The sequence below is a fragment of the Ascaphus truei genome, chromosome 3, assembly GCF_040206685.1.
Source record: "Ascaphus truei isolate aAscTru1 chromosome 3, aAscTru1.hap1, whole genome shotgun sequence".
Classification (NCBI taxonomy): Eukaryota; Metazoa; Chordata; class Amphibia; order Anura; family Ascaphidae; genus Ascaphus; species Ascaphus truei.
The window spans coordinates 122,292,501-122,414,396 of record NC_134485.1 but is presented as its reverse complement, the minus strand read 5'-3'; the positions used below and the strand labels follow the sequence as shown (position 1 = coordinate 122,414,396).

The window sequence follows — 121,896 nt, the reverse complement described above, 5'->3', positions numbered from 1 at the left end:
AAGTTTCACGTCTCTGGGACAAGGGGAACTGGTATAGCCCCATAACAGGTCAGGTATTTAACATACATTACATTGTACTTCCATGACCCACCCCGTCTTCATCTACAGATGGGTACCCGCAAATCCTACACTATTTGCAGGTAACATAACAGTACTACCCCATCTCTGGTCAGCAATATTTTATACAGTTTTTAACCCTACTTCCAAAGTCCCTGTTCTGCAGCTATTTCCTAACAGGGATCCTACCTACACCTGGCATCCCTAGCTTATATTCCTGCAGGGGACAGTAAAATGGGAACAGAAATACAGGGAAACACATCAGGGCGCATAACTAGTCCCAAGAGCTGACACTTCAGCCCTTGACATATGGTTTTAGGGGCAGCCAGCCAGGCTTCACCTTTATTAATGAAGGCCGGCTACCCCCTACCGTCACACTCAGGGTACATATACAGTCTCACAGTAGAGTGAATAGGGGCCAACAAATGTAAAATTATTTTTCCAATAATAGATAAAGAAAACCTATTAAGACTACCTGGCTGATCATGATATACATAGTATGTTGTGCACTACTGTACATTATCAAAAGTATTATCATTCTGAACAAATGCTTTTTTTAAGGCACTCTAGTTTTTTTTTACAATAGTACTGTAGAATGTTACTGAACTGGAAAAACCAGATCACATGCTACATGAATCATCATTTCACCCTTTTTGTTCAGGCTTGTTATTGTTTAACTTCTGATAATTCAGCTGAAATGCAGGCCACTCCTTAAAGAACCTTTGGTTTCAACTGCACTGAAAACATTGAAGGTATACCAAACAGTAACCTGGCGTTATTAATCGTAGGAAAATTTTCCTTTTTAACCTTGATTTATAATTAACCAAAGTAATTTAACATTAATGTTATATTGAAACTTTAACTATGTTTGTTTGTTTTTTAAACTACTGTTAACATTATATATATATATATATATATATATATATATATATATATATATATATATATATATATATATATATATATATATATATATATATATATATATATAATGTTAACAGTAGTTTAAAAAACAAACAAACATAGTTAAAGTTTCAATATAACATTAATGTTAAATTACTTTGGTTAATTATAAATATATATATATTTTTATTTTTATTTTTATTTTTTTTAATAGGCAAAAAAACTGTGGTGCAATTTATTTATTGCTCTTCTATGTTTGAAGGGTTCAATACACACCAGTACTCCTGAACTCACAAGCATGGAAATGTTTCAGAAGACTGAAGAAGAAGTCTGCAATACTTTACTTAAAACAAATAAGGTAAGATTTTAATAATCACCTATAGTGTCATTTTTACTGCAGAGGAATATTTAGAAATGGTAAGGAAGAATATATAGTGAAACGGCTATTTGTAGCTGCATCATCCTGACATTTGGGCAGCCTCACACATGGGGATTTTTATTGTTTATATTTACACTGTATATATAGATTCAAAAAAGAAATATCCGCAGCACTCACCAGAATTAGTTAATAATATATCAGGTTTAATTCAGCTGCAAGCATCAGGGGGTAAACACAAGAAAAAAGGAGCAACTTTTCGTACCTCCCTGTCCTTTCTCAAGCCCCTATGGAGGTACAAAACGTTGCTCCATTTTTCTTGTATTTACCCCCTGATGCTTGCAGATGAATTAAACCTGATATATTATTGATTCATTCTGGTGAGTGCTGCGGATTTTTCTTTTTTGAATCTATCTATTTTGTTGCTGGATGGTGATCCTGGCTGCACTGCAAACACCCTGATCTACAAAGATAAGTTATTTGTCCTACCTTGCCCACATAGATAGCCCTGAACATTTTTTGTTATGTATGTACTGTATGTGTATATATATATATAAAAGTAGCGCCTTATATAACCCACATAAATTATAATGTGAGATATTAACGTCTAGAAATTAACTGGTTACGTAAATACCCAACAGGTGTAACAAAAGCAATCCTAGGATAAATATGTGTGATATATCTAATCTAATCGCTAGTCATTAAAACATAAATTGCATGTGCACAATATTAAAACAATGCATATAAAAAATATATAAAATATGTAAAAAATGAAAAATAATATGACCAATCGATGAGTGTCCAATTTAGTCCCAAAGCATAATTCACCAATGTGTCTGCAGCCCAATAATGGGATCACCAGTCCCTGTAGATATCTAGAAAGAGAAAAAAACACAGGCGCACACCTAGTGTATTATCGTTAAAAACAATGTTTATGGGACATAAAATTCAGACAAATGCCCACTCACAAAAATAGCAAGAAATCAAGCGTGTATGAGAATAATCTCAATCACCAACTGCGCGGTCCTTTCACTGCACCTCAGGAACCCAGCGTTCTCCAACGTCGCCTCTCCACACTCTGCGGAAGCGGAACCCGGTACCTCTGCACCCGGAAGTAATACCCTCCGGATACCAGCAGTTCAAATGTTCGTGCTCGCAATGGTATAACTGGATCGATGGGAATCTCGGACGCTCATACTGTACACAGCTACCAAGTCCTTAGCTCTGTGAATGTAACCACACAATTTGGCCATGCCCTACGTGTTTCGTCACAGAGCTAAGTACTTGGTAGCTGTGTATGAGCGTCCGAGGTTCCCAGCCAGGCCAGGCTCCTCAGAGTCTGGGGCTGGGCAAATGGTCGCCGTCACCGTCATTCCAGGACGTGTGTACTCGAGTGTAACTCCGGTAGTCCGCCCGCCCTAACACCTGCTCTGCTGTCAGAGCATGCGCGCACGTGCAGCTGGATAACTCGTGTCTCTGAGCTTGGCTCCGCACCTCCGAACGCGTCGCGCGGTCACGTGACTACGTGCGCTGCTCCCCAGCTGCGCGGCAACTTACTCCCTTCGTATCCCCTGCGGCCTCCCCACCTCGCTAACGGGTCCTCCCCTTCTCCCTGCGCTTGTGAGGAGAGCACAAGCGTGACAGTATGACAAGATGTTTATTATTGATGAAATCCCTGTTGAAATGAGCATGTTATCATCTGTTGATGAGGTTGGCGTGATCTGCGTCCTCCTCCTGTTCCTCTGGACCCGCTTCCCTGCCCTTCGCGTACCTCCTTTTCTCCTCCTTGAGACGGATCCTTCTCTAAAAAAGAGGCATCACTGGATAGTTCCGATTCTGACGAGTATGTCTGTTCCTGTCTCCCTTGGACTGTTTTACGAGAGAAACGTTTTCCCCGTTGGTTAGAAGATCGTTGGTAAACCCAACGATAGACTTGATTGGTCTCAAAGTCATGGGCGTCACATTGGAACTTTCTACTCTTTCGTAGTTCAACCACTTTCCTATACTCCGCCATTGATTTGTCCAGAGTTTCCTTCAGATCTTTGACCTCATCAGGGATAAGTTTGGACTGGGCCTTTTTCAAGAATTTTCTCCTTCACCACAGCGATCTCCTTTTGGACTTGCTCGATGGTAAGTATGATTAAGTCAAATGAACACTTGTTCAGGATTTTTTCAAAGGTATCACAATATTCTTTGTTTTCACTAAATATTGTGGGTCAAAGATTGACCCGTAAACCCCTTGGTATCCTTTTCATTCTGTGATACTCTGCCAGAGTAATCCCATGTAAATCAAGGTTAATATTCTGCCATTGATCTTGTTCTAGATTACCAGCAAATAATTCTTCCTCTTGAACCCCCAAAAAATCCCTTTGTCTCCTCACAAGCGTCGAGATACGTGATGCCTCTATGTCACTATAAGAGAACGTGTGACTGCCCTCTGATGATGGTACATTTACTGGTGTAGACATTGTTACCGAAAAATGGATATAGTATATAAATTCAATAGAAATATAGGGCCTCATGCAGTAAGCACCGAAAAAGCACTCTCGGCAGGGGTTGAATATTGGCATGATTTTAGCGATTTGCCCTCGCAGTATTCAGGAAGGGCCGAACCCCTGGTGAATCACTGCGAAAGCAACATGCCGAGTAGCCAGTGGCGAGATGAAGTAGTGTCATACTATGAAACGCGTAGGATTAACTATTTACTTATGCCTAGTAGGGTGTTGTATATTCTCTGCTTACACTGGCTCTATTAGAACTATTTGCATTCCTGTGTATCGGGCCGTGCAGACCGCCCCTGTGACGTCATAGCGCGACACACTGCGAAGGAGCGACAACATCACAAACTGAGGACACTGCTGTAAGAGTGACCGCTCCCGGCGGTTGCTGTGCTGGTTTTAGAGCACACTCAGAGTGTTGGGGTGTCTCCTTCACTGTCTATTTATAGGACTGCTGCCGTGCTCATCTCTGATAATGAACTTTGGATGCCCCTGAGACCACCCGATCGAGGGAGGGTTTCTACTGAGACGGGTCTACTACGACTGGTTACTCATGTAGAGGAGGAATCACACAGACACCATCTGAGACGTCTACCAGAGGGACCTATTCCTGGATCCTGAACTCCAATTGCCGATTGGTAACTTGTATGCTTTGCACACTCAATGCTCATGTTTTAATTTTTTGATGTACGCAGAATATTTATCCCTACATTTTATGTAATAACATCTTGATTTACGTCACTATTTTGCGTTTTGCGCTGTTTCTTTTGTTTCCATTTCTCCAGTCTTTAGGGGGTGCTGAGCCACCCCCACATTTATGGCTGCAGACGCTATTACTAGCCACTTGTCACGGTTTTGTATGACTTTAAATATTTATCACACTGTGGTATTATGTTGTTTTAACTATTTACAGTACCGACACACTTTATTCGAGTGTGGTCGGTACCGCAAGCCGGGAAATCTCCCGGCTTGCTAGTGGCCGCCCCTCGGCGTGCCGCGCGTCATAGACGAGCGGTCACGCGTCTTCGGGAGCGTGCGCCCCCTGCACGCGCGTCCAGGGGCTCCCCGAGGGAGCCCTGGTGTCCCGCGATCGCGGGACAGCGGCAGGGGGTTCCGGGGGACCCGGCGGACCCGGCAGCGGTAGGGAGAGCGCCCCGATCGGAGGGCGCTCTTCCGCTGCTTCGGCGCGCGCCTGTCACTCTCGGGCGCGCGCCAGGCTACTGCTGCGGCAGAGAACGGGCAAATGCTCGAATAAACTCTGCCGCAGCAGTAGTTTAATTTTAGGGTTTGTGCAATATTAATTTGCATCTTATCACTTGATACTATCCCTTGTGGTTATTTAGTTGCGCACTTTAATTCTTTTTTACCATGAACGTGTGCATGCCTGTGTGTGTACAGTTTGAATGTGTGCATGCCTGTGTATGTACAGTTTGAATGTGTGCATGCCTGTGTGTGTACAGTTTGAATGTCTATATGCCTGTGTGTGTATGGTCAGGTCAGCAGCGGGATCACACTTCCCTTCCCTGGGATCGCTACTCACAGCAGGGTGGTCTGGTCCAGACCCGACGGTAGCAGAGGTGGGATTGGATCCTGTAGTGTCTGGGGGGAAAGGGGATCCAGTGCAGTGGTATCACAAACAGGGGAAGCGGCAGATGGAGGCGTTGCTGTGGCAGTTGGGTATGTGAGATCATAGAACCACGCAGGCCAATGAGAGACATGCGGGGGCGGGGCCGGGCCACGGACCAATCTGATTGGCCAGAGGGTGAGTGACTGACCAACGGACCAATCAGATTGCCCATAAGCACAGCAAACATACAACGTTTTCAGCAAACAAACAACGTTTTAATTTTTATAGATATAGATATCTATAGTTGGTTATGTTAGGGCCAGGATATTTTTGATGGATTGCTTTGGTCCACACAATCAGCCATTGAACTAGCTATATGTTCAGCACTTGCTTTCACGTATATGTTGCTATTGCCATGCCATTTTGTCATTTGTGTGTACATATTTTATTTATTTTTCACTGTTTTGTACAATCACAATTGGTGACATTTCAGTGTGCCATATCTTGTCTCCACTAATATGCTCTAGTGTGCCTCCCATTAGCCTTCATCAACCTTTGCGCATTGTTACTTAGAGGGGAATACTTCTCACTGGGAGGAGAAAAGGGACAGCGGGCACTGCTCGGCTGATAGTAAAGGCTTGACTGCGCTGGGTTAAAAAGTTATTTATTTAGCCATTTGCAAACATGAATAAAAAGGGAAGGTCCCCCGTAGTACCTCTAACGCGTTTCGCCCCTATGGGGCTTTGTCAAAGAGTAGTGACTCTCGGTATGCAGCACATTTAAATAGCGAGCCTAACCGGAAGTGAAGTTGGAATACCTAAACTCTGCAGCACACGTCATTGTGGTGATTGTTCACCTCATTTCTCCCCGCATTGTTACTTATACATGCCCTTGATTTGTGTAATCTAGGTGCGTTTGATGACAGGCATATGTGCATTTAGGCTCCGTTTATCCTGTCATTAGTTTTATCCTGGCGCAGACTGGCTCTCTATCAGCCCCACAATTTATTTATTTAATACAAGTAGTGCATAGTGCGTAAGGCGTATTAAACTATTTTTAGCTTCTAATATGTTCCACTTCGCTTCATCTAGTGACACGCGCCATTGGGTCCTGCTTTGTACTATTATTCTGCGCATGCTCATTAGCTGCGTTCCATCGCACGGGCGGCTCCCTGCCTTTCAGGCAACGCCGGGTTCAACACAGGTTATGAGAGGGGTCAGTATTGTGTATGCTTTGTATCATAGAATTACTGTGATGTTTAGCACCTGTATGTGAAGGGTTTTTAGGGTATTTATATGTGTTCTCTTCCATTCGGTAGTCACATCACATTGAGAAAGGTCCCGCTTGCGGACCAAAACGTCGGTATGGTGTCTTGTTAACTACAATATATTATTTTTGACAGCCCATTGGAGTGCTGCCTGTGATTTCATCTCACCACGGTATCGTATTGCCTATCATACTATATAGGATTTGCACCCACTTTATTGACTATCCTGACGGGGTGCCTGCTGTTCCTTGCTTTATGTTATATATATATATATAAATCATGGATATCTGGCACTCCTGTAATGATACAATGACCTGGTGCTTGTGTCATAAAAAATAATTAAGCATACATTACCAGCAAAGGCAAGGAGACAACAGCACTCAGGAAGTAGAATCAGCAAAAAACTGTATTAGAAAAACTGGCACTTATCCAACGTTTCGGTCCGCTGAACGGGACCTTCATCAGGGGTGTGCAACAGGTAAGAAACATCTAGTGACTTATATACCCACCACTCAAGTGCTAAAAACCACACCCACTAATTAAAGCAGCCCAACCGCGTGAAAATGCATTTAATTAGTAGATGCAGCACAGATAAAACACACACAGTAATGCATTGCCATTGGAGGATTCATGAACATGTCATCAAGCCCAGGAGCAGCATCCATGGTTAACTTGACTGTATTTTCACGCGGTTGAGCTGCTTTAATTAGGTATTAACTACTGAGGGTGCCAAATTGGTATTTGTGCTTATCTCACCATAGAGGCTTCTCTGATAATTCTCTATCAATTTCCCCTGTGGATTTATTATTGCGCTCACCCTTCTTTTTCTGTATTCTTTCTGATCTGGGGATCCTGGAAAGACCCCCCTGGGGTTAGAGCAGCAGACTTCAGACATCGCAGTAGTGCACCGGTATTTGGGTGCACATAGAAGTCCGTGGTGTTATGGTAGTATTCTTACCGTTTTTATATGTGATTTTTACCTTCGGATAGAGAGAGCGCCTTAGTGTTTTTGTTAACATCACCTGTTTCAGCACCCATCCACGACGCTGCTCTCCTGGGAACCCCCAGGTCACCTGCTCCTGCACCCATCCACGACGCTGCTGTTAGGGGGGTATAGGGGTTGTTCGGGGCACAGGGGGTGGGTAGTGTATTATATATAGTAATGTTTATTGAGGGCCTAGGAGGTGGGTAGTGGGGCTGTAGTGTGTATTGTTTTTATTGTGGGTAGCGGGGTGGGTGAAGGGGGTATTAGCCCCAAGGATGGGTATTTAGGCCTTGCGGATGGGTAGCGGGAGGGGTTAACCCCTTCATTACCGTAGAGATATTAACCGCTAAGGTAATGAAGGGGTTAAGTCCACCCGCAGTCCTCTCACAAGGCCAAAACACCCACCAAGGGCCAAATACCCCGTTCACCCACCCCCGCTAGCCACAATAAGCCTGGCACGGGTGGTTAACCCCTTCAATGCCTTAGCGGTTAGGCGCTAAGGTAATGAAGTGGGCTGTAAATGCATTTTTCATGCATCTGATGCATGCCGGGGGGTCTCCGGTGCTGATATTAATGGATATCAGCTCCGGGACCCCCGGCATCAATCCCATGCAGGAAAAAGGCCTGATTTTTCTAAGTACCGTCCCACCGCCCTTCCCGATACTTCTCCCCACCAGCTTGCCAACTTTTTGTGGTGGGACGGATTTGCGGGAAAATCTCAATTCTAGAGGGTCGAGTAGCGGCACGGGGCTACTAGAATTGAGCGTGTTTGAAAACCTGGCGATTAGCGGCAAAAAGTGGCTTTTCGCCGCGCTTCTGCCAAAAAAAATTTTCGCAACAAAAAAGGAGCTTTTTTTGCTTTTCGACAGCTCTCAGGTTCGCAGCTTCTTGTAGTAGGCATTTTTTGCGAGAAATGGGCGAAAAGTTACCTTTCGCCGCTTAGTGCACGAACCCCTAAGTTTTTTGGTTATGAGGAGTAGAATGGGACTCTTTACTTTTATTCCCACTAGCCATATCCGTCACCCACTGCAAACCGGACGTAGGGGCCTATGCACTAAAGGTTCATAAAAAAAATCACCGGGCCATTTAAATCACCTTTTTTATGAGCGTTGCTATCACGGTATTCAGAAAGCCTTCATTACCTGTCATAGCAAAATTCACAAAACGGGCGATTAGCCGGTGATCTGATGAACGACCCTCTGAAAAGGCCTAACCCGGCGAGTTGTATCTGCTGCAGAGAAAGCTGCTCTGAGAGAGCAGTCTTTCCCTGTGCAAATATCGTCGAAATGTACACTGGCGACACAGTTTATTACACTGCGGCCAGATCCGCAAGCCGGGAGATTTCCCGGCTTGCTAGTGGCCGCCCCTCGGCGTGCCGCGCGTCATAGACGCGCGGTCACGCGTCTTCGGGAGCGTGCGCCCCCTGCACGCGCGTCCAGGGGCTCCCCGAGGGAGCCCTGGTGTCCCGCGATCGCGGGACAGCGGCAGGGGGTTCCGGGGGACCCGGCGGACCCGGCAGCGGTAGGGAGAGCGCCCCGATCGGAGGGCGCTCTTCCGCTGCTTCGGCGCGCGCCCGTCACTCTCGGGCGCGCGCCAGGCTACTGCTGCGGCACAGAACGGGCAAATGCTCGAATAAACTGTGCCGCAGCAGTATGTGTATAAATTTTAATCTTGTTTATAGTTTAGATGAGCAGGGGTTCTCCTGAGCTGAACCGCATTCATTTCAGCCTCAGGGACTCTCCTACTTCCAGAGATACAGGCCCCGTTATGGGGTGCCGGTATCTCCTATGCATTTTATTCCCATGGTCACGTGACGCAGACATTTAAATGTATAGGAGATACCGGCACCCCATAACAGGGCCTGTATCTTGGGAAGTAGAGGGTTCCTGACGCTATGGTAATGAAGTTTACTGTAACTGCATTTTTATTGCATAGGATTCATGCTAGGGGTCTCTGGTGCTAATATTAATGGATATCAGCTCCAGAGATTCCCGGTATCACTCCTATGCAGGAAAAAAATTTTTTTTTTAAAAGTCACATCTCGCCGCTTCTCTGCTTGTTTCCAACACCTTTACACCAACTTTTTCTGGCGTGAGGATTTTGTGATAAAATCACCATTCTAGAGCGGTGATAGGCGTTCATACCCTAATCCCTGCTACTAGAATTGCGCGAGTTTATGAACATGCCGAAAAGCTGTGATAAGTGGCTTATCACCGCTGCCTCTGTGATTTTTTTTTATGAGCAATTTTTTTTTGAGCGATTCAGTCTTTTATCACCCATTTATCACCACTTACTGAATAGCAGTAGGCATTTTGGGTGATAAGTGCTTGATAAGTGGCTTATGAACGCTTACTGCATAGGCCCCTTAGACTTTAAAACCCTCATAGCCCTATGGGCTATTAAACATATATAAAACAAAATATGTTTCCCATATTTCTTCTAAGTCCCAAAGTAGAATGAAAGATGCTTAGGTTCATTCCCAGGGCTGTAGCTCATTCCCTTAGGAAAAACCAAACTTATTTAGAACTAAAAAAAGCTTAGGTTCATTCTCAGAACTGTATCTCATTCCTTTACTGAAAATGGACTTAGGTTTCATAAAAACCCTCGCAACCTCATACAGTATATGTCTGGAGTATCCCCCAGGACCTCTATACTGGTTCTGGGGATCTGGGCATATACTGGGGGACCCTCACTAGCTTAGGGACCCTTGACTGTTCCCGGGATACACATATCCCTATGCCCATTTAACTTTCTGTTTGTGCTGAAGCAGGGAAACCTGGCGGTGAGTCGCGTAACTGTTTTCAAGGGAGGATTTTGACCGGGGTGATGTGTCTATATGTCCCCAGGAATCTGACCTGATTCCCGGATACATTTTTGGGGTGGCCAGCAACTCTGGACCCCAGCTAACTAGACACAATCTGACAACACTTTTACCCCTTGAAACCTCAAACTCTGAATCTCCACTGGTTAGCACTCCTGGAAAGCTAAAACACACATACATTCTTTATTGTCATACAATCATATGCATTTCATGTACAACAACCAGGTTCAAGAGCTGACACTCTAAAACCCCAAATATGGCTCAGCAGTAACTTGTCGGGCATAATACAGTGACTGTTAATTCCTGTCGTTTATTTTCTATTTATATTTAAAAATGATTTTTTATTCGATATTTATTTAAAAAAAAATTCTGTTAAAATAAGTGATGATGAAATTCAAAAAAGTAGATTTGGTAATTGTTTTCTTCTTTTTTTTAAATGTTTGTTGCAATATTCTTTTATTTATTTGTTTATAATGTACTAGTGGAAATTGATGGGTTATAAATATTTGGTCAATAAAAAAACTTGAACATATTCAACCACTTTATAACCAACCTTCTTAATTTATAAATACTAATCTGTACGAATGTTATTTAGCATATTAGAAATATGAAAACAAAGCAGCTGAGACCAATGGCCACATCAGGGCCAAAAGTGGGGCAGTGAATGAGCCCTGACATACTGTATATAACATTATTTTTTACATAAGGAAGTCCAGAAATGCAATTCTAATTGAATGATAGTATAACATAAAATTAGGACCTTCAAAATAAGCATTCATATATTGTTAAAATTGAAAGTTGTAATGTCCCTGCTCTGCTCTAACTGCAGTTCATCAATTAAACACATCAACTTAATGAACGGACAATAAGGTTTGTTATTAGTGAAGATGATTTTATCTTCAAAATATCCTAGTTACAGTATATAAGTGTAACGGGTATTCCACCCCACCCAATCTCATATATAGTGTGGGTGAGTAGAACATGCAGTGTTACCGGTGTGGTGCATTACCTGTTGGCTCGCAGGAGGGCTGAGCTTCCGCCACGGGGAACCTGGGGCAATTATACTAGGGGTAACCACTTACTCAATAGGTGCAGCGCCTCCACCTGCGATGGCTCCCACCAGAGAGGGAGTGGATCCTCGCAGGACAAACTCAATGATCACATACACAATGGGGTATAATAACTAAGGACTTTACTAACATGTAATACGACACATCACATTCATAACATAACCTGTGTCCCTCTCAGGAGGAGACACTAACCGTGACGTCTCGCAGGACGATTCCCCAACACTAGGTGATCCCACCCAGTGTCCAAAGAACCCCACCCAATGTCCCGCACTCTTGCAGAGAATCAATGGGTGACTGCGCAGTCACTATTAAGCTAAGGGCCCGGTGGTGCACTTAGAACTGTAGATACCTGCCGAGCACTCCAGTGCTCGGATCAGCAACGCTTCACAAAGGGTCAGACGCGTGATGAATCCGTCTGATCCTATCCTGGCGATATTCTCTGTGGACCCCCAACGTGGGTCCGAACTCCGTCACTGGAACCGCAGCATCCGCTGAGTCCCTCTCTAACGCAATAGCAACGTGACACACCCTGCACTACAGGCCGTCCCTATAGCACAGCATCCTTAAGTGGCTTAAGGGTCAATCTCCTAGGGCATTCGGGGTTGCCTATCCTATATAGGTAGGTCTTGTACCCACCCTACTCATAATACGGGCCCTGGGCCATGGATCCCCGGACTGGTTACCGCTATGAACCCCCCCCAGTTGCCTCGTACTACGCGCAACGCCGGCCTGGGCAATGGCTCCCCGGATTGGTTACCGCTATGAAACCCCCCCTCGCCTCGCCACTCGCAACACGGACCCTGGGTTATGGCTCCCCGGACTGGTTACCGCTATGAACCCCCCAGCTGTCTCGTGCCACTAATTCACAACAGGACCCTGGGCTATGGCTCCCCGGATTGGTTACCGCTATGAAACCCCCCAGCTGTCCCTATCTTCCCTTCTGTTCCCCAGTTGCTAACTAAAGTAAGTGACAGGTTCCCTATCCTGAGGGCTATCCCTGGCAACACTCACACTACTGGGGGACTCAGGGCCATCTTGGGCCAAGGGGGTGCTGGCCTAGTACAGGGAGTCCCTCGCTCCTGTACCCTACCTCCTTCCCTTGACTGCTCCTTCCTCTGACTGACAACGTAGCTGCAAGCCCGCCAAATGTATCCACTTGCTCTCCTGGCAGTCCTGCAGCCCTATTGGCTCCTATGAGGCACCTGGTGCCTCCCTCGCTAAGCACTATGGGAATTGTAGTCCCTGGGCGCCTGTAATAACATTGGGGCCGCGTGCGTGCCTTTCCTATGCCTGCACTAGCTCCTAATGGCCGCCGCAACCTCTCCCTGTCTATCCCTACTCTCGCGCGACCCTCCTGGCTGGCTCCTACACTCGCGCTATCACTGCGCATGCGCGAGTGGTGGAGTAATGGCGGCGCTCTCTTCGCCAGCTGCCGGGACCTTAGAGACGCGACCGTGGCCTTAGCAACGGCCTGATCGCGTCCCCGGCAACCGGCCCGCTCGCGGAGACAGCGCACCGCTCCCTGCAACGGCCCCCACCCTTGGGATGGCCGTCGGGTCTGCCGCTGGCCTCTGGCAGCACCCGGCATCTCTCCTGGCCACGGAGGCTCCCTAGGAGGACGAAGGGGAAAACAGGTGACCTGGCTACACTCTCCCCCTGGTGAAATACCCAACGCCCTCGCTTGGGGAACGACATCACATGGCACAATTTTACACAGTGAAAAATGGCATGGCATAACCCGTACACTTAACAAATCGGCTGCAACATCCATGAAACCTGGCACATTTTCACACAATGAAAAATTACATGGCATATCACACCCACTATTACCCGAGGCCAGCTGAGTATCAGCTGCTTGCTGAGACCATTTGTGGGGTGCCCCTAACTGATCAGATGGGGGTACCTCACTTTTGCATCCGTGAGCCTCCCCGGGGTGAATCTCGCGGAAAGCACACCCTGGAGTAACAGTCACTGGTTCAGTGCTACTTCCTCCCCCTGGTGGAAGGAATAGCACATTGTCCTTCACACCGGCCTTTACCTGATCATCCATTGCCTGGAAGCAGCAGGCCAGGCGGCCAGGACCTTTCCCTCGGTCCACTACGTGACGAATGGGCCGCTTCTTCTTGGGCGCAAAGGAGGCAACTTCTACCAGCTCCTTTGCCACATAGTCCTTGTCCCTACATACGTGCTCAGCTTCCACTGAGAAGCGAGAATTGGACACTGTCTCTTTACTCAAAGTCTCTACTTCACCTGGCAGGGGGTAAAGGGTAGATACCTTACCACTGCGGTGATTCATGGTGGCCAACAGGTCCTCGGGGACGCTGTCAGTTCCCACCTCGGCTGTCGCGGAACCTGCCCCCTATACTTCTGGGGCAGTCCACTTACTGTCTTGAAACTCGGGAGCGTTGGATCCCAGTCCTGGGACCATTTGAGTTGGAGCGCACAGGCTCTCACTCAGATCAGGAACCGTAACTCTGGCCTGTTGCACGGCCATCTCCATCGGAGCCTGTGGGGAGCAAGGGGGTTCCTTACCACTCTGCTGGCTTGCGATGGGTTTCTCTTCTTCTGGAACGATAGGCAGTGGGTACTGGTCCACTCGCACTGCAGGACAGCTATCTTCTAGGGGGGACACCTCCGCCAGGACGCGATGTCGAGTGGAGCCATTCGCCCAGGTGTCCAGACTTAAGAAGCTATCGTGCTCCGCGGCCACCTGGAGGCTCACACCCAACACCCCTGGGGCAGTCAACTCACCCTTGTCGTCGTCAACAGGTACTGATCCCAAGCCTGGGACCGATGGTACCTCTGTAGGCCGGACTGGCCGTGGTAGGGCACACGGGCCCACAGCAGGCTCTGTATGCTGTGATTCCTCTGTCTCCTCTGCTGGTTCGGCATGCTGGGGAACAATAGACTTCAATAACCCCACCCCGCAACACTCACAGTAGGACCACCATGTCAATGTCTCTCTAGAACAGTCACAAGTGGGGCTAAAACACTGTATGCCCATTTCTCCTTCCACCTCGATGGTCCTGTAGTCGAGGGATAACCGAGACACTTTGGCTCCCTGAGCGTGGGCTTCTTGCAGGCAGGAGCATATGAAGAGAAGAGAATCTACTCCGGGCGCACGCCAGGCCACATACATACTAGGGTGTATCCCTTGACAGTCTATCTCGTCCTCATGCATCATCTCATCCTCAGAGATCAGAGTGTCAATCACAGCGTCCACGTATGGTTGAAGATAACCGTGCTTGCTCCCCCTGGTGGAATCTAAAGGAAGGGCACGTTTTACAAGGGAGTGGTTTTCGCTCTGCACTGAGTCACTCACATTACGGGGGCGGGGCTCTGGTTTTCCCGCCAGTCCCGGATGGTTTTCTGTAACCTTTTTCTGAGCAGCCTGGCAGTCAGAAGCACGTGTGTCATCTTGAGTTGGCGGGAGCCGCCATTTTAGGTGGGACTCACTGTTAGCCTTCCCTGCTGCAGGAGCCTCCATTTTAACTACAGTCCTGTCAACTACACTGCAGCTTTTTGCATAGATCATGAGACAGTCCCCTGCGGAAGACTCGGGGAGTGTTAATACATGGGGAACAGTCTCTAGGCATATGTCATGCGTGGTGAACAGGAGATAGGTAATCCCCCGGCCGTCAGTATCCAGCCTTAAGTCTGTCACCCGGGCAGTGGCCAATTCCGGGCAAGTTCTTACTTGGGCGCGCATAGTGGACAATTCCGTATCATGGGATACTCCGGCCACTACAAACACGCGCCTTGGGGATAATTGCCGCGCTAAGGCCCAGTCATCGACGTCTTGCGGTGACGGCACCGCCATGATGAAAAATATGAATGGGACAATTTGAAAAATTGCAAACAGGGCACCCCAGGTCTATCTCAGCAGCGCCTCCAAATGTAACGGGTATTCCACCCCACCCAATCTCATATATAGTGTGGGTGAGTAGAACATGCAGTGTTACCGGTGTGGTGCATTACCTGTTGGCTCGCAGGAGGGCTGAGCTTCCGCCACGGGGAACCTGGGGCAATTATACTAGGGGTAACCACTTACTCAATAGGTGCAGCGCCTCCACCTGCGATGGCTCCCACCAGAGAGGGAGTGGATCCTCGCAGGACAAACTCAATGATCACATACACAATGGGGTATAATAACTAAGGACTTTACTAACATGTAATACGACACATCACATTCATAACATAACCTGTGTCCCTCTCAGGAGGAGACACTAACCGTGACGTCTCGCAGGACGATTCCCCAACACTAGGTGATCCCACCCAGTGTCCAAAGAACCCCACCCAATGTCCCGCACTCTTGCAGAGAATCAATGGGTGACTGCGCAGTCACTATTAAGCTAAGGGCCCGGTGGTGCACTTAGAACTGTAGATACCTGCCGAGCACTCCAGTGCTCGGATCAGCAACGCTTCACAAAGGGTCAGACGCGTGATGAATCCGTCTGATCCTATCCTGGCGATATTCTCTGTGGACCCCCAACGTGGGTCCGAACTCCGTCACTGGAACCGCAGCATCCGCTGAGTCCCTCTCTAACGCAATAGCAACGTGACACACCCTGCACTACAGGCCGTCCCTATAGCACAGCATCCTTAAGTGGCTTAAGGGTCAATCTCCTAGGGCATTCGGGGTTGCCTATCCTATATAGGTAGGTCTTGTACCCACCCTACTCATAATACGGTCCCTGGGCCATGGATCCCCGGACTGGTTACCGCTATGAACCCCCCCCAGTTGCCTCGTACTACACGCAACGCCGGCCTGGGCAATGACTCCCCGGATTGGTTACCGCTATGAAACCCCCCCCTCGCCTCGCCACTCGCAACACGGACCCTGGGTTATGGCTCCCCGGACTGGTTACCGCTATGAACCCCCCAGCTGTCTCGTGCCACTAATTCACAACAGGACCCTGGGCTATGGCTCCCCGGATTGGTTACCGCTATGAAACCCCCCAGCTGTCCCTATCTTCCCTTCTGTTCCCCAGTTGCTAACTAAAGTAAGTGACAGGTTCCCTATCCTGAGGGCTATCCCTGGCAACACTCACACTACTGGGGGACTCAGGGCCATCTTGGGCCAAGGGGGTGCTGGCCTAGTACAGGGAGTCCCTCGCTCCTGTACCCTACCTCCTTCCCTTGACTGCTCCTTCCTCTGACTGACAACGTAGCTGCAAGCCCGCCAAATGTATCCACTTGCTCTCCTGGCAGTCCTGCAGCCCTATTGGCTCCTATGAGGCACCTGGTGCCTCCCTCGCTAAGCACTATGGGAATTGTAGTCCCTGGGCGCCTGTAATAACATTGGGGCCGCGTGCGTGCCTTTCCTATGCCTGCACTAGCTCCTAATGGCCGCCGCAACCTCTCCCTGTCTATCCCTACTCTCGCGCGACCCTCCTGGCTGGCTCCTACACTCGCGCTATCACTGCGCATGCGCGAGTGGTGGAGTAATGGCGGCGCTCTCTTCGCCAGCTGCCGGGACCTTAGAGACGCGACCGTGGCCTTAGCAACGGCCTGATCGCGTCCCCGGCAACCGGCCCGCTCGCGGAGACAGCGCACCGCTCCCTGCAACGGCCCCCACCCTTGGGATGGCCGTCGGGTCTGCCGCTGGCCTCTGGCAGCACCCGGCATCTCTCCTGGCCACGGAGGCTCCCTAGGAGGACGAAGGGGAAAACAGGTGACCTGGCTACATAAGTTTTCCACAGATAAGGACATCAAAGGTCCTAATACTGTATATTTCTTTTGTTTGAATAAAAAAATATCCATCAATGGAGAAAAAGGTATTACTGTATACAGTACAATTTAAGCCTTACTTGTGTATGGAGTACCCATCAATTTACAGTTTAATGTAAGACCTCTAAAGCTGTTTCATGAAAATTATTTCTGTACAATCTTTCAATGTCCACTGCACATTGTCAAATATGTTGTTTTTACCCTTCTTTTTTAGAACTGGAAGCAAGATAAATGCAATGACAACGTTTGGGGGAAATGTAAACTGTGGATGACCATAACTTTTGTTTTTATCATGGTCGCTGTAATAACAACCTTGAGCCTTATTCTCTATTCGCGTAAGTAAAATGTTAACCCTTTACTTCCTATAACGAATCTCATTGCGTGCTGATGTAAGCATGTCAAGAGAGAATATGTTCTTCCAGTATGTTGTGAAGTATCAACAAATACATTTTTGACATAGCATGTATATTTCATTATATACTTAAATTAAAATACTGTTAGTGTGCCTATCAGTAAAAATATTTGTGTCTAGTATGTTTAATATTACTGGTCACACAATTTTAAAATACATATAATTATGTTTACATTTTAATTTCTGTTTTAAATAATAATTATTTTCTTATGTAAGTTTCATTCTAAGCAAAATTAACAAAATATTTAGAAAAACGTCCATAACAAGCAAAATGGAACAACATATGGAATATAATAAAACTTATTGCAGTCAAAACATTGTGTCCCCTGTTAGACAGAGGACTACAAATTATAAAAACATACAGTATCTATGTTAATCTTTTTATACATTCTCTTTTAACGAACGAATTGCATAAGTGGTCAATTTTAAATCTGCCTATCCATGAAGCAGATGTGAAACAGGATGCAAATTACAGTTAAGATACAGTTGTAATTAAGAATTCATAGATGGCTACTGTATGTGAGATGGGGAAAGAGCAGGCGTAAGGGATAGCTCAGCAATGGGAGACAAACATTGTACTGTAAATATGACTGCCTATTCAAACAATTCTGTCAAGTATGTGAAAAAAACAAGAGCTGTAAATGTAAGGGATACTGTGACAGGGTGAAGTTAGGTACTGATAATTATGCCTGGGAAACATACATCTGAGTCCTGCATCCAGCATCCGAGAAAATCAGGGGAGTGGGGGTAGTATCACCAAAGGAGATAAGAGAAAATGGACATACAGTAGAACAGAACTGTATCACAGTTTAGGGCTCAGTTGTACAAAGAACCTCCAATGATTATAATCAAAACCATATGAGATGTATGGGCATTTCCAAAACTGTGGCACAAAGTGTAGTAGAACGTGGATGGATACACACTCAGTTCAGCAGGACCCAGGAGAAAGAAGAGAGACCAATATAGTGCAGATGGTACTTTTAAAACAGTAAATTTATCACAAAAAGAACCCCCTGTAATAAAGGCTTAAAACTGGTGATCCATTTAGAACATTTGCAAATACAAATAAATCGCTGTGACTCCCAGGAGCCTGTTGAGTCACGCTCTCACCCACTCCGAGTCTCCACTCCTGCCGATATCATCACTTCCGGGTTTCCAAAAGTGAGGTGACCGGGTGACGCGGTTGACGTGGCTGGCGTTCCTATCAACACTTCTCCTCTGATCAGGATCAGTCAGTCATAACTCCGGGTTGGGGGCGGGGGTCGAAATTCCACCGATGTTCTACTACATTTTGTAAAAATGAGCCCTAAACTGTCATATAGTTCTGTTCTATGTCCATTTTCTCTTCTCTCCTTCTCCTCGCTCCCTTGATTTTCTTAGATGTGGTTTATGGAGGATATTGGAAACATATCATGTTACAGGGTTTTGAGTGGAGTATATAACCTTTTATTTATTTTAATTCACTGATACCACGTATTTTGATTTATTTAATTGATATGCCTCTTGTTCACCAAGTGTATTATCACTATCACTATTTCTCTTTTCACTGATAGTTTGTTTTTTCACTCATCAGTTTATCTGATCATTTAAAGTAACTTTAATCAGTTACATATTATTCACAAGTGTTGAGCGCCACTCTCTGCTCTTTCCTGGATCCATCAGTCAGAAGGTTAACCCTGTCAGAATTACCTGGGCAATCAGGAGGTAAGCTGATACAGCTGACAGGCAGCTTGATAAGGAGGTTACTTCTTGTAGTAGGTGGCTGACTCAGACTACAGAGCTTTCCTATGAGAGCCCCTATCCAGAAGGATTTCCTGACCTCTCTCTAGGGACGGAGCTTCCCAAAACAAAGATACAGTATCACGGGAGACCAGGGTTATTAACACCTTTTATACCGGGATCATTTGATTGAGCATGACAAGTTGGTAAAATAAACTGTAATTTATTCCACGAAAAGACATGCACACAATTTGTACTGAAAACACACTTACTGGGGGGGCTAATGAAATAAACTTTCTTGGAACTAAATGTTAACAACTGAAGTCTGTACAAGCCCTTTCCAATGACCGGGAGGTACTCACAAAAGTCCTGGAGCGCTATTCGGCATGTAATACCAGCCACAACCGCTACGTCCCTTTTTCAGAACTTGGCCCCTGAAAAGCGGGACTTATTGGCTGCAAGGTTTCTTATAGGTTTTGGAGTCCCATTCAGAAACCACTACAGCCAATCAATGTGTGGGAGTTTTCCTGCTGGCCTATCACCATGTTGCCGGTATACTGAAGCCAGGTGGGCACCGATTTTGACTCTGCTTAGGGGCATGCACCAACCTGGCACCTCTGCCTCTTAGCAGATCGAGCCCTCCCACTGTCCCGGCTCTGCAGAGTCTGGGGCTGGCAAAGGGTCACTGGATAGCCCTTTGTTTGACCAGGACGGGGGTACTCAAAGATAACTACAGTACTCCTCCTGTACTAACACCGTGGCATCCTTGAGGCCCCGAGCAGGCTCAGTGGCGCCAAGCATGGTAGTCATCTGGTCTCTCGGAACCACGGACATGGAAATTCCACCGTCACATATACATAGGTTACAAGCATATATACTTAGCAAATATAAACCTTTAATAAAATATACTTTTACTCTATACTTTGTGTTAAAAATGTCTGTCTCCTGGTCTGGTGTCAGGGATAGAATAAGAATATATGTTCCCTTCTCTTACTAGCCTTATCTCTGGCACACTGCAAAAACCTTGCTTTATCTTTATACACAAATAAGATCCTCGCAGCTTTAGCACATAGCTGGAGCACCCCCTGAACCCCTATACCATGAACTGGGCATCCCACCTTATGCTAGGGACCCCGGAACCATTCTGAGGATACCTTGATCCCTGATGTCCTTTTTACCTTTCCTGTTTGTGCTGAAGCAGAGAAACCTGGCGGTGAGTCGCAAGAACGTTTCCAGGGTAAGATTTTGCCGGAGCACTGTGCTTCATTGTGCCCGAGAATCTTACCTGATTCTCAGGTACATCTTTGGGGTATCCCATAACTTGGGAACCCCGCTACATCTGAAAGAAGTTTCTCAGCAAAACCCACCCTAAAACTCATAGCCTAGCACTCCTGGAAAGGTAAAAACACAAAAATACTGTATTGTCGCATAACTTGCACACAGACACAGTGATGCACATATGACAAGAGCAAACAAAGCTGTATGGTGCTCTAACACAGACCTGACCAGTTGCTGGGTTTTTTATGCATGATAAACATAATTCCATATCCTTGAAGTATCCCACACTATAATGGACCATCTATACAGTAGATTGTGACACCACATCCATAACATCAATAAACCGGAAGAGTAACACCTCTTGATTGATGAATACTCACACTTGCTTGTGTCCAGTCTTTAACATTGAATAGGATTCCTGTGGTGTATAAAGGAGCAAATCATTCACTGTTTGTAGATGGGTCTTCAGTGGGTCTTTTTCTTCATAGGTGTGTGCTGCCGGTTCTCCAGAGATTTCCACAGGTTCGACAGGGAGAGATGGAGCACTACAGGAAAAAAATTCTAGAGAGTGTGTTCCCAATAAAAAGGTTTAATGGGTCAGAGCATGGTAAACAAAAACGAGCCCTAGGGCCCCCACCAACGCGTTTCGAGCTTCCGCTCTTTCTCAAGGTGCATATCCTCTGAGTAATCCCCTTACCTGATATAGGTTCATTTTCCCGCCTTTCCTCACCACTAACCCGTCGCTTAGTTGCGTCACGAGCGCCGCGCCATGTTACCAGGACGCACCACGAGTGGCGCCCATCGCGTAGGGTAGAGCGGTGACGTCAGCGCGTCAACGAACCACAACAACAGCTTTATTAGTATCGTGTAACGAACAACAATAAATAAAACTTAAAATAACTTTATTTAGTGCTAAGACTGTGACAAGTATACATGATCTTCGTTATAAACGAAGTGTATACACACAAAAACATATTAAAATCAACAATTGTAAATGTTTAAAAGAAATGATCCTAATTAGTTAACTACCAATTGTGGGTTTTAATATGTTTTTGTGTGTATACACTTCGTTGGCATCACCAAAAATTCATAGAGGCCACTTGGAGTAATGAATGCTGACTTCTTTCTAGCCTCCTGGGTTAGAGGGATCTGCCAGTACCCTTTGCACCATGGTGGTCAGACACTTTGCCCCACGAGCTCATCTAACAGCTCATCCATGCGGGGCATGGGATAAGCATCTGGCACCGTTCCCGCATTGAGCTGCCGGTAGTCCACACAGAACCAAGTGGTCCCATCCTTCTTAGGCACTAGGACTACCGGACAAGCCCAAGGGCTCTGGGATGGTACAATTAACCCTCGGACCAGCATCTCTTCTACTTCCCAATCTATGCTACCTTTACCTCTGCTGATACCCTGTACGCATGCTTATGCAGAGGTCCCAGATCACCGGTAAGCACTGGGTCATCTGTGATATGTTTTCTTCCCATCTTGTCTGATAACAGAACCGTATGCTGCCCTAACATAGCCTTTGCCTGTACTTTCTGCTGTACGCTGAGCTTGTGCCCTATCTCAACCTGTTTTACTGTGCCCCAGGAGGTCAGGCAGAACATTGCTCACCGGGTCCCCCATCAGTGGGCTACAAATTTCCAGCATTAATGCAACGCTCGGTGAAAAATTATTTTTAAGAGTATTTATTTGATAGGTCCTATTTCTACCTTTCTTATCATCTACCTGTACAACAAACAGTAGTTGCATTCATTCATCTTTCTGAGAACCTTGTACGGTCCAGACCAGGCAGCCAGTCATTTGTTCTGCCGAGTGGGTTTTAGAACAAGCACTTGCTATCCTGGGATGAATGATCTGCTACAGGCATTCTGGTCATACCAAGCTTTCTGCTTGGTCTGAGCCTCCCTGAGGTTAGCCTGTGCCAACCCCATGAGCATTTCCAGCTGGTCTCTGAGATCTACTACATACTGAAGCACAGATGCATCAGTATTAGTAGTCTCCCCTTCCCATCCCTGACGGAATAGGTCAAGAGGTCCCAGTACCCTGCGGTCATATAGCAACTCAAGGGAGAGAACCCAGTAGATTCTTGCGGTACCTCTCGATATGCAAACAGCAAATCCTGTAGGTGAATCTCCCAGTCCTTCCCTTCAGCCGCTATAAAAGCTTGCAGCATCTGCTTCAGGGTACCATGAAACCTCTCACATAGACCGTTGGTCTGGGGATGGTAAGGGGTCGTATGCTGGTGCTTCACCCCGCACGCTTCCCAGAGACACAGTAGCAATTCACTCATGAATTGCGACCCTTGGTCAGTTAGAATCTCACGAGGGAAACCTACTCTAGTGAATATAACTTGCAATGCATTCGCGACTGCCCTAGCATCGATGGCGGCAAGTGCTACAGCCTTAGGGTACCGGGTGGCAAAATTCACCACTGTGAAAATGTAATGGTTAACAGACCAACTGGGGATCATTAGAGGTCCCACTATGTCCATAGCTACCCTTGGGAAAGGTTCCCCAATTACTGGTAACGGGTTCAGGGGCGACCTCACCCGATCACCCGCCTTACCTACTTGCTGGCAGGCATCACAGCAGTGGCAGAAATCTGCCAGAGCCCCTGATGACCCCGGCCAGTAGTAACGCTGCAACAGCCGGGCCTCGTCCGAGTGACCCCCTGATGCCCCGGTAGTGGAATCGAGTGGGCTACCTGTAACAACTGGTGCCTATACTCCCTCGGTACCACAAACTGTCGCCTACCGGTCCAGATCCTATTTAGATAGCTGTTTGCTCTCTATATAAGAGCCCACGGTGTCATGAGAACCGTTCTGACCCACTGTCCGAGTTAGGCTCGGACACCCGGAGCCTCATGCGCTCCAAGCTGGGGTCAGACCTCACCGCATCCCTTAGGCTGTGCTTATAGTGATGGCGATGGCGACAGCGTCGCGACGTCGCTTTAAAACAAATGCATTGAATCTGTAGCATGCGCTTATAGTAGGCGCGACGGAGCAACGTGAATCTCTGAAGTCAGTAGAATTTGATTTTTACAGAGACGGTCTCATCATGTGACAGGCTGTAACCAATCAGATAGCTTCTGATGCAGGGAGAGGGGGAATGTGTCTGTGCGTGAGTGCAGGGAGAGGGGTGTGTGTGATTGTGTGTGTGTGTGTGTGTGTGTGTGTGTGTCTGTGTGTGGGAGGGGGGATTGTGTGTGTGTGGGGGATTGTGTGAGGGGGATTGTGTGTGTGTGGGATTGTGTGTGTGATTGCGTGTGTGTGATTGTGTGTTTGAGGGGAATTGTGTGATTGTGTGTGGGATTGTGTGAGAGTGGGTGGGTGTGTTATTGTGTGAGTGATTGTGTGAGTTATTGTGTGAGTTATTATGTGTGTGTGTGTGTGTGAGAGAGAGAGTTATTATGTGTGTGTGTGGGGGGATTGTGTGCGTGTGTGTGATTATGTGTGTGTGATTGTGTGTGTGTGATTGTGTGTGTGTGATTGTGATTGATTGTGTGTGTGTGTGATTGTGTGAGTGATTGTGTGAGTTATTGTGTGAGTTATTATGTGTGTGTGGGATTTTGTGTGTGTGAGTGGGTGTGTGTGTGTGGGAGTGTGTGTGTGGGAGTGTGTGTGTGTGTGGGATTGTGTGTGTGAGATTGTGTGTGTGGGATTGTGTGTGGGATTGTGTGTGTGTTAGGGGAGGGGGGATTGTGTGTGTGTGATTGTGTGTGTGTGTGTGTGTGTGATTGTGTGTGTGATTATGTGTGTGTGTGGGGGGGATTGTGTGAGTGATTGTGTGAGTAATTGTGTGTGATTGTGTGTGGGGGGGATTGTGTGATTGTGTATGTGTGTGTGAGTGATTGTGTGAGTGATTGTGTGTGATTGAGTGTGATTGTGAGAGTGTGTGTGTGAGTGTGATTGTGTGATTGTGAGAGTGTGATTGTGTGTGTGTGTGAGAGATCAGGGCCGCCAACAGAAATAAATCATGGGGCCCAGGACAAATGAAATGAGCAGCCCCCCCCCCCAACCCATAGCGCACCTACCACGTAAATATTTTTTAGTACGTAACTTTTACTGAACCCCCCAATACATATAAAAACACCCCCCCCCCCAATACATCTAAAAATATATCCCACTTCCCCCCAATACATCTACAAATATACCCCACTCCCCCCCAATACATCTACAAATATACCCCACTCCCCCCAAATACATATATAAAATACACCCCCAATACATATAAAAATCAGGCTTACCTTGGGGATTATCTCAGGCCGGGCCGGTGGCTGCAGGGGGGGGAGGGCGGTGTGGTGGTGCTGGTGGGGGGGGGGCGGTGTCTAGTGGTGGTGGTGGAGGAGCGGTGGGTGGCGGGGGCCCGGCGGCTGGCGGGACTGCATGGTGGCGGTGGAGGGGGCCCGCAGCTGGCGGGACTGTGGGGGGCTGGCGGTGGCAGGGGCCCAGCGGCTGGCGGGACTGTGGAGGGGGCTGGCGGCTGGTGGCTGTCGGATCTGCAGGGGGCCAGTGGGTGGCGGAACTGCAGGGGGCTGGTGGGTGGCGGTGGCGGGGGCTCGGCGGCTGGTGGGACTGCGGGGGGCCGGGGGATGGCGGGACTGTGGGGGCTGGCGGTTGCAGGGGCCCGGCTGGGGGGACTGTGGGGGGCTGGTTGGTGGCGGCGGCTGGGGGCGGCAGCTGGCGGGACTGCGAGGGGGCTGGCGGTGGCAGGGGCCCGGCGGCTGGCAGGACTGCGGGGGGGGAGGTGGAGGGGGCTGGTGGCTGGCGGATCTGCAGGGGGCCGGTGGGTGGCGGGACTGCATTGGGCCGGGGGCCCGGCGGCTGGCGGCACTGCGGGGGGTGGCGGTGGCGGGGGTCCGGTGGCTGGTGGGACTGCGGAGGGCGTGGAGGGGGCCCGGCAGCTGGCGGGACTGTGGGGGGCCGGCGGCTGGTGGAACTACGGGGGGCCGGTGGGTGGCGGGACTGCGGGGGACTGGCGGTGGCAGGGGCCCGGCTGCAGGTCACAGCAGTTGCTGCCAGCCCTGCCCCGCTGCAGGCACCTCTCAGTCCCACAATTGCTGCTCGTGCACGCGCCTGGCCTCCCTCTCACGCCGGCATGCCGGAAGCTTAGCCCAGCTGACTTCCGGCGCTGCTGAGAGACCCGGCCCGGGTGCAGCGTTTTATTATTTGGGGTGTATTTTTATATGTATTGGGAGGGTGTATTTTTATATGTATTGGGGGGGTGTATTTTATATGTACTGGGGGGTTAAGTAAAAGTTACGCGCTAAAATTAGTTTTCCCGTGGTAGGTGCGCTATGGGTTTGGGGGGTGGGGCCTGCTCCTTTCATTTGTCCTTGGTACCATGACTTCTGTTGGTGGCCCTGATTGTGTATGTGTGTGTGTGTGTCTGTCTAGTGAAACACACTATATGAACAACTTTAAAATAGTAAATTCTCCTGTAATTTAAAATAAAAGTAAAGTAAATTCAGCATACAAACAGAAATTACAACTACTCTCCAGTTCAGCTTTCCTCCTGGCTTTGTCCCCGCCCCAATGCCTTCCGTCACTCCCTTTGTAGCAAGAGACGTTTCCCAAACTCAAATTACATCTTTCGCTTGGGCTACGGAGACGGGAGACGTCATCCGTAGCTGTAGCTGTAGCCATAGCCGGCACTATAAGCGCAGCCTAAACTGTGTCTCTAATTCTGGCCACCCCACCTTAGTCTCTAAGTCAGGGGAACAGGTAAAGGGGAAGGTAAGTCAGTACACTATCGTGACCCAGTCTGGCTTACCTGCCTGGTCTCCTCGGAGACCCCTGAAACTGTTGGTCCCAATTGCAGGGGAACGGCGGATCCTTCAGTTGCAACTCCTGATGACTGACTCCTGGTAATCGCTGCAACAGGAGCCAGCTCTGCCGTGAAACTGCATGTTACATGCCCCAAGTCATTGCCAAGGAGGACCTCAGCATCTAACCCGGGCAATACCCCCACCTCCCTCATGCCACATCCAGCACCCCAATCAAGAAAGACCCGGGCAACCTGGTGGGACTTCGGTCCTCCGTCTGGCATGATCACCTGCATCCCCGTGCCCGGGAGCAAACCCTCTGGCCGTACCATATCAGTTCGGACCAGGGTAACAGCGGCACCAGAGTCGAGCAAGCCGGCTGCTTGGCGAGCTCCGATGGTCACTGGTCGCAGATGCCTCTGCCGGGCATCGTTGGACTGCATCCCGACTAGTGCAATCTGATGTCCCTCTGTCTCCGCTGCTGGTTCCTTGGTGACAAGTGCAGATCTCTCCGTGGAGGTTCCCCGCGAGGCGGGTCCGACGGCTGTACTTGACTCCTCTGTGTGAGCCTGTTGCACACGGGTGACCGGCTTTGCAGCTGGAGAGCGTTGCCCCTGATGGGGTCCACCGGACCTCGGACAGTCAGGACAGTCTGGCTTGATGTGCCCAGTCTTGTTGCAATGGTAGCACCTCCTTTCATGTCGGAACTCTTAAGTCTTGGGTGCGCTGCCCGCTGCTGCAGATTTACTCTTCCACTGAGTAGGGCCTTTGGCCCCCTTGGCCGAAGTGGCTGTGTCCTGAGTAGCACCTTTGTTTCGCAACACCACCGACTGGCGACTGGTGACAAACTCATCAGCCAGATTTTCAGCATCTGTATAAGTCTTTGGCTTGCGGTCAAAGATTCACTCTCGCACGTCTGCAGGACACTGCTGCATAATCTGTTCTTTATAGATTAAGTCCAGAAGCAAGTGGTACTTAGTAGCCCCATACCCAGCCACCCTCTGTCCCCCATGCAAAGCAATGCGGGAGGCAAACAGCGTGTAGAACTCTTCGGGCCGTTTCTCTTTGGACCGAAACATGCCACGGTATGTTTATGGGGTGAGGGCATATTGGATGAGCAGTAGGGCTTTCACATGTCTGTAGTCATTGACATCCTCATGTGCGGTTGCCTGGAGAGTCTCTTTGGCCGCACCGGACAATAACGGGTGAAGCAGCAAAACCCAGTCCCGCTCTAGTACCTTGTATCTGTGACACTGGGCTTCAAAGTTCCTGAGAAAACCATCAATTTTGTCTGTGCCATCCACGAACTTCCTGAAGCTGTGATGGTCCACTTGGGGTTTCGCTTGCTCCCCTTTAACAAGGTGTGAGTGCGGGTCTGATGTTCCTTGTGGGGCTGCAAGCAGCCAGACCCTGTCATCCAGGGTTACCCACTCTAATTTATTTCAGGAAAAGACATACACACAATGTAATCAATTTACAAGGTTAACACACTTACTGGGAATGCAGCTAACGAATAAATCTATCCTTAAAACGAAATTCACAAAAATGACCTCTGTAGGAGCCCTTTTTCTTAATCCGTAGGTACTCACGAAAGTCCTGGAACTGATATCGACATGCAATGCTAACCGCGACCGCTACGTGTCTATTCAGTACAGAGCATCTTTGAATTTGCCGCTGTTGGTTTGGAGCTTGGAATCTCCGCTCCTGATTGGCTGCAAGCCCTCCTAAAGGTTTCAGGCTCTCATTCACCAACCTCTACAGCCTATCAGAGCGTGGGAATTTCCCTACCAGCCAATCACCGATTTGCCGGTATTGTTAAACCGAGCAGGCACCTTTTCTCAATCTGTAAAGGGGCATGCGCCAACCTGGCACCTCTGACTCTTTGCATACTGAGCCCACCCACTGTCCAGGCTCCCCAGTCTGGGGTTGGGCAAATGGTGGCCGGATAGCCCTGTGTTAGCCCAGGATGTGGGTACTCAATCAGAACTGCAGTACCCCTCCTGTTCTAACACCTTGGCATCCCTGAGGTTTTCAAGTCAGGATTCTGCACAGACCCATAGGCACCCAGCTTGGTAGCCATCTGGTCCCTCAGAATCCATGACTTGGAAATCCCACAGTTCATTCACAGGTTATCAGTACATATACCTATTAAATATAACTCTTTAATAAAATATACTGTGTCCTGTATTTGGTGTGATAAAAATGTATACTGTAAGCCCCTATTCTGGTGTCAGGGATGGAGTGAGGGTATATATTCCCTACATTCACTAGCCTCATACTTGGCACACTTTAGAAAAATAACTTTTAAAACTTTTACACACACAAACCAATCTCAGCTTTATCACTTAGCTGGAGTGCCCCCCTGAACCCCTATCCTAGGTGCAGGGTATCTGGGCATGTATCTGGGTACCACTCTTTATACTAGGGACTCCTCTGTCTACTAGGGACCCCGTGGGTGATAGCAGGTATACATTAACCCATTCATACCCATTTACCTTGTCTGGAAGATGCTGCAGCAGGAATCCTGGCGGTGAGTCGTAATAGCGTTTTCAGAGTCAGAGTTTGCCCGGAGCAATGTGCTTGGCTGGGTCCTAGAATCTCACTCGATTCCCGGATCCAATTCCTGGGGTATCCCATAACTCTGGAACCCCGATAGATAGCCACATTCTGTAAAGACTTTCTCTGAAAAACCCACTCTGAAACCTACAGCCTAGAAATCTTCAAGTCCCAGTATCCCAGGAAAGGCAAAACACACAAAACTCTTTAATGTCACATATTTTGCACACAGTCACAATAATGCAGTTAGGACATCTATGTCCAAGAGCTGAAACTCTAGGACCCCAACACACGGATCAGGGGTAACCAAGTTGGCTTAACCTTAATTAGTGAGCCTGGTTAACCCCTTCACCTTACTGGCAGGGGGTTCAATATGCTACTGTAAATGCAGAGGTGCCAGGTTGGCGCATGCCCCATTGCAAAATTGAAAAACGTGCCCGCCTAGCTTCAGGGTACCGGCAAAACGCTGATAGGCTGGTGGCAAAATTCTCATGCTCTGATTGGTTGAGGTATTCTGTGAATGGGACTGAAATCCTATAAGAAACCTAGCAGCCAATCAGCTCCGGAGATTCTAAGCGCCAAGACAGCAGCGGAAGATTTGAACTGACCAAAAGATGCTCTGGGAGAAATAGACGCGAGCTGGCTTCACTTTTCGGGGCCAAGTTCTGAAAAGAGAACGTAGCGGTCGTGGCTGGAAGAACAAGCCGAAAAGAGTACCAGGGAAGATTGTTGCCTTATGTGAGAGCTATTGGTTACCTACGGTCGGTCAAAGACTTTGCTTGACGAGGACTTAGAAGCTCACGAAGCACGCATTGCTTCACCCGAGGGGGACATACCCTCAACTGCTGTGGTCACGAGCCAACCTGGGGTGCAGGAGGTTATTCCCGCCCTGGTTGTAGAGGAAGGACATGGGGAGGGAACGGGCATCCACATGGATATTGTGGGGGGACCAGTTCGAGGGAGTGCAGCAGTGTAGCCCCAGTGGCTACCGGACTCTCCACCCCTGGAATCGCTGCACTCCTTCCCTCATGGGAAGAGGGGGCTACCCTGGACAAAAGGGTCCATCTGCTTGCAGCCACACAAGGGTCATCAGACCCGCACTCCCACCTTGTTAATGGGGAGCAAGCCGCAACGAGTGGACCACCACAGCTTTGGCAAATTTGTGGCTGGCACGGATAAAATAGACGGGTTTTAAAAGCACTTTGAAACCCAATAACACAGATACAAGGTGCCAGAATGAGACTGGGTTTTGCGTCTAAACCCTTGTTCAGTGCTGCCAAGGAGACTCTCCAGGCAATTCCCACCGAGGTTGACTATGGACACGTGAAAGCCCTGTTACTCACCCAGTATGCCTTCAACCTATATGCGCACAGAGGCATGTTCCGCTCAGAGGAAAAGCACCACCGGGACTCTTACATGTGGTTTGTGTCCCGCCTGCCCTTGCATGGGACCCAGTGGGTGGAGGGGTATGGTACTACTAAGTACCACTTGCTGCTGGGCTTGATATTTCAGGAACAATTTTTGCAGCAGTGTCCCTCGGAGGTGAGGGTATGGGTCTTTGACCGCAAACAAAAGACCTATGTGGATGCTGCTAAAATGGCAGAGGAATTTTTCACCAGCTGGGCATTGATGCGGAAAAAAGGCTGCCCAGGACTTCGGCCAAGGGAACCAAAAGCACGCCTCAGTGGAAGAGCAAGGCTGCAGCCAAGGAGAGGGCAGCTAAAGCTGCAGTGTTCAAGCATGAGAGGCAGTGCTATCAATGCAACAAAACCGGGCACCTCAAGCCAGACTGTCCGGACCGTCCGAGGTCCAGTGTACCCCATCAGGGGCAACGGTCTCCAGCTGCAAAACCGGTTGCCCGTGTGCAACTGGCAGCCACAGAGAAACCAAGTGCAGCCATCCAACCAGCCCAGTGAAGGACTTCGATGGAGGAAACTACACTTGCCACCGGTGGACCAGCAGCGGAGCCAGTGGGACATCAGATTGGTCCAGTCGGGCTGCAATCCAACGATGTCCGGCAAAAGCATTTGCGCACAGCGACCATCAGAGATCGCCAAGCAGCCACATTGCTCGACTCCGGTGCCACTGTTACCCTGGTCCGACCTGATATGGTGCGACCAGAGGATTTGCTCCCAGGTACAGGGATGCAAGTAACCATGCCGGATGGTGGACCACGGTCTATTCAAGTTGCCCGGCTATTCCTTGATTGGGGTGCCAGACGAGGCATGAGGGAGGTGGTGGTATTGCCTGGGTAAGATGCTGAGGTCCTCCTTGGCAATGAAATGGGGAATGTTCTGTGTGTTTTTATGACAGAGCTGGCTCCCGCTGCAGCGATTATCAGGAGCCAGCAATCAGGAGTTGCACATGAGGATTCCGCCGTCCCCCTGCATTTGGGACCAACTGTTCCAGGGATCTCTAAGGAGACCAGGCAGGTAAGCCAGACTGAGTTGCGACAGTGTGCTGACTTACCTTCCCCTTTACCTTTTCCCCTTTTCCTCCTGATTTAGAGATTAAGGGCGGATGGCCAGAATTAGGGACATAGTTTAGGGAAGTGGTGAGGTCTGATCCCAGCTCAGAGGGCATGAGACTCGGACATCTGAGTCTGCCTCGGACAGTGGGTCAGATAAATATTCATGGCACTGTGAGCTCTTTTAAAGAGAGGTTTTTACAGCTACAGATAGGGTTTGGACAGATAGAAGACAGTTAGTTAGTGGATACAGGCCTCATACTAGGTGTAACATTATACATAGAGCAATTCAGTCTTTCCCAGAATAACACAGAATACTATTTCAGGTTATTCTATGCACTCATACAGCGAATCAAAACTAGATAATTTGAGGAATGCTTATATCTATTACTTACCTGGCTCTTTCCATTGATACTCATCTGTGTTAACCTCAGCACTAAGTGAAACCTTGTTGACAGCATCCTAGGAATATCCTAAAATTGTCCACAAGAGGGTGCTCTGTGGATACAAGCTGGTATACAGAGTATACTATTTGTTACCAACAATTGTAGTTGTGTCCAAATATAACCACTATAAGATCTGTGGTTATATATTATCAATTTAGTCAAGACCACTGTCGTGTATAAGGACATGTAATATAGCTTATCATAAACTAACATCTCAACAGGATACCACACCATAGTTTACTATGAGAACTATTACTAGACAGTAGGAGGTTACCATATCTTCACTCTGATCCCACAAAAAGGAATATAGCGGACATAGTCTACTCATATCGTGTGCTCACACATTATAATATACCTCCAGTACATCTACATATTATTATACCATTGTTGAGACTGTAGCTTATCTTAAAGAGGGTATTTTAGAGACTAAAATCTTTCTTGGGTGCTTTATATAATTATACCCATGTTTGTGCTTATATGTGTTTAGGAGTTTGTTATACCTCACTTTATTTTAATATTAAGCTTATTAAAGATAATAATAACTTTTAACATAGTCCAATAATCAATCCACACAAGGTTTTATTTGTGTATTAGTTTAATATTACGCTCTATCGTTGTCATTATTTTCCACCCTGACCAGCCCTGTCGCAGTACACATCTATAATATTATGTAGGAGAGTGCACTTCAAAAGGGTTTTCTTTGTGTGTTGAATGTCCAAAGTAATCACGGACTATTCTTCACAGTTATTTGTCGTTATCGATGTCTGAGCAGACTCACTGGCACCAAGTTGGTAGCCTAGTGGCTCGCTCAGAACATCGGTTCTGAAAGTCCCAGCTCATAATACCGTGTGCAACAGTACATCTAATACCAAACACATTGTTAATAAAAATATACTTTTATATGTCCTAAGTCTTTGGTTATGGGGAATAGAATATAAAGCTGCACATTACCAACACACTATACAATAGACTTGGACAGGACTTTAAAATCCTCTCACAACCTTATATATGATTGGAGCACACCAGAACCTACATACTGGTTCTGAGTTAACTGGGCATTAACTGGGTATCCCCCTTAAACTAGGTACCCCTCATAGTTACCGGGACACTTTCCATCCCTATGCCCCATTAACCTTTCTGGGCAATGCTGAAGCAGGGAACCCTAGCGGTGAGTTGCCCAAACGTTTTCAAGGGAAGATATTGCCGGGACAATGTGCCTAGATTTATCTGGGAATCAAGCATGATTCCCGTGTACATTTTTGGGGTATCCAGCAACTCTGGACCCCAACCTACTAGGCACATTCTGACAAAACTTTCTCCGCAAACCCCTCCTTCAAACTCATACCCTAGCAATCCCTTCTTGCTGGCATCCCTGGAAAGGCAAAACACAAAAAAAATCTTTATTGTCGCACAATTACAGGTTATGCATATACAACGGTTAGGCTCAAGAGCTTACACTCTAGAACCCCAATACATGGATCAGAGGTAACCAAATGGCTAAACCTTTATTAGAGACCCTTGTTACCCCCTCTACATAGCACCCACCTCCACCCAAGTTTTCCCTCCCTGGGTTTGGGGACACTGACCACTGGGGTCACAAAAGACTGCAGGGGCTTGGGGCTGCTGACTGCAGCAACGCAGGGCTGCATTTCTTGAATTGCCAGTCCATCCTCTGAGGACCAGGCTGCCAGCACCAATGCCCTCTGGTCAGTCATCTTAGTCAGGGGGTCTGTCAGGACACTGTCGCAAGTCACTAAATCCCTATAGTACTGCTGTGGTTCTCTGATCCCCCTGTCTAACATTTCCCTCCCCATCACGACACTGTACTCAGTTGGGTGGAGGAGCTGCTCCATAACAGGGACTTTCTGTCTCCCGGACATCTCTCGCTTCCAGTCCTGGTGGTGATCTGCGAGCTGGGGATCTATCGCCCCTTGCTCCACAGAGCCTTCCCTATACCTGCAAGGTACCACCACTACCTGGTCCCTTGCTACCTCCTCACTAGCCAGAGCTCCTGGGGCTGAGACCCAGACTAAACCCATTCCAGATCCGCATCTGACCGCACCACCTCCTGGTATACCTCACTGCACTTTGATAGTTCCCTATGGGTCACAGCATCCGAGCATAAGTCACCATTGGGAAAATTACATATATGGTAACACTGGTCGGGCATTGTCTGACTTACCTGCCTGATCCCTCCAAGGTCCTCTTTGTGTGGGGGCTCCAAATGTAGAGGAGTAATAATCTGTGGTGGGCTCCAAAAGCTGGGGAACATAAACAACCTTGGTGGGCATCGGTGCCGACTGCACTTATGCCAGGGCAACTGCCCAACTGTGGTTCTCTGTGACTGGAGTCACAAGAGCATCCTCTCCATGTACTTTAAACGGCACCCCCGTTCTTAGGGTCTGGCCCAGGCACCGGTACCCATCAGGTTGCCCAGGAGTACCTTGTTGCACGGTACCCCCAGGCTGACTGCCTTGAACCCCTGGGGGCAAAATAAAATCTTTTGAGACTGCTGGCTGTATATGGGTCTGAAGCTGCTGCACTGCTGCCGTCTGCTTCACTTGGGGATACAGCCTCTTGCAGGATGTCCATTCTGTAGCTGGGGAGCATTGCCCCAGCATTGCCTCCTGGACCTCAGGTACCGCAGGATCTGTTGGTCCAAATGCAGGGGGGTGGTTACATCCTCAATAGGCAGGGGTCCCAAAGGCTCCCCTACCTGGACAAGTGCCTTGCTTGCACTTGTGGTGATGACTGCTTTTTGAGCAGCATCCTCCACAAACAAGCAGATGAGGTGCCCCAGGTCTTTACAGAGTATCACATCAGTACCCAACCCAGGCAAAACACCCTCATCTCTCATACCTCAACCGGCACCCCAGTCAAGGAACACCCAGCGACCTGGATTGACCTAGGTCTCCCGTCTGGCATGGTTATCTGCATCCCTATTCCCAGGAGCATATCCTCTGGTTTGGCCATAGCAGGTCTCACCAGAGTGACAGTGGCACCGGAGTCGATCAGGCTGGCTGCCTGGCAATCTCCAATGGTCACTGGCCTCAAATGCTTTCTCCTCACATCATTAGAGTGCAACCCGACAGTTGCAATCGGATGCCCTCCTGCCGCTTCTGCTGTGCCACTTGCTGAAGAAGTGAAAATGCCCACCTGGGTCCACTGTTGGACTTACTGGATGGATGCACATTGCTCCGCTGTGAGTACTAGTGCCACGAAGGTGACCGTGTTGGCAGCCTGAGTGCATGGCCCCTGAAGGGAACTGTGTGAGCTGGACCGCTCAGAACAGTCAGGTCTAAAGTGCCCATTCCGATTGCACTGGTAGCACCTTTTCTCTTGTTTGAAGTAAGCAGATCTGGATGCCAGCTCCTTTGTAGATTCCTTTGGCTTCCCCTGGGGGACACTTGAATTTAACTCAGTTCCCTTGGGTGCCCAAGCCGGAGTGGATCCCTTCTGGGCAGGCACTTTCTGGTGGGACAGGGCACAACTGGTGATGTACTCATCATCCAGGTTGGCTGCATCCAGACAAGTGGCTGGCTTTCGGTCACAGACCCAATCCTTTAAATCTGGTGGGCACTGCTGCAAAAACTGTTCTTTGAATATCAAGTCCAATAAACTGTGGTACTTACATTAGTAGCTGCAAAGCCCTCCACCCACTGAGTGCCATGCAAGATCAGTCTGGATGCAAACCGCATTTAAGTTTCCTGGCTGGTCTTGTCCCCAGATCTGAACATGCCACGGTATGCCTCTGGAGTGAGGGCATACTGAGTCTCTAATAAAACCTTTATATGCCAGTAGTCTTTGCTGTCTGTTGACGGGATTGCCTGGAAGGTCTCCAGGGCTATCTCAGTCAAAAGAGGCGACAACCACAAAACCCAGTCCTGTTCTGGCACACGAAACCGGAGACATTGATCTTCAAACACTTTAAGGAATCCAGCGATCTTGTGTGTGCCATCTACAAACTTGCTTAAGCTGTAGTGTGACACCGTTGGCAGGGGAAGTTGGTCAGGGTTCCGCCGGGGTCTTGGGGGCTGCACACCTTGAGAAGCTGCAATCAACTGCAACCTCTGCTCGAAGGTGACCCCCTCTCCCCAGGTGTTGAGGAGAGAGGCAAGCCCTTTAGCAGGGAGACCGTTAGCCACCGGAACTACCACGGCTGCACTCCTTGGATCATGCTCACCATCTCTGTCCTCTTCATCCCAGCTCTCCTCATTCTCCTCTGTCTCCACTTCCACCAGGGCTGGAACATACTCCGGTACCCTGGCTGGAATGGTTGCCCCTGTATCCACAGGCGGCTATGCACACCTGAGGTGAAGCTATACACGCTTCATGCCTGTGACGGTGAAGGGGTTAACCAGGCTCATCAATAAAGGTTAAGCCCACTTGGTTAACCCTGACCCGTGTGTTGGGTCTTAGAGTGTCAGCTTTGGGACCCAGATGTCGAGAATGTATTACTGGGACTGTATACTAATTTTGCTACATTAAAGATGTATCTGTCTTTTGCCTTTACTGGGGTGCTGGGATCAGGAGATTTGTAGGCTGTAAGTTTCAGGGTGGGTTTGTTAGAGAAAGTCTTTACAGAATGTGTCTATGTATCGTGGGTCCAAAGTTATGGAACACCCCAAAAGTTGTTCCAGGAATTGAGTGAGATTCTCAGATACAGCCAAGCACATTACTCTGCCAAACACTGACTCTGAAAGCATTATTGTGGCTCACCGCCAGGATCCCTGCTGCAGCATCATCCAGACAAGGTAAATGGGTATGAAGGGGGTTAAACTATATCTGCCGCTATACACGGAGTCCCTAGTGTAACAGGGGTTCCCCGATATAGCAGAGATATCCAGATACATACCCAGGTACACTGAATCAAGTGTAGGGGTCCAGGGGGATACTCCAGCTAAGTTATAAAGCTGAGCATGATTACGGTCTCTAAAAGTTTTAAAAGTTATTTTTCTAATGTGTGCCAAGAATGAGGCTAGTGACTGTAGGTAAATTATACACTCACTCCATCCCTGACACCAGAATAGGAACTCATACCTTTTAGCACACAGAAAACAGGACACAATATATTTTATTAAATGGTTATAGTTTAATATATCAGGTAAACCCCGTTATAACGCGGTCCTCGGGGTCCACTCCGAGACCACCGCGTTAGTAACGGGGTCGCGGAAAAAAAATGGTCGCAGCATCAGCGCATATTCACCCCGCGGGACAGGAGATGGGAGCGGGGATGTCCCTCCGGTCCCCGCTTCCCCCTGTCACCGCGTGACAGGCCGCGGGACAGGAGATGGGAGGGGGGATGCCCCTCCGGTCCCGGCTTCCCCCTGTCACCGCGTGACAGGAGATGGGAGGGGGGATGCCACTGCGTGACAGGAGATGGGAGGGGGGATGCCACCGCGTGACAGGAGATGGGAGGGGGGATGCCCCTCCGGTCCCGGCTTCCCCCTGTCACCGCGTGACAGGAGATGGGAGGGGGGATGCCCCTCCGGTCCCGGCTTCCCCCTGTCACCGCGTGACAGGACATGGGAGGGGGGATGCCCCTCCGGTCCCGGCTTCCCCCTGTCACCGCGTGACAGGAGATGGGAGGGGGGATGCCCCTCCGGTCCCCGCTTCACCTTCTCCCCATCGTTGTCCCCGCCGCAGCGCAGCGCAGGGCCCCGCCACTCCCCAACAGCACAATGACGTCCCATGCCCCACCCTGGGCTGTACCGCCAACCTACCCCCACCTACCTGCCCCCCCCGCACTGCACCGGGCCATCCCACCAGCCCCCGCAGCATCGGGGGCCCCCGCAGCCATCACCCCCCTCCACCGCAGCACCACCCCCACCAGCACGCAGCGCCCCCCCCCCTGCAGCCACATGCCTCACCAATCATCCCCAAGGTAAGGCTGATTTATGTATATGTGTATTGGGAGGGTGTGTGTGTGTGTGTGTGTGCAGTGTCAGTGTGTGTCAGTGTGAGCAGAGTGTGTGCAGTGTGAGCAATGAGCAGTGTGTCAGTGTGTGCAGTGTGAGCAATGAGCAGTATGTGTGCAGTGTGTGTCAGTGTGAGCAGTGTGTGCAGTGTGAGCAATGAGCAGTGTGAGCAATGAGCAGTGTGTGTGCAGTGTGCAGTGGGTGCAGTGTGTCAGTGTGTGCAGTGTGAGCAATGAGCAGTGTGTCAGTGTGAGCAGTGTGTGTGCAGTGTGCAGTGTGAGCAATGAGCAGTGTGTCAGTGTGTGCAGTGTGAGCAATGAGCAGTGTGTGTGCAGTGTGCAGTGTGTGAGCAGTGTGTCAGTGTGTGCAGTGTGAGCAATGAGCAGTGTGTGTGCAGTGTGTGCAGTGTGTGCAGTGTGCAAATTTTTTTTACATTTATTTTATTTTTTAAACGGGAGCCACGGGAAAACCGCGTTATAACCGAATCGCGGTATAACGAGGCGCGTTATAACGGGGTTTACCTGTATATTGGTAACCTGTTTATGAACTGAGGGATTTTCTAAGTCATGGATTCCGGGCAGCCCAGATGGCTACCAAGCTTGGTGCCTCTGTGTCTGTCCAGAGTCCGTACTTGATAACCTCAGAGATGCCAAAGTGTTAGAACAGGAGGGGTACTGCAGTTCTGCTTGAGTACCCACATCCTGGGCTAACACAAGGCTATCCGGCAACCATTTGCCAGAACCCAGACTCTGTGGAGCCTGGACATCGGGTGGGCTCGGTATGCAAAGAGGCAGAGGTGCCAGGTTGGTGCATGCACCTTTACAACCTGAGAAAAGGTGCCCTCCCGGTTTTACAACCTGGCAAAACAGTGATTGACTGGCAGGAGAATTCCCACACTCTGATAAGATGGCCAAGTTAGTGAATGAAAGCCTGAAAGCCTTAAGAGAGCTTGCACAAGCAACAGTGACAAATTCAAAGATGCTGTTACGCGTCTCACTGCCAGGATGCCCTGCTTCAGCACAGACCAGAATGGTAAAAGGGGGCATAGGGATACGCATATTCCAGGTACAGTCAGGGGTCCCTAGTTTAGGGGGAGTCCCCCCCAGTATATGCCCAAATACCCAGACCCACTATAAGGGTTTTGAGTGTCTCCAACCATCCATAAGGTTGCGAGAGTGAATTTATTTCTAAGTCCAGCTTCGGTACAATAGAAGCAACTCTGAAAATTAATCTAAGTGTACATCTTTTTAGTAGGTCCTAGGGGACGAGGGGCTTAGAAGACATTTGTGAGATTTTTATTAACATGGTGTATGAAGGTATATATATGCATTGTATATGAGCTGGGGAGTTTTCAAGTCCGTGGTTCCGAGAGACCAGATGGCCGCCAGGCTTGGTGCCACTGAGTCTGCTCGGGTTCCGGACTTGAAAGTCTCAGAGATGCCAAGGTGTTACTGTAGGGCGGGCGGAGAACCAGAGTTACACTCGAGTTATCTTATCGCTGCACGTCTGGCGATTTTTTTTTCCGGCAACAAAATGTCGATTTTTGCTCTTATCGCCATCTTATCGGGGCTTACTGAATAGCAGTACGCATTTTTGGCGATAAGCTGGAGATAAGTGACTTATCGCTGCTTACTGCATGAGGCCCTTAGTCTGTCCATGGGTATGATAGCAGACAGAGCTACAGTATGTGGTAAATTGATGCCCAAAGTAACTAACCAGTGTTTGATATTTACAATTCCATGTCCTCTCCTGTACATATACTGTATTCTCATGCAGAGATCCTTTGAAATATCTTTCCTCGGCAACGCTGCTCTAGAAAAGAAATCGAGCAATGTTCAGTTTAATCGATGCTTATTCGATGTACAGCTATTACATGTGCAATTAGTCAACAGATGTAGTGGTGTATTTAGCATGTACCTGCACAGGTTAATTACACACCGACTTTTTACACCTGTAGCTCGTGGCCACGCCCGCTAGCAATTGCCGTCAGGGACACTGTGCATAAAAGGTGACACAAATTGCATAGTCTCCCACATGCTGATCTCTATCTGAACGAACTCTTGTTCAGATACTGTATTGTGCATTCTTCCATCTTCTACCATGTATCAACCCCGATTCTACAGACACAAGAACCTGCTTGCTGCTGCTGTCGTGACCACGAGAAAACGAACGGCGGCACCTGTTTCCAAGCCAAAGCCATAGGTGCCTAAAGAATAGGTTACGAAGACTCCCAAGGCAAAGAACCCTGGCCCTTTGTACATAAAGAAGAAAATGGCCAAAGTTGTCGATGATGAAGTTGTTTGGGGGGTCCACTCAAGTGCCCGTTCACCCACCGAAGCTGAATCGGATGTTCCGCACTTTTCACTTCCATCACCAACCGCCACCGATGCCCAAACTGCCACCTGCTCTGACCCTTTCCCATCGAGGCTCGACCGGACTACCCCTGCTAACCTCCATCACCCAGCCATGCTGAGGCTCATCCGCACAGCCCTGCTCACCTCCATCACCTAGCCACACCGAGGCTTGCCAGCTCACCTCCATCACCCAGCCACGTCGATGCTCGACCGGATGACATCATCACACCTTGCACCAGATCCAGCTCAGTCGTCCGCATGCTGGATATTTTTATGGATTTTGAAATGCCTGGCTACACAACCGAGCAATACAGAGACAGAATGGAGGCCAAGATGGATCTTCGTTTGGAGAGAATGGAGAGGGTGGGTTGGTGCTTGGGTGTTAACATGGAGAACATTGAGAGGAACATAACAGTGCTCTATTCTTTGCTTGGAGTACCTGCCCCTGTATGTGAGATGCAGGAGCAGGAGGGCGACCGGCAGGCGCCTTCTTCTCCATTTGAGGTACAGCATACACCCCCTCCCCGTGCACCCTCTCCATCCCTGGATTTGACCTTCACAGTGCCAACACCAAGCACACCATGGAAGGCCCCCCGCTCACCCCCTCAGTCTCCAGGATAAACCCTTCTGTTGGAGTCGATGACAACCCAAGACTATGGCCACGACAGTAGGTAAGATCCTCCCAGACCATCTACCCCTGGCCGCTGCAAGAAGCAAACCCAGTCCAGCACCCAGTATTGTACAGCTCCCAGACATCATGCTGAACGACTTCCCGCAGAGTATCTGGGAGAAATACAACACCAGATGCGGTGGACTACCACACAAATTTGCCATGTACATTTTTAAACACCACGTCAATTTTGAGATGTACAGCAAGTGGAGCCAAAAAGTAAATTATAAAAGCAATAAGACCAAGAAGCGGCTTCCTGCAAAGGAGAACTATTGTGGAAGAAGTAAAGTGTTATTTCAATGTGAACGGGCTTCTTGTGAAAACTGTGAGAGACACAATCAATGCCCTTTGAGACATAAAAGGACTCTTCCCTGGAGATCCATCGACTTGATTGGCGACTACATGTGTTAAATTTATTTACAAATAAATATGCGCCACAAATGTTTTTAATATAATTTAAAAAAAGTTGATTGTTTTTAAATTATTTAATTTTTTAATGCTTCTTTTCAATTTTGCATGTCCGGAGCTTGGCGAAGACAACGCGCAGGAAACACCCCCCTTGGTGCAGGAAACTCTCTCAACAATACTGCCAGGTAATACACTGCGCTAAAATGCATGCATGTTCTTTCCTCGCAAAGCCCTAAACACCAAATGTAAACTCCTAGTCCTAATGTTAAGCGCTGTACCCTATGTCATGCATGCTTTTTCTCCCCCAACCCCAAAAAACCTGAGGATTTAATAATGTACTCATGGTTTACTCATTTTTTGTTGTGTAGCAATGTAGATTGTGTAATATAATATGTGATTGTTAATATTGAATATTGTCTCTTTCTTTACAGACCAAGATGTCCAAGAAGAGCTAGCCAGTGCGAAGAAGACAAAGACAAGAAGATTGTAAATTTGGAAGAAGAAGCAACGTTGTATTTTTGTATTATTCATTTTTACTTTATTATCCTGTACAAATAAAACATTTCATTCTTTAAAAAATACTTTTTTGTGTTCATGTTTTTACTGTTTAGATACACTTATTTACATAAAGTATTAAAGGCATTTAAATATACACTGTATAAATATCTAATCAACATATATATAAATCTTGAAAATAAGTTGCTTTAACTGTTTAGATACACTTACAGTAGTACTATTCATAACGTATTAATGTCATTGAAATATATATAAATATCTCATTGACATACTGTATATACTGCATAAATCTAGAAAATAAAAGTTGTTTTTACTGTTTAGATACCCTTACAGCAGTACTACTGTAGACATCTAGTGACACTGTGAGGTAATGTACTGTACAGTACTGTAATTCATGTATCTTATGGTACAGTCATTTGATTCTCAACAAGGTTCCATTGTGACACACACGCATGCGGAAGAATAAACATTTTACATTTGGAAAAAGAGACGACTTTGTATTTTTGTATTATTCACTTTAACTTTATTATCGTGTACAAATAAAACATTTAATTCTCTACAAATACTTTTTGGTTTGTTAATGTTTTTAATCTTCAAATTACAATTACACTCACTTGAAGTACTGTACGGGAATAAATTGCAATTAGATTTTTAAGATAATAACTCGTGATCGCCCACTTGAGTTTCTGGACGGTATTGTATACAACGCTAAATTTCAATTTATGTAATTGATCAGTAAACTCACGTTTAATGCGTGGACATTTTCAGAAATCACATGCCAAGCCTAGGTGTGCCAAGGATTTCTTCCTGAGAAATGGTCGGATAATGGCTGCTGCATCTGTATAGTAAATTAAATTTCTACTTACTCCTGCCAGGATGAACGCCATCCTCATCCCCCTCATTTTCCTCTTCTTCATCTTCTTCAGTGGGCACCAGCAGTAAAAAAAACAAAAAAAAACCTAACTATTGCCTACTACTAACTACTGCCTGCTAACCCCTTAGCAGTAATTAACCACTATGGTAATTTAGGGGTTAACCCCACTCCCGCTACCCACCCAGGATGCGATTCACCCTCCCATGGGCAACTACTCCTACCACCTCTACCCATTTATTGGCACAGTGGCACACCAATGCTCTATGGGCATGGTTTGCCACTATGGCAGTCAATGTGAAAGCTGCAAATAACAAAAATCACCAAATAAAAGACATTCAATTTCAATAAAAATAAAAATGCCAATAAAACATTTCATTGGCAAAGTGGCACACCAATGCCCTATGGGCATGGGTTTCCACTATGGCAGTCAATGGGCAACCTAAAAAAACAAGCACCAAAAATACAACACATTACATTTAAGTAAAAATAAGCATTTGCTAAAAAATGCATTGTTGTCATTGTGCATATCTAAAGCCCGAAAGGGGCATATATAAGCAAATTGGCAGTAAATTGACAACCTAAAAATAAAAAAAAACAATAAAATATAATACAATCAATGTTTTTCTTACCTTTTGATGTCTTCAACCTCCGAATCTGACTCCAGCAGTAACCTCTTGACCAACGACGCAATGCTCCTCAACAGAAGATGGTCCTCCGGTAAGCTCCTTTTTTATTTCTTCTTTCTTTTCTTCTTTATCTTCATCTGAATATTGTAATCCAATTGGGGGAGGATGTTGTCCAGTCGGCTTCTTGACATCAAATGAGATGGGACAGACCTTGTATAAATACTGTGGCGACACATTTGAGTATCAAATGGTACACCCTTAATCGGATTGGCTGGAGTACCGTGTGACAGGTTCCCTTTTTGTTCTTTTAAGGATGTGACATCATAAAAGGGGAGGGAAGCCAGCCAATCAGGAAGGAAATGCTTCCCTCCCTTTGACGATGTCACCAGCTAAAAATGGCTGCCATCCCATGTTACTACAAACAATCAGATTGGGAGTATTCTATGTGATGACTCACTCGGTACACCCCCAATCCGATTGGTTAGAGTACCATGTCACATCTTAAAGAGATGATGTCACATCCTTTAAAAAACATGTCTGCCATCACATTGTACCACAACCAATCAGATTGGGAGATAAACCATGTGAGTATATCTCCGAATCCGATTTGTTGTAGTACCATGTGATGCAGCCATTGTTTTCTGGTGACGTCATCTTAAAGGCAGTGAAACATATCTTTCCTGATAGGCTTGCTTCCCTCCCTTTTGATGATGTCACATCCTTTAACAAAAAGGGTTCTGTCACATAGTACACCAGCCAATCGGATTGGTGGTGTACCACTTGACACTCAAGTGTGACGTCACATGCCTTATACAAGGCCTGTGTCGTCTCATTTGATGCCAAGAATCCGTCGGGACAACACCTTCCCCCAATTGTATTACAATATTCAGATGAAGATAAAGAAGAAAAGAAAGAAGAAAAGTGCTTACTGGAGGACCATGGACTGTTGAGGAAGATGGAGTTGGATTTGGAGGGTGAAGACATCAAAGGTAAGAAAAACATTGACTGTATTTTATTTAATTGCTTTTTTTTAGGATGCCCATTGACTGCCAATGTGCTTATCTATGTCCCTTTCGGGCTATAGATATACACAGTGACAAGCAATGCATTTTTTGGCTAATGCTTCTTTTTATTTAAATGTAATGTGTTGTATTTTTGGAGCTTGTTTTTTTTAGGTTGCCCATTGACTGCCATAGTGGCAACCCATGCCCAAAAGGCATCGTGTGCCACTGTGCCAATCAGTTGGTTTATTGGTATTGTTTTTCTTTTAATTGAAATTGATTCTATTTTTTATTTGGTGCTGTTTCTTTTAATTTGCAGCTTGCCCATTGACTGACATAGTGGCAACCCATGCCCATGGGGCATGGGTGTGCCAATGTGCCAATCAATGGGTAGAGGAGGTGGGGTTAGTGGCCCCGGGAAGGGTGGAAAGGCCTCCCGTGTGGGTAGTGTGAGTGGGGGGGTTTACCTCTTTATTACCATAGTGGTTAAAAAACGATAAGGTGATTAAGGGGTTAGTGGGCAGTTAGTTTTTTTTATTTTACTGTTGGTGTCCACTGAAGAAGAGGGAGAAAAGGAAGATGAGGAGGTCAAGGACAAGGGTGGCCTTCATCCTGGCAGGGGTACATAGAACTTTAATTTACTATATGCTGGCTGGGTCATGTTTTGATTATGTTTAATTTTTTTAAAAGACAAATGTGCTATTATCCAGACACGGATAATAGAGATTTTGCCCATTACTGTACTGTATGTGTTGGGGGGTGGGAGGTTGATCAATGTATTGTATTAATATGTTTATTGTGGGCATTATTTGGAGGGTTAACACTTTCATTACCATAGCAGTTACTAACGCTAAGGTAATGAAGGTGTTAACCCCTCCCACAACCTTCCCGGTAGACCTAACCCCCCCATGTAGTCTGGCTTAATCCCTGCATTGCCTTAGGGTAATAAAGCTACTTTTATCTTATTTTGATAGCATATTATGTTAGCATGGGGATCTCCGTAGCTGAACCGCATTGATTTCAGGTCCGGGGACCCCTGCTTCCTGAGTTACAGGCCCCATTATGGGGTTCTGGTATCCACTTGCTTTGTTTGAATTTCCCCATCACAGAAGCTGAGACGCGGGAGAATTTAAACATGGCCATTGGGATACCAGCACCTCATAACGGGGCCTGTAACTCGGGAAGCAGGGGGTCCCCGGCCCTGAAATCAATGTGGTTCAGCTCTGGAGATCCCCTGCTGTTATTAAAATAAAATATAAGCCCCGTGATCGCCTATTAGGGATGTGCAGGCAGAGTGACTGATTCAGTCTATCTCTTACTGTGTGTATCTTACAGATAGGTGCAGCCCGGTAGGATTCACACAGAGCGAGTCCCATTAAAACAGAGGGACCCCCGCTGTTCAGTTGCCTAAGAAGGTACACAATCATAGGATTAAATGCACTAAAACACTATTAGTGTTTGTCGAACTAGAATATTTGAGGTGTATAACATCTATGCTGAGGTTAGAAACAAAGAACTATACTTTATATGTTGGTAGTCAAATGGTTATAACTTAGCAATAGAATCATACTGTTATTGTGTTTTGTACTTCAGTACCTACAGTATACAGTGCCAAGGTATTCATGTACTACAACCAAGGACATTCCTAGATTCTAATAGAATATGATCTTTTTGCTGATGTCGCAGCAGTATCAGAAAATAATCCATTAGGTTAAAATTATTTACCTACTTATACTGCTACAACTCTACGGGGATTTTAAACAAATGTTTTAGTGTTATTATTATAATTTTTTCACAGTGTCACATATATGAGATTTGGATGTAATAAAATTTTATTATTTTTGTTTTTATTAAGACCCTATCTATCTGGAGGGAGCCATATTTACTCCTAATATTTACCATTATTAACCATACACTATCATAGAGTGCATGCTATTAGAGGGTCTTTTCTGTTGATCCCCATGTGGACCAATTGGTTCAATTTTGGATTTGTAAATTCCTCTATTGCACCTTGATTTGTATCCTACTTATGTAATAGTACAGCAGAATAGAACATTTTGTGTTGTCAGTTGTACAACTAAACATACTAATTAAAGCGTATTCCCTTTCATGTCTATTTCATTTCAGAGGTTTACATAGATGATGATAAGTTTAATCAGGAATTACCATTAAATAAAAGCAAATGCATTTTTACGGGATCTCTAAATATAAGCAACAGTTGCATCCATATGTGGGAACCATTGATCAGAACTAAAACCGAGCTCATGAATAGGGTAAGCAAAATTCCTCCTTTTGATTCTTGTCCACATTTTTTCTACACTTCTACTTGCAGTAAAATGTTATAAATTATACAGTACTTACACAGTAATACAAATAGTAATTATTTGGAATTCTGTGGAAACATTTATAAGTTTTTATAAACATCTTACACTGGCGACACACTTTATTCGAGCTTGGCTAGTCCCACGAATTCGGGTATACCCGGGTGTATTGAGGTTTGTGACTGTTTTCTGCCCGAGTACATTGAGTTATTTTCCAAGCAGGGATTGAAGCATTTTATTCCCGCTGGCTGCAATACTGCACAGTATATATATATAAACTGCATTACAATTCATGAATTTATGCCATCTGGTAGACACGCGAAGCATTGCAGCCTATTAAATCCTAATCATTATCATTTAACAGATCAGCCGCCCATCAGCCAGGCATGAACCCAGGCTGGGAAGGCAAATGCAACGGGGCTTGTCAGAGGTTAGGAGTGGCGCATTCCAGGTATCTGCCAGGTACATACTGGGTATTTGCTCGAATAAAGTGTGTCGGTGCAGTATGTAACCAACCTTTACAATGCATTATACAGGAAAGTGCATGCTATTTTATGTTGTATTGTATTGTATTGTATGTCTTTATTTATATAGCGCCATTAGTGTACATAGCGCTTCACAGTAGTAATACATGTGGTAATCAAATAAATAACAGATAATATAAATAACAGATCATGGGAATAAGTGCTTTAGACATAAAAGTAACATTTCGGAAGAGGAGTCCCTGCCCCGAGGAGCTTACAGTCTAATTGGTAGGTAGGGAGAACGTACAGAGACAGTAGGAGGGAGTTCTGGTAAGTGCGTCTGCAGGGGGCCAAGCATTATGTATCGTGTTTAGAATATCCACAGTGCTATTCATATGCTTCTTTAAGCAAGTGTGTCTTAAGGTGGGTCTTAAAGGTGGATAGAGAGGGTGCTAGTCGGGTACTGAGGGGAAGGGCATTCCAGATGTGTGGGGCAGTCAGTGAAAAAGGTTTAAGGCGGGAGAGGGCTTTAGATACAAAGGGGGTAGAAAGAAGACATCCTTGAGAAGAACGCAAGAGTCTGGATGGTGCATACCAAGAAATTAGGGATGAGATGTAAGGAGGGGCAGAAGAATGTAAAGCTTTAAAAGTGAGGAGAAGAATGGAGTGTGAGATGCGGGATTTGATCGGAAGCCAGGAGAGGGATTTCATGAGGGGAGATGCTGAGACAGATCTAGGAAAGAGTAGAGTGATTCTGGCAGCAGCATTTAGGATAGATTGTAGGGGAGACAGGTGAGAGGCAGGAAGACCGGACAGCAGGAGGTTACAGTAATCAAGACGGGAGAGAATGAGGGCCTGAGTCAGAGTTTTAGCAGTCGAACAACAGAGGAAAGGGCGTATCTTAATTATATTGCGGAGGAAAAAGCGACAAGTTTTAGAAATGTTTTGAATGTGAGGGGCGAATGTGAGAGAGGAGTGGAATGTGACCCCTAGGCAGCTTGCTTGGGCTACTGGGTGAATGATTGTAGTTCCAACAGTAATGTGGAAAGAGGTAGTAGGGCCAGGTTTGGGAGGAAGTATGAGGAGCTCTGTTTTAGCCATGTTGAGTTTAAGGCGTCGGAGGGCCATCCAGGATGATATAGCAGAGAGACATTCAGAAACTTTGGTTTGTACAGTACAGCAGGTGTAAGGTCAGGTGTTGAAAAGTATATTTGTGTGTCGTCGGCATAGAGGTGATAATTAAACCCAAAAGATGTTATTAGGTCACCTAGAGAGAGTGTGTACAGAGAAAAGAGAAGAGGTCCCAGGACAGAGCCCTGGGGTACCCCCAGAGAGATCAATAGAGGAGGAGGAGGTGTTAGCAGAAGAGACACTAAAAGTACGATGGGAGAGGTAGGATGAGATCCAGGATAGAGCTTTGTTCCGAATACCTAGAGTATGGAGAATGTGGAGGAGAAGAGGGTGGTCCACGGTGTCAAATGCTGCAGAGAGGTCGAGTAATATGAGCAGAGTGTAATGACCTCTGTCTTTGGCAGCATGGAGGTCGTCAGTTATTTTAGTGAGGGCTGTTTCGGTGGAGTGAGCAGTGCGGAAGCCAGATTGTAGAGGGTCTAGGAGAGAATAGGTGTTGAGAAAATGGAGCAAGCGAGAGAATACAAGACGTTCAAGTAGTTTAGAGGCAAAAGGCAGGAGGGAGACAGGTCGATAGTTAGAAAGACAGGTAGGGTCAAGCTTGCTGTTTTTGAGTAATGGTATGACTGTTGCATGTTTGAAGGAGGATGGAAAGGTTCCAGAGCAGAGGGAGGAGTTAAAAATGTGTGTAAGCGTAGGGATTATAGTAGGAGCTAGAGGTTTTAGGAGATGGGAGGGAATGGGGTCAAGAGGGCAAGTGGTAGAGGGAGAAGAGGAGATCAACAGCGACACATCCTCCTCTGAGACAGTGGAAAAAGACTCAAGGAAGGCAGGAGTTAGGAAGAGGTGTAGGATGGGGGGAAGAAACAGAGGGGATCTTCTGCCGTATGGATTCCACCTTTTCCTTAAAATAGTCAGCAAAGTCCTGAGCGGAGATGGAGGAAGGAGAGGCAGCTGAGGGTGGTTTGAGTAGAGTATCAAAGACAGAGAACAGTCGGCGTGGGTTAGACTTGTGCATGTTGATTAGTGCAGAAAAGTAGGCTTGTTTAGCTTGCGAGAGGGCAGAGTTGAAACAGGATAGCATAAATTTGTAGTGAAGGAAGTCTGCGAGAGTGTGAGACTTCCTCCAGAGGCGTTCAGAGGAACGAGTGGAGGAACGCAGCATGCGCGTGTGGGAATTTAGCCAGGGTCTAGGGTTAGAAGGGCGAGGGCGGCAGAGAGAAATGTTAAAATTTAATTTGTTTAATTACAGTTAAAATAATTGACAGAAGAATTGCTTGTTATTTTTTTCAATGTTTACATTTATTTGATGATTTGCATGTTGTGTAATAGATGTTCCATGAGTAGAGGTGCAAATTATAAATTGCCACTTTGAAATAAGCGAAAAGTGCAAAAATATCTGAAGATTACAGTTTTCTAATTCAGTAAACTGTTACCACAATCTACATTGTATTGTGTATGCACATGCATGGAAATGGAAATGCCTGTATTTTAATGTGGTGAGTAATTATTCTCATCCAGGATTTCAGTTTGTCCTGATCCAGATAATTAATATCAGATAACCCATGCTTCTAAATATCCAATCAGTTCCTTGTGTAATTTTCTAGCTGGGAATAAATATAATCCTTCTCGTTCTTCTATAGCCTACTCCTTATTTATTGATTTACATTTTTTCTAACGTGTTCCTTGCCAAGAAACTCAGTACTAGAGCGTGTGTAGGAACTTAGGGAAAACACCCATCCCAGACCTACAACTGGGATCTACCAAAAGAAAATATATGGGGGAACAACGAGTAAGACCAACAAAGGACAGGAAACGTGAATGGGAGCAGGAGAGCTGCCAGGGTATTAGGGTCTGTTTGCAATTTTTTGTGTCATGAGAGACCAGTACTTATAATCCTTTTTACCATTTGGGATCAATTCACTAGACTGAATAAAGAAGTGGAATAAAATTAGGTTTATTTGGGTGAAAGTGCAGGGCGCCCACTTCCGGAAGGGTTACCCTGTCCGACTCATTTCAGGAACACGCGATACTCTTTTCGGGAGAGCCGCAGTGCTTTCACTGCTTCGTTCTACGCTCAGAACTTGGCCGCGTCTTTAAAACTTGGTCTCGGCTACATAGGCTTCTCCGGGTAAAAAACGAATGTCATGGGAGACCAGGTTATTTACACCTTTTTACCAGGATCATTCATTGAGCAAAACAAGGTAGAGAAATAAATTGTAGTTTATTCGGCTTAAATCTGCATACACACAGTGGAACACAAAATACAGACGAAAAGACACACTTATTGGAGGTCTGGGGTCGAAAACTAAACTTTCCTAGGTGCAGGGCACTCTATTGGGAGAGTTTTGCCCTGACCGAGACTTAGCCCAGGATCTCCTGGAACTCAAATCAGTATGAAATTCCAGACGCCACTGCTACGTTCTTGTCCACAGAACTTTGTCCCTCCTGACTGCGAGTCAGCCTGAATCTCCTGGAACTCAAATCGGCATGAAATCCCAGGCACCACCGCTACGTTCTTTTTGTAGAACTTGGGCACAAGGCTTGTGGGCAGGCTTTCCAAGCTTGAAATCAAAGTTGGTTGCTTTGCTATTACAAACAGAGATACTTTGAAAAGCCTGCCGGTGCTCTTTTGCCTCTGACTCAAGGGGAACACACCATCTGATTGACTCACAGCTTCTTATAGCTTTCTCCACTCTACCTGAAACATAGAGGTATAGCTAACCAACCAATCAGGATGTGGGAACTTTCTAAAACAGCCAATCAAAACCAAGCTGGTTAGAAAAGCTGGGTCAGTGGGAAATTAGACATAGCCAAGGAACATGTGCAATAGGCAAACAGGATGAGGGAGTAGTATGCTCGATATATATGTCAAACACAAACAATAATACAGAATGTAGTGTGATATTGTTTTATTAACCACTAGTTTGTTCTATAAAGACTTCAAACGGTCTACTCACATATATGTGAGATAAAAGGGCACGTCACACAAAGATGAAGTGTGCAGGAAACGGGTCTGTTCTGGTATCAGGTTTAACCCTTAGTTGACAAGCTGTTCAGGGTGTGCTGGAGTAGAAAACAGCAAAAACACCATAGCACAGACTGCATACAATACATTTAATAGTAATGGGAATCTCACCAATTTGCACTCACATGATACAAATTATAAATAAGCAATAAAAGGGAAGCTTGGGGTGGCGACATTCTCATCACCTCCTCTCTTCTCAAACAAATCCACACCGAGTGGACACACGTGATGAGCGGGTGCTGCTTCCGATTGCGGCCGCTGGAAACCGCAACGTCACTCTTCCGGGTCCTCTCTCGGTATACCTCCGCCGCTACTCCTGGATTCAACGCGTTTCGATATGCCAGATATCTTTGTCAGGACACCCATCTGGGATATCTGGCATATCGAAATGCGTTTTTTATGGTCCGTGAGAATCGAAATTGGATTTTCAGTACCCTCCAGAAGGTGTCTCCACTCTTGCAGCACAAGTTTCATGATCAAAAGTTCCCTGTTGCCAACATCGTAGTTTTGTTCTGCGGGGGAGAATGTTTTTGAGAAAAACCCGCAAGAGTGTAGTTTATCCTGAGGGGACTGTCTCTGTGATAGTATGGCTCCTGCTCCAACATCCGAGACGTCCACTTCCAAAGTGAAGGGAAGTTTAGGGTCTGGATGGCGTAAGATGGGAGTCGAGACAAACACTTTCTTAAGAATTTCAAAGGCCTGTCATGCTTCAGGAGACCAGGAAGATGTGTCCGCATCTTTCTTCGTCAGGGTGGTGTTGGGAGCCACTGTGGCGGAAAAGTTACGGATAAATTTACGATAATAATTGGCGATGCCAAGAAACCGCTGAATAGCCTTAAGAGAAGTGGGTTGGGGCAAATCTACAGCGGCCGTGAGTTTATCAGGATCCATGGAGAAGCCTTTATCAGAGATAATCCCAAGAAAGAAGTGGATGTTTGGTGAAAAATACATTTTTAGATTTTGGCATAGAGATGATTCTCACATAGCCGGGAAAGAACAAGCTTGGTGTGCTGGATACTCTGGCGACACACTTTATTCGAGCTCGGCTAGTCCCACGAATTCGGGTATACCCGGGTGTATTGAGGTTTGTGACTGTTTTCTGCCCGAGTGCATTGAGGTATTTTCCAAGCAGGGATTGAAGCATTTTATTCCCGCTGGCTGCAATACTGCACAGTATATATATATATATACTGCATTACAATTCATGAATTTATGCCATCTGGTAGACACGCGAAGCATTGCAGCCTATTAAATCCTAATCATTATCATTTAACAGATCAGCCGCCCGTCAGCCAGGCATGAACCCAGGCTGGGAAGGCAAACACAACGGGGCTTGTCAGAGGTGAGGAGCGGCGCATTCCAGGTATCTGCCAGGTACATACTGGGTATTTGCTCGAATAAAGTGTGTCGGTGCAGTATGTTCGGATATAGATTTAGAAAAAATAAGAATATCATTGAGGTAGACAAAATGTTGAGGACGTCCCAAAAAATACCATTCACAAATTCTTGAAAAACAGCTGGGGCATTACAGAGCCCAAAAGGCATGACCAAATATTCGTAATGGCTATCTCTCGTATTGAAGGCCATTTTCCATTCGTCCCCTTGTCGAATGCGTATGAGATTGTAGGCCCCACGGAGATCGAGTTTAGAAAAAAATGGAAGAACCTTGTAGATGATCAAACAATTCTGAAATGAGTGGCAATGGGTAACAAATCTTCAGGGTTATTTTGTTAAGACCCCTATAGTCTATGCATGGATGGAGTGAACCATCCTTCTTCCTAACAAAAAAGAACCCAGCTCCAGCTGGGGAGGAAGAAGTTCTAATGAACCCTCTCTTTAAGTTCTCCTCAATATACTCAGACATTGCCTTAGTCTCAGGGAGAGACAAAGGATAAGATCTACCTTTAGGAAGGATGGCACCGGGCAAAAGATCTATGGGGCAATCATAAGGACAGTGAGGAGGAAGGATTTCAGAACGAACCTTATCAAAAACATCAATGAAATCTGCACATACTTCAGGAAGTATAGGTTTGGCAGGAGTACTAGTCTCTATGCCACTGATAAGTTTGTACCGAGTATACAGGAGCCACTTCAGAGGCAACACCTCCTTGTATAGGTCTCTTTTCAGTCCAGTCTATAAGCGGATTGTGTTGTTGGAGCCAAGGAAGGCCCAGAATTACCTGTACAGAGGTTGAATGAATAATATCCAGTGAGATCTTTTCCTTGTGACCGTCAATAGTGGAGAGAGTAAGCATGGGAGTCTCTAATGAGTTGAAGGCTGGCTGGAGAGGACACCCATCGATAGCCTCTAGACCCACCGGTATTGATTTCTTGATCAAAGGAATCTTATGTTTGGTAGCGCAATCTTGATCCACAAAATTTCCCCCAGACTCAGAACCGATGAAGGCAGAGGCAGGAACTAGGAAGCCAGGAACCTCAAGGAAGATTGACAGCATGACCCTGGTAGGTAAACCTCTCTTGCTAGAAGGGGAAGAAGAAATGGTACCCAATGTGACCCCCTTATACCTTATTGGGTGTTGGCATTTCCCATCTTTGTGGGACAATGAAGCACCAGGTGACCCAGCAGTCTGCAGTAAAGACATAGTCCTCCAGTTCTCCGACGTTGTTTCTCTGAAGGGGAGAGTTGGTGACTTCCTAACTGCATTGATTCTGGAGCCTCAAGAGCTCAGAAAGTAGGAGGAGACAGATTGGGAACAAGAGCACTAGATGTGAGAACACGGGAGTGATGGCGCTAAAGCCTCCTTTCCTGAAGGCGTTGATCCACCCTAAAACACATGGCAATAAGCTTCTCGAGCATTGTGGGTCTTTCTTGAGCAGCTAATTCATTCTTCAATGTCTCAGAGAGACCTTGCCAGAAAGCTGCAGATAACACCTCATCGTTCCAGCCCGTCTCTGCTGCGATGGTCCGAAATTCCAGAGGGTATCTTGCAACTGATCTGTGACCCTGTGAAATGTGAAATAAAGAAGAAGCAGCAGTAATCTTACGGCCAGGGGTGTCAAAGACTTGCTTAAATTCCCTCTTTTGTGAGAAGTCTTGGATAAGTTCCAGTGTCTGCTCCCAGATGGGGGATGCCCATGCCAATGCGACTCCGGTCAACAAAGCGATAATATACGGCACTTTAGATCTATCAGAAGAGAAGCGGGAAGGGGTTAACTCAAACTGTATGTCACATTGGTTGAGGAAGCCTCGGCATCCATGAGGATCTCCCGCATATCGATTGGGAATGGGGAGATGTGGCTCGAGAGAGAGAGAAGCTTCAGGGGAAGAAACTAACAGATTGTAAGCTCTTCGGGGCAGGGATTTCCTTTCCCATTGTCTGATTTTTTGCTCCACCTATTGTATTTTTTAAATTCCCTGTATTGTATTCTCTGTGAAGCGCGGAGTACACTTTTGGCACTATATAAATAAAGACATACAATACAATACAATACAGAGTAGCAGGCCTAGCAATTCTGGATTGAGATTGGTTGAGAGAAACCGTGGCCAGGCTTTGAGTCAGGGAAGCAATCTGATTGTCCAGGTATTCGAAATGCTCAGAGATAGAAGTCAGGGCTTGGCCCACCTCAATGGGGTCCATGTTCGTTGGGCTGAGCATACTGTAACGCTTGAGCTGCCCACGAGCAAGACAGGACCCCGGTACTGAGGTGGGGAAGTAGTGAACCACGCACCCACAGCAGCGGAAGCGTGCCTGGCAGGTGGATTGTCAAACGTAGCCAGGTCTGGGTTGGAGAGAATAGATTAGTTTGATACTTGCCAAGGTCTTGGAATGGAGAGGTCAGGATAGTCAAAGTCCGTTAGCCGGTCTGGGGTTGGAGAGGTCAGAATCGTGGAAGTCCGTATAGCCGTGGTCTGGGTTGGAGAGATCCGCAGAGTCAAGGGTAAGACGGGGTCAGTATCCAGAGGGGTTCCAAAGTCAAGCCGGGACAGTACACGTAGAATGAAACTGCAAGAATAAACACAGAACAAGGAGCAAGGCACAACAAACGCAGGAGCTCAAGGCTACAACCAGTTATGCTCAGCAAAGCAGGAAGGGAAGTGCAGGGTATTAATAGCACACTGGAACCAATAGCAAGGGAGGCAGAGCGGAGGCACGGCCTCTGCGGAGGCAAGGATAGGCTGCAGGAGACAAGTGGGCTTGATGAGAACTTCTTCCAAAAAGACCAGGGGAGCGCAGCTTGCAGTCATGAAAAATAAAAGGACATCACATAGTATAGTAATGTCATACAAAGTGAAAAACAATCTTATACGGGGCACACAAATGGCTACTGCTGCGGCCAAGTTTATTCGAGCATTTGCCCGTTCTTGGCCGCAGCAGTAGCCTGGCGCGCGCCCGAGAGTGACGGGCGCGTGCCGAAGCAGCGGAAGAGCGCCCTCCGATCGGGGCGCTCTCCCTACCGCTGCCGGGTCCGCCGGGTGCCCCGGAACCCCCTGCCGCTGTCCCGCGATCGCGGGACACCAGGGCTCCCTCGGGGAGCCCCTGGACGCGCGTGCAGGGGGCGCACGCTCCCGAAGACGCGTGACCGCGCGTCTATGACGCGCGGCACGCCGAGGGGCGGCCACTAGCAAGCCGGGAAATCTCCCGGCTTGCGGTACCGGCCACACTCTAATAAAGTGTGTCGGTAGTGTACTCACAATCGAGCAAATAAAAGAAGCAGTCATCCAACTCAAGAGGTGGATGTTCCCATAGATGAAATGCAGCAAATATCAGCAGCCAATCTCCCAAAGAAGAAAACAGACCATATACAGCAGAGACTGCGACTATTCTAACACAAACCAGTGGCAATCACCAAAAAGACCCAGGTACACCCAGGTACATGCTGGATACATGCCTTAAACTTGCCTTAAACTAGCCCCAGCATTTCTGCATTGATTAATGGCCCATCAGATTAACAGCAGGGGTCCCTGGCAGTCCCATTCAAACTAAATGGGACTGCCAGGGACCCCTGCTGTGTTAATCCTATGGGTCATTAGTCAATGCAGAAATGCCTTAAACTTGCCTTAAACTAGCCAGGTTGTCTATGAGTCTCTGCCATAGAACCCAATTCACACCTAGCTCTGCAATGGACCAAATAGAGTCCTCCTCCCATATCCCCATAAACAAATTTGCATAGCTAGGTGCGAATTTGGTACCCATGGCGGTTCCACATTTTTGTAAATAAAAAATTTCCTGAAACCAAAAATAATTATGTCTCAAAATAAACTGAATGCCATCCAATATGAAGTTGGCATGTCCATGAAGCATATTATTGTCTTGGCCTAGAATTCTGTCAATGGCTTCAAAACCTTATATATGATTTTTTGACATATATAAAGAAGTTACATCTCCAGTCACCAAAAAATAATCATCATTCCACATCTGACTATCCAATATTCTTAGGATGTCAGTGGTATCTTTTAGATGGGATTTAAGGGTCGGTACATATTTTTGGAGGTATATGTCAATATATGCTGATAGATTCGATGTCAAGGAATCAATGCCTGCTATAATAGGCCTACCTGGGGGGGTTGTAAGGCACTTATGCAACTTCGTTAAGTGATAGAAGATGGGTCGTATCAGATTATCTTTCAATAAGAAATTATACTCTTGTTCTGTCAATACTCCATTCATTCTACCTTTATCTAACGGGGATATGGGAGGAGGACTATATTTGGTTCATTGCAGAGCTAGGTGTGAATTTGGTCCAATGGCGTAGATTCATAGACAACATGTTTTTTTGTTTGGTGAGGAGATGAATAAAGCCTCCTTAAGTTCATTGATTACATCAACGACAATGACTCCAATCTTAAATTTACTTGTAATTATAGCAAGGATCATGTCGATTTCCTAGATTTTACCATTTTGGTCGAGCAAGGGTGTATGAAGACCAAAACATTTTACAAAGATGTCGACAGCAATAATTACATACTACCATTGAGCTGTCACCACCCTAGCTGGCTAAAGAATGTGCCATATGGCCAGTTTAGGAGGGTCAGATGCAATTGTACGGACACTGACACATTTGAGGAACAATCAAAAATACTGGAAACCAAATTTCTCCATAGGAATTACGATTGGGACAATGTACAGAATGCTTTTTTGAAGGCAAAAAATCTAGCGAGAAAAGATCTGTTAATAAGTGGAACAAGGAAATGCAAAACCAATGACAAAGACTCATTCAGCTTTTCCTTTTTGACTAATTTTAATAAGGATGCAAATAAAATTGTCAAAATTGTGAGAAAACATTGGCATATTATCAGGAATGACACGTTGCTTGGAGAGGTAGTTCCAGAGATACCATCATTTATATTCAGGAGAGCTAATACCTTAAAAAATAAATTGGCACCAAGCTCCTTGTCTGTAATAAGAAAAGATGAGAATAGATGGTTACCATCAATTAAAGGGTTCTTTGGATGAACCACATGCAAATTTAAAACAACAGACAAATTTACATTCTCGTCACATGTGACAAAAGAGAAATTCTCCATTAAGCAACATGTCACCTGTAGGAGTGATCATGTCATTTATATGATATCATGTCCATTGCGGACTACAATACATCGGGAAGACCACCAGGTGTGTTAAGGTGAGGATTTTAGAACACCTCAGTAATATTAGAAGGGGGGTTACTACCCACCTTCTAGCCGATCACTTTATTTCCCACCATCAGGGTAATACTGTAGGACTGGTATTGACTGTCCTAGAACATGTTTTACCCCATTGGAAGGGAGGGGATAGAAATTTATTATTTACCAAAAGGGAAACATTTTGGATCTTTACAATGAAAACTCTAGTCCCCCTTGGACTCAATGTTGACATCGAACTGGGAGTCTTCCTTTAGGAATCCCCCACTATTCTGCTCTACTGTTATTGCATGAAATATTAAGTTTGAAGTGCATGCTATTTGATGTGTATGCATACTAATACTAATATTAATATGTCCTTTATTCTACTCTTTCCGAGATAACATCAATCAACGTCTACTTCGGCGTAGTTTTACTTTAGGTTATTGTGCCCATTTAGGTTTTATGATGTATAGGTATTGCAATTTGGGGATAGCTTACCTATATAAGTTAATTTTTACATTTTTACATTTTTTTTTTGGTTTTAATGTGATTTTACATGATTATATAAAGTTTGGATTTAGATTTAAGATTCTTTATCGATGTCTATTTTATTTTGGTGTTTTTGTCTATATTAATGAGTTCATATATTTTATTATAATATTAGCATTTGCAATTATGCAGGCTTATTTACACTGTATAAGGGGATCCTATCCATATACCCTGTCCGCGCTATGGCCGATTGTAAATTGGATAGCCAATCTTATCAAATTAGGGGCAGGGCCAGTGAATATTTAAACCCCCAGCATGCAGCAAATTATTATTCCTGACGAAGCCGTGCAAACCAAACGGCGAAACGGGTAGAGTGTTCAGCCATACAGAATCCTAAAGAGAACATCGAGGACGCATCCTTACCATCGAGTCCGGAGGTTCCAGCCACACCGGAAGTGACGTGAGACCCCCGACGTGGATGCGGAAGTGTTTCGGAGGAGCGGAGAACAGCGCGGTAAATCGCGACCTACTGTGCACCTGGCACCAGCTACTGACCACGCATTGCTTTTTCATCGTAAGTGTAAGCCTCCATTTGTATTTTATTGTGTACCATTACACTTGCAATCTACACTATATGGTCTGTTTTCTTCTTTTGGAGATTGGCTGCTGATATTTGCTTCATTTTATCTATGGGAACATCCACCTCTTGAGTTGGATGACTGCTCCTTTTATTTGCTCGATTGTGAGTAGCCATTTGTGAGCCCATTATAAGATTTTATTCACTTTGTATGACATTACTATACTATGTGATGTCCTTTTATTTTTCATGGCTGCAAGCTGCGCTCCCCTGGTCTTTTTGGATGAATTGAACATGCGAGACTAGTGAAACAGTCTTATACTAAGGGTTGAGTGTGTTTGTTTTGCCGCTTATTCACTTCTTGATTTGAGCAATATAGTACACTTCTATATGTGTTGTCACATCTAATATTGTGTTTATTTGGGCACTTAGATTTAGATAATTTATACACATTTTATGCACATTTAATTTTTGGGTTTGTGAGAGCGCTATCGAGCACCTTTTTTGTTATATGTTGTTTGATGAGAACTTGCCACGCAGCTGGGGAGCGGTGTACGGCGTCACGTGTACGTGCCGTGTGGGAGAGAAGCACGACACGTCTGAGGGGGCGGGGCTAAGCTCCGTGGCACATTAGAAGAGCTGTGCGTACGTACGCACTCTATAAGCGGAGCAGGTGTGCGCGCACGCGCTGGTGCCAGAGTGGGAGTCTGAGCGATGACAGGTAAGGAGGGAACACGTCACAAAGGACGTGTTCCCCGATTCCTTACAAAAAAAGATACTTACTGGGATCTGGGCTAATGAAATAAACTTTCCTAGAAAGAAATGTTAACAACTGAAATATGTACGAGTTCTTTCCAATGACCGGGAGGTACTCACAAAAGTCCTGGAACACAATTCGGCATGCAATTCCAGCCGCCACCGCTACGTTCTGTTTTCACAACTTGGCCCCTGAAAAGCGGGACTTAGAAACTTTCTTGAGTTGAAATCTTTGAAGCCGGCTCGCGTCTATTCCTTCCAGAGCATCTTTAAATTTGCCGCTGATGGTTTGGCGCTTGGAATCTGAGGTCCTGATTGGCTGCAAATTTTCTTATAGGTTTTGGAGTCCCATTCACAAACCACTACAGCCAATCAGCGCGTGGGAATTTCCCTGCCAGCCTATCACCGATTTGCCAGAATTCTGATGCCGGGTGGGTACCTTTTCCAATTCTGCTAAGGGGCATGCGCCAACCTGGCACCTCTGCCTCTTAGCATATTGAGCTCCCCGCTGTCCCAGGCTCCGCAAAGTCTGGGGTTAGCCCTTTGCTCGAAACGCGTTGGTGGGGGTCCTTTGCACCCCGTAATGTAGCTGTATCTGTTTGCTGGTTCCATTAAATAATTTTTTAGGGCAAACTCTCTCCTTGACTTTATTCAATTTTTTTGCTTTTTTCCTGAGAAACAGTGCCTGTATTAAATGTACACTTGAATAAAATATGCTTTTCCCCTGTAACTTGTGCTAAAAATGTCTAAGTCCCCTTTCTGGTGTCAGGGATGGAATCAGATGATATACTTCTACTCTTACTTGCCTCATCCCTACTACAATATAGAAACCTGACTTTAGACTTTACACACAAATAAAAACCTTGCAGCCTTATCACATACAGTACACAGAACCCCAGCAAGCTCTTTTTGGGAACCCCTGAGCCCCCACAAAATATATATATATGTATTGAAGTGTCAAAATAGAGTGCCACTGAGGGTGGCACATGTATACAGCAGACGACAGAGAAGCCCAATGCTACATCCAACATGACAGAAATACTGTACACAGTAAAATACTTATATATTCTCTTGAAAAAGGGTCATTTAGTTTAACCCTTTGGCCAAAGCATTGTAAGCCTGTGAGCCACGACAAGGCAGACCCTGTTCACAGGGCCTAACACTACCAGATAAAATACTAATATACCTCTATTAGGATTACAATTCTCATTTACCTGTATTAGGAGGGAGAAAGACCACAGTGGGTCTATATCCAGCAGAATGAAAGGACCTGCAAACTAGGGAAGTGGGGAGGGGCGGCTTAAAACCTGGGAAGGAGGAGCCACCAACCTCCAACAGCTGAGAATAGGTTAACAGAACACAGAACCCCAGCAAGCTCTTTTTGGGAACCCCTGAGCCTCCACAAAATATATATATATGTATTTAAGTGTCAAAATGGAGTGCCAGTGAGCGTGGCACATGTATACAGCAGACGACAGAGAAGCCCAATGCTACATCCAACATCACAGAAATACACAGTAAAATACTTATATATTCTCTTGAAATAGGGTCATTCAGTTTAACCCTTTGGCCAAAGCATTGTAAGCCTGTGAACCACGACAAGGCAGACCCTGTTCCCAGGGCCTAACACTACCAGGGGTGCTAGACAGCGGAGCTTGCGAGGCTGTGAGTTTGAGGGTGGGTTTTGCAGAGAAACTTCATTCAGATTGTTGCTATGTAGCGGGTTTACCAAGTTATGGGATACCCCAAACATGTACAGGGAATCATGTAAGATTCTCAAGCACATTGAATCACAATGCTCTGGCAAAATCCTACCCTGGAAACGTTCTTGCGACTCACCACCAGGGTCCCCTGCATCAGCACAAACTGTAAAAGTAAGAGGAGCATGGGGGATCAAGGTATCCACAGAACTGTCCCTGTGTCCCTAGCATAAGTTTGGGATGCCCAGACCATGCCCAGTCACCCTGAACCTGGTATAGGGGTTCAGGTGGTGCTCCAGCTATGTCCAAAATCTGCGGGGTTTTTGTGTAAATCCAGTTTAAGCCACGGTTGTGCAATGTGCCAGGGATAAGGCTTTGTGTCTTTAAAGGCATGTTTTCTTGCATTATCTATTGAGTGCTGTTTCTTGTTTGCTCTTTGTGGGAAACAGTTTTGTTCTATATATGCTTATGGAACATGCACAAACCATATTTTCTGTATTGGAGTGCCAGCTGTGTCTTTGTGTGTGTGTGTGTGTGTGTGTGTGTGTGTGTGTGTGTGTGTGTGTGTGTGTGTGTATATATATAGACACAGACATTGGTGTAGGGATACACCAATAGGGACCACTAAGTATCCACACACACTTTTAGTTGTGCTACAAACTCTCACATTTCCACACCCACCCACACCATTTATATCCACTCCCACTCCACACACACCTTGTGTAAAGCACTGTATATACTGTGGGCTCCCCATTCATTTTTATTCACACTGATACACATACACACTCTTTCTTCACTTGCTTTCATTAACCTTTTGACACCTCTAGCCATAAATCTCATCCACACCGGGGGAAGGAACAGCACAGATAACATTCCAAGAGACACTGTTTTTAAGTATACATTTTGCTTAATTCATTGTAACATCGCCGGAAGAAGAGATCAGTGTATCTCGAAAGCTCGCACAAATAAAAGCATTTCGTTAGCCACAGAACGGTATCATCTATTTATTTTTTGATTATATATATATATATATATATATATATATATATATATACACTACCGACACAGTTTATCACACTGCGGCCAGATCCGCAAGCCGGGAGATTTCCCGGCTTGCTAGTGGCCGCCCCTCGGCGTGCCGCGCGTCACCGACGCGCGGTCACGCGTCATCGGGAGCCTGCGCCCCCTGCACGCGCGTCCAGGGCTCCCCGAGGGAGCCCTGGTGTCCCGCGATGTGGGGGACGGCGGCAGGGGGTTCCGGGGGACCCGGCGGACCCGGCAGCGGGAGGAATAAAGCTCCGATCGGAGGGCGCTCCTCCGCTGCTTCGGCGCGCGCCCGGCACCCTCCGGCGCGCGCCAGGTTACTGCTGCGGCCGAGAACGGGCAAATGCTCGAATAAACTCGGCTGCAGCAGTATATATATATATATATATATATATATATATATATATATATATATATATATATATATATATATATATATATATATATATATATATATACAGCACTTAGGTTAAGATTTGTAGAATATATATTGTAGAAAAAACACAAAATCACAAACGTTTCGGACCCACAAACGGGACCTTCCTCAGGATTGTGATTTGTGTCTTTTCTACAATATATATTCTACAAATCTTAACCTGAGTGCTGTCTGCTGATTCCCATGCGAACAGTATCTTATGTTTATATACTTATTATGGGACATGCACCTACCCTATTGGGCTTTATTAGAGGGCCGTCTGTTGATCTATATATATATATATACAGTGTTCTGTTCAATTACTTGCTTTTTATTTTTATGTAAATGTTTATTGTTTTTGTTTTTCAGATTGCCAATGCATATAGGTTATCACCAGCCTTACAACACTATTTTATTTCCGTTGACATGATTTCGTAAGTGATTTATAAATTGTACCAAATAGTTTTTTCCATAAATATGTGGGTGAATGGTGACCACAACAATGTTACTAATGTCACGGGAAACCAGGTACTTTTTACACTTTACATTTATATATTACCGGGATCATTCATTAGGCAAAACTAGATAAGAAAAACAAATTGCGCTTATTATGGTAAATCCACGTACAACATGAAGAAATACACAAGGAACAGTTAAAAATGCACTTACTGGGGGTCTGGGGGAAAAGTCTATGCTTTCCAAGATGCAGGGCGCCCACTTGGATGAGCTTACCCTGACCAGGATATATACCCGGTTCTCCTGGTCCTCTTTTCGGCTTTAGTTCCCAACCTCGACCGCATGTTCAATTCCCAGAATGGCCGCAAAAGACAGGACTTATTCTTTGCGAGGCAGACTTATCAGGCTTTCAAACGAAGCCGGTCACTTTGTTATTTCGAACAGAGCAACTTTGAAAAGCCTGCCTTAGCTTCATTTCATTGACTCACTGATTGATTGCGCCCCTCACTCTCTTGGTCAGCACCTTACATACACTCTGCTGGGCTATCCCCAAAATGGAGGGGGAAGGAGCAGCCAATGGGAGCATGGGAATCCCTCTCTGCCAGCCATTAGAAAGAGGGGCTCAACCCTCAGCTAACATCAAAGGAATAGGTATGCCAAGCAGGCTCAAAAAGCTGGGTGAGTGGGATATATGATTTTAGCCAAGAGGAGCAGACTCTATGGCTGCATCCTCTCAAGCTAACTCATTGCCACCTGCGGGTCAGCTCCTCCAAGTCTGGAAACTACAAAAGGTGTCCCCACGGGTTGCCCTTTGTAGTCCAGGCCAGGACATTTGCCCTTCCCTCTCCCACCAAACATTTTAACACCTCTGGACATCCTCTCCCCTCTGAACAACGGACTCCTTGCAGACTTGCTGGCACCATAACTGGATGTCCGGGCAAGCTGGAAGCTTTATAATAAATGTATCAAACATATAAACCAGGCCTGCACAACTTGTAAAGTGAGAAGGGCCGAACTGCTCCAAAGAGAACTGATTTGGGCCGCACAGGTAAAATCATCATCATCATCATCATCATCATCATCATCATCATCATCATCATCATCATCATCATCATATTTCCCCCAGCACCCCTCATCATCATCCTCATCATACACTGGCGACACACTTTATTCGAGCTCGGCTAGTCCCACGAATTCGGGTATACCCGGGTGTATTGAGGTTTGTGACTGTTTTCTACCCGAGTGCATTGGGTTATTTTCTAGGCAGGGCTTGAAGCATTTTATTCCCGCTGGCTGCAATACTGCACAGTATATATATATATACTGCATAACAATTCATGAATTTATGCCATCTGGTAGACACGCGAAGCATTGCAGCCTATTAAATCCTAATCATTATCATTTAACAGATCAGCCGCCCGTCAGCCAGGCATGAACCCAGGCTGGGAAGGCAAACACAACGGGGCTTGTCAGAGGTGAGGAGTGGCACATTCCAGGTATCTGCCAGGTACATACTGGGTATTTGCTCGAATAAAGTGTGTCGGTGCAGTATCTTCTCTTCCCCCCCTCCCACAGCAAAACACACAAAATCCACGGGGAGCATGGGGAGGAAACAAAAATAAATTTAAGTGCAGCAAAAAAAGGCAACGTGGAAAAAAGCCTTCAAATGACTTGGCTCTAATGAATTAACTACTTACAAGATGTAAGAGTCAAATAGGCAGGGTTGACTCAAACAGTCACAGGTAAGTGGATGATGCAGTTGTCATCAGAGTGGATCGGGTCCCCAGGATCACGTACCCCAATGTTGAGAGAAAAACTGGCATAGCACAGATCACTCGAGATAAATTAGCTTTATAACAATAAAATATTATACTCACATTCTAACAATAAAATACGGGCATATCACACTGCATTAGTGTAGGAAGATTTTAGCCAGCTGGCTCACCGTCCTGCAACGTTCCCCCACTCCTCCGCCTCAGCCCCCGGTCAGCTGTTACACTGCTCCGACTGGCGTCTGACGTCACTTCTGGGTTCGTCGCGCGGTGAGTGCTGGATCTTCCTGCAACTTCTCTGCTGTATGCTCCGGTCTGAATGAAAACTCCCACTCTACGCGTTTCAAAAGCAACTGCTTTCTTCCTCAGGAGTGTCACTCCTGAGGAAGAAAGCAGTTGCTTTTGAAACGCGTAGAGTGGGAGTTTTCATTCAGACCGGAGCATACAGCAGAGAAGTTGCAGGAAGATCCAGCACTCACCGCGCGACGAACCCAGAAGTGACGTCAGACGCCAGTCGGAGCAGTGTAACAGCTGAGCGGGGGCTGAGGCGGAGGAGTGGGGGAACGTTGCAGGACGGTGAGCCAGCTGGCTAAAATCTTCCTACATTAATGCAGTGAGATATGCCCGTATTTTATTGTTAGAATGTGAGTATAATATTTTATTGTTATAAAGCTATTTTATCTCGAGTGATCTGTGCTATGCCAGTTTTTCTCTCAACATTGGGGTACGTGATCCTGGGGACCCGATCCACTCTGATGACAACTGCATCATCCATTTACCTGTGACTGTTTGAGTCAACCCTGCCTATTTGACTCTTACATCTTGTAAGTAGTTAATTCATTAGAGCCAAGTCATTTGAAGGCTTTTTTCCACGTTGCCTTTTTTTGCTGCACTTAAATTTATTTTTGTTTCCTCCCCATGCTCCCCGTGGATTTTGTGTTTTTGCTGTTACTGTGGGGGAAGAGTGAAGACTACCCCTTCCAGTGGGTTCCAGAGCAGGGGGTGAAGCTGTATTCATTTAAATTTTATCACATTATCACCTATTTAAGATTTTGATTAGTCACTAATTATTAGTGTTCACTTTTTATTTGTTTGCGCCTAATTTCACTTTACCACTATACAACCCCCCTCCCACAGATCATCATTATATCACCCCCTCCACCCAACCCCAACCCACTGACACGCACAGGCACAGACACTGACCTGCACAGGCACAGACACTGACCTGCACAGGCACTGACACTGACCTGCACAGACACAGACACTGACGTGCACAGACACAGACACTGACCTGCACAGACACAGACACTGACCTGCACAGACACTGACCTGCACAGACACAGACACTAACCTGCACAGACACTGACCTGCACAGGCACAGACACTGACCTGCACAGGCACAGACACTGACCTGCACAGGCACTGACCTGCACAGGCACAGACACTGACCTGCACAGGCATAGACACTGACCTGCACAGGCACTGACCTGCACAGACACAGACACCGACACTGACCTGCACAGACACTGACCTGCACAGGCACAGACACTGACCTGCACAGGCACAGACACTGACCTACACAGGCACAGACACTGACCTGAAGAGACACAGACACTGACCTGCACAGGCACAGACACTGACCTGCACAGGCACAGACACTGACCTGCACAGACACTGACCTGCACAGACACTGACCTGCACAGACACTGACCTGCACAGGCACTGACCTGCACAGGCACTGACATGCACAGACACAGACCTGCACAGGCACTGACCTGCACAGGCACAGACACTGACCTGCACAGGCACTGACCTGCACAGGCACAGACACGAAGAGACACAGACACTGACCTGCACAGGCACAGACACTGACCCACACAGACACTGACCTGCACAGACACTGACCTGCACAAACACTGACCTGCACAGACACTGACCTGCACAGACACAGACACTGACCTGCACAGGCACAGACACTGACTTGCACAGGCACAGACACTGACCTGCACAGGCACAGACACTGACCTGCACAGACACTGACCTGCACCGTCACTGACCTGCACAGGCACTGACCTGCACAGACACAGAGGGGATTGGGGGGGGGGAGGCATCGCAGGCCGCGGGACGTATGTTGTGCAGGCCTTACTGCACCGACACACTTTATTCGAGCAAATACCCAGTATGTACCTGGCAGATACCTGGAATGCGCCGCTCCTCACCTCTGACAAGCCCCGTTGCGTTTGCCTTCCCAGCCTGGGTTCATGCCTGGCTGACGGGCGGCTGATCTGTTAAATGATAATGATTAGGATATAATAGGCTGCAATGCTTCGCGTGTCTACCAGATGGCATAAATTCATGAATTGTAATGCAGTATATATATATATACTGTGCAGTATTGCAGCCAGCGGGAATAAAATGCTTCAATCCCTGCTTGGAAAATACCTCAATGCACTCGGGCAGAAAACAGTCACAAACCTCAATACACCCGGGTATACCCGAATTCGTGGGACTAGCCGAGCTCGAATAAAGTGTGTCGCCAGTGTATATAAACTATACTTTAATACATGTGGGAACTTGGGGCTGGATATAAAACTGGGATTTTGGGTCTTGAAAAGTAGGAGTCTGGGGGACACAGGGCAGCCCCAGTGTAATTCTACTTGCGTACTGGTAAATCATGCATACTCGCCGGGTAGAATTAAGGTACTACTGATAGCTCCTGTCTCCGAACTCCTGCAAATAAAAGAATTGCATTCTTACCCAAATATCCTACCTAAAACTTACACAAAGCAAGTTTCATGAGTCTAGGGTAAAGTGAACATGGAAAGTGGAAAAGCAGGGGTCACTTTAACTTCACATGTACATATACCTGGCCCCTGGCTTATAGTGTTGGGTAGCTGCCAAGGACCCACAGGACCCCAAGGGCAACCAGAGGGCTTAACCTTTATTTATGAAGCCTGGTTACCCTTGCCTGCCACCTCCCCCCCTAAGACGAAGGCTCTGCGGCAAACACCTCATCCAGTGGTTCCACAAGCCTGGAAGCTCTGGAGGTCCGTTGGTTACTGGGGATATCCTGTCGGGAGAGTCCATCAGCATTGCCATGTTCACTGCCCTTCTTATGCTGAATGGTAAAATCAAATTCTTGCAAAGCAAGACTCCAGCTTAGCAATTTCCAATTCTCCCCTGACACCCTCTATAACCAACTCAGTGGATTGTGATCCATGATCACTGAGAAAGCCCTGCCATACAGAAAGGGCTGGAACTTCTTGAGTACGCACACACAATTGCGAGGCACTCCTTTTCAATGGTGGCATAAGCCACTTCCCGAGGCAGAAGCTTTTAACTCAGTTAGACGATTGGGTGTTCTCCCCCATCCTCGCCTACCTGGCCCTGTACAGCGCCAAACCATAGTCCGAGGCATCGGTCTGTACCAGGAACCGCTTGCTATAATCTGGTGCTGCCAGGATGGGAGCACTAACCAGGGCAGATTTGAGAGCCTGGAATTCCGCCTCGCAATTTTGAGACCAGACTACCAGTTCCGAGAGTTTCTTCTTGGTCAAGTCAGTCAGGGGTTTGGCAAGGGCGCTGTACTGGGGGACAAACTTTCTATAGTAACCAGCGGTGCCTAAAAAAGCCATAACTTGCTTCTTTGTGTGGGGCACTGGCCACTCGATGATTGCCTCTACCTTAGCCGGCTCCGGTTTGAGATGCCCTCCCCATACTCTATGCCCAAGGTACAGTATCTCTGCCATCCGACTGGACACTTAGATGGTTTAAGTGTCAGCCCTGCATCCCTTATCCTCTTCAGCACCGCTGATAAATGTAATAAATGTTGCTCCCAGGAATTAATAAACACAGCAATGTCATCCATGTATGCCCTGGAAAAGCTTTGCATGCCTTCCCGTAACCTATTGACCAGGCGTTGGAAGGTAAGCGGGGAATTCTTCATCCTGAAAGGCATAACTAAAAATTTGTATACTGTAAGTCATTCGTAGTGATGAAGTCTGACCTCCTGTGCCGCATAGGTCGGTCAGATTTACCAGTACCCCCTGGACATATCCATGGTACTCAGGTACCTTGCCCCAGTGTGCTCATCTAATAGCTTGTCCTTTCAGGGCATGGGAAAGGCATCCAACACTGTCTGAGCTTTGAGCTGCTGGTATTCCACACAGACCCGAGTGGTACCGTCCTTCTTAGGTACCAGGACTACCGGGGAAGCCCAAGGACTCTGAGATGGTACAATTACCCATAGGGACAGCATCTCTTCTACCTCCTTCTCTATGCTACTCTTCACCTCTGCTGATACCCGTTAGGCATTCTTGTGCAGAGGTCTCTGAACCCCGGTTTGGACTGGGTGGTCAGTAATATGGGTCCTACCCGGCTTGTCCATGAACAGAACCTTATACTGCTCTAAAACAGCCCGTGCCTGCACCCGCTGGGGTGCTTCGAGCTGGGGACCTATCTCTACCTGCTCTACTATGCCCCCCTTCCTAGACTCCCATAGGAGATCAGGCAGAGCTTGGCTTGCCAGGTCTCCCATCGGTGGACTACAGATAGCCACCACTGATCACTCGTAAAATATGCTTTTAACATATTTATATGGTATTGTAGGTTCTGTGTCTTCCTGTCTCCTCATGTATCTGTACAACATAGTTGCACATGTTCATCCGCCGGAGTATGTCAGCCCAGGCAGACATGAGTTTGTTCTGCCGAGTGGGCAACAGAACAAGTACTTGCTGCCCAGGGATGAACTTTCTGCTACGGGCATTTTTGTCATACCAATGCTTCTGCTTGGTCTGAGCACCCTTCAGGTTAGCCTGTGTTAACTCCATGAGCATCTCTAACCGGTCCCTGAGCTCAACTACATACTGTAGCACAGAAGCATCCGTATAAGTAGTTTCCCCTTCCCATCCCTCACAAAATTAGTCAAGGGGTCCCCGTACCCTGTGACCATATAGCAGCTCGAAGGGAGAGAACCTGGTAGTTTTTTGCGGTACCTCTCGGCATGCGAACAGCAAGTGCTGTAGGGGAATCTCCCAATCCATCCCTTCAGCCTCTATAAAAGCTTTTGCTACTGTCCTAGCATCAATGGTGGCTAGCGCTACAGCCTCAGGGTACGCAAACAGTAAGTGCTGTAAATGAATCTCCCAGTCTTTCTGTTCAGCTTCTAAAAATGCTCGGAACATCTGCTTCAGGGTACCATTGAACCGCTCACACAGTCTGTTTGTCTGGGGGTGGTAAGGGGTGGTACAGAGGGCTGTCAATCCGTACGTAGTCCAGAGACACTGGAGCAATTCAGACATGAATTGCGTCCCTTAATCTGTTAGGATCTCACTAGGGATCCCTAGTCTAATCAAAATCCCTATCAAAGCTTTTACCACCTTCCTAGCCTCAATGGAGGAAAGCGCCAAAGCCTCAGGGTACCTGGTTGCAAAATCAACCACTGTGAGGATGTAGTGCTTCTCTGTCCAGCTAGTGACCAGAAGGGGTCCCACTATATCTATTGCTACCCTCTGGAAGGCTCACTGATCACCTGGAGTGATTTCAGGGGAACCTTCACATGGTTGCCCGACTTGCCTACTCCCTTGCAGGCATCACATGAGCGGCAAAAATCTGCCACTGCCGTGGATGCCCCCGGCCAGTAGAACTGCTTCAATAGCCGGGTTCTGGTACGGGCGATCCCCTGATGTCCTGCTAGTGAAATAAAACGGGCCACCTACATTAACTGCTTCCTATACTCCCTGGGTACCACTAGCTGTCTCCTACCAGTCCATACTCTGTCTGGAGCATCACGAGCATGCTCTCTGTACAGGAGCCCATGGTGCCAGAGATACCAATCTGACCCACTCTCAGAGGCAGACTCAGACGCCCGAAGTCTCATGCCCTCTAAGCTGGGATCAGACCGCACTGCTTCTGTGAACCTGGCACAGAGCTCCAGCCACTCATCCTTAGTCACTAAGTCAGGGAATGGGAAAACAGGTATGTAGGCAGGGAGGTCAGAACACAGTCTAGACTTGGTCTGGCTTACCTGCCTGATCTCCACGGGGACCTTGGGATTCGTTGGTCCCAAATGCAGGGGGACGGTGATTTCCTCAGAGGGCAGGGGTACCAAAGGCTCCCCTGCCTTGGCAAGTGCCCAACTATGGCTCCTAGTGACGGCAGCCACAGAAGCCTCTTCGCTTGCAAACGAACAGACAAGGTGTCCTAGGTCATTACAGAGTAGCACCTCGGTATCCCACGCTTGCAAAAAACATATATCTCACTCCTCAACCGGCACCCCAGTTGAGAAACACCCGGGCAACCTGGATTGACTTAGGTCCCCCGTCTGCCATAATGACCTGCATCCCCAGTCCAGGGAGCAGATCCTCTGGGTTAACCATGTCAGGTTGCACCAGGGTAATTGTAGCACAGGAGTCGATCAGGTCGGCTTGCTGGCAATCTCTGATAGTCACCGGATGCAAATGCGTCCTCCGGACATCGTTGACCTGCAGCCCGACAGCTGCAACCTGATGCCTGCCTGTTTCTTCCACTGTGCTGACTGTAGATGGTGTAGGGACCGCTGCCTGGGTCCACAGTTGTACCTGTTGAACGGCTTCTCGCTGCTCCTCTGTGGGTATGAGTCCAATGTAGGTGACCGCCTTTGGCGCTTGGGTACATTGCCCCAAAGGGGGGTTGCTGGAACGGTGAAGATCAGGACAATCTGTCTTCAGATGTCTGGTCCGATGGCACTGATAGCACCGCCGCTCATGCACAAACTCCGTGGGCTTGGCTGCATTCCCCCCGGCAGGAAGTTTGGGTTTCCAAGTCAGGGTATAGTGAACAGCTAGCGTTGCCTTGGCTTGGGCAATCCCGGTAAGGGCGAGTGCCCGCTTGGCATGTTGTGGGGAGTAGTCACTGTGATGGTAGGGGGTAACCAGGCACTCAATAAAGGTTAAGCCTGTTTTTGGTTACCCCTGATCCGTATATAAGGGTTCAAGAGAGTTAGCTCTTGAGCCCAGTAACATTGTATCTTTCAATGCATATTAATAAATATATTTTTTGTGTTTTTATCTTTCGGAGCATGTTAGCGAGCAGGGATTGCTATGTGTCACAGGAGATCGGCATTTTTAACACCTTTATACCCGGGGATCATACGATTGAGCAAAGCAAAGAGATAAAATAAATTTCTCTCGCCACTTTATACTTGGTGGGAGATTCACTGAATCTTGGCCATATACCAGGGACTCTTAAATGTGATACCTTCCCCTGCCCGGTCTTACTATTCTGGTCTGTGCTGAAGGAGGGAAATCTCCGTTGCTGGACACTCCTGGAATAGTAAGACACACATACATTTTCATCACATTTACAGTGTTTCTGCCATGACTGGGTTGCAGAGCTGACATTCCACAATTTCCCAATATGGCTCAGGGGCACCCAGCTGGGCATAATACCTTTCTTATTGGCCTGGGCAACCCCTCACGTCACACTATGACATGAGTTTCAAGGGGGATTTTGCGGCGGAATTGGTGTCAGAATGTTACTAGGTAGTTGGGGTCCGGAGTTGTCGGTTCCCCTAAAAATGTACCCGGGAATCATGCCTGATTCACGGATACATGTGGGCACATTGTCCCGGAAATATCTCCACTTGCACGACTCACCACTAGGGTTCCCTGCTTCAGCATAGCCCAGAAAGGTAAATGGAGCACAGGGATGAAAAGTGTCCCTGTAGCTGAGGGGATCCCTAGGTTAAGGGGGGTAGTACCTCAGTTAATGCCCAGGTATCCCAGAACCTGTATTTAGATTATGAGTGCTCCAACCATAGATAAGGTTGTGAGGGGACTTTCAGAGTCCATTCTAAGTCCAATAGATAGTGTGTGGGTAATAAAGGCTGATAGAAATAAAAGTACACCATTCTATTCTATTCCCCATACTCAGGGACTAAGTAAGGGATGTATTTGCCACGGAAGACCAGGTTTACTGTACACCTTTTTACCAGAATCATTCATTGAGCAAAACAAGATAATGAAATAAATTGTAAATCTATTCGCAGAAATAGACATACACATAGTGGAACACAAAATGCAGATGAAAAGCACACTTAGGGCCTCATGCAGTAAGCAGCGATAAGCCACTTATCGCCAACTTATCGCCAAAAATGCCTACTGCTATTCAGTAAGCCCTGATAAGTTGGCATTAAGAGCAAAAATCGAATTTTTTTGTTGCCGAAAAAGAATCGCTAGACGCACGGCGATAAGCCACTTTATGGTACTAATAAACAGTTTTTCCAACACGCTTAATTCTAGTAGCCCCGATCAGTTTATCGCAGCTGATCACCGCTCACAATTGATAATTCCTCTCCAAATAGCCTCGCCACAAAGAGCGGCGAGACGAGACTTAGAAAAACAAAATGCGTTGTTCCTGCATCGGATTGATGCCGGGAGACTCCGGAGCTGATATTCATTAATCCCGGCATGAATCAGATGCATGAAAAATGCATTTACAGGCAACTTCATTACCTTAGCGGTTAACCGCTAAGGCAATGTAGGGGTTAACCACCAGTGCCAGGCTTATTGTGGGTAGTGGGGGTGGCTGAAGGTGGTATTTTTCCCTTGGTGGGTGTGGTGGTGAAGGGGTTAACCAGGCCAATAATAAAGGTATTATGCCCGGCTGATTACCCCTAAACCCTGTTGGGGATGAAGGGGTTAATTGTATGGTCACCGTAATGCCATGTTTTCCCTGAATATCAACTGTGATGTCCTCTGGGTCATAATGTGAAAATAGAGTGTCAGTTCTGCAGCTCAGAATGTAGCTGCAGTCCTGTTAATATGTACTGTATGTGTAAGATGTGCCCGCTAAGTAAGGGGGGCTCCTAGCGCTGTACAAAGAGTCAATATAATAAGCGTGTCTGTGGTGAGCGGCTACATTGAAGCCCTGTATCACTTCCTAAACCGCAACCCTCCGGGAAAGCCTTAACCACAAATTCAAGTGGATAAGTGGCTTGTGGTCTAGTTGTAATAGCGGAGTGCAACAATGTATCCTGTGGTCTCGTTAACCAATTAATTGGTGAAGTGCTTCTGCGGTTACCGATCCCGGCAAGCAATGATACTGTGAGGAATCCGCTCCTGGGTTTTGGCTGGAAATCATCCTTGCAGAGCTGTGGAGTTTTCAGACAACCCCTCCTTGCTGCTGCAATCAAGAATCACTTGTTCTCTGACTCTGCAGTCTCCTTCATGCTGCTTGCTATGGAGCTCTGTCCCTATTGGCTGCCCATGCTATTTAATGTTAGCCCTTCCCCCCAGGAATTGCCTAAGCATAATACAAGTATGTTTGGATGTAACTGTGCTTGCTACAAGCACGTCTATCTGGCCATTCTGTTCCTGTGCTGAAGCGCTGGATCCCCAGTGCTAAGCTTCTAGTTCCTGTGGCCTGCTGCATATTCACCTTGCAGAGGCCTTCGTGCTTTCCTACCCCTGTCCTCCTTTCAGAGGTCCTTTTCCTATGCTGAAGCAGCTCTGCTCCAAGTTCCTGTTTCCTTCGTTGAAGCAGCTTTGCTCCAAGTTCCTGTTCCCTACGCCAAAGCCGCTCTGTTCCAATTTCCTGGTTTCTACGCTGAAGCTGTTACGCTGAAGCACCACGCACCTGCCTTTCCGTTGCCGACCCTCGCTTGTATCCTCGACCACCGCTCCTGTGCCGCCTGCCTTGACCCCAGCCTTGATAACGTTAACGCTGCTTTTTCCAATCCTGAGCCGGCTATTTCTGACCACGGAATCCGTACTCCGGACCTGATTCCGTGGCCTAAGGTCGGTGAATATGCATCCCCACCTCAGCCCGGCGGTCCGGTCCCGGTTTGTGGCAAGCACGATTGTTACAGATACATTGTATTCCAGCTTCTGACCGCAGAACGTTTATAAGTCAAACCGCAAACCACATCACAGAGCCTATTCAATTAAGGGGCTAACTTGTGTTAGGAGGGAGCTAGCACGCTAAATTTTGAAATGCAGCTAGTTAGGAATTTATCATAAACATACATGTTGTTTTAATACCACCCACTCATATAGAAACCATATATGAAAATAAACTGTGTTATAGGTATTTTTTTAAATGTAAAGACAGGAACATTTTTCCTGTCAGCCCGGCAGTTAATCTATTAACATGCACATACTGCACCGACACACTTTATTCGAGCAAATACCCAGTATGTACCTGGCAGATACCTGGAGTGCGCCGCTCCTCACCCCCGTTGCGTTTGCCTTCCCAGCCTGGGTTCATGCCTGGCTGACGGGCGGCTGATCTGTTAAATGATAATGATTAGGATTTAATAGGCTGCAATGCTTCGCGTGTCTACCAGATGGCATAAATTCATGAATTGTAATGCAGTATATATATATATATACTGTGCAGTATTGCAGCCAGCGGGAATAAAATGCTTCAATCCCTGCCTAGAAAATACCTCAATGCACTCGGGCAGAAAACAGTCACAAACCTCAATACACCCGGGTATACCCGAATTCGTGGGACTAGCCGAGCTCGAATAAAGTGTGTCGCCAGTGTATGTTAGGGATGAATGAGCTGAGGGATTTCCAACTCTGTCTGGTGCCCCAGTGTCTAGAGAAGTCCGAAGCTTCAGAGACCCTAAGGTGTTAGGGCGTCCGGGATATAGTAAAGTACCCGATACTGGTGTGAAGTATGGGCTATCAACAAATGGTAGCCAGTCCCCAGACTTACTGTCACCAGGTAAGGGGTTGGGTCTTGTATGCTAAGCAGCATAGGTGCCAAGTTAGCGCATGCTCTTAGCAGACCGGGAAGCCACCTCTGCCAGGTTTATAAGCTACTGGCAAGTCTGGGATAGGTGAAGAAAATTATTCCCAAGGGGGGATTGGCTGTGTAGGTTAAAGATAGGACGCTCAACTCTATAAGAATGCCTGCAGCCAGGTTTTAGTCAGATTCACTTAAGATTCAACTGAGTAACATCTAAAGACTCATCTAAGGTCCGTTCCAGCTTCAGCGGAGTTCCGGAGTGTGAGGGGTTAAAAACATCGTAACCAAGGAATGTGCCCCTCTCACAGAATTCGTTTGAACTAAGGATTCCCGAACGAATCCTGTAAGGACTTAACGAAAAGTTTTCCTTTGGTGGAGTTACAGGGGCTGCATTCCGCGCCCCTAGCCAAGGACTGTCGTACGATTCTATTCGCGCACCATCCCGCACCCGTTCAGTGGTGCCCAGAGACTTTGTTTACAAGTCATTCGTTCCGTGGACATTTTATTTCACTTCCCCATCCCAGTAAGTGTATATTAAGTGTAATTGTGAAGAATTGTGTGTTTGGGGAGTTGCGAGTGGACTTAACCCCTTCATTACCCTAGCGGGTAATAACGCTAAGGTAATTAAGGAGTTAACCCCTCCCGCTACCCACCCGGTAGGCCTAAACATCCATCCTTGGAGCTAATACCCACTTCCCCCACCACCGCTACCCACAATACAAAACAATTCACACAACAGCCCTACTACCCAACTCCTAGGCCCCCGATAACCATAACAATATTTAATAAACACCAATACACAACCCACCCCCTGTGCCCCCACATTAAATCATTATTTATTTTTTTACACACAGGATTAATACCACAGGCCGGCAGGGGTCACCACGGGTGTCCGCAGGTCCCGCAGTGCACCCTGGGGTTCCCATGGGTGTCTGGGGGCCCTCGGGTGGTCCCTGCTAGGCTCTGTGGGCCTCCAAGCTGTCCCGCAGGTGTCTGGGGGTCCCCGGGTTCATCCCCATGTGTGTCTGGGGGTCGTCAGATGGTTTCCATGGGTGCCTGGTGGCCCTCTGGTGGTCCTCGCGGGTCTCCGGGACCCCCACAGCTATGGCGCCCCCAGTTCCTCCCCACATGTGTCCTTGGATCCTCAGGTGGCCCCGTGGGCATCCTTGGGTTCTCGGGTGGTCCCTGTGGGTCCTCTCTGGCTTGCGGTACCATTCCTGTATTTAAAAAAGTTAATATGGCCTACATTTCAATAAATACACCTGACCACCGAACACATACAGTACAGTAATGGGCAAAATAACTATTACCCAGATATGGATAATAGATTATTTGCCCATTATTAAACACAGTATTAGCCCTTCAGCATAAATAAAGTAAGTAAAAACCGTTCTACTTACTCATGCCAATGTGATCCTCATCAGCATACTGCAGGTCCATGTCTTCCATTGCCAGAAAGCATACTTAGCAAAATACAATGTAATTGCCCCCAGCCCTTTAACACCTTAGCGGTTAATAACCGCTATAGTTATTAGGGGGTTAACCCATCCTGCAACGCTACCCACCCACGGGGACCACCCGACAGCCCCCAGACACCCATGGGGACCACACGTGGACCCCGTTGGGGCCCACGGACACCCGTGGGGACCACCTGGAGGCCCACAGAGCCTAGTGGGGACCACCTGAGGGCCCTCAGACACTCGTGCACTTTGGGGACTACGGACACCTGTGGGGACCACCCTGGGACCCCCGCCGGCCTGTGGTATTAATCCTGTGTCTATAAAAATTGATTTTATGTTGAGGCACAGGGGGTGGGTTGTGTATTGGTGCTTACCACGTATTTTAATTAAACTGTTATGACTAGTGTAGATGAGCAGGGGGTCTCCGGAGCAGAACCGCATTGATTTCAGGTCCGGGGACCCCCTGCTTCCTGAGATACCGGCCCTGTTATGGGGTGCCGGTATCTCCAATGCATTTAAATGTCCGCAAGACATTTCCATGCATAGGAGATACCGGCACCCCATACCAGGGCCTGTATCTCAGGAATTAGGGGGTTCGCTGACCTCAAATCAATGTGGTTCAGCTCCGGAGACCCCCTGCTACATTACTGTAATGTTTAAAATGAAAAAAAATAAATAAACTGCGATCGCCTGTGAGAGGCGCACTGTTAGAGTGACTGATTCAGCCCTCTTACTGCGCGTCTCTTACAGACAGGCAGACCCCAGTAGGACACACACAGCAGGGACCCCTGCTATGTTTATCCGATGGGCCATTATGTCTGCAGCGGAACTTTTCGCACCACTACGCAACATAACGCAACATTTACCCAGGTCAATTTTCGAATAAGGGCCACTACATCTGTAATAGCAAAGCAACCTGCTTTGATTTCAAACCTGAAAAGCCTGCCCTGCAGAGACTAAGTCCAGCATTTTGCTCCCAACTACTCAGAATCAAACGGTCGTGGCTGGGATTTGATGTCGTTTTGAGTTCCAGGAGATTGGGGTTGACTCGCAGTCAAGAGAGACCAAGTTATCAGAAAGAACAAAACGGTGGCATATGGAATATGTGCCTGACTTTGGCTCTGTGTGACAGCAGCCACAGGAGCTCCTCTTCTTGGGACTGCCACATTCCTGACTCCTCCTCCCTGTCCCTACAGGCCATTCCCCTGACTGCCCCTTCTATCTCCTCCTCTTCTCTCCCTGACCTATCCCTGTTGTCTCCCACTTCTCTATCTGCTCCTCCCCTCTCTCCTATTGGTGTGTCTCCCTTTATAATCCATGTCTGTCCTCTCTATCGTCGCTCTGCATAGTTCCTGTTTCCCTGTGTGTGCTGACCTATGCTGTGCTCCCTCTGTGTCCCTGCTGTATCCTGCTCCTGTGTTTACTTTGGATTCCCCTGGCTTTGACCCCAGCTTGTCCTGGACTACCCTGCTCTCTGTACCCCTTGAACCTTGCTACGAACTCTACCTTGCTGACCTCTGGAATCATTGGACCTGGCTTTGTACCCTGACGACTCTACTCTCTGGACCCCTGGACATTGGCACACAGACACGACCATTCTTACGCTTACACCAACAGACGTTGCAAGTATCGTTAACCACTCTCTCTACAGGCCCAGCAACGCTATACCACACTCCGGGCTTGCTCCCACTGCTGTGGGTGTGTGGTGTAATACCGTTCCCACCTCAGAACTGGAGTCTAGCCAGGTCTGCGGGCATACAGACTTGACAAGGGGACAAAGTTACTGGTAATCCCCTAATTCGTCCCAGCGTACAGGCATGATTTGTGGGTACGTGGGGTGAGTTACACCGTGACTATTCAGTGTCTGCCAGATTCCTGATTTTTGAGCCCACATTTTCCCTCACAGGTATAAGGTTCCCCAAAGTCTATACTTTATTAAAGTATGTTTTATACTGTATGTTTAAGTATCTACTGTATGCAGTCAGCCCAGGCATCTACACAGGTGCCGGGATGTCTACATAGAGTCCATAGTTCAAAGGAGAGAAGATGTCCAGAGGTGAGAAGACCATTTTGTGGGTGAGAAAGGACAATTTGCCAAGTCTGGAGAACAAAATACAGACAAAAGCACACTTACTTGGGGCCTGAGGGTGAAATCTAGGCTCAACTAGGTGCAGGGCACCTGATTCGGTAGTCTTACCCTGACCGGGATATGCACCTGGGCTTCCTGCTCCTCTTTTTGACTTGAGATCCTAGCCGCGACCACTCCGTTCATTTCTCTGTACTTGCTCCTCACGCCTGACTTAGTCTTTACAGGGCAAACTTTCCTAGCTTCAAAACAAAGCCGGTTTCTCTGCTATTCATGACAGAGCAACTTTGAAAAGCCCGCCCTATCTTCATCGACACAAGTCAGTAGATAGTCTGGCTCTCTGACTGGGGCATCTCTTTACATACCCTCATGGAGGTAGGAGGAGCGACCAATCCGAGCGTGGGAATTCTGTCCCACTAGCCAATAGAAATGGGGGCTCATCTCTTGGCTGACATAAGAGGAGAAGGCGTGCCAAGCCGGTTCGAAAAGCCGGGTGGGCGGAAAATATGAATTAGCCAATGTGAGAAACGCCTACAAGCTATATCTCCCCCTGCTAACTCATTGCCCAGTGGGTGCTGGGCAGGCGCCACCAAGCCTGGGAGACTCAAAAGGTGTCCCCACAGGGTGCCCTTTGTTCTCTGGACCGGGACAATCACACTTCCTCACCACCAAATGGTTCTCTCACTTCTGGACAACCTCTCCTCTTTGAACTACGGACTCTATGCAGAAATGCACAGGTTTATTGCATAGAGACTTATAACAAATGTATCAAACCTAATAAAACATAGTTTAATACATGGAATAACTTGAGGAGATTCATATCTGAACATATGGAAATAGGACTGGGATATTTGGACTCGAAAACCAGGAGTCTGGGGGACACTGGGCAGCCCTGGTGTAACTCACCCCGCGTACCGGCGAATCATGCCCCTTGTGAGAAATAGCTGCAGGGCAGAAACTTCTGGAACATGAGGAAAAAGGGGGATATTTGGGGGCAAGCAGGGTTAACCTGTATTGCCTGCCAGCAAGGTATTAGACCTCTAAGGTCTAGGAGGCTTGTATATTAATGCAGGTTTTAGAACCCGCACACGCAGATCCCTTTTTTAGAGTGTCGGCTCTAGGGATCAAATGTTACTGTTATTGTATTGGGTGTAGGGGCTGGTGTCCTAGAACAGGTTTTAGAGCCCAGTTAACAGACCCCATGTTTTTGGTCCAAATTTTAGAGTGTCAGCTCTAGGGATTAGGTTTCAGTGTTGCTGTGTTTTAAAACTACAATGTCTTTTGTGTTTGTCCTGTGAGGAAAAAAAAGTTTAATGACAAAAGGCATCCAGATGTGAATCAGCATTTCAATGCCACCAGCTCAGGTATAGGGATTCCCTGTGTTAATTGCAAAAGACATCCAGATTTGTGGCACATGGTGAGGGGGAAGAGCTATGAACAGGATATGTGGAGTAAAAAGCCTTTGTTTAACTAGACACCGAGCAGCCCGGAACACAGGTGGTATGGGGCTAACCAGGAAAATGGTTGCTGGATGTCAAACTCATACGCACGATTTCCATTGGCAAGTTTTGAATTTGCCCCTCCTATCATTGAATGCACAACCACAATCCATGCTCTAATTGTCTGTCAGGTGCCGCAGCAAGCCCTATATACGGAAGGGCAGTGTAGCATCTCTCTCTTTTTTGTTGGAGATTTAAAGAGACAATCAGCTGCTGGCGGGCTTCTCAAAGGTGCTCCTCGGTGAAAAAGCTACACACCCCCAGGGAATCATAAGAGGCCTGGCCAAATGACTGGAACCAACCAGATTGGGCAGGTTTACACTGTTTGCTGAAGCAGACACCCTGCAACTAGGAAAGGACTAGATCTCAACCACCAGACCCCTTTAAGTGTGTATTTTCTCTGTATTTTATATTTCTGTGTGTTTCTGACGTCTTACCCAAATAAACCTCATTTTATTTCACAGCCTTGTTTTGCCTTGTGACTGATCCCTTAAATATAAATGTGTTAAAAGACCTGCTCTACCATGACAGGGGATTTATAGCACAAAGACAAACTCGTAGATTGCCAGCTCTCAAAAGAAGTAGTGTTTGACACACATTATACAAAGCAAGGAAATACAATTTTCTGTGTCACTTAGCTTAGTTCACAAGGCAAAGATGGCTTCCCTATCAGGATGGTATAGGTCCTGGGACCAAGCAGCCGTGGTTGCCTGGTGTGAGACTTTCGGTCTGCCAACGGAGGGGCAAGGCCAAAATGGAGGTGATCCACACAATGCATATACATAATACAGGTTCGACAGGGAGAGATGGAGAACTACAGGAAAAAATTGCTAGAGAGTGTGTTCCCAATAAAAAGGTTTAATGGATCAGAGCATGGTACACAAAAACGAGCCCTAGGGCCCCCACCAACGCGTTTCGAGCTTCCGCTCTTTCTCAAGGTGCACCTTGAGAAAGAGCGGAAGCTCGAAACGCGTTGGTGGGGGCCCTAGGGCTCGTTTTTGTGTACCATGCTCTGATCCATTAAACCTTTTTATTGGGAACACACTCTCTAGCAATTTTTTCCTGTAGTGCTCCATCTCTCCCTGTCGAACCTGTTGAAATCTCTGGAGAACCGGCAGCACACACCTGTGAAGAAAAAGACCCACTGAAGACCCATCTACAAAACAGTGAGTGATTTGCTCCTTTATACACCACAGGAATCCTATTCAATGTATGAGACTGGACACAAGCAAGTGTGAGTATTCATCAATCAAGAGGTGTTACTCTTCCGGTTTATTGATGTTATAGATGTGGTGTCACACTCTATAGATGGTCCATTATAGTGTGGGATACTTCAAGGATATGGAATTATGTTTATTATGCTTTAAAAACCCAGCAACTGGTCAGGTCTGTGTTAGAGCACCATACAGCTTTGTTTGCTCATATACATAATACAGACAGAAAACACACTTACTTGCGTTCTGGGGTTGAATACTAGCCTTAAATAGGTGCAGAGCGCCTGCTTCGGAAGGCTTACCCTGACTGGGACCTAGTTCCTAGCTTCTTGGTACTCTTTTCAGGGAGAATACCCAACGGTGACAGCAATGTTCTATTTTCAGAACTTGGTCATGGCATCTGACTTAGCCTAAGCAAAGCAGGCTTTCCTAACTCCAAAAATGAAGCCAGTTGCTCTGATATTCACGTGTTTAACATGGAAGGGAGACTAGCGACCAATCAGTGAATGAATCGTACCTCAGCTAGCCAATCAGAATGGGGACTCGTCTGGCTGCTGACGTCAGAGGAGGAGGCGTGCTAAGCCGGCTCGAAAATCCAGGTGAGTGAGAAATATGAATTGGCCAATGGGAAATGCGCCTACCAACAGCATCTTTCCCAGCGAACCCATTGCCACCCACTGGGCAGGCTCCACCAGGTAGTCCAAAGGTGCCCCAGCAGGGTGTAATTTGTTCTCCGGACCTGATACTTCACCCTTCTCCGCTCACCAAACGGTCTTTTCACCTCTGGACATCCCTTCTCTCCTTTTAACACTGATGTCTATGCAGACATACCGGCGCCTATGTAGATGCTCGGGCTGACTGTATAGACATTAATACATATTGTATAAAGATACTACACTGCTTTATTAAACATATAACTCTTGGGAACCTTATAGATGTGGGGGAAATGGTTCTGGGATATTTGGGCTTGAAAACCAGGATACTGGGGGACACTGTGCAGCCCCGGTGTAATTCCCCAAGTGTACCTGAAAATCATGCCTGAACGTCGGGGAGAATTACGGGACTACCATTAACTTTGTCCCCAAACTCCTGCAAACAAGATAAACACATTTGACCCAAATATCATCCCACTTAAACCTCCCACTCCCAATGTCTTATGTTTATTGGGGAAGGGGAACATGTAAAACCCACAATAGGAAAGGTTTAAGATATACATTACAGTGTCCCTGGCTTATGGTGCTTACTAAGCTGTCAGGGACCCACGGTTTTCAGGGGTAACCAGTCAGGCTTCACCTTTATTATGAAGCCTGGCTACCCCCACTGTCACACTGCTCGCCGGCTTTTCTATCCGGCTCAACATGCCTCCTCCTCTGGCATAGACAGCCAGACGAATCCCCATTCTGATTGGCTGGTAGAGTTAGGATCCATTCTCTGATTGATCACCAGTCTCCTTTCCATGTTAAACATAGGACAGCAATGTCTATGTAAGGAGACTGCCCGATCAGAGAACCAGACCATCTTGAGGCTTGGGTCGGGGAGACACAGGTGATATTTTCAAAGTTGCTCTGTTGTGAACAGCAGAGCAACCGGTTTCATTTTGAGCAGGAGAAGCCTGACTAGTTGAGACCAAGTTTTAAAGATGCGGCCAAGTTCTGAGTGGAGAACGAAGCAGGGAAAGCTCTGCAGCTCTCCTGAAAATAGTACTGCATGTTCCTGGACAGGGTAAGCCTTCCTGAAGCAGGTGCCCTGCACCTAGTCAAGGCTACAGTAGATGTTCACCCTAGAACCCCAGTTAAGTGTGATTTACCTGTATTTTGTGTATCATTTGTATGTCTGCGGGTTTCACCCGAATAAACTTCATTTTATTCAACTACCTTGTTCTGCCTAGTGAATTGATCCCGAAAGGTAAAAAGTGTTAAAAGCACTTGTCTCCCGTGACAATCACTCTTCCCCCCACTGTTCTCTCCCATGCCAGTCTTCCCATGCTCTCTCCTTCCCCCATTATCTCTCCTTCCCCCATTCTTTCTTTTCCCCCCCATTCTCTCTCTTTCCCAAACCATTCTCTCTCCTTCCCAAACCATTCTCTCTCCTTCCCCCCCATTCTCTATCCTTCCTCCTCCTTCTCTCTCCCTCCTCCCTCCTCTCACCCCTCTTCTCCTCTCACCCTCCTTCTCCTCTCATGCCCCCTCTCCATCCATTTCTGAGTTTTTTTATGCTATATTGTGTTGTGTATCCCTAGTGCGACAGTCCTACTTTCCTTTCTTATTTATTTTGACTATATTAATTTCTGATAAGGATATGGGGCTTGTCCAGAACCTCAAAAAACATAGACTGGATCAAAAACTGTGATCTCTCATCCGCACTGGGTAACTTCTCCATACCTGGCCACAAATATTGCATAAACAAGAAAATAATATTTCTAAATTCATTATACTGTACAGTGTAATTATTACAGCTATGTGAGTCGTAAACAATGTACTTATGTTTTCAAATACGTCTTAATGTATACATTTTATGTAATAGAAGCCTTACTTTTTCAGTGATGAAAATACTTCAGCCGCTTTTAGATTGAACTTTTCATCGTCTTCAAAAAACAAAAATGGAATGAAGTATACAATGAGTGAAGAGTTTATTGGTGGTGTTTTGAGGCAAGGTATATATGATCAAGAAAAGACAGGGTGTGAAAACCCAAGGATTTCGCTGGATCCATCTTACTTCACATTATATTGTAAGTATTGTAAGTATTATGAGAGGAAGGTAGTAAAATTGTAGAGGGGAGGTATATACCTCCTGCTTTCGCAAACTATACCTGCCCCTACTAAGGGTTAAAGATCCAGGGGAGGATCTGCAAGCACACACAGGTGCAGATCACGTCACCTTAATTAACAGAGTGTAAGAAAGGCCAGACTGGATCAGTTTTCCTCTCTCCCTTATTCCAGCTTAGAGAGCTGGATGCTACAAACAGGCACTGGCCTGCAACAGGTTTTGTCTAGATCTGTGTTTTATTGTTTAGTAAGTGGGGAAGTCACCCAAAGATAGCTAATACTCAGATAGAGCAAGGATTTATTTTTGATTCTTTTGTTTGTATTAATTTTGTCTGCTGGATTGACAAAGAAAATAAAGCACTTAAACCAGAGCAGGATGGTTCTGTGACTGTGCTTTACCCTAAAAGACAGTGGGTTTTCAGGATCCCAGACAAGAACTCTTCAGCCAAAAAGAGTATTTTGTTACAATTGTTGGCGAATGCGGGCACCCCATTATATCTGAGGGTATAAAGCAACTTCAAACTCACCATGGAGGAAGTTATCAAGGCATTTCTCCAGTGGGGCGGAGCCAGTTTACTAGTGTTTTGATCGATTCAGAAAATTTATTTTATTGTAGTCTGCAATACTGTCGAGAAACTCAAGTGGGCGATCGCGAATTATTGTCTTAAAAATCTAATGGCAATGCAACCTGTCTTTTATTCCCGTACAGTACTTCAAGTGTGTGTAATTTTAATATGAAGAGTAAAAATATGAACACACCAAAAAGAAAAAAATAATTAAAGATAGAGCGCACCCAAAACAAGCATACAATGAGATAAATGCGTGGTGCAATGTGGAACTGAGAGGACCCTATTTCCTCTCACACAGTAATTCAAAGAAAACCTAATGTTCCGAGCACACAAACAAAGTCCAAAGATGAGGGGAATATGCCAAAAAAGAAAGTTTTAATGACAAAAAACACAAATCCACATCAATGTAAGTCAAAACAAAAAACACACCACATAAGGGAAGTGGGAGAAAAACAAGGAAAAGGGAGTGAGGGGTGGGATCGGAAGGGAACAAAATGTAAAAGTACAGGGGATGGGGGGTGGCAACATTTCGGGGTACACAACCCCTTCTTCAGGCCCATTCCCAAAAGACACTAAAGTGTCCAATGATACTTCCCTAGCCCTATCTCCCTACAGAAAAAAGTACTCAAGTGACGAACAATGGAAGTGCAAATATCCTCACTTGGGGTGCAGTCAAAAGCTAGTCCAGAGACTATCAGCAACTAGAGTCAATATCAGGGGTGACCCTATAGAGAAAAGAGACAGTAGAAGCATACAACTAGAGCACCTGAAAAGTGTTCAGATGATGGCAGTGTCAGTCCAAAACAACATGCAGCAACAGCAAATAGTGCAAAGTACACATAATAAATATCCACGGATCAAGGGAATAGCAGCTGCAATGTGTATATACCTAGTGTATGACACTTTTGGGACTTTTCAAGAGACGGTTTGGTTATTATTATTTAAAGGACTGATTTGGCGCCGGCAATTCTTTCTTTTCTCTGTGGTTCATTTTCTGACTGTACAGTCAGTATTTGCCAGGCTGCCTGCAATATTTATTTCAAGTATTGTTATCATTTATATTATTTTTTAGCGCTGTTTTGCACCTTCTTTTTTTCGATACATGGGAAATATGTTGATCCAGGGATTAATCCGATTTCCAATTCTTGGAGAGGAAGGAATTTATTTTTCCCCTTATGAGACATCATTGGATTATATGACTCTGGGGGGTTTTGTTTGCCTTCCTCTGGATCAATAAGTAAGTATAGATATAGGATAAAGTATCTGTTGTCTAAATTTAGCATAGATTGAACTTGATGGACGTAAGTCTTTTTTCAACCTCATCTACTATGTAACTATGTAACTTAGCTGCAATCCCAGAGCTGTAGCACTTTCCCTTAAGGAAACCCAATTTTCTTTAGAACTAAAAAATGCTTAGGCACACTCCCAGGGCTGTATCTCTTTTCTTTACTGAAACTTGGACTTAGGTATCATAAAACTTCTCGCAAATTATTATATAGTTGGAGAAACCCCCCAGAACCGCTCTACTGATTCTGGGGTACCTGGGCATATACTGGGGGACCCTCACTAACTTAGGGAACCTTGATGGTACCTGGGATATACAAATTCCTATGCCCTTATTTACCTTTCTGTTCTATGCTGAAGCAGGGAAGCCTGGCGGTGAGTCGTGTAACTGTTTTGAAGGGAAGATTTTGAACGGGGTGATGTGCCTATATGTCCATGGGAATACGACCGGATTCCCGGATACATTTTTGGGGTGACCAGCAACTCTGGACCCCTGCTACCTAGACACAATCTGACGACACTTTTACCGCAAAAAAAACCCTTGAAACTCATAGCCTCACAATCTCCACTGGTTAGCACTCCTGGAAAGGTAAAACACACATAAATCCTTTATTGTCATACAATACTGTCACGGTAGACCAGGGCTTACCAACAAATAATACCGGGATTCTGGACTGAGCATACAAGATGAGTAAAATAAATTGTAATTTATTTCCTTTTAAGACAAACACACAATACTTCACAATTACAGTAAATATACACTTACTGGGATGGGGAAACTAAATAAAATGTCCACGGAACGAAACAAAGTCTCTGGGCACCCTTGCACGCATGCAAGTGGGTGCGAGATGTAAGCTGTGCGACAGTCCTTGACTAGGGGCGCAACTTGCCAGCCCGCTATCTCCGCCAACAGAAAGTCTTTCGTAATGTCTTTACAGGATTCATTCGGGGATCCTTAGCTCAAACGAATTCTGGAAGAGGGGTGCAATTGTTCGTTACTGTGTAGTTAACCCCTCACACGCCGGAACCGTTGAAGCTGTACTTGGACGCTTCTGGGTAAAATCTGAGATGAATCTTGGGACTGGGCTGCAGGCCTTTTTATAGGGTTATGGGTCCTATACCTAACATATACACCCAATCCTCTCGTGGGAATAATTTTCCCCACCTATCCCTGACTTGCAAAAAGGGCAGAAGTTGTTTCCCGGTTTACACAGAGCATGTACTAACCTCACACCTGAGCTCCTTAGCATACCGGGCCCAACCCCTTACCTGGCGACAGTAGGTCTGAGGTTTGGCTACCAAGTGTGAAGTGCCCATACTTCCCACCGGTATCGGGCAATTAACAATAACCTGGCCACCCTAACACCTAGTGTCTCTGAGGCTTTTCAACTCCAAACTTCTCATAGACACTGGGAGCGAGGATGTAGAGGAGCACAGCAGCGTTTCTTGGCAGCATACCAGCTAGTGGATCGCCAAAATGAGGGTAACTCCAAACAGGGATAAGTATTAAGAGGGTACTTTAATGGTCAGTGCAAAAAAACAATGGTAGGAACGCACCTACGCCTTTCGTCCGTAAAGGACTTTCTCAAGGTGTAAGGAGAGGTTCATAGATGGATATAAGGATGCATCTATGAACCTCTCCTTACACCTTGAGAAAGTCCTTTACGGACGAAACGCATAGGTGCGTTCCTACCATTGTTTTTTTGCACTGACCATTAAAGTACCCTCTTAATACTAATCCCTGTTTGGAGTTACCCTCATTTTGGCGATCCACTAGCTGGTATGCTGCCAAGAAACGCTGCTGTGCTCCTCTACATCCTCGCTGCTTGTGTTTACCCTGAGTGGACTGCACGCTGGAACGGATCCACCCATCAAGGACACCACTAAGGAAGGTAAAGGGCCTTGGCCCATTATAGTATTACCCTCCAGTGCTGGACTGATTGAGTTATTTCCCCAGGGTGTAGTACACCATTATTAGGAGACCTCTTTTGGGGTACCCGTGTGGGACCACCAGGCCTCTGGTTTCTCACCCTGGGATGTTATGGATTATACTCTATGTCCTTGAACCTGGATCCATTATGGTACTGCTGCGGCCAAGTTTATTCGAGCATTTGCCCGTTCTTGGCCGCAGCAGTAGCCTGGCGCGCGCCCGAGAGTGACGGGCGCGCGCCGAAGCAGCGGAAGAGCGCCCTCCGATCGGGGCGCTCTCCCTACCGCTGCCGGGTCCGCCGGGTCCCCCGGAACCCCCTGCCGCTGTCCCGCGATCGCGGGACACCAGGGCTCCCTCGGGGAGCCCCTGGACGCGCGTGCAGGGGGCGCACGCTCCCGAAGACGTGTGACCGCGCGTCTATGAAGCGCGGCACGCCGAGGGGCGGCCACTAGCAAGCCGGGAAATCTCCCGGCTTGTGGATCTGGCCGCAGTGTGATAAAGTGTGTCGGTAGTGTATATGGAATTATCATTATATCAATGAGCTATCTATGGTGATGCACCAAAACACCACTTATCAATCATAGACACTGGGGCATCAAATTAGCAGGGTGCCCTTTGAAGTTTGGAGATGAAAAATCCCTCAGCTCATTCATCCATAACATATGGGCATGTTAATGGATTCAGGACAGGAAAGGATTCCTGCCTGTACATTTTAAAACATCATACAATACAGTTTATTTATAAATGTATGTTCTGCTTATGTAACACTTATAAACCTTATATGTTTGTTTATGGTTTCTTTTTACCTAGCTGCACTCCAAAAATAAGAGTGCTAGCTCTTTCCTAACGCAAGTTATCTACTTAATTGAACGGGCTCTCTGATGTGGGTTGAGGTAGACCTATAATCGGTCTGGGTTACAAGCCGGCATACAATGTATCCGTGCTGGCTTTGATCCGTAACCGCAGACGCACGCCAACAATTTCAGTTTAAGTGGTTACTGAGCCCGGTGCCAAGAAGGCACTTCAGCTAGACCTCAAACCACTTATCCAATTGACTTTGCGGTTTAGAGGTCTACAGCTTAGGAAGTGATACCTATACTTCAAAGCGTCCACCCATTCACAGGCACGCTTCTTCACTTAGCGCTTGCTCAGCGCTAGAGGCTCCCCCTTGTGTCACAAATACAGTTAGCACATAGTTAATTCATTCAGTGTAACTGCAGCTAGCCCCTCAGCTGCAAAATAGGGACAATAGAGGTAGTGTAGGGGAAAACATAGGCTGATGGTTGCTATACATTTTAACCCCTTATGTCCCAACATGGTTTAGGGTTAATCAGCCAGGCATAATACCTTTATTATTGGCTTGGTTAACCCTCTCACCGCCACAAAAACATTAATTGCAGTTACAATACACAGGTTGAAGAGCTGACATTCTAAAACCTGAAACAGGGCTCGGAGGTAACCAGCTGGGCATAATACCTTTATTGATGGCCTGGCTACCCCCTTCACCGTCACAACGGGAGATGAGGCAGTTTGCACCTTTTTAACCAGGATCATTCACTGAGCAAAACAAGGTAATGAAATAAATTGTAATTTATTTGCACAAAGTCAATAACACACAATGGAACATAAAATGCAGATTAAAAGACACACTTATTGGGGGTCTGGGGTCGAAAATAAACTTTCCTAGGCCAGGACACTCTAAATAAGAGTTTTACTCTGACCGGGACTTAGCCCGGAATCTCCTGGTTCCCAAATCGGCATAAAGTTCCACATGCCACCGCTCCCTTCACTTCTGAGAACTTGGACTTTTCTTGACTGCAAGCTAACACCAATCCTCTGGTACCGAAATCAGCATCAAATCCCAGCTGCGACTGCTACGTTCGATTTTGAGAACTTGGGAGCAAAAGTCGGGACTTAGAATGTGACAGGCAGGCTTTCCTGGCTTGAAATCGAAGCCGGTTGCTTTGCTATTTGCGCAAAAGCAACTTTGAAAAGTCCGCCCATGCTCTTACTACTGGGAATCCCAAATCTGATTGACTCACATGTTCTTTATACTATTCTGAGTTTCATTCATGAAACTCAGCAACCAATCATTTCGTGGGAACTTTCTCAGCAACCGGAGACAAGTCGGTATGAAAAGCCGGGTCTGTGTGAAATATGCCAAGGGACATGCGCAAGTTTTCTATCTCCGTTCCTGGCTATCTCAATGGCACCCGGTGGGTCAGGCTCCACTAGGTCTGGCAGGGCAAATGGCAGCCCAGATGACTGCATTGTCCTCCGGACCTGAGTGTCACTGGAGACCAAGCATTTACCCCTTTATACCAGGATCATATCACTGAGCAAAATCAAATAGTAAAACAAATTGTCATTGATTCCATTGAAACAGACATACACACTGTGGATTACAAAATAAAAGGGAAAGACACACTTACTGGGGGTTTGGGAAAAAAACTAGACTTTCCTAGTTTCTACAGTCCATAAAACAAAGTTTGTAGTTGACCGGGACTTAGCCCGAAGTGTCCTGGAACTCAAATCGGCATGAAGTTCCTGACGCCACCGCTGTATCTCTCCTGGAGATGCTGAAATCCCTTGACTTGGAGAAAGTATCAAAATCGGTGCCCGTCCGGCAGAATACTGGCAAATAGACGATAGGCTGGCAGAAGAATTCCCACACTCTGATTGGTTGTAGTAGTTGTATCTCTTCCGGAGATGCCAAAATCCAGTGACCGGGAGAAAGTACCAATTGTCCTGTAACTTTTTTCGGCTTGTAATTCCAGCCGTGACCGCTACGTTCTCTTTTCAAAACTTGGCCCCGAAAAGTGGGACTTAGAAAATTTCTCGCCTTGAAATTTCTGAAGCCGTCTCGCGTCTATTTCTCCAAGAGCATCTTTTGGTGATTTCAAATTTGTTGCTGCTGTCTTGGTGCTCAAAATCTTAGAGAATCTCTACACTGGATTGGCTACAGGGTTTCTTATAGTATTCTGGAGTTCATTCACAAAATAATACAGCCAATCCCAACTTGGGAACTTTCCAACCAGCCAATCAGATGGCTGCCAGTCTTCTGAAGCCAGGCAAGCGGATCTTGTGAATGAAACAAAGGAATATTCAAGTTTGCCACCTTAGCCACTTGTTATGCAGAAGCCACCCACTGGGCTAGGTGTCTCCAGGTCTGGGAAGGCGAATGCTAGCCGGAACGGCTTGCATTGATCCCACGATGTGGGTACTTCATTTACCCATCCTGCCCAAATATTCTTCAAACCTCTGTCAGCTTTCAAGTCCGGACCTCAAGTAAACACAGTGGCACCACAGTTTGGTATCCCCCTGGCTCACTCAGAATACTGACTTTGAAAGTCCCAGCTTATTTTACAGTGCACAAGCATAATACATTTTAAACTTACCGGTTTAATAAAATATACTTTACACCTTTATCCTGTGTGTCTTTTGGTTTTGGGGGGTAGAATGGAACTCTTTACTTTTATTCCCGGTAGCCATATCCCTCACAAATTGCAAACCTGACTTAGACTTTAAAACCCTTATAGCCTATTATCGGCTATTAAACATTTATGAAACAAAATATGTTTCTCCATATTTCTTCTAAGTCCCAAAGTAGAATGAAAAGATGCTTAGGTTCATTCCCAGGGCTGTAACTCATTCCCTTATGAAAAACAAAATTTAGTTAGAACTAAAAAATCCCAAGGTTCATTCTCAGAGCTGTATCTCATTCCTTTACTAAAAACTGTACTTAAGTTTCATAAAAACCTTCGCAACATCATATATGGTTGGAGTATCCTGCAGAACCTCTATACTGGTTCTGGGGATCGGGGCATATACTGGGGGGCCCTCACTAATTTAGGAACCCCCGACTGTACCCGGAATACACATATCCGTATGCCCCCATTTACCTTTCTGGTCTGTGCTGAAGCAGGAAAACCTGGCGCTGAGTCGCGTAACTGTTTTCAAGGGAGGATTTTGACTGGGGTGATGTGTCTATATGTCCCTGGGAATCTGACCTGATTCCTGGATACATTTTTGATGTGGCCAGCAACTCTGGACCACTGCTACCTAGACACAATCTGACAACACGTTTACTGCAACCCCCCCCCCCCCCCCTGAAACTCATAGCCTCTCAATCTCCACTGGTTAGTACTCCTGGAAAGCTAAAACACACATACAGTACATTCTTTATTGCCATACAAGCATATGCAATTCATGTACAACAGACAGGTTCAAGAGCTGACACTCTAAAACCCCAAATATGGCTCAGAGGTAACCAGCCGGACATACTACCTTTATTGTTGGCCTGGTTACGCTCTCACCATCACACTGGGTACTTCAGACTTTCCTTGCCCTCCAAGTGCTTTTCATACCTCCTGCATTCTCTGGTTGCTTTGAACTACGATGTCCAGCAGATTTTCTGGCATCTATGGGTTAGCCCTGGCAGCCTGCATGTACATTGGTTCCTAAAGTCCCAAGCACATACAGTGCATGACAGAATATACAATGTATTAATAAAATATACTTTTAATACATCCTTAAGTCCCTGGGTATGGGGAATAGAATAGGAACATTATCTATTGGACTTAGACCCCTCACAACCGTATCTATGGTTGGAGCACCCACAAACCCAATATAGGTTCTGGGCTAAAATGTGAAACAAGGCGCTAAATTTGTGTAGGAAAATTATACAGATGCAGCGGCCTTTATATTAAGGAATCACAGCGCTGTTTTTGTGTGCGCTGCTGTACTCCACGTGACATGAACGTGGCCAATCGCCCCAGGCACACGTGTTTATCGCGGTTGCTTTGTTTGAATTTCATGGATTGTGTGCAATTATATGCAATGAAATGAATGAATTGTAATGTGTACAGTTCTGTGCTTCTGTGTAAATTTCAGGTGTTTAAAAGCCAGAACACTAAAATGCTATTTTATGCACTCACCGGCACTCGCGGTATGGTTGGAAGAAATCCCGCGCCATGACATGGGTATTCCGAGGTATACACTGCGTGATTTGTTAAAATATTGTCTGCTGCATCTGTATATATAATAATATATGTGAAATATTTGGCTGCCTAAGTGAAGTGGAGGATCTCACACCTCCACAAATGGTTACTAGATAGAAAAAAGACAGGAAGTGAATTACAGATGCAGTGGCCATTATTCGAACACATCACGCGTTGTATACCTCGGAATATCCATGTCATGGCGCTTGATTTCTTCCAACCATACTGCCTTTAGATGCGAGTGCAGGCGAGTGCAGAAAATTGCATTTTAGTTTTCTGGTTTTTAAACACCTGAAATTGACACTGTAGCACAGTACTGTACACATTAAAATTCCTTCATTTCATTGCACACAAAGAGACAGAATCCATGAAATTTGAACAAAGCAACCGCGACACGTGTGCCTGGGGTGTTTGGCGGCGTTAATGCCGCGTGAGTACAGCAGCGCACATGAAAACGGCTCTGGGATTTGTTCGAATAACGGCCGCTGCATCTGCGGATATAGAAACCTGTAACTTGATTAAGCTTAATCAAACCCGCATAATTACATAAAAAATAACAAGACAAATATATCCAAAAAATGGACTGGTTCTAAAAAGATTTGATTGGACCCGTTATAATGTAGAAACTGATTGACTCTAGTGATAACTCCAAAGTTGGAAGGCAATTTGAGTTGGTATTGAACACAGTAAACACCTCTTTGTATATAAATCTCTTTTTATCCAGAGGCATACAGTATATATTAGAGTCCGTGTGGATTGTTTATGCCAAATGTGGCTGTGACTGGTAGCCTGGGATTTTCTGTGTGATCCTCTTAAAGATATTTGTAGATTCAGTTTGAAGTGTTGGAGAGCTTGCACCAGCAAAGATATTGATATGCTGTAATGTGTAGGTGTGTGCGGAAAATGCAATACGGGTGCTCACAGGTTTGCAAGCTGCAGGTGTCCCACCCTATGCGTTTCACTAAAAGTTGGCTTCATCAGGGGTACGATTGCTGCTATGAAAGGCTCCCTTTTATAGTAAACACATATGTTTCTTAAGTGGTAAAGTTCTCAATCCAATTTCACTATTTAAAACTTCTCTTTCTTACTTTTTAGCACTGGCATTATGCATGGGCTCTATTCCCGTCCCTCATATCTAAAGCATGTTGCAAAAAACATATTTAACAATTTTCAAACACATATAAATTCTGTTGAAACTCATCATAAGTGTTTGGGATCTTTTGTCACTAAATTATACATTTTGGATAGATGTTTTAAGAATGCTATATGTAATCGTAACTACTTGTGTTAATATGTACAGTATTTGCATATTACCAACATACAAATAGATATAATATCTATCAATAGATATATCGTCAATATGCACGATCTCAAGAATTGTTGATGTGCATATTAGTTTGATGCATTTAGATATTTTCTATTGATGCTCCATTGATATATTTATAATGTAAGGAATAACAACTGCTGAGAGACTATTAAGATTTGTATATAGCATTTCAGGATTAGAGATATATGACAGAGACAATATACACACATAGTTGATATGATGGATATTTGTGTCAAAAGTTATGATGTAAAAATCACCATATGTAGATATATTGAAGACACCTTTTAATGATCATTTTTACAGTTTAAATGTAAGATTGTTTATTAATAGGCATTTCACTGGAGATAAAGGTATGGATAGAATATATGACAAAATTGGAGAATTTTGCAGTAATTGCTGACAAAATTGTAGTAATGAGCACTTTACTGGATGAAAGTATATTGAAAGAAAGGATACCAAATCAAACTCAATATTGTGTCCCAAAGGGGTCAAAAGGTTAGATTATCCAGTTTACAGTTGTGTTTCTCCTTATAGTGTTTAGAGACCCTGTGTGTCTCTACACCTCTCTCTATATTGCAGATATGTTCGTTGATATGTACTTTTAACGTTCTTTATGTTTGTCCCACGTACTGGGTTCCGCACTCACACGATAGAAAGTATACGACACCTTTGCTGTTACAAGATATGCTTTCATTTATGGTAAATTTCTCTCCCGTAACATTTGACACAAATTCGCCCATTTTGCTTGGTGATTTATACTGCAATGACAGGCCCTGTAGTTCATACATTTGTGAAAACCTGCAGAGCCTTTTTCTAACCATGTTTTTGTTCTGCATTCTTTCAGAAAACTTGGAAACAATTTTTATTTGAAATTCCTTGCCTTGGAATAGACCATTTATGGCCTTTCAGTGAGGATCGGCCCCAGAAGATTATCTCCCTGCAATATGTGCCAATGTCATCTCAAGATTTTTTCAGTTTTCTGTGACCCACTGCTCCACTGTTTAATGAATGGAATAAAGTCATCAGATTTTCCAATTGGCTGTGCATTTCTTGTTTTATAGATTAAAGTTTCCTGTCTCTCTATTGTACACACCTTCTATAAGGCTTTGTCATGTTTGGGTCATATTTGCGTTGTATAAATTTATCTATTAGAGAGGCTGCCTGAGTGATAAAATCCCCCATCTTTGAACAATTTCATTTTAGCCTATGAAAATCCCCATAGTGGATATTTTCTAGTCAATTTTTTATGGCCACTAGTAGCCAATATACATTTACTACAACTAACAGGTTTGAAAAATGTTTATGTGCTTATTGCTCCATTTTTGATAATTATTTCTACTTCCAGAAATAAGTTTTGCTATAGTTATGCGTTAAATGTAAGTTTACATCATTGATATTGATGGCTAAAGAATTCCTATAAGGCATCCTCTGAGCCTCTCCAGACGATACCAAAGTCAAGAATTTACCTGTACCAGAGCACCAGATTCGCGCCGAGGATGTTATTGGACCATATATTTTGGTCCTTCCACCAACCCATAAACAGGTTGGCGTAGCTCGGCGCGAATCTATTGCCCATGGCAGTAACCTTGATTTGTAGGTAGTGGTCATCGTCATACCAAAAGGTGTTATGCCTTAAAATATATTTAACCCCTCTAATTATGAACTCAATTTGGGCCTCTGTAAAATACCCAAATTTGTTGAGATTATATAAGGTGGCGTCACATCCCTGCTCATGATCAATACACGTGTACAAGGATGTGATGTTACATGTTGCAAAAATGAATTCTTCCTCCCACACCAAATTATCCAAGATCTGTAAAATTTGGGTTGTGTCCCGTAAGTACGACCTCAAACCCTTGACACACGGTTGCAATAGAATATCAATGTACTCAGAGAGATTCTGAGTCAAATACCTAATCCCTGATTTTATTGGTCTACCAGGCGGGTTTTTTATGTCCGTGTGTATTATTGGAATGTAATAAAATACAGGTGTTATTGGGTTTGGTGTGTAAATGTAATCATATTCCTTCTTGCTGAGGATGTCTGAGGCCAATCCTTCATCTAGTATTAACTTGAGTTCACTTTTGAAGTTCCCAATGGGATTACTTTTTAATTTTTTGTATGTAGTTGTATCTCCCAATAATCTGATGGACTCTTTTTTTTGTAGTCGGACTCATCAAGAATAACTATCCCCCCCCCCCATATCTGCAGGTTTAATGACAATTGCGGAGTTGTATGGGAGCTCATGTAAAGCCTTTGTTTCATCTTTAGTGATGTTAATTTGTCCTGAAAGGCTACCTTTAGTGTCTATTTTATCAATGTCAAGCTCTACAAATCTTTGGAAAGTTTCCAAAAATGGGCCTTTACAGAATGTTGGAAAGAACTTAGAGTTTTGTTTTAAAGACGCATGTCAATACTCAATTTCAGCTGTGTTTGTAATTGCAATTGAATATCTGGCACTGGCTTCTGTATTAAATTTCAGAAAATACCTTTTGAGGGTCATCCTTCTTATGTATTTCTGAAGGTCGATATAAGTCTGAAACTTATTTATTTTGCTGGAAGGAGCAAAATTAAGTCCTTTTTGTAGGACAGATTCATGATGTATATTTAAGGGGAATTTGCTTAAATTGAATATCCCTGTTTTTCTTGGCTTTATTTGGCAACTCTTTTTATTTCTCTTGTGTCCTCCTCTGCATCCTCTCTGTTTGATTCCTTTCTTTTTAGTGATTGGGATGGCTTTATTATGGTGCTCTCCTTTTTTGCAATTAAACTGTTCGTTTTTCAATAGAAAGTATCTAACTGATATGTTAGTCTTTAATTAATGCTACAGTAAATATGTTCTGTGATACGATATTTTAGGATAAACATTTGTTGTTTATTCTTAGCTAGCCACTAGATGGCAGTAGAATGCTTTTTAGTACTGTATACATAGCACATCAACAATTCTTGAGATCGTGCATATTGACTTGTATCTATTTGTATGTTGGTGATATGCAAATACATATTAACACAAGTAGTCACGATTACATACTGTATAGCATTCTGTAAACATCTATCCACAATGTATAATTTAGTGACAAAGATTCCAAACACTTATGATGAGTTTCAACAGAATTTATATGTGTTTGAAGGTTGTTAAATATATTTTTTTGCAACATGCTTTAGATGTGAGGGACGGGAATAGAGCCCATGCATAATGCCAGTGCTAAAAAGTAAGAAAGAGAAGTTTTACATAGTGAAATTGGATCAAGAACTTTACCAATTAAGAAACATATCTGTGTTTACTATAAAAGGGAGCCTTTCATAGCAGCAATCGTACCCCTGATGAAGCCAACCTTTGGTGAACGCGTAGGGTGGGACACCTGCAACTTACAAACCTGTGAGCACCCGTTTTGCATTTTCCATACATACTGTACCGGCCACCTTTAATCTAACATTTACCCGCAATTGTTCGGGGCTTTTTTTTTCAGCCGCCGAACTTGGCCGTGCGCCAGCCGCATCTTGCGGCCGCGCGCGGCCGTTTCTCCCGATCAGCGCTAATGGCGCTGAACAAAGGAAGCGCCTGCGGCGCTGAAAAAAAAAAAAGCCCGCGTCTGAACGCATTTTAAAAATAACCGCGGAGGCGGCCGCTTTAGACTAAAGGCGGCCGCCACTGTTCACCTGTTTGGCCGTGTTTGGCGCCAAATCGGATTACCGAGGAGAAGGCATTCTACCTGCTTGGCATGCCAGATCGGAGAGGATCCTGGTGCGAAGCCTGAGTCATCAGCATATGACCAACTCAGTTGAAGTCGGAGTGGAGGAATAGCGAAGTATGGAGAGCTAAGCGGCAGCTGCGAGGATCTTTGAGGTGTGAGTACAACGCCAAAGACAAGGTAACTAGCACAGACGGACACTGCAGCCGTGAGAGATCTGCAGGCACAGGAAGCAGACTCCAACTCAAAATCGGACAGAATCCAACGTCGGAGGGTCGCGCCATTACCGTTAGTACCGTGAGTAAGAACTGTGCATACACTGTTACCGGCATGGCTGCCCATCAAAATATCCTGCATGCAGCATTAACATTGCCAATAATCAGTCATTACAGCTTCTGGTAGAGAACCATCACAGCATATCAATATCTTTGCTGGTGCAAGCTCTCCAACACTTCAAACTGAATCTACAAATATCTTTAAGAGGATAACACACAGAAAATCCCAGGCTACCAGTCACAGCCACATTTGGCATAAACAATCTACACGGACTCTAATATATATCCCTCTGGATTATGAGAGATTTATATACAAATTGGTGTTTACTGTGTTCAATACCAACTCAAATTGCAATCCAACTTTGGAGTTATCACTGGAGTGAACCAGTTTCTACTTTATAAAGGGTACAATCAAATCTTTTTAGACCCAGTCCATTTTTTGGATATATTTGTCTTGTTATTTTTTATGTAATTATGCGGGTTTGATTAAGCTTAATCAAGTTACAGGTTTCCATATCTAATTCACTTCCATATATGGGAGTTTTTTTCTTGTGTTTATTTTAGTATATTTTAAATATATGTTTTTTGTTTTAATATCAGCACATTGTTTAATCTGCTTATTCTGAAGAAAACCTGGTACACCGTAACACTTATAGATTCATCAGCAATATTTATGCGCCCGAGTGTCTTTTTTCTTTCTACTGCACCGACACACTTTATTCAAGCAAATACCCAGTATGTACCTGGCAGATACCTGGAATGCGCCGCTCCTCACCTCTGACAAGCCCCGTTGCGTTTGCCTTCCCAGCCTGGGTTCATGCCTGGCAGACGGGCGGCTGATCTGTTAAATGATAATGATTAGGATTTAATAGGCTGCAATGCTTCGCGTGTCTACCAGATGGCATAAATTCATGAATTGTAATGCAGTATATATATATATACTGTGCAGTATTGCAGCCAGCGGGAATAAAATGCTTCAATCCCTGCCTGGAAAATACCTCAATGCACTCGGGCAGAAAACAGTCACAAACCTCAATACACCCGGGTATACCCGAATTCGTGGGACTAGCCGAGCTCGAATAAAGTGTGTCGCCAGTGTAGTAACCTTTTGTGGAGGTGTGAGATCCTTCACTTCACTTAGACAGCCAAATATTTCACATATATTATTATATATATTTTTTTCCTACACAAATTTAGCGCCTTGATTCACATTTTAGCCCAGAACCTATATTGGGTTTGTGGGTGCTCCAACCATAGATATGGTTGTGAGGGGACTCTCAGAGTCAGGTCTAAGTCCAATAGATAGTGTGTGGTGAATAAAGACCGATAGAAATAAAAGTACACCTTCCTATTCTATTCTCTATACCCAGGGACTTAGGGACTTAGGGATGTATTAAAGTATATTTTATTCATACATTGTATATACTGTCATGCACTGTATGTGCTTAGTACTTTCGGAACCAATGTACATGCAGGCTGCCAGGGCTAACCCATAGATGCCAGTAAATCTGCTGGACATCGTAGTTCAAAGTAGCCAGAGGATGCAGGAGGTGTGATAAGCACTTGGATGGCAAGGAAAGTTTCAAGTACCCATTGTGACGGTGAGGGGTTAACCAGGCCAACAATAAAGGTATTATGCCCGGATGATTACCTCTGAGCCATATTTGGGGTTTTAGATTGTCAGCTCTTGAACCTGTTTGTAGTACATGAATTGCATATGCTTGTATGAGTGTTTTACGGTAAAAGTGTTGTCAAATTGTGCCTAGGTAGATGGGGACCAGACTTGCTGGCCACCCCAAAAATGTATCCGGGAATAGGGTCAGATTCCCGGGGACATATAGGCACAGACCTCCGGACAAAATCCTCCCTAGGAAGCACTTACGCGACTCACCACCAGGTCTCCCTGCTTCAGCACACACCAGAAAGGTAAAATGGGGCATGGGAAGAAATCACATCCTGGGTATGGTCAAGGGGTCCCCGGAATAGTAAGGGTCCCCATAGAATATGTCCAAACCCCCAGAACCAGGTATGAGGGTTCGGAGTATCTCCCACCAGCAATAAGATGGCGAGAACAGAATTATTTTCTAAGTCCGGCTCCAGTGAAAGTATAAGGAGCCGGGAGATTGTGTCTGTCACGGGTGACAAGGCTTATTATTTCCTTTTATACTGTGTTCATATGATTGAGCAAGACAAGGCGGTAAAATAAATTGTAATTTATACCACGAAAAGACATACACACAATGGATCAGAATTTGCAATGAAAAACACACGTACTGGGATCTGGACTAACTAAATAAACTTTCCTAGAACTAAGTGTTAACAACTGACATCTGTACGAGTCCTTTCCAATGGGAGGTACTCACAAAAGTCCTGGAACACAATTCGTCAAGCAATACCAGCCGCGATCGCTACACTCTGTTTTCAGAACTTGGCCCTTGAAAAGCGTGACATTTCTTTCGTTAAAATCTTTGAAGCCGGCTCGCGTCTATTCCTTCCAGAGCATCTTTGAATTTGTTGCTGATAGTTTGGTGCTTAGAATCTGAGGTCCTGATTGGATGCAAGGTTTGTTATAGGTTTTGGAGTCCCATTCACAAACCACTACAGCCAATCAGCACGTGGGAATTTCCCTGCCAGCCTATCACCAAGTTGCCGGTATTCTGATGCCAGGTGGGTACCTTTTCCAATTCTGCTAAGGGGCATGTGCCAACCTGTCACCTCTGCTTCTTAGCATATTGAGCTCCCCGCTGTCCCAGGCTCCGCAAAGTCTGGGGTTGAGCAAATGGTTGCCGGATAACCCTTTGTTAGACCAGGAAGTGGGTATTCAAGTATAACTGCAGTACTCCTCCTGTTCTAACACCTTGGCATCCCTGAGGCTTTCAACTCCGGAACCTGAGCAGACTCAATGGCACCAAGCTTGGTAGCCATCTGGTCTCTTGGAACCCTGCACTTGGAAATCCCACAGTTCATTCAGTTCACAGACGCACCAGATTCAAACTCACCCACCCAGCGTACATCTGCGTTGCTCCAAAGGCACACAGCCTGATGAGGCCCCCCCTAGAACTGCTCCCCTCTGCACAAGACCAGCGTGCTAAGGGTTAACATGGGCTTGTTCTTTGTTGAATCGGCAACCCCACCCACTGGAATGTTAATGAGCCAAGGGGACAAAGAAAAGATCTTTTTGTTCACAGACGCACCAGATTCAACCTCACCCACCCAGCGTACATCTGCATTGCTCCAAAGGCGCACAGCCTTTGGCGCAGCCGAAGGGCAGCCAAAGGGCGTGAGCCGTTTGCTGCCGTTCGCTGATGTTAGTTGATGTTAAAGTAATGTTAAAGCTGCTCTATTTCTATCTGAAACACATAAGCCCTTTATCCCCTGTACCCAATTTTCCAACTTTATCTGTCCATGAAATGTCTGTGAATTCCCTGTATAACCCTGTTCTTTTAACGTAACCATGTATTTTTTATAACTCTGTGCCCAGGACATTCTTGAAAACGAGAGGTATCTCTCAATGTATTACTTCCTGGTAAAACATTTTTATAAAGAAATAAATAAATTCACAGGCTACAAGTATATATACTTATCAAATATAAACCTTTAATAAAATATATTGTGACTTTGGGTTAAAAATGTCTAAATCTCCATTTATGGTGTCAGGGATAGAATAAGAATATATACTCTTACTAGCCTTATCCCTGCCACACTGTAAAAACCTGACTTTATATTTAGCCCACAAATAAAAGCCTCACAGCTTTATCACATAGCTGGGGCACCCCCTGAACCCCTATACTTGGGTCAGGCTGACTTGGGCATGAACTGGGCATCAACTCTTGTGCTAGGGACCCCTGTACCATTCTGGGGATACCTTGATCCCCTATACCCTTTTTACCTTCCCTATCTGTGCTGTAGCAGGGAATGCTGGCGCTGAGTCATAAGAACATTTCCAGGGTAGGATTTTGGCCAGAGCACTGTGCATCAATGTGCCCAAGAAACTTACCTAATTCTTGGGTACATCTTTGGGGTATCCCGTAATTCGGGGACCCCGCTACATAACCACAATCTGACAAGATTTTCTCTGGAAAACCCACTCTGAAACTCCCAGCCCCGCAATTTCTGCTTGCTTGCACATCTGGAAAGGCAAAAACACAAAAATACTGTATTGTTGCATAATTTACACACAGTCACAGTAACGCATATACGACAGTCAGGTCCAAGAGCTGACACTCTAGGACCTCAAAACACAGATCAGGTAACCAAGTGGGCTTAACCTTTATTATTGAGCCTGGTTACCCCCTCACCGTCACACCTCCCACATGAAGAGGAGGGCTTTGTTATGAGGTCCTCGCCCGGCGGTTTTACTGGCCTGACACCTCTTGAGGCCATTAGCTCACTATAGCTGTCCTGGCGTGAAAGTCCGTCCGCATTTCCATGCTCGCTGCCATTCTTATGTTGGATGGTAAAGTCAAATTCTTGCAGGGTAAGACTCCAACGAAGCAGCTTAACATTTTCTCCGGACATCCTTTGGAGCAAACTCAGGGAATTGTGATCGGTGATCACTGTAAATGTCCGACCACACAGATAGGGCTGAAGTTTGCGTAAAGCCCACACAATAGCCAAATACTCCTTTTGAATTGTGGCATAAGCCACTACCCTGGACAGCAGTTTCCTGCTCAGGTACACCACAGGATGCTCTCCTCCCTCCTCCCCCACTTGGCTGGGTACAGCACCGATACCAAAGTCGGAGGCATCGGTCTGTGCCAGAATTTTTTTTTAGTAGCCTTGAGCAGCCAGGATAGCAGCACTGGCCAGTACAGTCTTCAGTGCCTGAACCGCTGTTTCACAGGCAGGAGACCAGGCTACCAGAACTGTAAGTCGCTTCTGTGTCAAGTCCGGCAGGGGTTTAGCCAAGGCACTATACTGTGGCACAAATTTCCTATAACAGCCTGCGGTGCCTAAAAATTCCATGACCTGCTTTTTGGTCCTAGGTACCAGCCACTGCATTATAGCTTCCACCTTTGCGGATTCTGGTTTGATGTGCAATCCCCCCACCCTGTGTCCTAAATACTGCACTTCTGCCATACCCACTAGACACTTTGGTAGGCTTCAGTGTCAGCCCTGGTTCCCTTATTCTATTCAGCACCGCAGCTACACGCACTAAATGTGAGTCCCACGAGTTTCTGAAAACAGCAATGTCATCCAGTAATGCCCTAGCAAAACTTTGCATCCCTTCCAGTAATCTATTGACCAGATGTTGGAAGATAGCGGGGCATTCTTCATCCCAAATTGCATTACCAAAAACTCATAGTGTCAAGGATTGGACTTCGGCTGAAGTGGATCCCAGTGGCAGGAACAGCAGGGAGCGAAGTAGGGGTCACAAGCAGAGAACAGAGGCAGGCGGCAGGTAGCAATGTCAGGAAACAAGCAGGGGTCCGAGGCAGGCGGCAGGTAGCGAAGTCAGGAAACAAGCAGGGGTCCGAGGCAGGTGGCAGGTAGCGAAGTCAGGAAACAAGCAGAGGTTGGCAACGAGGAAACTGGAACAGGATGATAGCAATAGCTAACACAGCAGTAAACACAGGAACCTTGCAGGAGCTAAGGGACCAGTATAAACAGGCAAGGAGGAACAGGAAAGGGAGGTTTATATAGGCAGGCTGAGAGGTGGAGCACAGGTGCAGAGGTGTCAGGTATCAGGTTCTGGAATGTTCCTAGTTTAGCAGCAGCAATCCCGATGGACAAGTTTAGGTACTGCAAACTATAACAAGACATTTAGAGTAGCAGCAGTCCCGGTGGCCAAGCATGGGTACAGCAGGCTAGAGAATATGACATTACTCCCCCCTCCCAAGAGCGTTCTCCGGACGATGCTTGCTAGGCTTGTCTGGATATCGTCGGTGGAAAGCTTTGACTAGTCACGGAGCATGTACAAAATCTTTGGGTTCCCAAGACCTCTCCTCTGGGCCATAGCCCCCCCAGTGAACCAGGTACTGTAGTTTCCCTCGGTGTAACCTGGAATCCAAAATTCTTTCCACAATGAATTCCTCTTCGTTATCCACGAGGACGGGTTCAGGGGGAGGAAGTCTCCGTCCAGGAAACGGGTTCTCACGGAAAGATTTCAGCAGAGAAGAGTGAAACACAGGGTGTATTTTGATGGTCTCAGGAAGCTCTAATCTGAAGGACACTGGATTTATTAGTGCTGAGATGCGAAATGGCCCGATGTATTTTTGGCCCAATTTAATGGTTGGAACCTTTAGACGTAGATTTTTTGTAGAAAGCCAGACTTTATCCCCGACTTGAAATTCTGGGGAGGGTCTGCGGTGTTGGTCTGCTGCTCTTTTGTACTTTACTTGAGTCTCACGAAGTGTCTCTTTGAGGGTCTCCTGGATGTCTCACAGAGTCTCCAGTTTCTCTGTAACTGCCGGAATGGGGCCCGAAGATGGAAAACGAGGAATAAAGGTTGGATGAAATCCATAAATTTGAGAAAAAGGGGCTCTTCTGAGTCGATGAATGATGTGAGTTGTTGTATGAAAACTCAGCTAATGGTAGGAAATCCATCCAGTCATCCTGGAGATGACAAACAAAACATCATAAGTATTGTTCCAAAGTCTAATTGGTCCTTTCCGTCTGGCCATTGGATTGTGGATGATAGCCAGACGATAAATTTAAACGAATTCCTAGAGAGGAACAGAAGGTCCTCCAAAATTTTGAAGTGAATTGTACCCCTCTATCGGATATGATCTCATCAGGAGCCCCGTGAAGCCGAAACACCTCTTTCACAATCAACTTGGCTGTATGGTCTGCAGAAGGAAGATTCTGTGCTGCAATGAAGTGAGCCATCTTTGTAAGTCGATCCACCACTACCAGGATGGTATTATGTCCATTTGATCGTGGCAGGTCAACAATAAAATCCATTGATATGGACCCCCAAGGACGACTTGGAACCGGAAGAGGCTGCAGTAAACCCACAGGTGATGCTCGAGGGGTCTTGGTCCTAGCACAAGTCTCACAGGAGAGGACATAGTCTTTAACATCTTGTGCTAATTTAGGCCACCAAAAAGAGCGAGACAACAGTTCCTGTGTCTTGAGGACACCTGGGTGACCAGCGGGTCGGGAGTCGTGCATTAATTGGAGCACCTCTAATCTTACCTCCTTAGGGACGAAAAGACGATCATTACAGTTCCAGAGACCATCACATAGAAATAGTTCTGCTTCCGGAGGAAGGTTTTTGTCTAACAGTCAATTAGTGGGTTATGGATCGTGAGCCATGGAATTCCCAGAATCACTGGAAACAAAGGTGATGGAATGAGACCAAAAGAAATCTTCTCCTGGTGATTGGGCCCCATGATTAGTGTTAAGTTACTGGTTTCATGGGTAACAGGTCCAGAGCTCAAGGGAGAACCGTCAACGACTTCCATCCTTCTGGCGATTCCTTGGCTACAAATGATACCGAATTGTTCTTGGCGAATTCTATGTCCATAAAATTCCCTGCCGCCCCTGAGTCAACCATTACTGTGGTTGAAAAACGATGTGTTCCTTCCTCGATTATAATAGGAACCAGGAGGTGAGGGTGTAGCGAAGGAGGGTTATCTTTCCCTTGAGAAGCAGAGAAAACATTCTTTGAAATAGCGTGCAGCTGATTTCTCCTAGGACTCTGGAAAGAAGACCGCCTGGACTTGTTTGGGCAATCAGCGAGATAGTGCCCATCATTTCCGCAATATAAACAGAGATCTGTTCGGCGTCTATTCCTTTCCCCGGTTGAGATGGGTCCCCGCAGTGTATTTACTTGCATCGGCTCCTCCTCAGTCTCCCTGGAACGTCTTGGGGTACTGACATCTCTAAACCCAGGGTTGCTTGGCATGAACCCCTGTCTCTCCAATCGTCTTTCCGTAAGCCTGCGATCAATATGGATGCATAAACGGACAAAGTCCTGAAATCTCACTGGGGGCTCCACCCGGGCTAGTTCGTCTTTAACTTGCTCCGAGAGACCCTGCCGAAAATGATATTTCTGCGCGGCCTCATTCCAATCAGTATCGTTAACCCATCTGCGGAATTCAGCGGCGTATTCAGCTGCCGAGCGTCTTCCTTGACGAAGATTGTTCAGAGTTGCCTCAGCGGTTGCACTACGATTTGGGTCATCAAAAATAAGACTCATGGCTTCGATGAACTCCTCCAGGTCCCTTAGTAGTGGGCTATCTTGTTCTAACATAGGGGAGACCCATGCAAGGGCCTCATCCTTGAGCAGGGTTATGATCAGTCCAACCTGGGCTTCTTCGGTATGATAAATGATGGGCTGAAGCTTGAACACAAGTCTGCATTGATTAAGGAAATTCCGGAAAGATTGTTTTTTCCCCCCAAAATTTTCTGGAAGGGATATACGGGGTGCGGTTTGCACAGGCACAGTGTTTTGACCAGACAAGGTGATTAAGGCTGCACGTAGTTCTCAGCTTCCGCAGTGGCGGCTTTTTCTTCCAAGTGGCCAAGACGATTAAACACGTGTCTTTGTTGTTCCTGGTAACCAACCATGATATGTTGTAAGTCATGGAGTGTCTGAGCCTGAGTCGGGTCTGTTCCAGCGGAATCCATGGTAGGGCCTGTTTATTCTGTCAAGGATTGGACTTCGGCTGAAGTGTATCCCAGTGGCAGGAACAGCAGGGAGCGAAGTAGGGGTCACAAGCAGATATCAGAGGCAGGCGGCAGGTAGCGAAGTCAGGAAACAAGCAGGGGTCCGAGGCAGGCGGCAGGTACCGAAGTCAGGAAACAAGTAGGCGTCCGAGGCAGGCGGCAGGTAGCGAAGTCAGGAAACAAGCAGAGGTCGGCAACGAGGAAACTGGAACAGGATGATAGCAATAGCTAACACAGCAGTAAACACAGGAACCTTGCAGGAGCTAAGGAACCAGTATAAACAGGCAAGGAGGAACAGGAAAGGGAGGTTTATATAGGCAGGCTGAGAGGTGGAGCACAGGTGCAGAGGTGTCAGGTACTGTATCAGGTTCTGGAATGTTCCTAGTTTAGCAGCAGCAATCCCGGTGGACAAGTTTAGGTACTGCAGGCTATAACAAGACATTTAGAGTGGCAGCAGTCCTGGTGGCCAAGCATGGGTACAGCAGGCTAGAGAATATGACACAGAGAGGCCACTCGGAGTAATGAATACTGACTTCTCGCTAGCCTCCTGGGTCAGAGGGATCTGTGAATACCCTTTGCATAGATCCATGGTAGACAGATACTTTGCCCCCGCAAGCTCATCTAACAGCTCATCCATGCGGGGCATGGAATAAACATCTGACACCATTCCACATTGAGCTTCTGGTACTCCACACAGAACGGGTCGTCCCGTTCTTGGCACTAGGACTACCGGACAAGCCCAAGAGCTCTGGGATGGTACAATTACCCCTAGGGCCAGCATCTCTTCTGCTTCCCGCCCTATGCTACCCTTTACCACTGCTGATACCCTGTACGCATGCTTATGCGGTCTCAGATCACCGGTGAGCACTGGGTGATCTGTGATATGAGTTCTGCACAGATTGTCCGTGAACCAAACCCTATGCTGCTCTAACATAGCCTTTCCCTGTACTTTCTGCTGTACACTGATACTCTATACCTGCTCTACTGTGTCCCCCTGCCTAGATTCCCCTAGAATGTCAGGCAGAGCATTGCTCGCCGGTGTCACGAGAGCTTGCGACAGGCTGTAATTGTACACCAAAAACTATATATATAAATATATATATATACCTGGGTTTGAACTGGGACAAGACTTAAGATATAATAAAGTGAATTTATTCCTTGATAAAGGTGAACACAGCAAATATGTACAAATAACCGGCAAAATATAGACACTTACGTAAAGATTATGGCAAGAAAGCCAGCAGGATCACAGCCTGCCACTTCTTCCATATTTGAGTTGACATCACAGCAAAGCAGGCAGGTCACATGCATGCATGAAGATCATTTGCATGAAGAACAATGAACAGCATGAACAACTTGGGTAGAGGGTGGCTTTGACTTATATACCATTTCAAGCTTCATCTCTTTCCCTAGGTGCCGCGACGGCTAGCATAACAATTAGCAATCTGGTCTTTGATGACCAGGCTATGTAAATTCTCCTTTCCTGCTCATTATCATAGCAGGGGGGCTGCAGTTTCTCAGACTCAACCAAAATTTCATATTTACTGCAAATCATTGCATAACTTCCGTTCCGTAATACACACAGTCAGGTGAGATATATTAACACGGTCTGTGGCACCTGACGGTCGCAGAGAGACCAAAAATTACATTGTAATATGAACATTAATAGAGATATTAATATCTGGCATTTAGCAGCAGGTACATATACAGTGTTTAGACTCCCAAAGATCGGCTGACTCCCGCCAATACACTTATGTAATTCTTAGCTGGTTCAGCCAAGGACATCTCATAATATTCTTATATTTATTAAAGTTACTCACTTTTGATATCCTGTTGGGGGTAGCCCCCCCCCTGGCCCCATCAATAAAACCTTTTGAAGTAGGCTTGGGCTTCTCGCATAAACAATACCCCTGTGTAGCCAGGCTAAATTCTAGCAGGATGTCCTATTTAGCATCCAACTGGCCAATTCACACCCAAGTTTTGGATATGCATTACAAAGGCAGGCAGAGGTTATTAGCATTTGCCCACCATTAGCATTCTGCCTGTATATTTCAAAAACTGCAAAAAGTCACTTTATCAAAAATATATGTTTCTCTTATGACAACGTTATATTTTTAATATGTGTGTACTTGGGGGTGACCCGGAGGCTGTACCCCAAGGCTCAGGGTCCTGGCTTACTCAGTTACCAAATTACCAGTTTTCAGGTAACTGTTTATTCAGCACTGCATATAAGATTAACCCCTTAAGTCCCAGTGGGTGGGTTATGCAGACCCTGATTCAGCAACAACATCATTTACACAGGGGAATAAGCATTTTCATGTTATTTAACAAGGGTTAAGTCACAGTTCTGGGCCTCAGCCCAGTTAACCCCTTGTCTCCCTGGCGAGGTTAGAGGGGGGCCCTTGGGGAGTAACCCCGTTAATCCCGGGCCAAACCCTCACTATCGTCACACCTCCCCAGCTCAATGGGGCCCTGGTGTCCCAGTCGCCTCCCCCAGGCACTGGGGTACCACTGGCGCCCTTGACGCCCTCAATACGTCCTGAGGGATTGGCCTGGCAAAATTGTCCTCCGGCATTGACCAGTACACCGTGGATGATAAAGTCCAGATCCTGCAATGCCGGGCATTCTCCTTGGCCTCCCTCTGCCCCCCACCCAGTGCCTTGGGAACCAAGTCCATGGTGAAAGGGGCTCCTGTGCAGTCCAGGCTGCACACTGCCCAGAGACTGGCATGTCTCTGCATCTGCAGGAGACCAGCTATCCAGCACAGACCGTCGCTTCCCTGTCAACCAAGTCTGGGAAAGGGTTATGTCACCAGTCTGTAGGGACCCTACCTGCACTGGCTCTGTGCCACCCTGTAGCTGCTCCGCTATACTCCTGACTCTCCTCCCTGGCTGCCTATCTACCCACAGCCCCTCCTTTGGGAACCCAGGGGGTTCTGTCAAAGGGGTCACTCCTGGCCAGTCAGAACAAGGGACCTTCGGCCTACCTAGCCCATCCCTAGCTTCTGCCAGCTGCCTAACAACCCACTGACCTCCTATCTCCCCCTGCTCCACGGTGCCTCCCTGCCTAGCCTCCCCTAGGCCCAGCACCTCAGCCTGCTGCTTACCTCCCTGCAGCCCACGTGCACTCCTCTCCTCCCTGGGCAATCCTACCCCAGACCCTGGAACTACCTGAGTGCACCTACCTCCCTGACCTTGTCTCCCCCTTACCAGGGATGAGCTCAGGGGCACCTCTCCAGATGCAACCGCCTTAGCACTTGGCTGGCAGGTATCCCTGGGGTGGCACAAGCCTGCCACTGCCCCGGATACCTCCAGCCCATAGCCAGGCTGCAACAGGGGGTTGCTGATTTGAGAAACCCCCTGGGGCTCTGCCAGGGCAACGGGAAACTCTAGCTGCAAGACCTGCTGCTTTCCCTCCCTGGCTACCACTAGCCCTCCTTCTCTCACTGAGATCTGCTGCGGGCTACCTACCTGCAGCCTCCCCTCACTCCGCTTCTCCCTAGCTAATCCTAGCCTGGACCCTAGGGACACCTGAGTGAGGCCCTCTCCCTGACACTGTCTACCCATTACCGGGGATGAGCCCAGGGGCATCTCTCCAGATGCAACCGCCTCAGCTCTTGGCTGGCAGGTATCTCTGGGGTGGCGCAAACTGGCCCCTGCCCATGATACCCCCAGCCCATAGCTAGGCTGCAACAGGGGGTTGCTGATCTGAGACACCCCCTGAGGCTTTGCCAGGTTAATGGGGACAACTGGCTGGCTCACTTGCTGCCTTCCCTCCCCGGTTCCCACTGGCCCACCCAACCCTCTCCCAGGCGATCCTACCCTAGAGCTGGGTGCTAACGGGGCTAGCCCCTCTCCCTGAAGCTGTGCCCCCATTACCGGAGGTGAGCTTAGGGTTGCTGGTGCAGATGCACCCACCTTAGCTCCTGGCTGGCAGGTAATCTGGGGGTGGTCTAACTGTGCCACAACCCCTGGTACCTCCAGCCCATAGCAAGGCTGCAACAGTGGGGCTCTTAACTGAGAGTCCCCTTGCTGCTCTGCCCAGGTAATGGGGAAGCCTGGCGGCCCTACAAGCTGCCCTTCCTTCCCCTCCCCTGAGAACTGATGCTGGCTACCTACCTGCAGCCTCCCCTCACTCCGCTTCTCCCTAGCTAATCCTAACCTGGATCCTAGGGACACCTGAGTGAGGCCATCCCCCTGACACTGTCTCCCCATTACCGGGGATGAGCTCAGGGTTGCTGGTGCAGATGCACCCACCTTAGCTCCTGGCTGGCAGGTAATCTGGGGGTGGTCTAACTTTGCCACAACCCCGGATACCTCCAGCCCATAGCAAGGCTGCAACAGTGGGACTCTTAACTGAGGGTCCCCTTGCCGCTCCGCCAAGGTAATGGGGAAATCTGGCTGGCTCACTTGCTGCCTTCCCTCCCCGGTTCCCACTGGCCCACCCAACCCTCTCCCAGGCAATCCTACCCTAGAGCTGGGTGCTAACGGGGCGAGCCCCTCTCCCTGAAGCTGTGCCCCCATTACTGGAGGTGAGCTCAGGGTTGCTGGTGCAGATGCACCCACCTTAGCTCCTGGCTGGCAGGTAATCTGGGGGTGGTCTAACTTTGCCACAACCCCGGATACCTGCAGCCCATAGCAAGGCTGCAACAGTGGGACTCTTAACTGAGAGTCCCCTTGCCGCTCCGCCAAGGTAATGGGGAAATCTGGCTGGCTCACTTGCTGCCCTTCCTTCCCCTCCCCTGGTACCCCTATCTCCTGCCACCCCCCGGCCACCCCTATAGTGAAACAACAGGGTACAGTCATAGGGAAAAATAAGTCAGGGTCAGTCTGCGACTTGGTCTGGCTTACCTTGCTGGTCCCCGCAGAGACCGCCGCCTTCGTTGGTCCCAATTGCAGGGGGACTGGAGCGGCCGCCGCCGGCCCCATCTGGGCTGGGCAGCACCGGGCCACTGCCGCAACAGCGCCCAGGTTGGGTACAGGTAAAACGGTGCAGGACAAGGGTCCCAGGTCTTTGTGGAGGAACACAGCTCCATGCAAACTTGGTAAAATAACCCCCTCCCGCAAACCCTGTCCCTCCCCCCAAATAAAACTGCCGCCGGCAGGATGCCGGAGTGGCGGCGTCTTCTCTGCTGCCGCCGCCGCTGGTTCTCCGCCGGGATCAGGTGGATGGCCGCTGCTCTCCGCCGCTGTTGCTGATGCTGCCCGTCCAGGTTCTCCAGGAGACATCCCGCGGAGGGTTGTCGCCCCGGCTGGGCGGGAGCCATCAGAGGATGCCGCTAACTGGGTCATCTTTTCCGCAGCTCGTGAGCGTTGGCACTGAGGGGCTTCTTCGCTTGACTGCGCACGGTCAGGGCACTGGGCATTATTGTGGCCCATTTGTTGGCAGTGCCACAGCGACTGCCGGTGCTTCTCCGCCACCGGTGGACTAACCCCAGCAAGGGGCAACGGAGTCCAGAGCGGAGTTGCCTGAGCGCCGAGCTCATTCCAGAGCTTCTCCGCCGCCGGTGGACTAACCCCAGCAAGGGGCAACGGAGTCCAGAGCGGAGTTGCTTGAGCGCCGGGCTCTGGGAGGGGATAAGCGAGTCGGATCATCGCCAGCTTCAGCTGCTCGAGCCGCTCTGCTGGGGACATCTCTTCCTGCGCCAACAATAGGGCCAGCAATTCTGGGAAAAATGGACTGGCCGCCGCAACGGCCAATACCTCTCCTGGTGCAAGACTGCCGTGGTTTCCAAGACCACCCGCTCCCTCCACAAGTCTCTGCCGTCCCAGAGCTGGGTCCCGTCCCTGCTCTCCGGGCGGTGTGATGGTTACAGCAGCTGCAGCTGTGGATCTTTGCTCAGCCTGCCGGGTTTCATGCACACCGATTGCTGTCTCTCTCTCAGCCTTGCTGGCTGCTGGTCCCCGCGCCGACTTGATGCACTCCTCTGGTCTCGGTGCCCGGCTCCAGTCAGACGGATGGCCGGCACTTTGGTTCTGGAGGCAATGCTTCTCACAAGTACGGGAACAGTGAGGAGGTGCCATATCTTGTGTTATATGTTGTACACTGTGTGTTCAATATCTTTAGTCCCAGGAACTTGCAATTACCATCAAGTTCCCACTGGATCACAGTACCCCGCAGAATACTGTAATCCAGGTCCAGTTCAGTCCCGCCAGCTGCCACCAGTTATTACAAGCCTGTCACGAGAGCTTGCGACAGGCTGTAATTGTACACCAAAAACTATATATATAAATATATATATATATACCTGGGTTTGAACTGGGACGAGACTTAAGATATAATAAAGTGAATGTATTCCTTGATAAAGGTGAACACAGCAAATATGTACAAATAACCGGCAAAATATAGACACTTACGTAAAGATTATGGCAAGAAAGCCAGCAGGATCACAGCCTGCCACTTCTTCCATATTTGAGTTGACATCACAGCAAAGCAGGCAGGTCACATGCATGCATGAAGATCATTTGCATGAAGAACAATGAACAGCATGAACAACTTGGGTAGAGGGTGGCTTTGACTTATATACCATTTCAAGCTTCATCTCTTTCCCTAGGTGCCGCGACGGCTAGCATAACAATTAGCAATCTGGTCTTTGATGACCAGGCTATGTAAATTCTCCTTTCCTGCTCATTATCATAGCAGGGGGGCTGCAGTTTCTCAGACTCAACCAAAATTTCATATTTACTGCAAATCATTGCATAACTTCCGTTCCGTAATACACACAGTCAGGTGAGATATATTAACACGGTCTGTGGCACCTGACGGTCGCAGAGAGACCAAAAATTACATTGTAATATGAACATTAATAGAGATATTAATATCTGGCATTTAGCAGCAGGTACATATACAGTGTTTAGACTCCCAAAGATCGGCTGACTCCCGCCAATACACTTATGTAATTCTTAGCTGGTTCAGCCAAGGACATCTCATAATATTCTTATATTTATTAAAGTTACTCACTTTTGATATCCTGTTGGGGTAGCCCCCCCCCCTGGCCCCATCAATAAAACCTTTTGAAGTAGGCTTGGGCTTCTCGCATAAACAATACCCCTGTGAAGCCAGGCTAAATTCTAGCAGGATGTCCTATTTAGCATCCAACTGGCCAATTCACACCCAAGTTTTGGATATGCATTACAAAGGCAGGCAGAGGTTATTAGCATTTGCCCACCATTAGCATTCTGCCTGTATATTTCAAAAACTGCAAAAAGTCACTTTATCAAAAATATATGTTTCTCTTATGACAACGTTATATTTTTAATATGTGTATACTTGGGGGGTGACCCGGAGGCTGTACCCCAAGGCTCAGGGTCCTGGCTTACTCAGTTACCAAATTACCAGTTTTCAAGTAACTGTTTATTCAGCACTGCATATAAGATTAACCCCTTAAGTCCCAGTGGGTGGGTTATGCAGACCCTGATCCAGCAACAACATCATTTACACAGGGGAATAAGCATTTTCATGTTATTTAACAAGGGTTAAGTCACAGTTCTGGGCCTCAGCCCAGTTAACCCCTTGTCTCCCTGGCGAGGTTAGAGGGGGGCCCTTGGGGAGTAACCCCGTTAATCCCGGGCCAAACCCTCACTATCGTCACAGCCGGGTTCCCCATCAGTGGGCTACAAATAGCCAGCACTGATGCCACACTCAGTGAAAAATACTCTTTAAGCATATTTATGTGATAGGTCCTATTTCTACCAGGTTATCCATCTAACTGTACAACATAGTTGCACTCATTCATCTTTCTGAGGACCGTGTACGATCCAGACCAGGAAGCCATTAATTTGTTCTGTTGAGTGGGCTTCAGAACAAGTACAGTACTTGCTATCCTGGGATGAATGATCTGCTATGGGCATTCTGATCATAGCAGGTCTTCTGCTTGGTCTGAGCCTCCCTGAGACTAGCTTGTGCCAACCCCATAAGCTTTTCTAACCGGTCCCTGAGACCTACCACGTACTGAAGCACAGAGGCATCAGTATTGTTAGTCTCCCCTTCCCATCCCTCATGGAATATGTGAAGAGGTCCCCGTACCATGCGACCATATAGAAGCTTGAAGGGAGAGAAGCCGGTGTATTCTTGCTGTACCTCTCGGTAGGCAAACAGCAAGTGCTGCAGATGAATCTCCCAATCTCCCAATCTCCCAATCTTTCCCTTTAGCCTCTATAAATGCTCGAAGCATCTGCTTCAGGGTACCATTAAACCTCTCACATATACCGTTGGTCTGGGGGTGGTAAGGGGTCGTGCGCTGCTGCTTCACCCCGCACACCTCCCAGAAACACTGTAGCAATTCACTCATGAATTGCGACCCTTGATCGGTTAGAATCTCACTAGGGAAACTTACTCTAGTGAAAATAACTTGCAATGCTTTTGCTACTGCCCTAGCATCAATGGTGGAAAGTGCTAAAGCCTCAGGGTACCTGGTGGCAAAGTCCACCACCATGAGTATGTAATGCTTGCAAGACCAACTGTGGATCATGAGGGGTCCCACTATATCCATAGCTACCCTCTCGAAAGATTCCCCAATTAGCGATAGATGGTTCAGGGGTACTTTCATATGATCACCCGCCTTACCTACTTGCTGGCAGGCATCACAGGTGCGGCAGAACTCTACCACTGCCCCCGATTCCCCCAGCCAGTAGTAACGCTGCAACAGCCGAGCTCTTGTCCGAGTGACCCCCTGATGTCCCGCTAGTGGAATGGAGTGGGCTACCTGTAACAACTGTGGCCTATACTCCCTCAGTACCACTAACTGCCGCATACCTGTCCAGACCCTATCTAGACCCATAGCCGTCTGCTCTCTATATAAGAGGCCATGGTTCCACGAGAATCGTTCTGATCCGCTGCCTGAGTTAGACTCAGACACCCTCATGAGCTCCAAGGTGGGATCAGACCTCACCACATCCCTACTGTGTCCCTAATTCTGGCCACCCATCCTTAGTCTCTAAGTCAGGGGAAAGGGAAACCTGTATACTGTTGGTCCCAACTGCAGGGGGACGGCAGATCCTTCAGGTGCAACTCCTGATGACTGACTCCTTGTTATCGCTGCAACAGGAGCCAGCTCTGCTGTATAAACACTTGTTACATGCCCCAGGTCATTGCCAAGTAGGACCTCAGCATCTAACCCGGGCAATACCCCCAACTCCCTCATGCCAAGTCTGGCACCCAAATCATGAAAGACCTGGTCAAGCTGGATGGGCCACGGTCCACCGTCTGGCATGGTCACTTGCATTTCGGTGCCCTGGAGCAAATCCTCTGGCCGGACCATATCAGGTCGGACCAGGGTAACAATGGCATCGGAGTTGAGCATGCCGGCTGCTTGTCGATCTCTGATGGTCACAGTTCGCAGATGCTTCTGCCGGACATCATTGGTCTGCATCCCAGCGTAAACTACTCAACTTATCATTTCACATATTTATGTGCCCTATACCTACTTACGTCTGTAAGTGATTTTTAACCGTTTTCAATTTATCAATTAAACCTAGTCTTAACGATGTTTTGCGCTTTATTCTTTTTCTCTTTCTATAGTATCTATCTGGACCTGAGGGTTGGATCTGGCGAAGAGAGCTGCATTCCCCATATACTATTATCTATTTTGTTTTATTGGATATTATCTATATATAATTTTATGCTGGACTTTGATTGATTTATATATTATGATATCTTATTGGGGTAGTATACCAATACACACATTGTATATTTTGCATTTGCATTATTATTATTATAGCATGAGCGCTAGCTGATCTAGTAATTTTTATATTCAATACACTTTAGGTTTTATACCCCTGAAAGGTTTTTTAGTTTTATCAGCACTTCGTATTTTCTTATGTCTATACAACCCCTTTGTGTAGCTGTTTTGCCCACCATGGAGTCTACCAGCAGTCATATTATATCAAACAAAAACAATCTTTTAGATGAGAGACAATCAAGACGGAATAAGATCAGAGAGATTTTTTCTAATAATAGTGATCTTATAACAGAAGAGATCCCAATTACTGATATAAAAAGTGATTTTCGCCTATTAGAATAATTACTCAAAAATGAAATATTTTCCTTTTGGGATGAAACAAGCTTAAGTCAATATATTGTAAATAACAGGGTCCAAAGAGGTTTAAGAATATAAAAAAATCCTACTTTTGAGGACAAAGGTTTTATTGGCACATGGAAAGAAATACTAGATAAAAGTTCTATGGCGCTAATGAAATTACTTATTTCATATAGGGAAAACCAATTTAAGATTTTAGAAACACAAATCCAAAGCTTATTTAAAAAAATGGAGAATTATGAGGCAGATGAGATTTTTATTAATTTGTGTAGCATTTTAAATAAAAGAATTGAACACTTTGAGAATGATACTATTAACAATAAGCAAAATACATTTTTACGAGACAAAAAAGATTACAAAGAAAATAAGCAGCGTAATTGTAGCAATGAAACTAATAAGAATAGCAAAGTAAGAGAAAAAGTCTCCAATAAAAGAAAACGCTATAGGGTAACTCAACCCCTAAACCAGCAGGACAGAATACTGGTAATGCAGGGAGGCTTAATTGTATCAATGGGTTCAATACTAGACACACATTGAGATAAGAGGCTGAAAGCACACTCAATGGATTCAAAGAGAAAGGGCCTACCATTATAGATATACCCCTCAGCTATACAGTAGATATTTCCCCATAAGAAATTCAGATACACTTATGACAAGGAGGGACACAAGAATAAATAATAGTATGGTATTAGGAGCTACCACAGAAAACGTTCAGAAAGTAGAATGAAAACGGATCGGTGTGACGTCCAGGAGGGATTTAAATAGAATCTTCCCCCCTCTCTTGTCATCTCCTTGAGAAAGCGCCACTGACGGCGTGAACAGCGTGCTAGGATCTCCATGTGGATGTTCACATTTTGTATGTATACTAATAAAGTTTTTTTATTCAATTTTTGCTGGTGAGTTCCCACGTTTTGTTTAGGCTTGGATGTCACACCAATCCGTTTTCATTCTACTGCTATCCCAGGATTGGACAAGATTCCAACAGACAGAAAACACAGAGCTTCACTGCTGATGTTTGGCCACGAGGATTAGGGACATGGCGATTAAACATGAGTATACTGCACACTCCACGCCATAGACAAATGTCTCTTTGAATCTTTTGTGCTTATATTTCAGCTATACTTTTATTGCGAGGACGCTGATGCACTTTACCCAGGAGGCTTCCCTATTATTCCTCTTATTATGTTCGTTTCTGTCACCTGAGCATATTGATTATATATTGCTACATACATAGCGCGTCTCCTAGAGCAAGCAACCAGCTTATTTTCTATATTCAACGTTCAGAAAGTATCTACACCTAAGGAGTCTTTTTAAGGGAGGGCCACCAGGTCCAAGACGAGGAATTTATATCAGGAAAATGAAAAAAAGAGAGGATAGAGAGGGATCTTAGAAGAATCAACTTCTTTCAACTCCGTTGAACCAAAGGGCCTTACGAGCCACAAGAAGGGGTAAGAGAGGGGGCATCAAAAGTAAAAAGAAAGGAGAAGTATGGTACCCCACAAAGGAAGCATTGAAGGAAGTTGGGATATTTAATTTGTCTTCTAAACTAATAAAAAAATCAACATATGTGTGTATTGAAAAAAGGGCTCTCCTTTGCACCTACTAGTGGACCTGATTTATTTATAGATTTAAATAAATTTATCAGGAAAATTACACTCAAACGGCATTATTCTAAATTCAATAATGATATGCAAAATGTAGATGAGGGTATCATTCTACCAGTTATTGATTCAGACAACTTGGATACAATGATCTCGCTAGTGAATGCAAATGAGTGTTACAATTTATCTATTAATAATGAAGAATTATCTATCCATGAAAATATTCACGAACCACTAATAGCTGATGTTCCCAATAATCTAGAGTCTGGAATTCAACATACCAAATTCAAACCCAAATCTATATTTTATCCGGTCTAATCTAAAGGTACCTTTTTAGACACTTTTTGTGCTTTAGTTTATAGAGATTTAAATTTTTTATGTGTACAGGGTTTTAAAGGTTCAAAAATTAATCTTTGTGGATGGGAAATTAAGACAATTGAGGATTTGAAAGCTGATATAAACATTGTGGTTAAACAGGCAGATAAAGGGGGGACATTGTAATCCAAGATAGAGCAGACTATCTGAGAGAGGGGTTGAGATTTATTAGTGACAACGGCACCTATGAAAGACTTTGAAGAGATCCAACGTTAGATTTCTAAGCTGACCTACATGCAATGCTCAGTGAAGCATTAACAGTAGACACACTGAACAAAAAGGAATTCAAATTCCTCAATGTAATACACCCTAACATTCCTTATATATACCATTTCCCCAAAATCCACAAGGATGCAATTAAACCACCCGGTAGGCTAATTGTCGCCGGAATAGACTTTCTTATGGCCAACTTGTCTAAATGTGTAAATACCTTTCTACAGGATTATGTTGTAGATCTCCCCTCCCATCTGAAGGATACAACCCATATATTGAAGCCATTGGAGGAAGTTGATTGGCAGACTGGATACATTTGGGTATCCTGTGATGTAGAATCATTGTACACCAACATTCTACACACAGAGGGTATTCGGGCTATTGAATATTATTTACAGATAGATATCAAATTACCAACCCAACAAAGAGAGTTTATCTTAGATTGTGTGCATTTTATTTGAACAAGAAATTATTTCAAATTTCAAGATGATTTTTATTTACAAAAGAGAGAGACAGTGATGGGGACAACATTTCCCCCAAGCTACTTTATGCGAATTTGATGATGGGCTATTCAATGTGGTGGTAGGTGTAAAACATGTAAATATATCACTAATGAAATTACATCATTCACCTCCAGGCATTCCTCTTTTACTTATTCCATCAAAAGTTTGATTAATTGTAAAACCACATTTGTGGTGTATTTATTGGAATGTGAAATGCGGCATGCAATACGTGGACAGGACAAAATAATGTCTAAAACAAAGATTTTTGGAACATCGAGGCAATATAATGAAAGGAGTTATGACACATGGTGTTTCCAAACATTTTAGACTCAAGCATAATATGGATCCGCAATGATTGAGAATTATAGGCATCGAACATGTTACCGTCGATGATAAGGGAGGTGACAGAATGATGGACCTACGAAGAAGAGAAACTTATTGGATCCATCAGCTAGGGATAATGACACCAAGAGGGCTTAACGAAGATATTGATCTCGCAGCCTTCCTATGATTTTCACAAAAAAATTTCTGCGTCCCTATTCCTTGTCTTATAGTATTTATGCATATTTATAATTTTAAGATCTTCCAAGCATTTCTTTTTAGCTCATGTATGTGCTTAAGGTGTTCCATGTATTTATTCATTGTGCATTATTTTATTTATGTATCACATTATGTTATAATTGTTGTTTTAATATTAACATCACTTTAAACACTTCATGCACAATTTATAATGATATTTTATACCCAATAGTTCTCATTCACATTACCTAACATTATACTTTAATACAATTCATATTTGTAGCCTCTAATAATAATTATAATTAATGTATTACTCCATTTATTTTCCTATATGTATTAATTGTAAATTTTTATTAATTTATTAATTATTTATGATCTTTCATCCACCTTTTCCCATTAACGTCCTTTATATATCCAAGGCTGATATGATGCGAATACATGCATTATTATCTAACAACAAATATGATTGGTTAATATTTTAATTGTCCTCATTGGTGAACAGGGTGTCAGACAACCCTATATATAGTATTATCAGTACCCATAGAGACACAGTTCACCTGACGAAGAGGAACTTATCCTTGAAACGCATAGGGCTGTGTCTTCTATGGTTTGAAGTTTGGAGTTCTCGGAGCCTGCTTGTTATCCTGTGTGGGAGTAAACACCGGTCGGAATCCAACCCCCGATTGACGACGTGAGTTCACAGCGCGTTGACGTCATGAGACATGTGATGCGGAAGTGGGACTGCACCGGTTACCGAGGGAAGGTAACACAGACGGGAGGAGACTTTCCAGCAGGAGATCGAGGATACTACGGTTGTTTCAGCGGAGAATACTCAACTTATCGTTTCACATATTTATGTGCCCTATACCTACACTGGCGACACACTTTATTCGAGCTCGGCTAGTCCCACGAATTCGGGTATACCCGGGTGTATTGAGGTTTGTGACTGTTTTCTGCCCGAGTGCATTGAGGTATTTTCCAGGCAGGGATTGAAGCATTTTATTCCCGCTGGCTGCAATACTGCACAGTATATATATATATACAGTGCTCGACAAATAATGATAACCATTCGCCCGTTGCGAGTGGATTTAGGCCGCTGGCGACCCGTGCTGCAGCTCTATGAATTCCCCTGCTCCTGCCAAATTTTTTTTTTTTTTTAATAAATAAATAATCTCCCTCCCTGATTGCGTTAACG

The 121,896-nt window shown here is 46.2% G+C and overlaps 1 protein-coding gene across 7 annotated transcripts; it reads left to right on the top strand.

The window, feature by feature from the left end:
* The first annotated feature begins 717 nt into the window (after positions 1-717).
* C3H3orf52 (chromosome 3 C3orf52 homolog) lies at positions 718-95,909 on the top strand. 7 transcript variants are annotated; one of them, XM_075589464.1, is made up of 8 exons: positions 720-809; positions 1,223-1,318; positions 17,489-17,609; positions 46,416-46,561; positions 63,148-63,212; positions 84,540-84,727; positions 85,474-85,739; positions 95,719-95,909. In XM_075589464.1, the coding sequence occupies exons 2-7, from the start codon at positions 1,259-1,261 to the stop codon at positions 85,500-85,502; spliced, it is 609 nt and encodes a 202-aa protein (XP_075445579.1). In that variant the 5' UTR covers positions 720-809; positions 1,223-1,258; the 3' UTR covers positions 85,503-85,739; positions 95,719-95,909. The 7 variants fall into 7 exon arrangements, with proteins under 7 accessions (XP_075445577.1, XP_075445584.1, XP_075445579.1 ...); XM_075589462.1 differs by lacking the exons at positions 85,474-85,739; positions 95,719-95,909 and adding an exon at positions 86,406-86,527 and having other exon boundaries at positions 718-809; XM_075589465.1 differs by lacking the exon at positions 85,474-85,739 and having other exon boundaries at positions 84,540-84,736.
* Positions 95,910-121,896: the final 25,987 nt, after the last annotated feature.

What these genes read in the sequence shown, in the direction of transcription:
- C3H3orf52 (XM_075589462.1), top strand. Translation starts at nt 1,259, where the DNA reads ATGGAAATGTTTCAGAAGACTGAAGAAGAAGTCTGCAATACTTTACTT. An exon ending in GAGCCTTATTCTCTATTCGC is followed by an intron (nt 17,610 to 46,415) that starts GTAAGTAAAATG and finishes ATTTCATTTCAG; the next exon opens with AGGTTTACATAGATGATGAT. An exon ending in AAACCGAGCTCATGAATAGG is followed by an intron (nt 46,562 to 63,147) that starts GTAAGCAAAATT and finishes TTTGTTTTTCAG; the next exon opens with ATTGCCAATGCATATAGGTT.